The 144179-nt window shown below is 39.6% G+C and overlaps 5 protein-coding genes and 1 long non-coding RNA gene across 12 annotated transcripts in view; 4 read left to right on the plus strand and 2 right to left on the minus strand.

Moving 5' to 3' along the window:
* Positions 1-1927: 1927 nt before the first annotated feature.
* Positions 1928-94261, minus strand: furinb (furin (paired basic amino acid cleaving enzyme) b). Of its 3 annotated transcripts, none has more exons than XR_013282793.1 (17): positions 93498-94261; positions 89716-89987; positions 51119-51217; positions 46262-46357; positions 45258-45386; positions 45100-45176; positions 31396-31484; positions 28728-28900; positions 21364-21576; positions 19145-19245; positions 16415-16518; positions 14127-14244; positions 13850-14029; positions 11772-11899; positions 9058-9186; positions 5126-6191; positions 1928-4685 (listed from the first exon to the last, which is right to left on the minus strand). XR_013282793.1 is itself a non-coding variant. In XM_077515937.1 (16 exons), exons 2-16 carry the CDS (start codon positions 89887-89889, stop codon positions 5515-5517), a joined length of 2487 nt encoding a protein of 828 aa, XP_077372063.1. In that variant the 5' UTR covers positions 89890-89987; positions 93498-94261; the 3' UTR covers positions 4987-5514. The 3 variants fall into 3 exon arrangements, 1 of the variants encoding a protein (XP_077372063.1); XR_013282794.1 differs by lacking the exon at positions 1928-4685 and adding an exon at positions 4955-4987; XM_077515937.1 differs by lacking the exon at positions 1928-4685 and having other exon boundaries at positions 4987-6191.
* Positions 56344-60975, plus strand: LOC144015705 (uncharacterized). Of its 3 annotated transcripts, XR_013282796.1 has the most exons (7): positions 56357-58182; positions 58308-58385; positions 58459-58529; positions 58644-58695; positions 58811-58873; positions 59314-59493; positions 60674-60975. It is a non-coding gene; the product is annotated as an uncharacterized LOC144015705 (long non-coding RNA). The 3 variants fall into 3 exon arrangements; XR_013282797.1 differs by having other exon boundaries at positions 56344-57431; positions 58041-58529; XR_013282795.1 differs by having other exon boundaries at positions 56362-58529.
* Positions 94262-97791: 3530 nt separating the features above from the next.
* On the plus strand, positions 97792-113417 carry accs (1-aminocyclopropane-1-carboxylate synthase homolog (Arabidopsis)(non-functional)). Of its 3 annotated transcripts, XM_077515941.1 has the most exons (17): positions 97792-97984; positions 99141-99607; positions 99710-99823; positions 101580-102304; positions 102403-102462; positions 102559-102629; positions 102703-102772; positions 103925-103991; positions 105103-105200; positions 105581-105658; positions 105783-105883; positions 107874-107963; positions 108067-108112; positions 108259-108400; positions 109510-109652; positions 109802-109955; positions 111371-113417. In XM_077515941.1, exons 2-17 carry the CDS (start codon positions 99181-99183, stop codon positions 111787-111789), a joined length of 2805 nt encoding a protein of 934 aa, XP_077372067.1. In that variant the 5' UTR covers positions 97792-97984; positions 99141-99180; the 3' UTR covers positions 111790-113417. The 3 variants fall into 3 exon arrangements, with proteins under 3 accessions (XP_077372067.1, XP_077372066.1, XP_077372065.1); XM_077515940.1 differs by having other exon boundaries at positions 97792-98313; positions 99141-99823; XM_077515939.1 differs by having other exon boundaries at positions 99141-99823.
* A 161-nt stretch (positions 113418-113578) lies between these two features.
* Positions 113579-118246, plus strand: LOC144015707 (uncharacterized). Its single transcript, XM_077515942.1, has 4 exons — positions 113579-114241; positions 114358-114556; positions 115275-115466; positions 116361-118246. Exons 2-4 carry the CDS (start codon positions 114370-114372, stop codon positions 116666-116668), a joined length of 687 nt encoding a protein of 228 aa, XP_077372068.1. The 5' UTR covers positions 113579-114241; positions 114358-114369; the 3' UTR covers positions 116669-118246.
* A 17303-nt stretch (positions 118247-135549) lies between these two features.
* On the plus strand, positions 135550-139591 carry rag1 (recombination activating 1). Its single transcript, XM_077518011.1, has 3 exons — positions 135550-135878; positions 135961-137084; positions 137841-139591. Exons 1-3 carry the CDS (start codon positions 135550-135552, stop codon positions 139589-139591), a joined length of 3204 nt encoding a protein of 1067 aa, XP_077374137.1.
* Positions 139592-142034: 2443 nt separating this feature from the next.
* The window catches only part of rag2 (recombination activating gene 2), a 2538-nt gene continuing 393 nt past the window's right edge, over positions 142035-144179 (minus strand). Inside the window, exon 1 of the mRNA XM_077518012.1 lies at positions 142035-144179. This exon is cut by the window's right edge and continues 393 nt beyond it. Coding sequence (XP_077374138.1) covers positions 142979-144179 — 1201 coding nt within the window. The 3' untranslated portion in view covers positions 142035-142978.

A 144179-nucleotide genomic window follows, 5' to 3' on the forward strand; every position in this document is an offset into this window, starting at 1 on the left:
GTGTGTGTCAGAATCACTTGGAATCTCATTCCCAACACCAATCAGCTGTAGTACAAACATGTACTGAGAAGGCCAATGGAAAATAGGGAATATTCATATACTATACAGATTAAGTTGATTTAAAAGTTGTTAAAATAAAAGTTTTAATGTATTTGTCTTGAGTCTGCCCAAATGTTAACCCATGTTGATTAAAAAAACAAAACACTCAGTGTTGCTGGAACTTTCACGTTTATTGACAATTGTGAACATCCGGGCATTTCTGATATTTCCGCAATGCAAACGCTTCTTTTTTTCACGGTGAACGCAAACGGCGTTCTTACCCTTGCCTGTGACTAGCATACAAACCAGGCAGATTGTTACAGTAGTGAAATGACATTTCATTCGCATTTTGAAATCAAAATAACCAAATCAAATTATAGGGATTTAAAGTCCAATGCTTTTTCATGAGCGGAGATATTTATTTCACCGAGTAAGACCGCCATTTGACTTGTGAGCTTGAAATATATCATCTTAAAAAAAAAAAAAAAAAAAATCTAAGAAAGGGGGATGTTATTATTAGTGTTACCACTGGGAGTCGCGGGTCTATCACGGTTTGACTGATGCAGCTGTGGCAATATTATGATCCGTGAGGATTCCTCTTGCAGAGCAAGATTAGTTCGGTATGTGGAAGTGGAACATGTTAGCTCAGACTGTGGGTGTTTTTTGTTTTGATTATTGAATTACTGTATTAATTTTTGGTGTTATTATTAATTGATTATTGTTCTAATATTTCCTGGTTTATGTTCAACTACCAATAATGGAAGAATCCTATATTTCTCATCAAAGATATCTCTACCCCTTTGACGCCCTCTCACACACCAAAACAAGTACTTGAGCGGGGGCAAGTCGGCAACTCTCTGGCCAAACACTAAAACGGTTTATTTATGGATGTATCTGTAGGGGGCAGCATTGAGTCAGCTCAACGCTGTCCACTTTTCTCTTTTGATCTTGTGAAGGAGAAGGGCACAAAGGAGAGATGCAGTGCTGTAAACCATGCATTGCCCGTGTGAAACTAAGCTAGAGCATCTTTTGTTGTTTTTGGAAACACAGTGCCATGAAATATTATTTGCCCTCTTCGACAATTTGTTTCAAATTTCAAACAAATGTAAAGACCAGACATTTAAATTTGAGTGGGGGAGTTGAAGGGGGAATCTGAAATGGGGAAAGCACGTTTTCACACTACTGTAAACACCCTTTGTTGCTGCAACATAAAAAAAAAAAAAACCTTAAAAACAGTTCTCAGTGTAAAAGAAAGTGACCGCTCGAGGTCTGGCTGACGGAGCTCCAGGGTGGAGGGAGGCCAAGTGTTTGCCAAGACGCCCACTCTACATTTTATCTCAAGCTGTTGCCACCAACTGTGTCTTTACCTCTGAAGACTCGGAGAGGAGAACATTCCTTCCTTCGCAAACTAACCGACCGTAATAACGGCAACTTGCTGTGATGCTGCATTTAGTGAATCTTAAATCTTTCGCAGCCAAGCAGAGGCAAGCGGATTGATTTGATTCGCATGAAACGCCATCAAGCTCTATGGAGGCTCGCATATGAAGATGAAAGAATTTCAAGCGTTTAGAAAACCATGAGAGCTCCAGGCACACATTTACATTTCGAGCGTAAAATGGAGGCGATAGTTTGTGTAGTGAGTTATCACTGAAGAGATCTACTATAGCGAGGACAAAGTGCATAATAGTAGTACATGGATCGTAAGATGGCTAATGCTAATCAAATAAATGCTCAAACAGCTGTCCATAGATGACATAAGTGCCGTTGCTTTGTGGTGAAGCTGAAACATGACCAGGGAGAAGTTAACAGCCATCTGCTTGCTTGGAGAGCAAATACAATTAGCAATGCTAAATGTGTGCGTGTGAATAGAGAAACAGGCAGACGGATCTTTGCAAACACCAAAGCCATTTTATTCCAGCATGAATCTGATCTCCACAATATTATCCACTACAAGGTCAATAGAAAAGCAAGTAATACAACTAATGTATAAAATACAAGATTTCCTTTGCTTTTAATCAGTGTAATCTGATTAAGTCGATGTACGCTCCGATGTACAGAGTAAAACAGGTTATTAAAAAACAAAACAAAACTCATTTTTGTTGTAATCTCACAGGAATAACGTTTTAATTTTAATAGAATGTTGAACGTGAGGTGCTGCACGGTAACCAAGTGTTGCGCACATCTGCCGCACAGTTCTGATGTTCAGGGTTCGAGTCTCACTTCAGACCTTGCTGTGTTGCGTTTGCATGCTTTGCTGCGGCTGTTCCTACATTCCAAAACTTTCATGTTGAAAGTTCGGTTCAATGAAAAGCGACCGTAGGTGTGAATGTTGAGTGTGACTGCTTGCTTGTTTATATGTGCCCTGCAACTGGCTGGTGACAGTCCGGGGTGTCGACTAGAATAAAAAAGCTCACCTGTGACCTTGGTGCTGTGTAGAAATGGAATTGATTCTGGTAAATAAGACATTTTTTCCCCTTCTATTTCTACCTTTTTCCTTTTCAGTGTAGCCAGCCTTGATAGTGTTCTGACCGCTGTTATACAAGGTAATCAAAGCAAAAAAATAAAACGTTTGCTGCTCCCGAAATGTAATTGAGATATTCTGGGAATAAATCAATATTGCTTCAGGCTGGAAAACAGAGCAAAAAAAAAAAAAAGCTTAAATAATAATACAGCACTTTAATCGGAAGCAAACCTGGAGAAAATGTTTTGGCTTATTCAGTTAAGCCCCCAGACTCTTGTTCCGGGTGGCTGTTCTGTATAACTGGCAGTGACATCAGTCGTCTTGGGATGGCCGACACCGAAGAAGCGTGTTACGGTGTCCGTTGGGTTGAAAATAACCATCGCCACCTGACAAGAATTTTGTAAATCACACTTCCAATTATCTGACTGTGTGAAGACTGTTGCTCGTGTGATAACAAACAAACATCTGGCAACATTTATCATCATTCTGTGAAGACAGATACAAACTAAAACATCTGTTGTGACTCAGACCGTTCCATATTTGTCCTGTTGTGAAAAAGATGCTCGAGCGAGGGTGTCAAACTTATTTCTACGTCATTACTTGTATCATCAACAGACCGTGACATCCAGGCCTGGACTGGCTATCTGGCATACAGGGCCGATGCTGTGCTTTTTATTATTTGCCTCCATTTTACCCCAAGAGTGGCCCACAATTTAGAAGGACTAGTCCATCAATCCACTTGAAATATCGACATCAAAACTGAACAACATCAGTCAATATCAGTTGCTTGATACCTGAGGCCTATCAGCTTAATACAGCTTCCCATGATATAAATATGTGATTATTTTTCATAATGAAAAAAGTAATTTGAATTAATATGCAATTAAAAAAAGTAGATTGCATTTAGTAAGGCCTACATTTTGACAAGATCCAAATGATATCCTATCATCGTAAATTGTGGCAGGGGGTCCTCAGTTCCTGACAAAGGATGTCTTCCAGGGTATTAATAAATCCGTTTGTGATGTAGAGTGAGAATACAAAAAGGCACGATCAGTTCCCACTTGTTTTATATCGGGTGTTTTGTTTTAATCATTATGTTTTATTTCAAAATCTAACAGAGACAATTTTACCTCACATTATCTCATGGCAACGTGTAAAAAAAGTTATGATTAAACTTGGTTATAAAATCTGTTTCAAATCTCTCTTTCTTGATGTCATTTGTAATATGGAAGAGATCCCAGAGCAGTATTTTAATTGATATGAAATGTTTAGGAACACATTACAATTAATTGAAATTCAATTACAATTTCAATTATTATGCTCCAGAATTACAAAATCGGCATAATCACAAACAAAAATAAAATATTATTAATACTACTTTTGAGTCATTTAAATGTATATATTTGCACTTTTTTTTTTTTTTTTTTTTTAAAGTTTAAAATGACTAATTTAATACATCTTGTGTGGCCCAAAAAGAACTTGCATAATTATAATGTTTCAAAGAAATATATTTTGTCTTAATATATTTTACATGTTTAAACATTTTCTTGTTTTGTTCCAAGAAACAAATGATTGTCCTAAACGTGATTGCAATTATCACCAAATTAATCACGATTAATATTTTCTTCATAATCGAGCATCCCTACCTCCAATGGCGGAGGCACGTGGCGGCCAGGGGTGGCCACAGCCACCACAACCCCCCTCACCGGCCACCCGAGCCCCCCAGCAAAAAATTCTAAATAAAAACTAAGAAACCAGCAACCCTGTTTTTAAAAACTAATTTTAAGTGTGGCTCCAATGGCGAAGGCACATTTGTGCCCACCACAACACCCCCTCGGCGGCCACCCCCAGCAAAAAATTCAAAATAAAAACTAAGAAATCAGCAAACCTGTTTTAGAAACAAATTTAAAGAGTGGCTCCAATGGCGTAGGCACGTGGTGTACAGGGGTGGCCGCGGCCACCACAACCCCCCCGGCAAAAATTCAAGATAAAATTCAAAATAAAAACTAAGAAATCAGCAAACCTGTTTTAAAAACAAATTTATAGTGTGGCTCCAATGGCGGAGGCACGTGGTGTACAAGGGTGGCCGCGGCCACCACAACCCCCCCTCACCGGCCACCCCTAGCAAAAATTAAAAATAAAATTCAAAATAAAATTCAAAATAAAAACTAAGAAATCAGCAAACCTGTTTTAGAAACAAATTTAAAGAGTGGCTCCAATGGCGTAGGCACGTGGTGTACAGGGGTGGCCGTGGCCACCACAACCCCCCCCTCACCGGCCACCCCTAGCAAAAATTCAAAATAAAATTCAAAATAAAAACTAAGAAATCAGCAAACCTGTTTTAGAAACAAATTTAAAGAGTGGCTCCAATGGCGTAGGCACGTGGTGTACAGGGGTGGCCGCGGCCACCACAACCCCCCCCTCACCGGCCACCCCTAGCAAAAATTCAAAATAAAATTCAAAATAAAAACTAAGAAATCAGCAAACCTGTTTTAAAAACAAATTTATAGTGTGGCTCCAATGGCGGAGGCACGTGGTGTACAAGGGTGGCCGCGGCCACCACAACCCCCCCTCACCGGCCACCCCTAGCAAAAATTCAAAATAAAAACTAAGAAATCAGCAAACCTGTCTTAAAAACAAATTTAAAGAGTGGATCCAGTGGCAGAGGCACGTGGATCCACGGCCACTGCCAGCAAATAATTCAAAATAAAATTTAAAATAAAAACTAAGAAATCAGCAAATCTGTTTTAAAAACAAATTCAAAGAGTGGCTGCATGGTTAAGAACCACCTATTTAAACATTTCAGGTATGAACTTATGGCCACCCCTATATGAGTCATGGTTTCACCCTGGCCACCCCAATAAAACATTTCTGGCTACGCCCCTGCCTACCTCAAAGTGTTTCCCAGACTGTTTCCCATCTTGCAAGCACATCAGAATAGGTTAGTGATAAGCTACGACATGTTGTGATTTCAAAATTTGGGTTGCGGAATATCTGCCGTAAAGCGAGGACCCCTAGATGACGCTCTGCGTCTTGATGAAAGCTGTCCTTTCGCCGCGACCGTCCGCTTCCTCGCTGTCTGATTCAGACTCGTAGGCGGTCACGTCCTCGTCCCCCCACACGGTGGGGATCCCCTTGTAACATATGCGAGCCTCCCTCTTCTGTCCTCGACCCAGGCCGAAACCGAAGCCCACGCGTCTTCCGGGCGCTTTGGTCCTCCGGCCAGAAGAAGAAAAAGAAGCTGCGCCCGAGCGCAGCTGCAGTGTGAGAAAAACTCCAGCGAAGGCCATCAGGATGAAGGCACAGCTGAGCACCGCCACGACGGCGGCGAGCGACGAGGACGAGCGAGGGTCGGGCGGGTCCCCGCCGCCTCCGCTTTTATCGTCGTCGCCTGCCGCCGGATCCTCTCCTTCGGGATCTCCGCCGGCAAGCGGAGATTTTCGCTGGACTTGGTTCTGGTGCAGGCAGGAGGTGAGGAGCAGGCGGCTGTGAGGGGGGCAGGACAGACAGTCGGCGGGCCCCGTGGCGGAGCAGGTGAGGCAGGTGGGGTGGCACGGCAGGCAGGCTTGCACCGAGGACAAGTCCACCCAGTTCTCCAGGGACAGATTGAGGAGCTGCGGCCCCGACGTGAAACCGGGAGGGCACAACTTGACGCAACCTTGGAGGAAGAGGGAGAAGCCCGGGCTGCATTCTGTGGCATGAACCAGACAAAAACAACAACACGCAGATGTTTCATCAACATGATTTATACAAAAAAAATAATCAATGCCATTTGTGGAGTTACACAATAGTTTTATTTAACAATATTTTTTTATAGTCGTCGGTCACTATTGAATTGAATATCACCTACAACCACCTGTTCGAACCGATCGGAATCCATAACATAACCTGAGAACTTCTAACACTAACGAGTCAAAGGACTGTTCAATTTTAACATTTTCACTCACGTTTGTTGCCAAGGAGTTTGTCATTCACTCATTTGCTGCCAAAAGCGTATAAATACGTTCTATTTTAAATGTATTAAGTGTCCCAAAGACATATTTATGTTTGTTTGTTTTTCACGCTAGCGCATACAGAAGGCTTTGATGCACTGCAAAGAACGTTTGAAGAAATGGTAGTTATTACACAAATGGCCAGCAGGTGGCAGCAGAGCAAAGGAGACAACCATGTTGACAAAAGAGCTCAAATACTCACAATTCTAAACAGATTAGTGAATAATGATGAAACTTAGCTATATTCTAATGCTAATTGCTGCAAATCGGAAACAGATAGAAATATACATTTTTTTTCCTGATGAAAGAAGAGACTTTAATCTTTCTTTTGGTATGTTCCATGTTTTTATAGCAATAGAACACAATATTCTGTGGGCCTTGCAAAATCAGTCAAAACCCAGTAAAACAGCCGAGAGTGAAAGGGGGTTGCTTTTGTGAAAACAGCTGCGAGTGAATGAGTGAATGGCTGTATTTTGAATTATATCAAATGATGCCATTTCTTCAATGTTGTCCTATGAAAAGACATAATGAAATATCTGCAGAAATGTGAACGGTGTACTCATTGATGTGTGATACTGTAAAAAAAAAAATACCATACTCATTTGGATGCTACTTTGATGATTTTGTTTATTTGGGGGATGGTTTGGAACTACCTTGAAAAATTAAAAATTATTCTACATATAGGGGATGATGAGAGTGATTCCCGTGAGTTGTGAGAAATGATCCAATTTGACTCATTATTTTCAATTTTATCTTGACTTACGAGTGGCCTTGCACGTTTTTTTGAGTTGTAAGCTGCTGCTTGTGGAGTTTCAGGTACGCGATTGCTCAAGTGGGAAAACGTTATTCACTAAGGTGACCAGTGTTGTACCTGAATGCGTTCAATGAACCAAAGTTCATGGACTGGTTCATATTTTGGGCAAATGGGAACTGAACATAGTGTATTTTGGTATTTAAAAAAAAAATCTAAATAGACGAATCCAGGAGAATTCCGTTGCATTGTGCAACACTAATTGACAACATAATCACAATGTCATTGATAGCATCATTTGCCAGTATTTACAATAAATGTCTGCAAACCTAACAAAAACAGATAAGAGAATAATATACAATATACTGTAGTAGGGTTAGGATAGAGGAGGCAACAGAAGCATTACTAAATTACATTGCATTTACCGTATTTTCCGCACTATAAGGCGCACCTAAAAGCCTTCAATTTTTTCAAAAGCTGACCATGCGCCTTATAATCCAGTGCGCCTTATATATGGATCAATATTGAGCCGCAACAGGTCTCGCTGACCCTGCACGATCGGTGACACGCATGCGCAGAAGATCCCGCCATCTTGGATCGCTAGCTAATACTAATACTTTACCTCAGAGAAAATAATAAAACAGCTGTTTATTCATTTTGGGAGTGAATGGAGTTGTCAGAAAGCTGGTTTGTAATCTATTAATAAAGTTTGACTGACCTATCTGACTGTTTTGTTGACATTCCCTTTAGCGCAGCACCATCTAATGGATGCATAATGTAACCCCAGCCTCTACTATAGCGCTTATATATGGAAAAAGTTTTCAAATATGTCATTCATTGAAGGTGCGCCTTATAGTGCGGAAAATACGGTACTTACAAGGAATTTCTAAGAATATTTACACACATGTTAAATACTGTCCAATTGAAGAATTAAGTAAAAAATAAAGCCAAATTAAAAAGGATAACCACTGGATCTCAAAAGGACTAATAAATGCCTGCAAAAAGAAAAATGTACTGTAAATAACAGAGAACACATACAATATAAAACTAAAGAAGCAGAAAGTAAATATAAGAAATATAAGAACTCGTTACTGAGAAACCAAGAGGATGTGTACAAAATAAAACTATACTTGAACTCCTAGAAAATAAAAATAACGCGTCGTTATCTGAGATCTATTAAATAATGTGATCAGTAAGGCCAGTTACTATTTTATACAAAATAATACAAATATCAACCATATGAATGATGTTATTGATAGCAATAGCTACTTTGTAAATGTTGGATCAAATCAAGCAAAAAACATTCCTGAAAAGCGTAATATTGGTATTAACAGAATTAAAATAAATTCTTTGTAGTTTAATGTTGAAATCAATAGAAGAAATTCATCAATATTTGTTTTTGAAGTAATTGTCTTTCTCTCTTAGGGCCTGATTTACTAAAACCCCTTCCTAATTTCATCTATTTGCATATACTCCTCCTAGTACATGCAATGAGTGCAATTTAGTGCGTTGAGCAGACATAATCCTTGTTTAGATGATTAGCTCCCACATCTGTTTTCGTGAGTTTGTTTGTGATTGAAACTAGATCCTTAGATGGATTAAGTACAAAATATGCCTGTACAAACATGTAATGTGAAAAAGTGAAAATCGACTTCATCACTATATAATCAATTGCAAATTATTTTAGCTTGTTGGAACTTAAACGAGCACGCTAGACAAGAGTGTGCGGCCATTTTCCTGCTATGTAGCCCACATAATCAGTTGCTGCCCCTCCTCTAAGATGACACATGATGGCCTGTGTGTAAACATCTCACCGATGCAGATCTGCTGGGCATCAAAGGTCTTGCAGCTGTTGTTGGAGGGCCGAGGGAAGTCCGACGACAAGGGGCTGACCACACTGGAACCTGTCCCCCACAGAGTCAGAGTGAACTGACTCAACACTCCTGAAAGAGATTAGAGGGAGGATACCGATGAGAGAATCATGAAGGTCATCTATCGTCTTGTTTATCAGGAAACAATAGCGGCTAGCTGTGTTTGGCTACACATGTTAAGTTACATGTAAGTAGTCTTCATTCATGTTTTAGTTTAGCAAATGTTAAGCTTGTGAAGAAAAACACAGGCTGCCATTTTTGAAAAGGAATAACACATTTGATGCATTTCCCTTCATGTTTTGACTTGGAATAAGTGTGCAGCGTTCCCAATGGATTTGGGCGTGCGGACATTAAAGCTATTTCAAGGATTTTGAGCTTTACTCACCCGATTATTCTATGCTATTATTCTGAACACAGCTGGAGCTCCTCTCAACTGTTTGAGGCCAGAAAAAAAATTACATTGCCGTCACGCCCAGCCGCTCTCAGTAAACGGCGCTAAGGCAGTTTGGGATGTAGTAACAGTGCCAAATGGATGTGTGTGTGCAAATCAGTTCATTTGAAACGATTGACACATAAAGCATCATTTCGCACGCTGGGGTGCAATATTGCTGCTGTTGATAAATTCTGTGTAAACAAATAAGGCAGCATGCTGATGGGCTCGCTTTCAGTCAGTGCCAGTTTTGAATAAAACAAAATGTGTTGTGAAATGTGTGATCAGGAAATAAATACGTGTTGTGATATTGCCGTATTATTTCCTCTGAAAAGGAGCCATTTTAAAAAGGTTCCTATGGCGGATGAGCATTTCTACAACTGGAGGTAATATTTCAGGGCAGGTGGCAAAATGGGGTCATTTTCAAAATGTGGTCATTGTCACTCTCTATTTCTATTATCAGTGCCCTAATTCCTTATTCCTTACTTTTGTAGGTGGACGACAAGGTTGGGCATTGTGTGGATAATAACCCACCGACTGCCCTTCAACAGACAATATCCCAGTCGGGAAGATAACAACACGTTGTTGGCATAATACAACACCGCTGTGCTTGTTATTGCCTGACAGCAAAAGAAAGGCGCAATCTTTATTTGTACATAAGAAAACAGCAAGCTTGGAAACGTGGTGCCGATTAGAACTGAGAACGGTGACGTACACAAAAGTCACAACATAAATGGAAGATCTGACAACCATGGGAAAACAAGACAATCGCTTAATGAGGCAGGGAAAAATATTATGTATTCCATCTCAGGAGGCGGAAAAGGTCAGTCAGTAGATATGTTTCAGTCAATACAGGTAAGAGTTGAATACAAAACATCTTTCTCCTCGATTCTCGTGATGTGTTGCAGAGAGGTTTTTACTCCGTGCACATACAGTAGTATGTCTACTGTGAGGCTATGAGGTATTATTTTCTTTATTTTTTTGTAACTATGCAGAAAATGAGTTCAAGAAAACTCCATGGATAGGTGGCACATGCCGACCAACAGCCCATTTAGTTAGCTGTAAATCCAGACGAAAACATTTAAATACCGTATTTTCCGCACTATAAGGCGCACCTTCAATGAATTACATATTTGAAAACTTTTTCCATATATAAGGCGCTATAGTAGACGCTGGGGTTACGTTATGCATACATTAGATGGTGCTGCGCTAAAGGGAATGTCAACAAAACAGTCAGATAGGTCAGTCAAACTTTATTCATAGATTACAAACCAGCTTTCTGACAACTCCATTCACTCCCAAAATGAATAAACAGCTGTTTTATTATTTTCTCTGAGGTAAAGTATTAGTATTAGCTAGCGATTCAAGATGGCGGGATCTTCTGCGCATGCGCGTCACCGATCGTGCAGGGTCACCGACAACGTCTTGACAGCGAGACCTGTTGCGGCTCAATATTGACCCATATATAAGGTGCACTGGATTATAAGGCGCATGGTCAGCTTTTGAAAAAAAATTAAGGCTTTTAGGTGCGCCTTATAGTCGTGAAAATACGGTACACATGCAGAAAAAATTGTTTTAGACAACCATGTTGTTTATTCAGATTCATTTTGTGTTTTAATTCCAAGATTCAATGACTGTTAGCAGGAGAGAGGTTTTTTTGTTTGTTTGTTTTTTTGTTTTTTGTGTGTGGCTTCACAATGAAGACCATCCATTGCCATTTACTGGCTTGTTGCCATTGCCAACACTGCAGACAGTTTGTTGGTTGGGGATTCAACATTTCAACAATATTTTTACCGCACTTCTGTGAACAGTTAACCTTGTGGGAGATAAGTGCTGTACTGTTGTGAAGTGGTTTATCCAATCATACTCCATTTTCTACAGTTTTTTTTTTTTTTTTTTTTTTTTTTTTTTTTTTTTTTTTTTTTCCCACAAGGGTCACATTTGAGCTGACTTCAGGTGAAAGGGAGGACATTTCCCGGAATGGTCACCAGCCAGTCATAGAGCATGTTCAACCACTTAGATTTAATTACCAGTAGCCTATGCTTCCACGCATGTTTTTGGAATGAGAGAGGAGGTGAGAGTACCTGGAGAAAAAAAAACATGCAAGGTCTGGGAGAACATGCAAACTCCACACAGGAAAGTTCAAACATGACGCTCCATGTCTTGTGGATGGGTGTCGTGATGTGATGCAACTAATTGTCAAATAATGGAAGCCAATTAGGCTTACCGTAGTCATGGCTATTAGCTGCAACATTTTCTATTTCCAAAGTCCATTCCCCTCGAGGATCCTCATCCCACGAGTGGGTGGTCATGAAGGCCCAGTCGTTGAAGCCCTCAGTGGAGAAGTCATTTGGCCTGCAAGAAGAGCAATAGTGTTACGTTCTCTGTTTCACAATGAAAAACAGGAAAGAGATTGATTAGTACAGAACCAAAATAAGTCAAATAAGTTTATACCTTGATTAATATTACATCTGATAGAACTTTTCTTTATTTTTCCAATATTTCACTTTTTTTTTTTTTCATATTATCGAGCCGTGCTACAACCCCAAAAAATGCAATGCAAGGCAACACGTTGCATTCTGTTCAAAGTCGTTATTAGCATTCGCCAAACCTTCATTACTAACCCCGGGTTTTCACTGACTGCGGTTGCGGTGCGGTTGCGGTGCGGTGCGTCTTGACTGCGTGCTCCGGACGGGTCAATTTTTTTGTCAATCCACACCGGCTCCGCACAGCTGCGGTCCGGCAGCTCCGTCGCCGCCCACTTCCCAACGTGTCTCGCGGGACCGTGCGCGCGCGATCATGTGGCATTTCACAACGACAAACATACAGAAAGTCTGTGCTTCTTCTGCTATGAGATTCCATGCAGCATCTTTTTTTTGGTTGTCCTTGTAAAGTATATTAATAACGAGAGTCGGGTCAGTGCGGGTCCACTCTTTATTTCTGTCTTCCGCGTCCGGCTGCCGCTCAGTACGGCAAGCGAGACGGGCACAACAAGCAATCGCGAACATCAAACTCACAATACATTACAGTCCTTATAAAAAGGATGTGCCGTGTCATATATTATTTTGTGGTTTTCCACCTCCAATTTATTAAACCTCTCCGCGTCCATGTTCGCTGGTGTCTAAACCGTGAATGAGCACATGGCCCGGCGACGCCCACGTCACGTTCTGCTGATAAGCTTGCGAAATACGAGCTGGCGAGTGTTTTATTCTGAAAGGTAACCGGAAATTTATTTTGAAACTGCGTCGGTCTTCCTGTCCCGCTCGATGTGTTTTGTGCTAGCTTGCCATTTGCCGGAGGCCTACCGCATGCGGCGTCCGGCAAAAATAGAAAATAGGTCTATCCTTGCGGAAGGCTTGCGGCACTCCGCAGGCCTTCCGCAGTCAACACGCAACGCACCCGCAAGCGGTGTAGACTGCACCATTCGAATGAATGGAATCTAATTGCTTGCGGCGCCGCACCGCACCGCAACCGCACCGCAACCGCAACCGGTGAAAACCCGGGGTAACATAGATAATTTAAGAATTTCAAACTTTATTTATATAGCATATTTTATACATTCAATGCAACTCAAAGTGCTGAACAATTAAAACATCCATAATACAATAAAAAAAAAAAAAGCCACCCTTCCCCCATATCCCAATGATCGGACCCACAGACACACACGCAAACCACAACATGGCGGGGCACAGAAAAACCCTGTGAGGAAAGGCACCCAGGAGGAGTTCATCCACACTGAGAGGGATGACGGCCAACCACCAACAGGGAGGAAGAATTTATGGTTGGAATTTTCATAGCTCTAAAAAAGCATTTGTTATTATAGAGCATAGTATATTAATGAATAAAAGAGATATGACATAAGAGGTTTAGCATGCAAATGCATGGAAAGGTATTTGGATAACAGATATCAGTATTTGCTTTTGCAATTCAAAAACATACCAACAAAACTATTGAAAATCACTTGTGGGGTTACCCAAGGGTCTCCGCTATACCATAAACTATTTATATTGTATGATTCATTTGACAGCTCTAATTTTAATCTGTTTTATTACTTCCTATTTTATCTTACCATCCAAAAAAAACAACCGATTCACTTAGTTGTTTGTTGTGAAATGCATCAGTTCCACTGCAAAACACTTGAACAAATGTTCAAGCAGTTGTTGCAATCTAACAAACACGGATTTCCAGCATCTGTCGGGGTCCTGCATCACACATTCTCGGTTTGTTTCATCTCACATGTGAAATTCAGAGTGGAAAAAAAAAAAGAGCTGGACTGACCAGTGTGCAGGGTGTTTGATTGTGTACCTGGGAAACAAGAGGGTAGAGCGCGTGCCCAGCGGACTGACGAGATGAATAGCCAGCTTGCCTCGCTGGTTGTGGAGCAGAGTGAGACGAGCCTGAACGTGCTCCAGAGACCCGACGTAGTCAGGCCGTCCCCAGCAGGCATCGACGCTCTTACTGAACATCAGCCTGCTCCCGATGTCTCTGCAGATTTGACAAGACGGCTTAATGGTGCGTGTCCACACAAATGAACGTGCCACTCCTGAGGGGCAATATGGTGACTGATGTGTTCAACACTCACCTTGGTTCTGTCAGCATTGTGTGAACACACTGGTGCTGTGGCCCCACTCTGGTCCAGTTTTGCGCTAAAGCCACCATTGCTCCGGCATCCAGGAGCCCGTATCCGTATGAGTGACTCACTGTGAGAAGAGATGATTGTCCGCATTACTTTTCCAGGCCATTGATTGGCTGAGATTATTTACGAAACTGCGTATGCTGAGTTCATGAACAGGGTAAACGGTAATTGTGGGGGGAATTTGTTTGCTTTAGAGATAATCCATCATCCATTTTCTCTACCGTGCACCCTCATCTTCATCATCCAAGTAGAAATCTAACAATAGATGGAATACAGATGGAAATTATCTTTCTGAAGTTGATTAATGTATGTACACATTCTCCATAAACTTAAAAAGAAAGAGACGATAAACCTTTAACGCACTTTTTTTTTTTTTTTTTTTTTTTTACAATTTATATTGCGTCAATGACATATATCATTATATTGTACAACTTGAGTTTGGCCTAGGACAAAGATTCAAGAGTGCCAGGTCCAGGTATCCCTACTGACATATTGTATTGTACTGGTTTAGGGCTACCTGAGTCAGCTAATGAGAGCAAGCTGGATAGATAAATGCATTGACAGTATTTTAAATTATTTATTATTGTTGTTATATCCATTTTTTAGCGATAAACCACTTTCACGCTGACCACCAAAGTACTGTTTCTCAACTTTGGCTCTATGTGTAAAATAATGCCGTCAAAAAAGGAGAGGTCGCAGTATATCACGACATTCGTGATATCGTGATATTAAAACGGCCACCTTTATGTCTTCATGTTACGATATTAAAAGCAGCACATCTGTTAAAAGGGAGAGGTTGTATTCCACTTATGCAGTTCAAGCTCCCTCTGGTAATTAGTTTGCTTGTGCAGTTTACTTTTAATTAGGCATGTTTTTGGCCACCCACGTTTAAGACCCACGGTAAAGGCCAGATGAAGGAGAACGTAACTTGTTTGAGTTCTGCCACAAATTGACTCGATTCACAAAGTGTGTGTGCATTAGCAAGTAAGTCACTCAATATTAAGTGTTATTAGTGATTGCAAGTTGTTTATGTAAATTGACCTTAAATGTTACCTGTACAATTTGAACCACTGTATATGTATTAGTGATGGGACTTTTGGCTCTTTCAGGGGAGCCATTAATTTGAGAGCCGTTCATTTAGTTCGTGACAGACACATCACTAATATGTATAATTATGACCTCAGGTAATTAAGAATTCAGTTAGCAAACATCAACAGATAACGGAGCACTAGCTAGCAACATGTTTTTGGCAGGAACTGAATAAAACCGCATGTGCTGTACATGTGTTTGTGTTTTTGAAGTGAATTTAGTAAAATATAAGAAAAATAAGAAAACATATGATGTTGGACTGTACAACCTATCAGTCAGAATTCACAATATTTGTGCAGGTTATTTTCCTCTACAAAACCAAATTATTGGGGTCTATTTAAGTAATTCATTACAAGTGCATGCTTAGTTTCTATTGCAATATCAGGGACACAAACAAACTGCAGAACACACTTTTAATCATTAATTGTGAATTAGCAGAAGAAAAAAAATACATATAATACGATATATAACTGTAAAAAGTCTCCAAACACCAGGATAAATCATTTCAAATCTTTTTCCACCATTATTTTGTTCCTGTACTGTTACAAGTAGGGATGGGATGTAACGATATCCAAACTTCTCAATACGAGTTTGGCGATACAAAATAAGGTTATAATATTGTAAAAAAATAAAAAATAAAAATAAATAAATAAATAAAAACAATTAAAAAAACAGAAAAAAAAGAGCTCATACTAAAAAAAAAAAACCACCCACAATATTGTGCTTTTGTATATAACAGCAATGCATATAAACAACCTACAATCGCTAATAACAATATTGAGGCACACACTGAGTTCCCCCACATATTGACTCGCTTCACAGGCATATTACGCGTCCCTTCATCTGACCAATAGTGTGGATTTTAAACATAGAAGGGCCAAAACATGCCTTGTGAAAAATAAGCTGCACTGTTAAAAGTAGCCGCCAGAGGGTGCTAGAACTGCACAAATGAAAATCAAGCCGAGTTTTTTTTAACAGATGTGCTGCTTTTAATATCGTGGCATGACGACAACGATATTTCGTGGCAGTTTTAATATTGCAAAATTGCCGTTATCGTTACATCCATTGTTACAAGAGGAGGATAGTAAATGATGCAAACCGAGTTTGGAGTGCACGAGCAAGTGCCGTCAGTGAATCAGTATTACCTCTGCGTCCAACTCCATTCGTCTTCCAGTCTCCTGCGCTGAGATGTTTGGGTTGGGCCGTTCTCACCACCAGGTGCTGCATGTCCCTCCAGGTCAGGTTCATACTGCCGAGATGTGGGAAAGAGACCACTTCATCTTCACGGCACACATCCGTAGAAGTAATTTAGTTGCCGTCATTTATTATGAGCTGTCTGCCTTGGCTGACCTCTGACTATATAGCAAGACAAAAGAAGCAGTGGGATGTGAATGCTTAGAAGTCTGTAGCCCTTGGTGAAATATAATTCAGCGTGTTACAATGGAAAGAGGGAATGTTTTTAGAATACTACAGCAAGATAAAGACGAGAGCCTGAGGACAATGCCTGATGCCAGTTAACCATGACAACTATACTGTTTCGCTGTACGGTTGTAACACCGTTGTAAAACTGACATTAATGCTCAGTGAAAACAATAAAGCAATTGATACAATATCAAGGATGAATGTCTCGACATCTTGGTTATAAATGAGATGTAAGGTAGGCAAAAAGGGAGTCTTTACTCTGTATTAACTACACTTGATGTTCTGTAAAACATAAAATAGTTAAGTGAAAAGGTCCATTACAACAGCAACACCGCAGAATCGGAGTCCCCATCATTTCAATGTCACCTCAGCCAGTAGTGCAGGAGCAAATGATGGAGTAATGGAACAGCAGAAAGCCAAAACGCTTCCTTTTGAATGAATCCATCTGTCATGTTGGACAAATTTATAGATGAGATTACAGCGCGATAAACTAGAGCACTGTCACAGATGACAGTCTGTCGCCGCCGCCGCCGCCAGCAGATCAGAGTTTGAAAAATGCCTTCTTGTAAAAAGCGCTGACAAACACAAAATACAGGCGTGGCCTTTGAACCCAGCTCCCACAAACATCTAGGAAAACATGTTGGATGTGATCTTTAATGAAACATGGTGCCCCTTAGGTCAGATACACTTTGATGTTGACATGATTACTAGTCTGCCATAATAACAAAGATTGATTTCAGTTTGGATAAGATCAGTCGGTGGTAGAACTGAAAACGGAAAATGAAAGGACACAAATGATCTACCACTTCAGCCATGTCAGGTACTTTTTTGGACCAAGGGACATATTCACAAAAGGTTTACGTCGCCTTTGCACGGCACTAACCAGTAAGAATGGAGCAATCCGGAAGCGCCTAATTCACTAAACCTGCACAGATGGGGAAATCAGTCAATAAGTGCGCTGCCGACTAGATTGCGCCATGGTGCGCCGGTGTTATTTGCGCGCATGTAAATTAGGTAATTTGCATACATTTGACGCAAATATGCCCACCCCAATGCAAATGAAACTCATTGATATACAGCGTCTAATTCACTAACGCCAGCGCTAATAGCCACACGGAGTTTGTGTGACGCAAATAACCTTTATGGAAAGCATCTATAAACCTGACGCAACCTCGATCCCGGGATCATGACAGTAGTGCATGGCATGGTGCACGGCCCTCTCTGGCTGATCACGCAGAGAGGAGAGAGAGAACGAGAGAGATGTTGGTTCAGGACACATAACGTAACCCGGGCTGATCGGCAATGGCGGGGAGGCATTTTATGATCATTTTTACGTGCCAGATGCATACTGTACGCCCACGCCAACCTCTGAAAATATATTTTTAAAACACGATCGCACCAATAATTTGTACTTTATGAATGAATGACGTCGTCATCGTCCTCTCTGCTCTGTACAGCTTAATGGCGCTCTAAACGCTTACTCTCGGTCCAACCTCGCTTTCTGATAAAGTCATCTTTCTCGCAACTGTTACTATAACAACCATGTTCTTGGCGCAAATCCATTGCCATGTGTGGTAAATCAGGTGCAAATTTGCTCCAAGCTGTCAGTTTTGTGGGCGTGTTTGCGCCAGTATATGATTAGAGCAATATCCTTAGTGAATAGGTGGGTAACTGGGCGCAGACTGCGGGTGCAGTTGTGGTGCAATATTTCACACTATTATCGGACGCAGTGCATTCTTAGTGAATATACCCCCAAGTGTTTTCTTGCTTATACTCCTAACATTTTAGAAGAAGATAAACTTTGAATCTCAAATTTGGCTGACAGCACTCTTGCAGTTAGAATGTACAAATGTGACATTAACTGGATGAGCAAAGGTCTTCGTTGCTAATTGGGCAATAATATTTGAAGGTTTGAATATCTGTTTTACATTTTTCCCTCACAAGAAAGCTCAAAGTCGCACAGTCAAAATGGCATAATTCTAGTTTCTCCATATCGCCACTGCTGCATACATCCGCACTAAAACAGTTCTAATGAGGTTTTTCCGGATTCCAGCTAAAATCCTGCCAGCTAATGACTACAATGGGAACGACAAGCATTATGTAGATAAGGAAACTTAATATGCACAAGATATGACAAAAGACAAGCTCGTGATGGAACACATTAGAATCGCTGACAGCAATTTGGAAACCTGCATGAGAAAGGTAATCTCTAGGAAGATATTCTGATGTCTGTGAGGGATAAAGTCACTAATTTGTCTGTCTAATGAAGTGATTATAAAAAGATCCCTTTGCTTGGGGAGGAACTGGGCTGGGATTTAGGCCGACTCCGTGTGCACACAAATATTCACATTTACCTCTCAGCCTGCAGTGAAGCATACCAAATAAGATTAAACAACATTAGATTGGGCACAGGGCTGGCTCCATACTTGGAGAGGAAGAATGATTCAACTCACTTGGCCTCCAGTGCCAGAGCGATGATCCCGGCAGCGAGTGGCGCTGAAGCCGACGTCCCTGTGTGCGAATCGGTGCACTTCTGCCTGAGGTCTGTTGTCACCTTCGGGACGGATGTGGAAATGGAGAGACACATTTAATTTGACACTTCGAGTATTCCACTTAAGTGTGATGGAAATTCCCAGTGAAAGATGTTGAGTGGAAGACATTGCGGGCCAGGGAAACAAAGGAAATCCTTTTATGAGTAACGGGGAAGAAAATGGAAGCGTCAGCTTGTTTTTCAATCTGGTGTATAGCAATGGAATGATACAACTACAGACCGTGAAGGCAAAGTGGTAGTGCTTCAGTGTTATTGTGAAAAGTTATGCAGTGCATACAGATGAGAACATTATTAAACCATTTCCCATTAATGCAGATGCAAAAAAAAAAAATGAAAAAAAAAAAAAAAAAAGATGCCCGAAGACAATATTGTTTTACTTTTCTGTTTGTAGCCACGATGGAATTGCCAATGTGAAACTGTTTTCAATTGCCTTGCCTAGATACATTTATTTAACCATAATAAATAAGCAACAAATGTCATTTAATTTAACAAAATGCCCATGCTTCACACACAAACTGCTTTTTGTCCTGTATTTTAAATACATATACACTACAAGTCCAACGCTTGCACACTCTTTCATATTTATGTGACTAATGTGTTCCCACTGGTCAGAGTAAATTCACACATTGCTGGTGAAGCGTTGTCAAGCTCATTATCTTGAGCCACGCACAAAACAACAGGACCATTCAAGAATAGAAGTGATTTATTTAGACGAGGATCCACATCATCATGAGTCATGACTAACCACAAAGGTTAATAAGGTGCGAAAACCATTGTGGCACTACTAAAAGCCTTATCCATTGTAAAGCAAAACACAATTTAACAAGACAATTTATATACATTTTTATTTTTTAAAAAGGCCCTATGTAAAGATGGCATAAGAAAGGCAGCCTTGGTGCCTATAAAAACTATTTGACAATGGAACCATTACGAATTGGGTAAAAGAGCCTTGGAACCATCATGCAATAGAAACATCTGCAAAAGGGACAAACTGCTTATTCGAGACTTTTATGATCTGATGAATGAGCAATTTTTTTATTTTTTTTTTAAATGTATGTTTTGTATTATCACAGTTTTGGCAATGGCTACGTTCCCTGGTTTCGGCGACGTACACGTATTCTTGCACTTCTGGTGGTAACTCTTCCTACTCCATTAAGTAAACCATTTACGGGTTTTTCATTTTAAGAGCTCTGAGATCATAATTTGGGTAGAATTGTGGTTTAAACTATTATATTCAAAAATACACATTTTTAGAGTCAATTATTCTCGTGATTCGCATTGGAATGGGAATGGTTCAGAGCATTGGCCATCATTGGCCGAGCAATATGATGTAATATGATGTAATATAAGCAGTAGCTCTTGATCTTTTGGGTATTTTGACAAGCAAGTCACATGTTAAGAAACCTGTGAACTGTTTCAAATTGGGAAGAAAAGGTAAACTATGAATAACAATATATATATATATATATATATATATATATATATATATATATATATATATAATATTGATCAAACATTTATTATATCCATCTACCCATCTCTGTACCACTTATCCGACCTCACTAGTTGTTTCCTATCCATCTGTCAACATTTGCAGCTACATTTGGTTCATTCTGGGTATGAAGAATATCATATAAGGATACATTTTTTTAATATATATATTTTGAAGGGATGTCAGGTAAACCAAACTGCTAAATGAGGTACTACTGTCATTTTTTTTTAAAGAACAAAAACACTGATCTCTGGCGAAGAGAAACACGATGCTACCAGTACAAAAAGAAACAAAAGAGATTTGTTTTGACCGCCTGCGGCATGTCTCTCCTTAGAAAGGATTGATAGTTATCTGTTCCTTGTTCCTGAGGCAAGCGTTTCTTGACAAGTAGCTTCAAGGGGGCATGTTGCGGTATCATTGTCATCTTTGCTTCCTGTGTGTTGCACATCAGTCTCTCCTATATTCTGACAGCAGGGAGATTCCCATAATGCGCGTGAATGTTAAAAAAGGATGGATTTGGGATATAAGCTTACAACTTGAAATATAACATCAATGCGCTGACATTTACACTGTTTTTTGTTTCCTCTCATTCCAGCGTGGGTGTACATACTGTATTTGTGTCCACCTACTATCTGTTTTTCCCCAGGGTTTCCAGAGCTGAAGGTGGTGGCGAGGGTGGATGAGCAAGGCTCGCTGTACCACGGCACATTTCCAGATTGTGTGGTGCTGCTGATGGACAAAGTGTAGATGCTGTTGGTGTAGCCATCGCAGTTGCAGTTGTCCTGCTCTCTGCCGCCGTTTCCCGAGGCCCATACAAAAATGGAGCCCAGTCCGCCGCGTCCCTGAGGTAAAGAAAGAATGAACACATAATTCCAAATGACTGCACAGCAGTAATGCAGAGAGACAGCAGATTATGTCCCACTGCTCAAATCTCTTGTTAGTTACTGTACATAATGTCTCTCAGTATAACTCTTATTATCTTCTCATTTAAGCCACCATGTTATAAAACTGAAGATAAAAAGGGGAAAAAATAATTACAAAATCTACTCAAACTGACTATCTAGAGGGCATATAAATGCCAAACGATGTCTGCCAATGAGACTGTTTTGCTCCAATCTCCTAAAGCACAAACAGTATATCACCCATTCAATCTCATTAAGTGTACACTTTACAAGCAGGCTAACAGTCGTGAGGTGATTTATGTCTCATAATAAGAATATGACTGAAGTAACAAATGATGTACTTCCATCCATCCATTTTCTGAACAACTTGCTGGAGCCCATCCCAGCTGTATTCGGGTGCTGGGAGGGGTCGGCCCAGAACTGGTCACTAGCCAATCGCATTGCACACATAGAGTAGACAAACACTCACAAATACACTTGTGAACAATTTAGACCTCTGCACTGCGAGGTGGATGTTCTACCAGTTGGTCACCGTGCTGCATTATATACCGTACTTGGTCATTTTAACTCTTTGACCGCCAAAAATGTTGCCATTGTCATTTTAACTCTTTGACCGCCAAAAACGTTGAATAACGTTTAGTAAAATCACGATGTTTGCCGCCATAAACGTTAAGTGACGTCAACTACTTTTTTTTTTTTTTTTTTTTTAAATATATCAGTGGCCAGTGAAACCTCCAAGTGCAGTGCAGCCAGGTCAATGAGTTGTGAAATCAAAAACACCCACTAACTATGGCCAGCAGATGCAACATTGTATCTCTTTTCAATGGGCTGCTATGAAATTACTCAACTCACATCAAGTTTATTTAACCTTGCAGCGGTAGCTGCTCGGGCCCTAACTAGAGCTGCGAATTACAATGAATCATGACACAATCTGATGAAATAGAACGTTTTCAAGGCTGACGTGAATGATCAAAGCCTTTGTAACATTAAACCTAATTTGATGGAGCGTCACTAAACAAAAAATATTAGTATCAAAGTCACTGTTGTGGAGAAAATGTTTCTTTTCTTTCCAATTTTCGCTAAATGTCACTCAAATTACCTATTTTCAAATGGTGATTACTAAAGAGCGGAATAAGGTGGAAACATACTTTTTTTCTAATGAAAGAATGGAATGCGATCTTTCATGTGGTACCCATGTTGTATATGTAGCAAAAGAACACAATATTCTGTTTGCTTCGAAAAATGAGTTAAAATGCTCGAAATCCGCTGGCATTGGGGGGTGCTTTTTGATAATGTGTGGCAGTATAAGAGTTAAAAAGTGCAGTGTTATCATATTATTGTTCCATTTTATTACTATTTTTAAGAAACACCAACAATGTTATCTTGCATCTTATGTACAGAGAGCATTCTCGATCTAGCTTAGATGAGCTACAACAGATAAAATCTTGATTGAACTCAGCTGATAAGTCATTGTTTAACTCATTCACTGCCTTTGACAAGTATACTTGTCAATTGTATTTTTTAGAGCGGTGCTAAATGGGGGCGAATCTGAGCATGCTCCACTGTAAATATCAAACTTGGAAACAACTTTACTGATGCCCAACCACCGGTAGATGACATCATTGCCCCATTTTATAGGAAATAAACACAGTTTCAGAGTCCATGGGAGAAATGGCTGTATTTTGGCAAACCTACATTTTTCTGCTGTCAATTATAAAAGAACGGGACGGGACAAAAAGTAGGGAGTCTATTCTGTTATTTGGTAGATTCGGTTTATATATAATTATTGAATGGAATATCACGTGAGTATTGGAAATGTAAAAATTTTCTATAATGACTGGCAGTGAATGAGTTTTAACATACCATCTATCGTAAGTTGCTCAACATATTCATAATCATAATACAAGCAGGAACAAACAAGTAATAAAAAGCAGCAATTTGATTTGTGAAGTTTTAAGCGATTAATTGTGTCATTGTGTATTTTGATATGATTTAAGTGAATGGGCAATCAATCACAGTGTGCAAAAAGTTGCCAGTGACAATCATACTGATTGGTTGTTAGCAAATGCAAAAAGTGCTTGGGATAGAGGCAAATAAAATGGTATTATCGAGTGAATTAAGCAAAATGTTGCGTTTTACTTCAACTTGATTCTGTTTGTATGTTGAGCAATGTGCTGGATATGTTTGCATTTGATTTTATGAAACCATGACTGTGAATGTTGCACGTGCCTTCATGTGTGTGTGTTATGGCTACTTGGCACCTTTGGCCAGTGAGATGTTTTATAACCCTGGCCTCCCCACTGAAAAATGTTTGCCTACGCCCCTGTTTCAGAATCAATTTTTGAAATGTCCCTCTCTAAAAGGTGACAGAGTGATGTTGCACTTTCATACACTGATGGCCTATTTTCTCTCCAGATGCAGCTTGTAATAGCTGCAGGTCTATAGACCAGTTCTGTCCCTTTTGGCCACGATGGAATAAATGAAAGGGAATGGGCTCATCTGCTGTCAGCACTCAACAACTTTGAAATAACCTCAGTGAAAATGTCCTTTTCGTTTGAGCTATGTAGGCCTACGGTATGTTGGTCTTCAAAAGAAGACAATCTTATCTACTTATCTCTTTTATATGGTGGCAGTTGACCATCAAATCAAATTAATACCAAGCAGTAAAGACATAAGTTAGCAAAGAATTGCCGGCTGTTTGTTTATAAATTTAATGTGATGTACAGACCATTAGGCAGATTCCTATTGTTTCTGACAATCTATGTAAATATAACAAATCTATCACAGCCAACTTCTTACATTATGACCAATCTAGCAGGATTCAATACAAGAGCTCTACAAATTCAAAGATAAACAATTCAAAGATAAACAATTCAAAGATAAACAATGCTTAGTTTTGATGGATACTCAGTCATTTAACAAAATAGTAGTTTACAATAACTGGTTATTATTTTACTTCCCAGTGGTGGAGAAATGTACTGGATCATACTGAGAACCATTTCCAAATTTTTCAATATTTTGACATGCTTTTATGTTATTCAAATGTCTTTACAATTAAATGTAGTCTATGAAAAAGAAAAGAAATGTCATAATTTGACAATTGAAGAAAGACAAAATGTTCAGACGTCAAACACAAAATGTTATTGTTGGGCTAATAACTGACCTGTGTTCTGCTCTGCGCACACACAGACACACACAAAAATCCCTCAACAGCAGATGGGCAACTGTGAAAACACATTATTGCCTTTGTTTATAATAAAAGAAGCAGAAATACAGTGTGGTTGAAAATGTAAGGACAGGATTAGTGCAGTGCAGCCCTATAATAGGGATAAAGTGGATAATGGCAATACTGTCAAGTGGTGGGGTGAAATGCAACTGGCTTTTAAAAACAGTAGAATAGAAAGATACAATACAGTCTGTGGATATTTTGAAATATTATACACTTATACAGTTAAAGTAGAGTGGATATAGAAAGCCCAGAAGCCAAGAGTTTGATTTACAAAAGGTTTGTGCAAGCAAATGTGGGCACAAACTTGATTGCTCACACAAACAAATGTGGAAGCTTATCGCCTAACCGAGTGTACTCAGGATAGAAGAATTTAGCATGCTCATTGTGATTTATCTATCCGGAGACAAATTGTGATAGTTGATTTTGCAGGAGCAAACCAGCACTCACAGCAGTGCCAGCCGAGCCCAGGAAAAATGAGTGGTGGCGGGGAGAACTTTTCTGCTTGGGTAAACATTTTTTTAAATGCCAAAAACAAAAAATGTCATTACATATTGTCTGCTCAGCAATGTAAGTTTGGGGCTTCTGAATGATCTAAGGGCTGACTCGGAGCCAGTCATAGTCTGGAGTCATGCCGTATCCCCTATAACAAAAACTCCTTTCATCTTCCATTCCATATCCTTACGGGTCAAATTCTGGTTCTGCCTTCTCCCAGACAATTTTTCAGGTATGTGTTTTAAACATAGTGTTAGCAGGATGGGCGGATACAGGATGATACAGGATCAAACAATAGCTTTCTTTTCGGTAACCAAATTATGTTTGCCTTTTCCAATTCCACCACTACAAACTTCATTCTGTGCTTACAGTGCTGTCCCAGTTATTCCATGGTGAAATCCATCAAAGCTACTAAAAGCGCAAAACCCTCTTAAACATGCCTGTGTTCACTCAACACTTTTCACCTGTTGCCAACATGCATCTCTGCATACCATTTAGTTTGTTTATATGCTAATTACTGCAGTGCTCGAATCTAACTATTGTTCTGTATGGATGGCTGCTGCACTTTGAGGTATGCTTCATTTCACATGAGCGGATTTGTCTGCACTTCGGGCTTGCAAATAGCCCAAAAATATATTAGCATGAGACAATATTTCCCTTACAAATTTCAAGGACTAGTCAAAGGACAATTGACAACCTGAGCTGTTATTTCACAAAAGCTACCATGTGCAGGTGAGGGCCAGTTCAGGTATGCAATTTTATTACATCTTCACTGTCAAAAACTGTGGAGAGATAAAAACAAACAAACAAACACCATTTTTAGACCTTTTGCAGTTCTAATTGCATGGATACATTATGCTATAGTGCAGGGAGGCACAATTCATTTTCCAGAGGGGTGATGTAAGAAAATGGTTGTCGAGGGGAATTGCGCTAACCACAATTGTGTTCAATATGAATTTAATGTCTTAATATAAAGCAGTGAATTGTATTTTTTAATTAAGATAGTGCTTGCTAAACGTATTTATATAGCACTATTTAAAACAGTTACATCGCATTTCACAGACACAGATTTGCGGTGTGTGCGCGGATGGATAAAAGGCCAAGATTTGTGCATTGGAGAGGCCGTGTTGTGGAATGAGGAACGAGGAGCTCAGATATGTAGTGCTTTGTAAATAATCAACAGGATCTCGGAGTGTATTCTGAATTTTACTGGATGACAGTGGCAGGATGCAAGAACAGGGATAATGGGACCTCTGGCTAGTTCTTAGTTTCTGTACTTTGGATTAGCTAAAAGCTTTTTACACAAGACTGACTCTGGCAGGTGTAAAGGGAGTTACAGTAGTCCAACTGGGAGTAGATAAATGTGTGGCTTAATTGTTTAAGAACCAAATGGGGAAACATAGGCCTTGTTATACTATAATTAGGAAACAAAATCATAAACGGTAAACAGTCATATTGAATTTACAGGTGAGGACCACTGTTGATATTGCCACTTTTTTTTAAGCTCCTAAATATAGTGACAAAAAGTTAAGTTGACATCACTGAAGCCACAACAGCTGCTATTCGTTTGTACTGCCATGCGCATCAGAATAAACTCGCTATTTAAAAAAATAATAATAAAAGCACAGCACATTTTGCATTTTATTTTGACTTCATAAATACTTTGCACTGTGAAAAAAAACAGTATTTCCTGTACAGTTAATTTTTAGCACTCTTTTTTTTGAAGCAAGTCAAGCAAAACTGAATGCACTGCTTAGATGCAACTTGCAGTGGCACCGCTGGCGCAGTCACAAGCAGTTTGTGCCCTGAAGAAGACGGATACACGTCAATGCAACCAAAGACATTCAGTCAAACAGCCACCCTTATTATATATACACAACCATCTGATGATTGCTCACCACAGAATCCTCCATTCTGTGTGATATAAGAAACAGGATAGAAGAATACAACACGCTCCATTTTAAAATTATTACAGTAAGAGTTTGTGTATCTTGTTAATGGGCAATATGAGCAGACAGCTGTATAAAGTGTCAAGTTTATTTCCTTGTTGAATTTATTGCTGGATTACACTGGATCCCACAGGTCTGTATGATATCACGATATTGACTAGGAATGGGCAAGTACCCATATCAGGTATCGTATTGGACCGATACCATCGGTACGTACGATGGCACAGCCTCTTATGGCAATCAGAAATTTGAAATTAGAGGAATAGAAAACTTATTAATTTAATGCAATTTTAGGGGAAAATGCTATATTGGGATATATTGGTGTTTCTTTATAATTATATGTCATTGTTTTTTTCTTTGAATTTTATCAAAAGTCCTAGTGGTACTCAAGAGTTACGTACTCAAATGGTAATAACACCCTAAAAGACAAACAATTGGTATCGACCATCCCTAATATTTACATAGCTAGCCTGCATAGTCCAGAGAACAAACATTGTACTTGCTGTTCTAGGCATCTTTAACTCTTTTACTGCCACACGTTATCAAAAAAAAAAAAAAAAAAAAGACCCCCGCAGTGCCAGCAGATTTCGAGCATTTTAACTCAACTCATCTTTCAAGGCAAAAAGAATATTGTTTGCTTTTACTACATATACAGTGTTGGTACTAAATGAAAGATCGCATTCTGTTCTTTCATTAGAAAAAAAATATGTTTCTAATTTTCTACCTTATTCAATTCTTTACTCATCACCATTTGAAAATAGGTAATTTGAGTGACATTTAGCGAAAACTGAAAAGTTGAAAGCAAGGTTTTTATGAAAAGATACATTTTCTCCATAACGGTAAACGTGACAAAGGCTTTGATCATTCACATCATCCTTGAAAACGTTACATTTCATCAGATTCAGAATCCATATACCGGAAACTCATTGAAAAGAGATACAATGCTGCCATCTGCTGGCCATAGTTAGTGGGTGTTTTTGATTCCACAAACAATTGACCAGGCAGCGCTTCACTTAGACATTGCATTTCCCATTGATAAAAAATAAATAAATAAATAAATAAATAAACTAGGGATGTCCCGATCACACGATCGGAAACCAAGTCCCGTTCACGTAAGTTTCAACTGATCGGTATTGGGAGAAAATGATCGGGGTATTCATTTTTGGCAATTTTGTTTTAATAATTATTATGAATATATTATTATTATTTCTTATTATTATTGTTATCGTCAGATCTTCAAAATCATGCGGGTGCAAAAAAATGTGATCGGGACATCCCTAAAAAAACGTAGTTGACATCATTTAACGTTTATGGCGGCATCCACCATGATTTTACAAATCGTTATTAAACGTTTTTGGCGGTCAAAGAGTTAATATGTATGAAAAAGACTTCCCCGTCCAAGGTTATGTGGTCTGACTGACCTTGGTGATTCCCTGCTGGAAAGCCTCCTTGGCCAGCTTAGCAGGGCCGTCCAACGATTTGCCGTCGTCTTCTGGGCCCCAGCTGGCACTGTATATGTGAATATACTGGGGGTTGAGACCAAGAGAGTGCGCCTCCACCACATCTGTCACCTCCCCATCCAACATACGGACTCCTGATAAATGCACACACAGAGCAGCTCAGCGATTAAAGATGAGAAAGATGGAGGCAAACGAACAGCAGCACAATTTACACCCTCAGAAGGTAGAGATGTTAAAACTGAGGATGAAAGCCCAACCCCCAGGACTGTCTGCAACAATAGGAACAAACAAGTAGGATGTAAAAAAAAAAAATATTCCCACTTTTAATGAGCACATAAATGTCTCATACGTGATGATCTGACGGACAGCCACCTGGTAAACAAGAGTTCAGAGAGTCTGCAACAGAATGGTGTGCCCACAGGGTAGAAGCAAAATGACATCTTTAATCACACCTAAACACGCCACTGCCTGGCCGTTTGATGTGAGCTGCCTCAGATCAGTCCAGTGAACATTAATGGCAGCGGAGAGGTGTGAAATGAACCGCTTTCAAATGAAGTCTATTACTGGGACTAGACCCGTGACCTGAGACAAGACTGACATCCACATTACGACTTCAATAATCGATTCCAGACAACCCGCTGAGTCCCTCTGGCAGGGCTGCACACAAATAAGTAGTCTCACTGCAGGTGTGAGATTTGGTTTGCAAAGTTTGAATGCCAAGTAGCAAAGAGTGACACAGAGAAGATGTTTACTTGGTCATCATTACGTACAGACTGTGTTGCAGCAGCAAGCATAATTACTGTTGTTACATTTTTTTTTTTTACTTCCTGCAGCTCAGTGACACAAACACTGCTGTGTCAGTTCCCAGGAATGTCACTAAATCAGAAGTAGGTTGTAGTGCCGCTGATGAATTGAATGTGTGTTTGTGTGTGCTAGCATACGGAAAAGTGATGCAGGAGCAAACATTAATTGAGCCAATAATGTCAACTGCAGTGTTAAACTCTTATCACTTATCATTGCTCAGCAAGGATGCATTCATTACAGTGTCTCTTATTACACTCGTGAACATACCCAAGCAAAACACAGCAGCTCGTTAGCAAGCTCGAAGGACATGAACAAATTCACAGAGGATTAATTCCTGAAAAGCAGGGCCAGTATGTTGCTCCATGGGGAGACAAATTGTAATGAAGACAAAGAAGGAGAGTTTTGAGTAACATCTGGAATGGGGCTGATTCAAGTTCCTCAGGGCCGGCATGCAGCATACGGCTGGCTTCTATCATCATGCAAATTAACACATCATCTGATGCCAAAATGTACTACAAATCTCTTTCAATCCCTTAAAGGACATTTTCAGAAGCGTCTAAAAAAATGCATAAACCATTTTGAAAACATTGAAAAGTAACTGTATTACAGTTACATAAAGAGTTAATTAAGGATGACATTTTTGAGCAAGGATAATAAATTCACATTACATTATCATTATATTAGCACCACAAAGTAGATTCTATTCCACTATGGAGATTGACCTGATGAAATTGTATAATGCTCTGTACTTTATACACACATCATACTATTGTTGGAATCTGATAATACTTTTATAATCATATTATTCTTTGAAGTTTTCTTTACAGTAGACCTTACTGCAGTGGTGTCCAAACTACGTCCCGGGGGCCATTTGCAGCCCACTGTCCATTTTTCAGTGGCCTGCGACATATGCCAAAAATGGCATTTGAAAAATGTTTGGAGATGGTCAAAGTAAGAAGGGAGGGTATTGAAAAATAGGTGCCATTTAAGGTTATTTTATTTGACTAAAATTAATTTAAAAAAACTAAAAAAATAAAAAATTAAAATTCAAAAAACAATATTGTTACAGAAATAAAATAAAAACAGAAATGCTTTTTAAAAAAACGAAAACTAACAAACTACATTTTATGTTTACAAAACTAACTAAAATTAACAATAATTATAGCAAACGTACTTTGTTTTAGTCTTTGGTAATTAATTTAATGCATGAGCCTTTGGGGATGATTTTAAAGTTGATTTTTTGTAGATTTATTTTGATATGAACCGGAATAATGATGTTTGAAAGTACGTCACACAGAAGTGACGTCATCTAGCAGCAGCCAATAGAAAAGCACCAAAAGATGACGTTGCTCCCATGGTGTTTTTTAAAAATTGCGCACAAGTAATACACATTAAAAAAACAAAAAAACAAACAAACAAAAAAAACTAATACTATCCTGAAAAACTAACAAACTAAACTAAAACTAAGGATTTTTTAAAGAACTAAACTACCGGTAATAAAAACTAACAGAACCACCCTGAAATCTAATAAAAACTAACTAAAATGAAAAATTCCAAAACTATAATAACCCTAATGCCATATTACAAATAAATTAGTTTATATACTGTAGCATTTTTCTAAATATGCAAAAACACAAGTAAATTATTTGTACAATTTTTAGGACTAAACACAATTTATCTTCATAACATTATGTGGCCCTTGCGTCCTGATTTTCTGTATGTGGCCCTCAAATGACAAGGTTTGGACACCCCTGCCTTACTGATACCTGAAAGAAGACAAGATAAATAAGAGAATATCTCAAAATCCTTATTACGATGAACTCACCTCCAATTTTAGCATTATAGGCTACACCAATGCCACAGACACCATTGTTAGCTGCAGCTGCAACCTCTCCTGCACATCGAGTTCCATGTCTAAGAAGAGAGCAGAAATGAACGTCCATGAATGGCAACTCAACACAAACGATGTTTACAAGTGAATACTGAACAATTAAGGTCTGTCAGCCAATAGAGATAAGACCTTTTTCTGTTTTTCTTAGTGTTCGTTGTGAAACCCAGAAAGCCTGAAATTCACTTAACGGTACAACATCCTTTGATCTAATAGCATTTGCAATTAGAGGTGTATGTACCATAATGAGCAGATTCAGGCATAAAAACTCAACACTCTGTTGTATGTAAAATCAAACTGTAATAGGTTTTTCAGAGCAAGCAAAACCAAGAGGAAACTGAATAAAAGCATGCCGAGATTTTTTATGCCAAAGGCATTCACATCACGGATGAAATTTCTTTACTACTCTTCACTTTTCTATTTTCATACTATGTTTTATAATATATATACACCAAGCGCTCAAATGTTTTCAAATGCAGATTCATCAATGAAGCAATGACGACTTGACACCTTAGTTATTCATCTTAATTGTTAGCATGGAATTTTGGACAATCCTACAATTTTACAGTTCGCTGTTTTGTATAAATGGAACAGCAGGACAGCTGTGTGACATTTCACTTCTTTGGCATATTGCATAAAAAGTAATGTGGCTGTCCATAAAGTATTTTATAGGCCACACCAGACACTGGTGATTACTTTATCACATACCGACAATTTTATCGCCAATTTTCTGGTTCCAGGATGCTGGGATACAGTGTTAAATCACGCTCTGTAACAAAGCCCCCTACTGCTGGATTTTTTTTCTATGACAGGATCTTTGTCTAATGCAGTCTTGGGGAAGAACCTTTCTGTTCCCACATGACGTGCTCCAGTGCACAAGGCAAAATCCATAAAAGGGATTTTTAGAGCAGGGCAGTGCCATTGAGATGTCTTTATCTAGAATGCAGATAGGAGGCACTGTGGTTCAGTGGACAAGATCACCACCAGAAAGATGGAATAAAAGCTGTAGTTTTTGTTTTTTTTCCCCTGCATGTAAAGTAACATTATTGATGGTTTGTGGGTGTGAAACAAGTTGTTGTCTGAAACCAGTGGAAATAAGCTCAAACCCCCTCGACTGAATAAGTGATCTAGACAGATGACTTAAAAGTAGCAGTAAGGAACTTTTCACCCTGAATAAAATGAATTTCATAACTCTTTCTGATGAAACATCGACTTAAAACTAGTTGAATGGTACCTTTGCCATGGCCTGAGTGGGTCTGTATCATTTTTACTGGCAATGTTGTGGAGGATGGTAGGAACACTACCACGCAAAAAAACTACAAATGCGCTGACTTGCTTTATGGCATAGGTCACTTCCCCATTAACCCATTCATTACAAAGACAGAAAGTCAATTTGAATGTCGACGCACAATTACTGCTTTCCTGGCAAAAGCTGCAAAACAACTGAAAGGTTTTGTCTCAGGGGACAAAAAAGAAAAAGGGAATCTCCCCGGATAAAAGGACAGTCAGGGATCAACATTGGGATCAACACTGGCCCGGCTTTCACTCGCTGCGATGAGCTAAAAAAACGGCGCAATGCACTTGTTGTCATGGGAAATGTGGTCTTCCTTCAGGCGTAACATCAACACTTTTCTCCATATGGCACCACCATAATCAATGTAAATTGAAAGTTCCTTAGTGTTGCTTTAAGAGATCTCTGACCTAAACTTTTCTTCTGGACCAGGCATGAGAAAGTTAAGCTTTGATTTGATTTACCATTAAAATACTATGCATAAGTAATGCAATACAATAACTACCAATGGCGTAATCTGGCAAACTTCAAAACTACAGTAATCCAAATAAAATATCTATCACCAGTATCATCATGATATTGCTAAGAGATGTAGCCAAAGATGTTTTTAGACAAATACTAAAACTATTAAAAGAAAACCTGCTCTAACCATTAATACAAACTAAAAAAAGACAAAAAATGATACTATAATGAAAAATCCCAAACTATTATAACCCTGGCAAAGAGATATCAGAACTGTCCATCTTACAATGCAGTTATAGATGAAAGAGGGCAAGCCAACTCACCAACTACTGATCCCAATATCCAAAACTACCAAAAACTGTCCAAAAAACTACAAACAACTGCTGCGTTGTCTACAGCACTGCCATCCTCACACACGCACGTGCAGCATAACCGCTTCTACTACAATCCAAAGCAACATAGGTCAGTTAGACCAACACAGATAATCTCAGCCAAACAACACAATATCGATGATGAGTTGGCTAAAATCCGACTGAAAACTGCACGTAATTAGGCAATTGCAGCTTCTCATTAAAACTGGAAATACCAAATGCAAAAGGTTTTTCAGCAAAATGGTTTTGTGAGTTAAGGTAAAAACAGAGATACAAAAGATCTCAAGTTAAGAGCCATTATGGATTCAAAAGGGCTAGCATGTCTGAAAAAGGAGCTGGCTAGTTTTCTAACCCAGAAGACGCCCGGTTCAGTAAAACCCTCATCTCCGCCTGTGTGGCTACCCCGCCCACAAAACTCCGGACCACCGCGTTTGCGAATTCCTCCAAATGGCCACGTCTTCTTTCAATGTGGAAATTGGATGGATGTTTGAAACAGCTCCTTTGCCACATGAAATCATAGTGGAGGATAAGGAGTGAGGGGGGAACCTTGCGTGGGATGCGAACCCAGGATCTTCTGCTTACAGGGTGAGTGGGCTAACCACTACATCATTCTTTCATAAAGATTCATTGGTGCAAAGTTTATAATTGTAGTTTACACAAGTGTCAGCTGCAGCGCGGAACCTTTCTGGGAATTTAAGACGGCCAATTGTTATTGCACTTTGGCAGTGCAAATGTGAAGGATAATTGATTGCTTTGAATTCACTTGGACAGAATGTTTACTGATTAAAGGGTAGTTTTATCACTATCCTGCGAGCATGTGGGCATGTGTTTAGTCCGCGCAGGCGGTGCGGGGGTGGGTCTGCACCTAATGACATCATAGAGGGATCACCCACTTGTTTTCTCAGGTTGGGAGGGGCTGGTGCTTGGACAGCAGAATGACCTAGAACAGGGGTGGGCAAACTTGGTCCTCTGGGGCCGAGTTTGTCAAGAGTGGGCAAACTCGGCCCCAGAGGACAGAGTTTGCCCACCCTTGACGTAGAATTTCTCATAAAAGGCGAATGTAGGAAAACACCACTTTGGCGGAATTAGCATTATAACATGACTAAAAGCTCCAAAAAGTCGATTTTTCACATGACCAACCCTTTAATATAGTAAGATGTACATGGAACATTTGCATGTTGTTATATTACTTTTGTGTACCGTATATAATATTTAGAGTTACTACAATTGCAACATATTAGTGATGGTATTTATTTATTTTCAGTTTGTGTTCATGTCTGACCTGGGTAGCACATTAAATATTTTACTTAATTTTCATTTATTATATAAGATATAGTTCTGTTCCTATGGCGGAAGTTTGCAAGACAAGTTTGTTGTAAAACGTCTCCTAACATTACGTATGGGTCATTTGATCAGCGGCAGTAGTGTGTTTTGATAACTAAGGTGTCGAAATACAGGGAGCAATTAAACATCAGCCAATAATTGGACTGTTTTATTTCCAACTCTCTAAGCAACTGATCTCATTTTATGCTGCTCATGACCTGAGTCTGAAAATCAACAGAGAACAGTGAGGAAGTTGGTGTGCAGCCTTGTCGCCTGCAGCTCTGAGGCCCGCGGCACACCGAGCAACAAGGTCGAAAGCCAAGAAAATACAGTAGAGTCTGCAACTCAGACACACACTAATTTGGCCCTCCCACCATCTCACTTAAAAGGAAAAACTTTGACCGCTGGTCTTCTTATTGATGAACAGTTTTTTTAGGGCACTAAATATGCTGCACTGTATTATTATTATTATTTTATTATGGTTTAACCAAAAACAACATTGCACGATAGTTGAAGAAGATGATTGCCATGGTCATGACTTGACTGTAGATATGAATATTGCAATAATAGAAAGAGAATGAAAAAGTGACAAATAAAGGGATAGTGGCTCTTTGAGAAGCTGTTGGTGATGGCCCAATTCATTTACTACTCATGCATTTCCTTTACAAGACTCTCCATGCTTTGCTTTTCAGCCACGGTTACCTATGAAAAGATAAATACTCGGTTTGCTCTATCAAACCAATCAAAGAACAGAAAATGGTGAATTTAATTAATGGAACAAATGTTAGAATTAAGGGAGTTTAGTGCTTCTGATTGTATTAAGGCCAGTTGAGAAGTACTTTCTGGCCCTGACTGCTCACCATTGACACATACAGACCTGCCAAATCTCTATCTTGACAGCCACATCTGAACTAAATCACTGCACATTAATCATTCCCTAAATAATTTCTTAATGCAGGTGCCGAGCTTTTCATGGACACAATGTAACTGATGAACAATACACCAACATATCACAAATGTATTCTCCTCTAAATACATGCTACATCAGTCGCAGATCAAGTCTGTAAGATATAATGGGGCACCTTGGCAGACTTTCATTTATGATGCATAACACACAATACCCTTGCATCTGTTGTCTTTACCCAACGTTACTGTCTTTGAAATGTTATGAACACTGGTGAACAAATGTCAACAAAGGTCTCCAAACTCATTTTAATGAAAATAAATTCCTTTAACATCATACAACTGTCTTTTGATATGTGATGGAGAATGGCAGCTGTCTTAACATGACCAAAACCAAGCTATTTTTTGCCACATTGCTACTATGTCAGGGCAAAAAACAAAAAACAAAAACACTATTTGTTCTGCCAGACCCTGGTGATGACTCAGTGGTCAAAGTCACTTCACAGGGTCAGAGAACAGCGACGCCTTAAGTGGCACTCCTGATTAAGCTCTGGAACACAGAGTGATGCGTCACCCTCTTATTGCTCCCACTACTTCTTCACATTTCATATTTCCAACACATGATTGATTTACTAAAGGATTGTCCGTGCAAAAACAGGTGGCGACTTGATTGCTTTCGCAAACAGATGTGGAAGCTAATCTAAAAACCGGGCGTATCCAGGAATGTGCCTGCCAAATGGTCAATATTGCCGCACTGATCATTATGTGCGTTCTTGAAGGAGTACATATACACAGATTCATCAAACCTAAGAGGGAGTGTCATGAGTCTTCTTATGTCTTCAAATACTGGAGGATTTGCTGGTGACTGAAATGAACAGGGAGAGTAGAAGTGTTCCTTGAGTTTGCTAAATAGCTAGTTGTGTTGGACTAGAATTGTTTGGCATTGCAAATCATGCAGCTCGGACGCTGACTCCAATCACAACTCAATTCGCTGTTTTGCTAAGATGGTACCCAGGGGCAGCAGATACATTGAAAACAGCAGCGCCCACAGAATTGACCTTTCACAAAAGCTCCCCCCCTCAGTTGACACTTCCAGGTCCTTCTGGACATACCAGAGCATGTCAGTGAGTGTTTGTGGAGCAATACAATGGTGATATCTTCCAGATCGAAACAAAAGGAGTCTAAAATATGTAGCGGAAGGATATAATCATAATGTTAAAATACAGGCTACTCGTGTGTGACACATGCATACTAGTAGTAGACTAGTTTTGCTAGCGCAGCACAGTAGTTTACGAGTTAGGTCTAATTGCGAACTCGTTGATCAAAAGTGGCACTAGTAGTGAAAAAAAAAACATGCAGCTAGTGAGGACAGATCATACTAGGACCTATAGTGTGCCAAAGTTGTTTTACTAGTGTGCAATAATAGTTGAGAATATAAGGCAGAAATAATAATAATAATAAAAAAAACATCAACCTTCATAAGAAAGTCGTTGTATGCAGAAAAGCAGACTTCATAACTATCAAGGCTAAAACATACTGGTGTCAAGATAAGTCTGAGGTAAACAACAACCGTTTTTACCGTTTGGGGATGTGGTTTGCGAAAGGTCAATTAAACCCTGTGGAACTCTTGCGTTCCGTTATACACGTGAATTTATATTGTACAAATTCGTCCGGGCACTGTCTTTGTTTGCTTGACATACCATGAAGAGATTACAATAATAATAATAAAGAAATCACACGACGCATCATCACAACAGCCACAAGTTGACAACTGAGCATGCAAAATTCCCTGCAGCACAGATAGACCAAGCAACGTGGCAACGTGTACTTGCAGCCAATGATGGCCAAGTGTGACGTATCATAACAAAACATTTGATTCAGGTGTGTATCTTGACCTCCACCGAACCCCTGAGGCTGACTCACCGAACCCCCGGGGTTCCAGGTTAAGAACCACTGATCTAAGGGCTTACATAGTAGCACTCAGGTGTCATGTCATATCATCTATGACAAAAAACTCGTTTTAACTCTGGATTTGTGTCTGGCATGTTTCAGTGCACTGTGAAAATTGGTGCTGATCTGTCCCAGAACTGTTTTCTGTGTGTGCTGTCCCAAGTTTTACATGCAATGTTAAACTGGAAGCACAGCCACATCCAATTCACATGCACTAGGAGTGAGTTCAGTCAAACAAAATATGGCTTTTATGTTGTTGCTGGCTTCTCTCAAATCAGAGTGAAATATTTCTTGTTTGCCTCTTCCATTAACTTCCAATTCCATTACTTTAAACTTCATTTTGCGCTTGAGGTGCGCTCCCAAATGTTCCACACTGAAACCCATCAGAGCTATCTAAAACATAAAACCCTCTTTTAAATACGGTGGTCTCTATCACTTTTATACTTCTAGCAAACTTAATCTCTTTGTTAGTGAACATACAGTTTTGCGTACACTGTTTGGGGTCTTAGTAAATCCTGCCCATAAAGCACCCAACATAAAACAATACAGTAATACAAAAAGTACTACACAGGAAAAACAATGCTGCTTCCTAATAAATCATTCATCACATTTATTACACTCCAGCCAGCCAGTCAATAAGTATACACCGTGTGTAAAAGTGACCATTAAACCGTCAAACTAATGTTCTGATTGGGCTCATTATTCACAGATAGTCGGATATATGGCTTCCTTACACAAGCATCGTAGCACAAAATATAGGAGGGTATACATCACTTGTACAATGAAAATGCTACAATTGCTATCTAGAGATTTACTGGCAGTTGGCTTGTCTTGTCTATATGCAAATCAGTTAATGGCGACTTGACGGTTCCTTCATTATAGCTGCTCTATGTAGGAAATTGAATTTCGAATTGCTACTGCCACGTGTGGCTGAAAAATGAAACTGCACACTTCTTTTTTCACGCACACGCTTGCCTCACTCGTACAATCACAACTTTATTATTGAAGACTCAGCACAGACTGAGCATACTTGCCAACTCTCCTGATTCGTGTGGGAGACTCCCAAATTTCAAACCTAAGTCCCACATGGCTCCCAATCAGTTATTTCTCCCGCTAATCTGGGGATGGGTTACTATAAAGACATGGCTTCTACCCGTCAGCCTTTCTTTCGGTTGTCAATGTTGCAAATGATTTGATGTGATCGATGCAACCTGTAATAATGTGTCTGAAAGGAAAAAAATGAATAAAACAATCTCCCAAATTCACAGCAAAATAGTTTACATTGTGGGAAATATTTGACACCCTGGGCTGCTTGCACAGTAATCGGCCGATTACGAGGCTCCCGCTGAAGGCAATAATAGTGAAGAAGCCTTGATTCTATCCATCCATCCATCCATCCATCCGCTTCTCCCTCACAAGGGTCTAAAAACAAAGAAAAAAAAAAAAGTTTAATGAACGGCCATTTTGGGCCGGTTGGACGCCCCCACTGATCTGTATATATTACTAGATAGAAAGCCCATACATGCCCGTGCAAGCCGTTGAAGCCGCAGGGCGGCCATTTTACTGCTCCCACCTCGCGAGCAGACTACTGTATATACTATACATAAAGATTAGACATATACAGTTCATAGGCTCTTAGTATAGGGCTTGGGGGTGGTTGGCGGGGTGGTCACTATATTTTAACAAGTGGAAGGTATGTGCTGCTTTTTCTTTTATCGCTCAGTTCCTAAGACCACAATTATTAGATTTGGCAGAGGTGTCTTTTGTTGAATTACAGGTATAACTCTAATAAAAAAATATACAAGTTTCCTTCTCCAAGTAAACATCATTAAGGGGATACTTGACTTATTGAACCAGGTCAGGTTTGCTTTACGTTTTATTGTTATCCATTCAACATTAATTTACTTGTGTTAGCACAATTAACTAAAATGTTACCTGAAACATTAATTGTACAATATGCTTAAAGATCCAAGTTTTCAGTCATTGAATTATATACCTTAGCAATGTTCAGCTTTAAATAAAAAAAATAAATAAAAAAAATGAAGAAAATACTGCCGATTTGAAAGGTAATCCAAGCATGTCCACCAATATAACTTTGCATCATACCATAGGTGTCACAAATCACCAGCAAGTCTCAAGTCATATCTTTCAAGTCTCAAGTTACTGTGGAGAAAATAAATAAATAGATAAATAAATAAATACTCAAGCAAATCAAGTAGAGTCGCCACCAATTTTCAAGCAAGTCGAGTCAAGTCTTTATGTAGTTTAGGCAAGCCCAAGTCTGGCCCGGGGGACAATTGCGCTATTTCCACCGCCCTGCAAGCTCTGGCATAAAATGAATATGTGGCCCGCCAGCACTCTTGACCACAGTAGAAAATATGCATATACAAAAATCCTGTTTTCAGTTTTACCAGGAAGAAACTGAAATGTTTGTGTCTTAGAATTGGCAATACTGAAGACCAAGTCTGGCCCAGGGGCCAATTGCGGCCCATGTTCAAATTTCCACCGGCCCGCAGGCTATGGCATAAAATGAAGACCTGTGAAGTGGGCCCGTCAGCAATGTTGACCGCAGGAGAAAATATGCATGTACAAAAATGCTATTTTCAGTTTCACCAGTGAGAAACTGAAACGTTTGTATCCTAGAATTGGCAATACTGAAGACCAGTCAATGCAATTGTTCGGTTACACTGCTGGCAAGTGTGCACATCGAAATATAATAAGCGCACACTTGACGTTTTATTTTGACTTCATAAAGGCTGCAAGGGGCTGTCAAACGGGACGCGGCCTGCAGGCCCTCACTTGGCCCAGATGTGCATTAAGTCACGTTAAGTTCATTCATGAGGCTGGTGGGTCGGTAAAAACATGAGGACCAAACAACAGTCTCTGGTGGTGTTTGAGAACCCCGCCAAAATTATGTACACTCCTGGTTAAAGGACTATTTTTAATTAATATATTAATATAAATTCACTCTGTCATGAATTTAGGTTATTGAGTATTGCTTTTCTCAAAAGCTACACAGGATTTAACCAAACAATGTGATGGAATGTGACCACATTCAAGTCTTCACAGTAATATTTTCTTCCAAGTCATTATATTCAAACATATTTATCTAAATGTGGGCCACAAGAGAGCCCATTAGTTCCAGTGGGTGAAGCTCAAACGATACAATAGCATTTGTATGCAGTGCATTTAACTGCTGCTTTGAATGTGTTGGATCAAGACAGGCACAAGTACACCCTTGTTTTGTTGGGTTTTGACTGCGAGTAGGAAGCATGAAAGCATGACCAAATGTGGCTGGTAGCTTGGTCATGCTTGGCTTATTGTAGGGATCTGTCTCTTGGTATCGCTTTTGATTTCAATATATTTCCATGGGGTGTCTATTCAATGGTGTGACCCAATGGTTTGTTTAGCCGGTTTTCTGCTCAGTTGTGGCTGAAGACAGGTCTGTTCAAAGGATTAAATTGGAGGTCACAATGTTATATCAAACACAAAGTTCCTTTTTCCAGCATGCTAAAGAAAAGATGATCTTTCTTTGCTTTTAATTCAGGGCTTAATTGATTTAGGACACGTACGCACGCGCACGCACTCCTGTATTTAAAGATTGCAATAGAACATAAGAAAGCGGAATGTTGATACTTAAAAACATAATAATGGTCAAGAGCATTCAGCCTTTGACCATAGGGCTCCAGTTTTGATTCCTTCTGCGGCAGTTATACAAGCAACACAGCAACTGATGGCGACTAAGATAAAACCGTGACGGATGTTTTACTATCTGAATCAATCAACTTTATCACTCAGGCAGCACTGAGATAGGAGAGAAAATACATCATTTTTATGGGGCTTGTACTTAAAAAATAACTAATGCATGATATTGACACTCATTAATATGAAAACAATCCAGATGTTTGTCATTGTTCACGGCATATTTTATCCACTGCACCACGGCCAGCTATCAATACCGGGGCCGAATGGTGAGCAAGGAAGTTCAAGTTGCCATACCGTACATCAGGTGTGGCCAAGTTCAGTCATCGAGAGCTGCTAACCAGCCTGTTTTCCATGTCTCCCTCCTTCAGAGCAGCTGAATCTAATGACCAGCTCATCAGCAAGCTTTGCAGAAGCCTGATAACGATCCTGATCATGAATCAGGTGTGGTAGTGGAGGGAAACATGGAAAACAGGATGGATAGCGGCTCTCGAGGACCGAACTTGGCCACCCCTGCGGTACATGGTAAGTGCATTTGCTTGTTTACAGCTGTTGAACCACCAAGCTAGCAATTGTTGCCTAGCAAAGTATTTAGCACAACTGATTGCCACTGAAATGTGGAAAGGCTTGAGGGACACATACATTAAAAAAAATAGTGTTGCAGGAGAAAAACAGTGGCTTAGCCATAGTCCAAGGACAGAAGTGGAAGTACTCAGAAGTGTTCTCATTTCTCGCTGAAATGCTGCACAATAGTTGTTCTACGAAGCGACACCCCGTCTGCGTGCGGTACAAGCTCCTGCGGTGAAATGCCAGCAAGACGCTTGCTGGCTGCGGTTTTTGCTTGCATCACCACAACATCCTGTTTTGGTCTTGTTATTTCGGTTTTAATTGTCTTTCGGCTGACAACCTAAAATGCATTTTTTGAGGGGTTTGGGGTGCATTTTTTTGGAAAATTTTCTGTGGCCAAAATTTGGGTGCATCGCTAATTAGAAGGAGTGGCGAATTTTGGAGCAGTAGGTCGTCACTCGTAAATGAATGAAGAGGAAACACTGGGATAAACTCGGTCCTGTAATCTAGTGTTATAGGTTCATTATATGCAGTACAATCAATATCACATTGACATTACAAAGATGATGACAACATTAAACCTTGTGAAAGAAAGCATAGATGTTAGCAGCTAGGACTAACAAGAATCAGCCTTCAGTGTAGTCTGTCTCCATTCCATTCCAAAATATCTGTCAAAACTCCCAACTCATGTAGCGCAGAGGCTGACATGTTAATTAGAAACAAGGAAAACAACCTTGTGTCATCATTTTAATCAAACTGGCAGCCTGAAAAACACCCACCTCCTTACTCTCTATGAATTAATTGCATGAAATCTGATTGCAAGGGAGTTGTTATTACTCATACATGCTCGGTGTTACTCTGAATCTTTTTTTATGCATTTATTTTTTACAAACATCACAGCTGCCCCCACTATGGTCAACATGGTGCTTTTAATTCAACACTCATACTTAAGACATAGTGAGCGCAGTGTAACTGACTCGCTAATAGTGTGAATGTGAGTGAAAATGTCAGCGCTCTGATTTAAAAAAAAGCGTGTGTGCATCTTTTCAAGGTGATGGTTTGGCTCCATGGGGGAGCTGAATCAGAGGCGGTGAGTAATCCCCTCCAGTCGTGCTTTGTTCTGTCAGTAGGACAGTATGATATTAATGTACTTGTACACTGACAACATTGTTGGGTTCCCTGCATGACTCTTCAACCTCACGGCATCGACAAGAAACACGACTCCTTATCAAAACTGCAGGTGCTTTCATGACAAGAAAAAAAAGCTCAGATCACATTTAAAAGGTCAAAAAAACCAAGCCAGCATGTAACATGCCTTTAAAACAAAAGCTGCAATGCAAAATTATTTTTTATCTACGTGGCTGCAATCGCACGGCGACCGAAAACATTGTCGATGTACTCTTTGCAACTAATATTAACAACAACAAATAAAGTTGGACTCTTTCAAGACAAGAGATGGATTTAGAACAATTCTTGCTGTACAGATGGGAAGAGGCATGCGGCCTCCAGGAGGTTTAGACTAAGGTGTTTAAAAGGTGTGACGTCCTCATGACTAAGGCTGTCCAAGAAGCAGTGTGAGGTGTGCGTTTTGTCTTAGCTGGCCAAATAACACTCTCAAGTGGGTGCATTCAAGGTCCAATTCTTCTCCTCCGACTGGAGCCTTTTTCATTTTTCGACTCTTAAGTATCCTTGAGTGAGTTCACAGACTCCATATAAATCTCATTTACATTATTAGAGAAAAACAGATTTGGCATGAGGAGAGAAACTCTAGGTAAGGTGCTCACTTCCTCATTCTCTTATACAGTAAGTGAGCCGTGGTCAGGCTTAGAATTGCAATATGTTCAGAGGTTGAAGTGGGCATAAGGAGAGATGTCCACATACAATTTGGTGCCAACTGATTGTCGATGTTGGACGTTATAAGCGATGCACGTGCAATGATTTTGAATGGACCAATTGTGTCCAGTTTCTCTGCTGACTCCCATCAAAACATGGATTGGGGAGGAGGGCGTGTCTGTATGTCAGAGGAGAAAAAGGTGTTTACAGCAGTAGTTATTTACTGAGTTCTCTTTAAAAAAAAAAAGACATAATAGAAAATATAAGCTAGTTTCGTTATCCTGATCAGAAAATACATAAACATTTTTTGAGTGAAAAATTAGACACCCTGCCAAAAAATACTGTAGTTTCTTGAAATGACATTCCATTCCCTATCCATATGGTTCCATATGATGTTGGTTCACCCTTTGTAGCTATAACAACTTCAGCTCTTCTGGGAAGGTTGTCCACTAGGTATAGGAGTGCATTTATGAGAATTTTTGACCATTCTTCCAGAACCGCATTTGTGAGGTCACACACCTGATAATGGAGAAGGCCTGGCTCTCAGTCTCCGCTCTAATTCATCCAAATGACACTGAAGCACTCAGCATAGCAAGAGATTTCGGATAATTCCACACTCCCAACTTTGTGGGAAGCTGGCCCTTTCCTCTTCCAACATGACTGTGCACCAGTGCATAAAGCAAGGTCCATAATGACATGGATGACAGATTCCGATATGGCTGAACTTGACTAGCCTGCACAGTTCAACCTGATAGAACAACTTGAGAAAGAATTAGAGCGGAGACTGAGAGGCAGGCCTTCTCATCCAACATCAGTGTGCGACTTCACACTGCAACTAAGTCACAGCAGCATTACATTACAAGAATGAGTGAGACTGGTTTCACTCCTTGCTGGAGCTTATGCAAACAATTGTATGTAATCATCAAAGGCTTAAGACACAACATACACAAATCACTTATGATAGGTGAAAAGTTAGCAACAAATCAGTGTCAAAACGGCTGTGAGGTTGGCTGTGCTGGGCCTTGATGTTACAAAAGCTTCAAATTGTGTGAAAGCGCAGAAAATTTGTATTTTCAGGATGTAGGCCAAGCAGCACTTTCAAACTTTATCGTAATCAGTGTAATTCCCAGATGCACATTATCTGGCTAAATTGTGCACTTCTTTACTTTCCTCACTTAGGGGCAGATAAAACCAATTCCTTGCCAAATTGATGAATTCACTTTTCACTGCATAACTTACCTATTCTCATTACGCTGAGTGTATCTGGGTTGGGGGTCATTATCTCCATCATTGACATCATAGCTGGCCTCGGGGTCCTAAGAAAGCAGGAACCAAGGTCATACAGGATGTTTTTTGGGTTTCTTCATGATGCAACATTACTCTTAATCTTGACTAACATAATTGCTGATAAGATCCGGGTGGTCTTTTTCAATGCCGTCATCCAGGATAGTCACCACAATACCTTTTCCAGTGTAGCCCTGAGCCCAAGCTACTTTGGTATTTAAGTCTTGATGAGTCAGAGTGGACTAGAGAAGACAAAAGATAATTAGACAGGTTTCAACATTGAAATCTTTTAGGCTAGATGGACACCACTGGTCTGCTAAAATCCAATTTATCATCTACTACATTTCTTTAATGGCTATTTGCATGTATTCCTATTTGGGTGGAAGAAATAATACATTCTTACAGCATTAAGTCAAGTCACCTTTATTTATATAAGAAAAAAGTGTTTGCTCACTTGCTGATGTGTCGATCCAAACAAATATAAGACATAAAAGGGACCATGAGACTGGTTCCGTGGATCAAAAACACTGAAGGCATAGTCGTGACATGAAATGCAGAGACATCTACGCATGACAGGTGCTCTTCAAGCTTGGTGGGCAAAACTTGTTAATGAAAAGGCAAAGACAAGCTGATGCTCTGTTATAGAGAGGAATTTAATGTTGTTGCGTTTCAACTCAAAGACTCTTCAATCAGGTTAATGAGACAGCGCGGGTGTGCAGCACATTTAAAGTAGAAAACCAGTTGTGTGACAGCATCACATGATCAATGCCACCCTGAGGAAAAAAGTTTGACAAAAAACAGGAGTAAAGATCCAATGAAAATGAATCGGAGTGGACAAAAAAGTTGGCATTCATTTTCAATTCATTTTCAATTATTAGCACTTCATACATACATACATACATACATACATACATACATACATACATACGCAGTACTTATATTTGGCCTTTTGTATTGCCAACCAAGGTAAAGCACTTGACCAAATGTTGTAGAAAAAAGGTATAGCCATTCAGCTAGTACTGAGATGTTCATTTGAGAGGAAAACACTGTTTGTAGGGTCATTATGTGTAGAATTCATAAATCTGAATATGAAGATAAATTAGAGATCAATACACACCAGGTACCACTGCTTGGGGAAATCAGGGTCTGTTGGTTGCTCAAATACATCCCTCCTCTTCCTCCTTTTCACCACTTGCTGCTCTGCCCATACAACCTGAGGTGTGCAGAAATACACAAGCACCGACACTCATCATTTTGACATTATTGGACTCTAATGTCAGAAGCTATTGCAATAACCATCCAACTTTTGCTGTGGACATACACAGCCCCAGCTGTATGCAAAGGGCCTAACTTACAAATAGCATGAACTAAATTGCATGCTAACTCTGACAGATTGCACACAGTGTTGGTGGATGTGTTGCGTGACTTAAAGGGACAGCAATGTGAAAAATCACCTTTTTGGAGCTTTTAGCCATGTTAAAATGCTAATTCCTCACCAAAAACATCACCGAAGAGGTGTTTTCCTAACTTGGCAATAGCCAGATTGATATTGTGATTCACTCAAGGGTGTTCTCCACAATATTAATCTGGGACTGCTCCACGGTGATTTGCTCGGGAAAGGCGGACATTCTGTACAATACTTCAAGCTGATTGGATGATACGGCATTGTGCACGTTTATTTTGACCAATCCACGGCCACAGACGAAAATGCACAAACAGCTTTACCAGCTAAAAATGCACACCCACTTTCTCTGAGCCCTCCATAGGATAGTGACAAAAGTACCCTTTATCAGAAAACATTCTGTCCAGATGAATTCAAAGTAATCAATTATCCTTCACATTTGCAATGTCAAAGTGCAATGACAATTGGCAGTCTTGAAAATCCCGGAAAGGGTTCTGGCTGACACTTGTGCAAACTACAAGTAAAACTTTTGCACTGCTGAACCTAAGTCAATGAATACTGTAGTGGTGAGCGCGCTCACCCTGTAAGCAGCAGGTACCCAGTCCGCATCCCGCTCGGGTTTGTTATTTATTTTATTTTATTCCCCTTCACCAGCAAAATGCCTAATATTTCATAAATAATTATTAATATTTAATAAACAATTACATCGCAATGGTGTCAAAGGTAAGATAGTTAACTGTGGAAGGACTTAAAATCTTGTGATTTATTCCCTTTAATAAGATTGCAATCCTTTACTAGGATTCAAATAGCAGACATTAAAGTTTGCCTTGCACAGTTTGCAACAAATTTGTTGTTTCTTCACAAGGTTTCTCTCTATTGAATTTCTTTGTGTCAATGTAAAATTATGAACCTTCGTTTTCTTGCTTCATGGTGACCTTGTTCCACACAATGAACTGTCTGAATGGAAATATATTTTCCAATGGTGACAAACCTCAAAGGGAAACTTGGTTTAAAGAATGAGGACATCAACCTTGTTTCAGTAAGAAATGAATATTTCATTTCTTTATTTCTGTGTAAGTGACCTTGGCACCAGTGACCCCAGGGCACATTACAAAGTTGTCTTGGCAAAATTACATGCAAACAAAAGTGCATTTGTCAAATGGAATTTCATTTTAATAACTTTAGATTGAAACTCACTGTTTGCTGAGGCTGGTAGAAAAGTAAATTAAGCATTTGCACATCTTGGTGGCAGTTTATTTTTAAATGTGGAAACTTGAAGTTGGAGCACACAAAAAGTTTTTGGGTCCAACATTTTTTAGAGTTTAAACATAATATGCAATGCCATAATGTCTCATGAGTCGGCAGTGCACCTCAGCAGGCCAGTGTTGCATATTGTAGCGTTGGGAGTGAAACACATTTTTCTTCAGTAAAACCAGAAAAAAAAGCTCCTCAGTCCCCCTGCTTTCAGCCAGCGAGCTTCAAAAGATTTGCTTCTTACTTTAATGATGATTGTGTGTGTGCGTGTGTGGGCGAGTGGGTTCAGCAGCAACCAATGCCAGAATCTTCCTTTTCTATATAATTGTACTGCTGGTCTACCAAACAACTGAATCTTTTTATTTATGGATTTGACAGAAAATTTGGTGTGATGCTCGATGTTCACAAGAATGAGAATTGGGCAAAATGTTGAAATAAACATTTTGTGGACAACAATATGAAGTGTGCCCTTTCTTTTTAACTGCCTTTATACTACATGCATGGTTCAAGTGACTTGGAAAAAAAACATTATGGTAATGATTTTTATTTTTTATTTTTGATCTCCCCAGTGACACAGTTCAGAAATGCGTCATAGCAGTGTAAAATTTGGATAATCAGATATGGAATCAGGTGTCTGCCACATGTGAATAAAAATATGATGTTAGTACATTTGTTTATTTATTTATTGCAATATATATACATGTGAGGACTGGGAATGGATTGGAGTGGGTAATTTGGGTATCATGCAAGCACAACTTCAGATAGAAGCTACAAATCAGCAATCTAACAACCAGAGAAGTAAGTATGGAAAAGTAAAACCCCTTTCTTCATGCAACCCTGGAGCATGTGTAGTGTTGAGGGCAGACACTGAGCAAGAATCATGGGATCATTTTCTACTGTCTGATTATACACTTGGGATGATAATAATAATACACTACATGTCAGCCCAAGACACAAAGAAGCACATTAAAGCACGAACAGCTTAGAGAGAAGAAACTTAGCATTTACTAATCCAAACAAATCAATTGTTTCTAACAGCTACATTGGGACCAGTTTAAGAAAAGATTCCCCCCCCCCCCGATCTGACCCTACACTGTTGGGTTCATTTAATTTTGTTATAATGTATGAGGAGTTTGGTTCTTGACCTACGCAATGTGTAAAAGTGCCTTGGGTTCATTTCTGCTGAAAATTGATGCCATAAAAATACAATTGACTCGGCCTGACTTGACTTGACTCTCTCACTCACAATAATATGCAGACAAACATCAACCCACTCACAACAGTATGTTGTGGTGATTTTCGCTTGAGGGTTAGTCTGGTGCTGACACTGTCATCTGTGGGAGGTGGGCATCCTATGAACAAATTTTTGTTTGAATCCACATCTCCCTCGTAGCTTGAGGTTTAAGTGTAGTGGTTAAACAAACTACTTCTGACTGAAATGATCCTAAAAGACAAAAGAGGTCTGGCAAAATGTGCTTTTACAGTAAAAATAGCTTTTTTTTGGCTCCAGTTTGATACAGTATAATCGGTGATCGCTCTTCTGTTTAGCCCATCTTCTTCTCCAGGATGCTTAACGCAATTCAGTGTACAGTACACAGCACTAGCTATGAAAATTGTAAACAAGCCACATTGGCCTAAGGGCAAGCAACTACAAATCTGGCCTAAAACTTATTGGCTTCGATTGGGTCTGTCTGCATTCCGTTGGTCCTTTCACGCCCCCCTCCCCCCCTACTCCACAATAGTGCAGTGGTTAAAGCATGTGACTAGTATGTGGAAGATCTGGGTTCAATTCCTGCTTGGAACACATATTAGTACAAGTTCTATTTCATATAATAATCATTGTCTAATAATATCTGTAGCGTCGGTTGAAATAATAAAGCTTTACTGGTGGTCTGAAGTTTTCTTTTTAATTCTCCTTTCCTTTGTCCATGCATAAACCTCTTACACCGTAAGAGCTGAAAATAAAACAAACATGACACCATCAATTAAGCATATTCTCATTTCCTCTATACAGATAAATTTAGGCTAATTAAACTCAAAATGTAAATACAAACATAAATCTATTTAAAGATAAGCTTAATTCTTTACCTTGTTGCCACTTTCAACCGGGCTAAGTACCTTTAATGTTTGATTCGTCGTGCGTGAAACTATTTTTACTGCTTCAAACGTCTTGCGCTCTCAATCCACTTCCTTCTCCTACGTCATTCTACCTTTCCGCATACCTTCAAAATAAACTTCCGCCCAAAGAGGAAGTTAGAAAATAAGAGTTCCAACGTTGACAAAAAATTAGAAAATAAACTCGTTGTCCATTACAATATGTATTACATTCAATGTCATTTCACATTATTATTAAAATAAAGCATTCCACACGCATTCAAATACTCGCATTCACTTTCAGCATTCACACACAATTTCTCCAGAAATTGCACTTTTAATATTGTATAAATTTGTAACATCAGACATTAAATATCATGTTGGAGTGAACGTACGCCTTTTTGAACAACAACTAGGTACGTGTGAACGTCTATAATTTTATTAATTAATTTATTTATTTATTTATTTTAATGAATTTGTGTATCATACAGTGGGTGAATTTTGGATCATTTAATATGGAAAAATGTGTCTTATTCACAGAATTTTATTGTAAGTGTATAATTAGCATTTTTTTGCTCATGCAGCAATTTAGCCAGAACCGGTAATATATACTGGTTCCCATTGTTTATTTCTCTTTCCAGCTTGAACTGCAACTTTCACCGACTTTGAGAAAAGAAGAGTTCAATTTTTTTCTGTTCTACTGGATACTGGGCAATTTTTCACCTACAACAAAATGTAAGTTAATGTTTCCAAACATTTTGTTTGGCTGTAGCAACTTCTTGATAATGATGTAGCTGAGATCCCTGATGGAAAATTACTTAAGTAGAGTTGATGGAGGAAAATAAAGCACAATGTAACTCAACTGTTCTTATGAACAAGAATTAAAGCTATACTTTCGTTATTGCTGTCATATGTAAAAAGATAATTATTTTATATAGCATGCAAGAAGGAAGTAAAAAAAACAGTTCAGATTCTATTTATGGCCACTGCTACATTTCATTTTTAACTTTGGTGAAGATTTCCAAGGCAAAAATGTTACATTAAACACATTTTGATAATAATCACACAGAAAATTGGGTGGCGGATAGAAATATCAGTGTTACTTGCCAAACACTGATTATAATTAGCTGTCCTTCATATTAACTTCAGGCTTCCCTTCCAATGATTCACATGCTAATTGACTACAGGCCTCAGTAATTAGCTGTGATTCCGTGGAAGTCTTACTTGTGCATCTTGGTGCAGTTTGTTGTGCAGCCCCGTGTGTCTAGAAAAAGCTCTCTCTTCCACAGCGTGATGTCTGAAGTGATAATAATCTCCAAAAACCTACACAAACACAAAAAGAGAGAGAGAGAGATAAGCTATTTTTTTATTGCAGAGAAATATGTCTGTAGCTCTACAACATGTATTAGGCTACTTTACAGATTTTGGGCATCCATCCAGCTATCCATCTCCTATACCACTCATTTCACCACTGTTGTGGGACACGGCGGTGGACGAAGCCTATCCCTGCTACCACTCAGCGATGGTGCCGAACCTGATATGTTATGCAGTGTGCGTAGTTTAGTAACTTAGGTAGTCTTATTGTGTGTTTGACCTTCTGCTACTAGTTGCAATTCAAAAGTTGAATCGCCAGTGAACAGTTTTGTCACAGACAATTCACCCTAATTACGCTAATCTCCCGATTTTACAGTGAAGTAAACAGTTAACATTGTGGGGAATATTTGACAAAGTATCTGGTAAACTTGGCCTCCTTGCATGTTAAGTGGCCGGTTAAGAGACACTCACTCGATGCAGTGATAGTCAAGAAGCCTTGATTCTACCTATAATAGAGCCGAGATTCTCACGGGAAACGAGTTGGAGTTTTGAGGAAAGGGGACTGCAGTGTTTTACTGTTTCATACATGACAGAGATGAATGGTCGAGCATGTTGTCGGCCACCGTGCGCAATCCCCCACAGAGATGAACAACAAATAGTAATTGCTGGATGTTGGTCGCCGCCCGTATCTTGCTTGGTTACAGTAACAACCAACACTTGACTGTGACTGTGTTATACCTCTTTTTAACCCCTGCGGAGGAATGAACAATTGAATCCCAAACGCACCATGCAGTCCACACATTGGACGCCACTTTGAAGCGTGATAACTCAGTCATTTATGAATATTTTCTGACTTCCGACCACTCAAAATGTTCTAACACACCATGAAGTCCAAACATTGGACAACACTTTCAAATGTGATAATTAGGTCATTTATGAATATTTTTTTATTCATGACCACTCAAAATGTTCAGTGGCATCAGACCTATCCATACATATATAGTTTTTATTTATTTATTTATTTTTGATACCCTTTATGTACAATAAAAGCAATAATGTGCTATAAGTGAAAAACAATGATGAGTATATCTATATATAAAAAAAATAAAATTGGAATATTTGATATGATGTAATTAGGTCCTTGAATATGTTAATAAATGATAACAGCAACATTTTTTGGGAACGCTCATTTTTTTGGCAATGGCAATTTTATATGGTTTAGCCGGCTAACACACCAGGAAGTCCAAACATTGGACAACACTTTCAAATGTGATAATTAGGTCATTTATGAATATTTTTTTATTCATGACCACTCAAAATGTTCAGTGGCATCAGACCTATCCATACATATATAGTTTTTATTTATTTATTTATTTTTGATACCCTTTATGTACAATAAAAGCAATAATGTGCTATAAGTGAAAAACAATGATGAGTATATCTATATATAAAAAAAATAAAATTGGAATATTTGATATGATGTAATTAGGTCCTTGAATATGTTAATAAATGATAACAGCAACATTTTTTGGGAACGCTCATTTTTTTGGCAATGGCAATTTTATATGGTTTAGCCGGCTAACACACCAGGAAGTCCAAACATTGGACAACACTTTCAAATGTGATAATTAGGTCATTTATGAATATTTTTTTATTCATGACCACTCAAAATGTTCAGTGGCATCAGACCTATCCATACATATATAGTTTTTATTTATTTATTTATTTTTGATACCCTTTATGTACAATAAAAGCAATAATGTGCTATAAGTGAAAAACAATGATGAGTATATCTATATATAAAAAAAATAAAATTGGAATATTTGATATGATGTAATTAGGTCCTTGAATATGTTAATAAATGATAACAGCAACATTTTTTGGGAACGCTCATTTTTTTGGCAATGGCAATTTTATATGGTTTAGCCGGCTAACACACCAGGAAGTCCAAACATTGGACAACACTTTCAAATGTGATAATTAGGTCATTTATGAATTTTTTTTATTCATGACCACTCAAAATGTTCAGTGGCATCAGACCTATCCATACATATACAGTTTTTATTTATTTATTTATTTATTTTTGATACCCTTTATGTACAATAAAAGCAATAATGTGCTATAAGTGAAAAACAACCACACGCAACTGCAATCCTAAGCACACACACAAGTTGAACTGCAGTTCTGCATACACAAACGTGCATTCACCAATGTACAAATTTCAAACAACACTTTATTTTGCAAAATAACTTCAGCCAGCAATGCACAAGCCCCCCACGCAACCATTCTAGGAATCCGAAGCAAATACACAAGCAAAAGTGACATTGTTTTGGAGTATGCTGGAGGCATTGTGTAACCGCAAAATCATTAGTTACTCTCTGGCGCCAACTCGTGGTTTGTGGGTGTAAACACTTTCAACACATAATTTCCACGTTGTGCTGTGACTTAACTCGCCGTCGCCACATCAAACAACAATTCCACCTCATCAAAGACTACCGCAGCGTTTTGACGCTAATGCGCCTGCAGTTCTGCACACACAAACGTGCATTCACCAATGTACAAATTTCAAACAACACTTTATTTTGCAAAATAACTTCAGCCAGCAATGCACAAGCACCACACGCAACTTTTCTAGCAATCCAAAGCGTTTTCGTCCCATTATTTTTGCAGCATGCTGCAGGCATTTGTGTAACCGCAAAATCATTAGTTAGTCTCTGGCGCCACCTCGTGGTTTGTGGGTGTAAACACTTTCAACACATAATTTCCACTCTGTGCTGTGACTCGACTCGCCACTGTATGAATTGAAACGGAAATCATGAGAAATGCATTACAACACACGGCGTTTACAGTGCATCAAAGATTAGCAGTTATAATGGGAGTCTATCGTCCAAACACTGGATCCAGTTCGTGATAACAAGCTTTTTTATTTAGCTTCGAACTGCTACACTCACGAAAGTCAGCATGGTCGGATTTTTTTTTTTTTTTTATCTATTAAAAACCCTGAGGATATTGATTCTCCCAATTGTTTTCCCCCCTATGCTTTTTTCTTTGAATAATAAGCAAATATCCAAAAAATGGACATGGAATCAGTTAAGGGTTAATGTGTTGTTGTTTCTCGTAGCGTATTCAATTTTTGTTACTTTTGGTATTACAGTAAATCACTATAGTGAAGCCAGGTGGCGACACCCTTAATAACAAAGGTAGGCAGTCTATGCTATTTACAGTATATGACCTGCCTGAAGCATTGGTAATATATTTGCACGACAAGGTCGAATTCAAGCGTTGCACTATATTTACTGATTTCAAAACGGATCTGCGAGCTGGAAAGAACTAATGTGCAAGCTTAAAACCCTTAGGCATTATTGTGACCCGTTTTGGGCTTTTTGATGGTTCTGACCAAGTCATTTCAAAATAAGATACTCCCCAGGGGTTTTAAAGAAACTAATGGATGGACGGGAAGGAATTAAAGGGCGGACTACATGTCATATTGGAGTACACCTTTCACAAACTCCAGGCAGGCTACATGTAGACATTTACACAAGGTGATTTTTTCCCCCCCATTTTCCTTGTGCCTTTGTCTAGTACGCATCAATTGTAAATGAATTTTTATTTTTTTTTAAAAGCTAGTATTTTACTCCAGAAATGATGGTACATAGACTACAATAGTATACCAAAATGATAAAGTAAAAGTAAAGGGAAACAAAGCAATCATTGTGTGGGGATTCAGAAAAGACCAGTCTCCATTACATGAGGAAACATTGTAATATGTACAGAGTTGCCACTGGGGACTGACTCACCTTCCCTGCCCAGTGGAGCAGAAGAGGAGAGGCAGAGTAGGAATGTGGAAGGGAGGGAAGAGAGGAGTGAGATGCTAGAATTGACTGGCACACCAGAAAGGATGGATGTGTGGGGAAAGAAAGAAGAGTAGACAACAGGAAGGAAGGCTCTTGGGGCTGCAGTCTGGTTGACCAGACTTGAGGCATGAAGCCTCGTCTGGAAGCATTGAGAGAAAGCCGCCAGCTGTCCAGTTTGATTTGAATTAAAGTTTTGAACCTGACAACAAATGATACAAAAGTAAATCATTTGCAATGTAACATGTCATAATTTTCCTTCGACGAACACACAAGTCCAATTGGCACACCTACGGAATCGCACCTTCCTATAAAGGGAAAGCTGAAATGAACGCAAAATGACATGAAATTTGATTGATTTTGAAATTTTGATTTCATTATTGATTTAAATTTAGTAATGAATTTAATTACAGTGACGTCTAATATTTTTGTGGGACTTTCAAATATGACGTAAAAAAAACTGAGGGGTAGATTCACTAAGAATACGATGTGTCCGGTAAGAGCGCGAAATATTGCCACACATCTGCACCCGCAGTCTGCTCTCAGTTAACCATCTATTCACTACCCAGATAGCAAAAGATGTTTATTCAACGTTGAATTAGGGTTAAAATGGATGATTTTTGGTTACGGTTGAAGATTGATTGGTCAATCAACATTGATTCAACAGCATTATGTTAACATTGAAGTTTGTGTTTAAAAGATAACATTGAATCAACGTTGTATTTTGGTTGAATTAAAACGTTTGAAAGGTCAATGTTTAATTAACGTCGAATCTATGTTTGCCCTTCTCGTTTTTTTTCCCCTTCAGCTGAGAAATTGACTAGGAGAGGGGGAGGGGAAGTATGTTGGGGACAGGTTGATGGGTGGGGGGTGTTAGAGTCTTTAAACATTTATAATAAATATAAAACATAAAGCTAACTACTTTGCGGATTTCATTTATTGCGGGTATTTTTTGGTACCTAACCCCAGCGGAAAACGAGGGAACACTGTATTTGCAAAACTTGTAAATTATTTGAATGTACTCGAAACACCTGGCATTTCCACCAAATAAACTGTACACGTTAGAGTTTCTAGTTTGTGCATTTCAGCCCAGTCATCAAAAATATGTGCCCACATCCGGCATAAGTCCGGCACAGGTGGCATTCAGTCGACACTGGCATAAGGCATGTGGGCCGAACATGGCCCAGGAGCAGCAAAGGTGGCACTGGCTTGACTCTGGCAAACAGGATGTGGGCCAGTTGTGTGACGCATCTGGCCCAGCTATCAATTTACAACTCTGGGCCACATATGTATAGCCAGTCTTGTCCCACTCTTAAATGCAGTTTCAGATTTATTTATTTTTTCTACACACATTTTTTTTACACATACTTATTTGCATAACAGATGTTAAGAAGAATTTTAATACATCATCACACAGACATTTCAATATGTTTCTGGTCAAACAATCAAAGTTTGTGTGTGAATTCTGTGAACGAACTTTCATGAAGCTTCCAGAGAGAAGTTCTTCGAACGTGCGTTCACCATTTCTTTGTAGCGATTCAAGGGTAAGTATTTAATTTTCCTATGTTTTACATTTGATATTTTATGGCTTCATATTGACACAACTACTGAATTGACTTCACAGACATTGGTGTGTGCGTGCGTGCGTGTGTGGTTATCTAAATTTTCCCGTTAATAGTTTCAATGCCATAATATTTAGTTAGGTGCACTCACTGGCTGATCAGAGAAAATCTCATTTTATCTGACCAGTTTTGTTTCAACCTGCAACGCATAAACTTTAAGTCTAACAATTCTAAAATAAAAACAACTATGAATATTCATATGAAAGAGATAATTATTTACATTTAGTGGAAATCTGATTCAGAGGTAAAGCTTTTAGGGGGCAATATTGTAATGAAGCTATTTTATTGAGACGCAACTCTGCGAGTATAATCATATAAAAAGGTACCAAATTATCACTAGCACCAAATATTACATTGTTCTGGGATAATATTCAGCTTGTATTGTAAAATATGCAGAGCTTGAATTATGTATTTTTTATAGTGCTGTGTGATATGTACATTGTGTGCATAATATTATATTAAAAAAATACAAAAGAGGAATGACTTATGCGTTACACACATTTCCCAGGTTATGTTTTAAAAATCTATTATATATCTCATACAATTTTAATTTCATCGAGTTGATTTAAATATCTACTGTACTTTCTAACGTTATTGGATCGCTGTTCCACAGTACGCCACTAGATGGCGGGACATGCTACTAACCAGACTGACACACACAGTCATACACAGCGTAGAAGAAGAAGAATTTCAAATTGCCGACAGCCGTGCTAAGAGCGGGAATCCAAACGTCGACGTTCTGTGTTTCAGGTCGGTAAAAGTTACATTAAATAAAACAAATATGTATCACCATGTCCATTGTCAGTTGGGTCGCTAAGCATATTGGTCTTTAGAGGTGGTTTTAGTGAAGAAATTGTTTCGAATGATCCTAAACGTTGAAGCTAAGTTGCTAATTCCGACGGCCTCTTAACAATGAGAGTTACTACAAGCCTATCTGTGTGCTATGTTGCTGATATGCTAGTAAGCTAACGAACGGCACTGAAGCGCTACAGGAGCGTTTACATGAAGAATGTATCTTTTTTTCAGTCGTTTTTAACAGGCTGGTTTAACAGTTGAAGATAGAACATTGAATAGCGTTTTCTTTTAGGTTTAGTTTTTAAAGTAAATTAAGTCCACTTGTATAGTAATGTAAGGTTTATCTGTAATTTGTTTAACTTCTGTATATAACTTAATTCATCACGAAATCTAGTCGAATCATGCTTCAGGATATTTATTTGTTGAGGGAAGTAAAAGTATTTTTTAGTAATTACTAATTATTGAGCCTATAATGAACACATTTTTTTCACACTGTAATAAAACAAAGGTGTAAATGTTGTACTTTGTTGCTTTTAATATCATTTGTTGTCTGTTGATGTACAGGTAACTTGTGCTGTTTTGACGAGTCACATGGCGTACAGGTGGTGGCAGCGTCTTCGAAACCAGATGGCTAATTAGTAATTTACTACTTATTCAAACTAAGACGGCATGTTGTACCTTGGCCAGAGCTTGGTGAACCTCTTTGGTAAGTAAACAAGTGAACAAACACTCAAAATATTCATTTCTAAGAATCTGAAGAAAGCTTAGGTGAACTACCTTTCACCACATCCAAATGTTGAAATTAGTGACAGAGAATATAACTTGGCACAGGTTTAATGGGGAAGGAGAACATGCAGAGGTCTGTCTTACCTATAAGGAGGAAGAGGGCAAAGTGCAAATTTTTTTAAGGTAATGTTGGTATGTTTTCAGAATTCATAATATAAGATAACATAATAATTAATAGAATATCGGTTGTGCTCAGGTTTCAGGCTCTGAGTGTTTCTTCAAAATGTTCTGTCCACAAAATCCATTCTGAGGAGTAGCGCAAGACAGGTAAATGATTCTGCGCACTGTACTACATGATTGTGATGATATTATTGCGGTAACACATTGCTGACTTGTACAGTAAGTTTGAAACTTACATGCTGTGTTGTTGATATTGTTTAGGTGCACAACTCACTTTTTCAAGACTACAAACACAATTACAGCTCTACAACAGGTACCTAGACCCATTGTTAATTTAACTTGTGAGTAATAATAACTACTATGATTATGAAAGAACACAATCACATTGTGAAAAAAAAATGTTGAACAGGGTCTTCTGTTTGTTTCAGGCAACCCTTTTTGCGGTGCTTGGGGACCAACCGGAAGAAAGGGAAATACTGTATTCGTAGTTGGTAAGTTTTTCAAAGGTCACTGTTGTAGAACCAAATCATCATAAATCTTAGCACACTTTTTTTTTTTTTTTTTTTTTCAATTTGTAAGGCATAATTATGGAGGACCAAAACTGCCAAAATTCAAAATAAATAAATGCCTAAATAAATAAATGACTAAATAAATAAGTAAATTACTAAAAGTGAAAGTAAAAACGGATGAAAAATATACAATTCAAAAATGAAATACAAATGTATTATTTTTATTTTCAGTTTTAGTCATTTAGTTATTTAATTAGTCATCTGGGGGGTGGAGAGGGGGTGATGTATATGAATATTGCAAAATTTAGTAAAGGTTATGTAATTTACTTCAAAGTAAAATCTTCAGGCATCGGGAGAATTCTATCAACAAAATTTGAGTGCAAAAATTAAATTAATAATAATAATAATGTCGTCTCTCATAGATTAATCACCTGGCTGTCGTTGAAGGCACCAATTCGGACAACCTAATCAGACGGATGATGGCAACTGTGATGACAAATGCCCTGGGCTGTTAAATGAATACAACTGGGCAGGGAAGCAAGACAAGTGTTGCATTGGCAAGAAGGCATTCAAGGAGACAGTGATGCAAGACTGTATGTTTGGTGAGTTATCGCCTATGTAAACTACTTATTACAACACAGAGTTGTTTTTGAGCAGAATGTTCTGAGCTGCTTTCTTTTGTTGTGTAAAATCACTCCACCTGGGGTATGGAGTCAGAATCCTTCCAATACCCGAAACCTCGTAATAAGGGTTTGACTCTCCGAAAACATTTTTGTATAACTGAAAAATTGTTTTGAATTGTCCAAAAATATTTTTGAATGACTGAAAATTCCCAGAAAAAGCTTTTAAAAAAAAACACTAAGAAAAGACACATTTTAAAAGTGCGGCTCCACATAGACATTATTTATCTATTAATTAGAGAATGGTCAATTCCGAAATCAATGTAAAAAAAACAACCCCATCATTGATACTTCACAAAAACAGCAATTAGTATATGTATCTTTGTCTTTTCATTAATATATTGCAGTCAAGATGGACTCCATCAGGCCAGGGCTCTACACTAACTTTTCCACTACTAGCACTGGTGCGAGTAACATTTTTGGTTGCTCGCACAGCACAGGATTTAGTCGCACCATTATTTGTGGAGGTGCAGCATGACCTGGTTTAGGCATACGCAACTCGATATATTTGCAAAATATTTTATTGGAACACAAGGTTTGCCTGCAACAGCAGTGGCTATCAAAACAAGTCAATCATTTCTAATAAATTATGTCAACATTATTTTCTTTAGCTCAGTAAAAATCAGTATTTTTTTTTTCTTCACCGCTACTCCCCTTACCTTTTCATCTTTATGCTGTCCTCGCTCCGAAGCTTCTAAATTTCACCAGCTAGACAGCGAGTTAACGACGTTCCAAATAACCAGACTTCATTTTCCTTTTGTGCTATTAATTTGAACAATGGCCTCTGACCATTACCCTCTTTAAGTCGTCGTAAAAATAGAAAATAAAATAAACAATGTACCTAACTATACACGACACACTTTCATGCTAGTAGCTAGTTACATTGCACATTCAACATTCTGTAATTGTCCTAATTAACTAAAATAAATCTACAGTGGTTTTTATATTGACATCGCATGTATTTACCAACATTGTCAAATTCAACAAAAAGTGGTACTTAATACTTACTGATAGTTACTGTAACAACAGAACAGCTTTTTTTCTAAAACAATAAATTGTATTGGATACTAACTCTCTTCTCTTTTGTAATCTTGTCTTTCAGTTGCTGCTCGACAGATTGACCGTACACTGACTCAGCAGGACTTTGGTGTTACTGTCAAGCATTGGCTGCGTTTTGCTCATTAGCGTAACGGTGGCATCCCAAGCAATGCTAGTGCCTTGGACGCAACTGCGAACGCAAGTCAAATTTAGTGTGTCTTTTTATGGACTGACGTACAGTCAAAGTGAAATGGTTACCGCTTTATACACTGATGTTCCTACAGTTCATTTCATGTTTATTTCATTCCTTTGTCAAGAAAAAGAATAATACAATAAAAACAAACATTATTTGAGGCAGAAACCAAACGGGTGTTATTTTCTTTGCCTCCATTCTCCCCAGAATTCAGTTACAAAGTACTGTGTTTTGATTTCTAATAAATGTTTGAATATTAAACATATTTTCTGTCCTAAGATTTTCATACATATGGGGAAGTATGGTTAAGGAAAACAACAAGCTAATAATACATCCAAGTAAGTTGTAAGACATCTGCAGAAACACTAGGTGAAAAACATACGGTAACTTTTTTTTTTTCTAGTGGACTAACCCAATATTTTTTGTTAGTTTAAAAAAGTAGTTCTATATTAATGTGCATGATAACAGTAATAATAATAATGTACATTTAGATGTAAATTCCAATGTAAATGATGATTAACTTAAAACATTTATTCCTCACATTAATTCACTATAAAAATGCATGTAGGTTCTGATTTAGATGATAGTTGAAACGACATTGATATTGTGTGATATATGGTTACAAAGCAAACGTTGACTCAACATTTTATCAACCTTGCACTTTCTGTATAATTTAAATGTTAGAATTCAATGTAAAATCAACCAAAGATACATGTAGATTCTGATTTAGATGATGGTTGAAACGACATTGATATTGTGTGATTTATGGTTGAAAAGCAAACGTTGACTCAACATTTTATCAACCCTGCGCTTTCTGTTTAATTTAAACGTTAGAATTCAATGTAAAATCAACCAAAGATGCATGTAGATTCTCATTTAGATTATGGTTGAAACGACATTGATATTGAGTGATATATGGTTGGAAAGCAAACGTTGACTCAACATTTTATCAACCTTGCGCTTTCTGTATAATTTAAACTTTAGATCTCAACGTAGATTCAACACTTAAGCCGAACTATATTTCAACGTTGATTCAACCACATTTTGCTATCTGGGTAATCAGCTCTAATCATATACCGCCGCAAACACGCCCACATTCTGACAGCTGGGAGTAAATTTGCGCCTGATTTACCACACATGGCAATGGATTTGCGCCAAGAACATGGTAGTATAGTAACAGTTGCGAGAAAGATGACATTATCAGAAAGCGAGGTTGGACCGAGCGGTGCAGAAGCGTTTTCCTTATTTAGAGCCAATAAACTGTAGCGAGCAGAGAGGACGACAACGTCATTCATTCGTAAAGTACTCATTATTGGTGCGATCATTTGTTAAAAATATATTTTCAGAGGTTGACGTGGGCATACAGTATGCATCTGGCACGTAAAACTGATCGTAAAATGCCCCCCCCCCACCCATGACAATCGGCCCTGGTAACATCGTGTGTTGTAAACCAGAGAAAAATGGCTCCCCTCCCTGCATTATTTATTGATTTATTTATTTATTTATTTTGAGACCTCAGTATTATTCATTCGGTAGCCTGCCCGAATCAACATGTCTTGAACTCTACCCATACACCTACAAGGGTTTTTGTGTGTGTGCGTGTGTGTGTGTGTGTGTGTGTGTGTGTTGCACTGAATTTTGTTTCTGTGGTCTGACTGAGTAATAATAATGGACAGATGGTGCATCAAACAAAGTAACTGGCAATGCACCCCTCTCCCAAAGCCTTCAGGCTGTACCTCAGAAAACAAATGGACAAACTTCAAAGTGAAGAACATGTTTTCAAACTTATTTAACAGTTTTTTTTTCTAAACATTGCAAACAGATTTCGATAACAACCTGCATGACGATAAGTATTATACATTGAGTGTTGCAATAAATCAATATGAGAGTGTTAGAAATAATATTAACATGAATATGATGGATTCAAACCACTGGATGTAAGAAATACCTTTCAAAATTTCACATCACCAGTACACTATAGGCTACTAACTGTGCGTCATCTTTCACAGTAGCAGTTCACCAATGTTTGACTAAAGCTATCATTCCAGACGGTTTGGACATGTCAGAAGAACTCCCTTAAATATTCACCAGAATGAAAGCAATTTTATAAGTTCCAAGGGATAAAATAAAAACCCTCACTTGTTGGTTAAATTTTTACACAGGAATGAAAAAAAAGACTCATAAAAGGAAACCACCTAATGAATAATGCAAAACAGAGGTGCGACCTACGAAATTAATGAGATAGTCATTAATTTGTGCTACACTAGAGTGGTGCTGCTGTGGAAAAAAAAAATACCGTGTATTTCTACTGCCGATGCATTCATTCAGAACAAGACTGTATGACTTAAAGGAAATTGAGGTTGTGATTGTGTCACTAATCTTAAGTGGGGGGTGGTGTGTGTGCGTGTGCGCGTATGTGTGTATTGGGAGGTGGCATTGGGTTACCTGCCAGTATTATGAGTTTGCATTCGAGGCTAACTTCACTCTAAACTACCCACTGGACAGTTTCAGAAGTTACTATTTTAAGTTCAGCATTCTCAGTTAAATAATTTAGTTCCCTCTCCACCTTGACTATGTCTTCATGCCTCAAGGTATTTTATAATGGTGCTTTGAATCTTGATAATTTTATATGATAAGATATCTTGTTTATCAACTTCTATATTAAACTATATATTTAACCCCCCTAAAAAATGCCCGCTGTTTCACAATGCACATCAAGATGAGGAGCCTGCTGATTACATCAGCTGCATGAAGTGCGTACACTACAGTACACAGCTGACAGTCATAAAAAAATTGTTTCTTGACAACCGTAACCTAGTAAGATGATTTACTGGCCATTAACAGCCTTTCCAAAATGGCAACTACTGTAAAAGAATGGGCTGACCTCGGCATGCCCCCAGCAGGTGGCCACCCGAGGCTTTCTCCAGAATTGTATGATCTGTAGATAGTCATCTCATTGTTTCAAAGAAAAATTCCGGTGACTGTATAGTCCAAAGTTGAATTCAGGGTCAAGATCCAGGTTTATGTTAATGGTCAAACAGTGCCTCCTAATGGTCAAGAAATGCTAGAAACACAGCGTCCATTGTAAGCCGATGGCGCACTCGTGCGTCCTCGAAGACATCAATGTAATTATGTTAATGAGGAGGTGTGCACGATATTTGAGAAACCAGTGATGATGAGATTGTTTGCCCCTGGGCCAATGAAGTATGTTTTTACAATTTTAGCCCGATCACATCTTACACCAACGTCACTCAAATACATTGTGGATAGAACTCCCTAGAATTCGAATAAATAAAATAATAAATATTGGTGGAAACGGATTAGCTACACAAGCACACTGGAACGATTCAGAAGCACTTTATTAGACTTGTTCACAATTGTGTTGTAAATCTGACATTAGTAGATGGCTAATATTGAGGTAACTTAACACACCGTTTGTTAAAAACTAACCAGCCATTCTGTGAAATGCTTAATTTCAACTCTTCCCTGAAAAAATTGTCAATTTATATTGAGCGATGATTTTATAGTACTTTTTTTGTGCTGTAAGTACAGTAGCGGTCATTTTTGGACAGTATCGCGTGCTGTAAACACACACACAATAACATGGCTGTCAATGACTACAAAGAGACATGGAATTATTGCAACCCACGGCGAACGTCAAAGGGGAATTACTACGCCCTATAGCAAAGAAGTACTTCTTCAAAAACAGTACAGCCACGGTGGACTCTCCAAGGATTTGTGTCCAGCGGAATGTGAAGATGAAACTGTGGCCGATGTGGCATTCAGCCGGCCGATAGCAAGTAGAAGTTAGGGACCGTCTGAAAATTGCGTGTTACAGGGGCTCAAGTTACCAGTCACGTCACTAATTATGTTGGTCACCGTGGAAAAGTAATTTGTGGAGGGTGACTAACTTGGACGGTAAACACCCGGCTGACTTACTCGCTCGGCCAGCTACATGTTGTGCTCAGCGTGCTTAGCCCACATTAGGAGTCGCCACACCCCCACCGTCCCACCCCATAGAAGGACATGAAACCTGCTGACGTGCTGAGGATTACTCCAATCAGAATTGGCACAGTATTTTGGTGATTAAAGATGGCATTTTTCTTGCCCATTACAGAATTCAACTCCCATTCAAATGAACGAGGGCAGCTGCAACCCCCAACAATGGATGAATGGATGGATGGATGGAAAAATGGATGGTCAGTTTAACCTTTAAGAAACAACAGTGATATAATTGCTGGCTAGAAACGCAGGAATAATTCAATAACAACTGTTGTAAAAATGTCGATATAGGAAGCACCCAACCTTGACAGACAATGCAAAGCACCAACTGTTGTTGTTTCTCACCAATTAATGGACTATCAGCTTCTCAATTGCCTTTTATTTGCTGCCATGTGTTTCTATGGGGCATTTACCCAAAATGTATAGCATTTTCAGGCTTTCATGCTTTATATACATACACAGTTAAACACATGCTGCAATCTTTAGACCAATTACAGCTGAAACTCCTTGGTGGTACATGGGGGAAGAAGTTTGTTTCACTGGTCTAAAATCAAGCCTAATTGGGTGTTTTCAAATGAAGGATAATTATTTGTTTACATACTAGCTCTAACTGCAAACTTCTTGCCTCAGCTGCATTCATCGGGGGACTTGCCTTGGGAAAAACTTCAAACAAATTATGTGGGCACATTGCAAAGATTTCATGTGAAATTATATCACAAGCATAGTAGAGACACACAGTGCCTCCGCTACCCCTTTGGGTGCCCTAAGCTTAAAACTGTGATGGTGCCCCCGAATTGTTCCTCTTTCTTTCTTTCTTGCAGGGTGGCGTGGGGGACATTTCTCATTCAATGATAATAGTTTACATGGCTTAAAGAATCAACCCCTGTCATCTGCATTTGGATTCCAAAGCACAGACACAAATAAGATTTTAACTATTTATTTACATTGAAAGGCGTGGAACAAACTTGACTAGATGAGAAACAATGAGAGTTGCACAGAGGAACAGAAGTCAATAATCTGACAAACACACACACTTCTCAGACCGTTACTACAGACAGTGAATCGATCTGATTGGTTGTGACTAAGTAAAGGATTAAAAGTTGACATCACAAAGCTCATGACATCACATAGCGTATAACCAGTTGAAACATCACATAGCATTCTTCCAGTTGAAACCAGTTCAAAACAGACACTTGTTACATCAGTACATAAAAGACACTTGACCTCACGGCCATTACCCCAAACTTAACAGGTCATGAACTCAAACTTAACCCTGGCGTGACCCCAGACATGACAACCTCAGCCTTTTTTTACGGCGTGGACTGGTTCAAATAAGTTTTTGCAGCCCGGCAATCTTTCACAATTCACACGGGTTGGGGTGATCAAAAGATGCCACGATCGATTGCTGCTTTTTATATTTTAGATGTCTTTTAGAGTTTTATAGAACCTGAATGTTTTAGCACTGATTGGTTTTGGCACTTGAATTTTCGTTGTACATGTTACAATGACAATAAAGATTTCTATTCTATTCTGCTTTGGTCCGGTGGCTGCACGGCCACTTAGTAGCGGCTAAACCGCTAATGGAACGTTGGCAGCCTGTGCAAACACCTCTCGCATCCACATGTTGCTCCACTAGCTTGTTCTAATGATTCAACAGGATTGTTGTGTTAACTTTTTTTTTTTCTTTGAGTACTTACCTTTACACCACGAGATACCGCCACAAAAACAACCAGGAAGAATGATCTTGTCAAAACGGTTTCATCTTGGGAAGAAGATGCCGAGTCATGGCTTGTTTAACTGCGCGTTCGGTCATTGTACTTCTTTCATTGTTTCTTTGACTTTCTGTTTACGTTTTCAACTTGCAAACTGCAAAGAGAAGGAAAACCTGCATTTGATTGGCTGATGTCACAAACATTTCTATGTGATGCCATGTCTGATCAATCGCTTTATGAGAAATTTTGGTTGTTCTGCAGCTGTTCTGATTTTGGTGTATCTATGACACAGATTTTTGATCTGGGAAATATGTTGTAAAATGTTTCCACGTACTCACTGCAATGTGCTCACATGGTATTTATTTCTTTTTGATATATTGAATGAGGTTTTTTCTACGTACTGTATGTTTGAATGTCCAACTGTGTGTGGTCAGCATGAGTTTACATTCCTGAACGCGAATGACATACTTGATTTTCTTTTGCTTCTCTCCACGGGTTTTTCATTTTTTTTTTAATATTCCATAATCGTTCAGCCCTAATATATATATATATATATATATATATATATATATATATATATATATATATATATATATATATATATATATATATATATATATATATATATATATATATATATGCACACACACACACACACCCCTACGCATACACGTGGCAAGTTTCAAATACAGGAAGAAAATGATTGGATGACTGGACTGCAATTTCCGCCCTACCACGGAGTGGAGAAGTGCTTTGAAATTCTCAGCATACCTGACCATCATTCAATGACAAATTTAATGATCTCCCAAGGTTATATTTCTCAAACAAGATATACCATTACCAAGTTTAATGAACACAAATAAAATGTCTGGAGACAAATGACGAGACAAACACTTTAGGAGACTGATCAGTCATATCTCTCTCTCTTTTTTTTTTTTTTTTTTAATCTGCTTTCAAAATAACGACAGCATTGTGGTTCTTCTGTCTCTTGATTTTACAGCCAGCTAAAAATTATTTGGTACTAGTCTGTAACTGAACATTGCTATGCCATTTATGATACTGTCTAGTTATTAAATTAAACTACCATCTATGGCAACATAAACTCCCTCTGGAAGGGTTGTCAGACCAAGTATATCACCACTCGAGCTACTTTTATTTACATTTATTGAACACAAACATCCACACACAACTTCACGACCGTACTTCATTTGTTTGAGAGTAGTATGTTAAAAAGGTTCGCCAGTAAGTTCGTAAGCATTGATGTCTGTATTGTGTTTGTGGACGCAGAGTAGTCATTCCGGTAAAAACTCGATATTTTTGAGTAACGTGTAACCCGTTACCCAAAGATACCCAGTGTTTACAGTAACGACTAATCTAATGTTAATTATCTAGGTGAAGTAACCTGACTACAGTTACTTTGCAAAGTGCACAATTTTATATCAGGGAAGGGTAACTTTTTTTTTTTTTAAACTAAAAGAAAATAAATCAAAACATGCTCAAACATTCAATATATCCGTACATTGTCCATGGAAAATGGGGGGGGGGGGGGGGGTAACTGTGGAATTGTGGTAAAATAAATAAATAAATAAATCCCGTATATTATCAACATCGGCAATTAGATCACAGGAATTTCATTGTCAGTTACCTTTCACTGACAAGTGGCAGTGCCATTACTTGCCTCTTTGACAACTCTTGAATAGGGATCACATGTTTTTCTGTGAAGGTCTTCCCTCACAGCATTTAAAGCTTCAGTGAAGCATTATGGGACTTCACAATTAGCATTCTTGTCCGAGGAGTGATATATGTGCCATGTCACGTTTCAACCACTAAAATAATGCAGGAAGAAGAAAGATTCACACTTTCAACCTGGAAATTCCATCACTATTTTGAATGTGTCAGCTAAAGGTAATATTATGGTATGTTGCAGACTCTCTGGACAATTAAAACACAACATTGTGGTTTGTGAGAACTGCTGGTACACTTCGTGCAATTGACATTAATTGTGCTGAATAATTTGGGACAAACAAACTTTGTGTCTCAAACTTAAAAAAAACACACAACTAATAACTCATTTTCCAGTATTGGGTTAGGGCCTAACCCATAATAATGGCGATAATGGCGTTGCTGCCAACGATATTTCTACTTTCATTCTTTATACACAATGCCTAACCGTTAGGCATTGTGTATAAAGAATGAAAGTAGAAATATCGTTGGCAGCAACGCCATTATCCTGGTCACGTGACCATGATGACGTATCCCGCGCGTAAACGACAGCTGCCATCGTTCACTTGAATGGGAGTTTGCTGACGTAACGGACAAGAAAAAGACCGTCTGGCGTCTTCTATCCCAAATACTGCAACCAATTCTGGTCAGAGTAAAATCCTCAACATGTTAGGTTTCATGAAATCCCATGTGGGGCTGGGGTGGCCTCTCCTAATGTGGGCTAAAGCGTGCTTAGCACACAACATGTAGCTGGCCTAGCAAAGTAAAAGTCATCCAAATGTTATCGTCCAGGTTAGGGCCCGTGCACAACTTACATTTCCAGAGTGAACAATGTCAATGATGACTTGACTGGTAATTTGAGCCTCTGTAACAGGCAACTTGTAGACGGTCCCCAACTCTGACTTGCTATGAGCCGGCTGGCTGAATGAAGTCCCCCTTATCGGCCAGTTTCATCCCAGCTTTCTGCTGAACACAAATCTTTGGCGAGTCCTCCGTGGCTGTACTAACTTTTGAAGAAGTGCTTCTTTGGTATAAGGTGTAATCCCACCTTTGATGTCTGCCGTGGGATGCAATAATTCCTCATGAGTGTCTTTGTTGTCGTTAACAGCCATGTCATATATGCGTGTTTTACGCACGCGATACGTCACGATGATCATGTGACTGTTCAAAATGGCGGATACTGTACTTAATGCAAAAATACTCATAAAAAAGTGCTATAAAATCATAATCGCACAAAATTAATTGACATTTCTTTGAGGGAAGAGTTGAAATGAACCATTTCACAGAATAGGTAGTTAGTTTTTCACAAGTCTTATACTCCTTTCAGACATTGATGATTTGTTAAATATTTAAACTTGTGCCTTGGATATTTAAATTCAAATTCAAACAAACAAACAAACAAACAAACAAATTGTATAAATCAGGGGTACCCAAGTCCAGTCCTCGAGAACTCCTATCCAGCTTTTTTTTTTTTTTTTTTTTTTTTTTTAAGATGTTTCCCTCCTCCAACACATATGATTCATATGATCAAGATTGTTACCAGGCTTCTGCGAAGCTTGTTTATGAGGTGATCATTTGATTCAGGTGTGCTGGAACAGGGATACATCTAAAACAGCGTGAATAGGGGCTCTCGCGGACCGGACTTCGGCACCCCGCCATACATGGTGATTGAGAACTTTATATTTACACTAGGGGTTGCACCGATCGGCCGAGCCCTTAAAAATAAACCGATCTTTTCCACCAATCTCATCTCCCTCCTCAGAGGTCTGAAAAGGTCAGCCACTGTCCTCTTCTGCTGAGATGACTACTAGGATTTTCATTTTTATTGAGAGAACAAATTCATGTGCACTTAAAACAACCCATTTGCATTATTTCACCGATATTGTTCAATGTTTTCCAATAAAACAAGAATGGAACACTAAAAGGTATATGCTGCTTGTTATGGAAATAAATAAATAAATAAATATATAAATAGGTATCAGTAGGTCAATTTTTTCAAAAGATCGGTTATCGGCCAGAAAATTATGATTGTTGCACCTCTAATTTACACTGAATTATCACTTTTTAATACTACTACTACTACTACTACTACTAATAATAATAATAATAATAATAATAATAATAATTATTATTATTATTATTATTATTATTATTATAATAATAATAATTATAATAATAATGATAATAATAATAAATATTCTCTGCCTCCTCTCTGCCTGAGCCGATTCCTTAGACTTCTGACATCTAGCCTACTATCTATTACTTTTGTTTTCATGATATGCAGCCCATATTTCCCGTGTAATTGACATCTGCAGTAATGATTTGCTCTGCATCAGGATATAAGTTCTACTGGCTCCTTATGACTTTATGCACCTCGTCCATGTCTAAGATAGCATCGGGTAGTGCATATATGGAAGTTATTACTATGGGGAACTCAAGCGGTAAAGTAGACGAGCCTGCATCTAACAGTCAGTCCAAGTCCAGGGAACAGTTACTGTCGACAGGCAGGCAGGTGCATTTTTGCACCAAAAGTCGTTGATGCATAATCATATATCCCTCATCCACTCTTACAGAGTCGCTGTTCATTGTTGTGGTGGCTATGCGGCTAGCTAAATTGATAGCTGAGGTCAGTAGGACTATGGATTGTTTCAGCCAATTCTCTTTAGTCAACGTAATCAACGGGGAAAAAAAATTGAATACAAATGTGTCTTAAGATCAAGGTAACATTTTCAGAAACATTTGCCATGTTTAGGTACAAGTGCAACCTGGGTATTGGTGAACCGAAGTGCATGCCTCCAGACAGCATTTAACTGTTGTGCTATTAATATTAACTGTAAAGCCTACGCACGGGTCCGTCATGCAAAAATGATTTATTTCGCCTGCATCGGCCACAAGCCACAAGCTTTTAGAATGGAACATACATATGTGAAGAAGCAGACCGATACTTGTTAGTACAGTACATGAAGAAAATCAATGTGACAATCACTCAAAAGATTGATAGATTTTTCATGGACATATCAGCTCATCTATCTGTGGATACAAGATTGGAGGCAGGAAGACTGTGGGTGTATTGCAGCAGTGATGGAACACGGAAAGGAAATATGTAAAACAGGCTCATCTCAGTATTCTGACCTTCACTTCAAGGGCTTAGCTCAGAAAAATGGAGGCTGTCAGCACTTTTAAACATACAGCACAAAAAAGCAAACCCAGTAGAAGAAAAAAAAAAAGTAGCAGTTGTACTACACCTGCATATCTCTTTATTATAATCTATATCTGCTTAATACAATGTCATTCTCCTGCTCCTTTTTAGATGGTATCATATTGGACAATGTCTTAACCCTTTGATGCCACTATATTAGTAAAGATGTCATTTGCAATGTTCAAACTGCAAAAAGACTTACATGTAGTCTCATTTCACTATGTCCTGCCCCTAACAAACATGCAGCTGTTACATTGTGTAGTAGTCATTAGACGATAGACAAGTCTGCTACATTGATAGCATGGCTTATTTCATGTTGGAAAATTGCCAAACACTAAAAGTTATTGGTTTGATGTATTTTCTGGAGTTTACAATTATTAAGAATAGAAGCATGGTGGTCAATTTACCAGACAACCCTGAACCGTGAATATGATCACTTTGATGGTGGTTTTCCAGGCCCAGTAATGCAGCTGTCTGCATAGGTAATTCCCATCATTAACCATTCATTTGTTCCAAGGGCTGCCCAGTTCATTCTTTTTGACGTTTGTTAAGAGTTCAGAGTGCAATAATCCTCCAAAGAAAACTATCAACCTGGTGGAACTACAGTATGTGCCGCAGCCAGGACCAGCAGACTGAGTGCATGTGAGACTGCGTGTGTGCCGTGCACGGACAAATGATCGACACGTTATTTAGTCTCTGCTTCTGTCTCTACAGTTTCTGGTTGGCCGGTTTTGTCACACTGTGTCAAGTTTTGAAATGATAATTAAAGATTAAATTAGTGGTGTAAGATGGGGCCAATGAGGGATGTTTCTTCTTTTTTTTTTTTTTTTTTTTTAAAAGATGAGTTCAATAATAACGATCAATAAAGTCTCACCTGATTTCTGAAGCTGATTTAGCTGCTTAACTCATATTCCACAAACAGTATTAATCAGAATTCAGTGTTTAAACAAGTGGGGATACATTGATTATTGTAAAAAACATTTTTGGGTTAACTTCCCCTTTAAATGTGTGTGCCATTATTTTGTGCTTTATCAAAAGGAGTCATGTTTGTATTTTTATACATGTATTTTTATCCAAATATATCAACTCTGGATGCACTCTTATGTTACATTTTAATGCACTGCTGCCAATACCAACAATGCAATAAGAGTGTCAAAATAAAGCGCCTCCGACTCTGATGCAAAAAAATTATGATCATTACATTCCCACTTACAAATACAATAATAGTAGCTGGAACACAAAGGTAAAGATAAAGCACAGGATAAGGATAAGGATAAAGATATGGAAAACAAGTAATAGTGATGGTCCCTTATAAACCAGGGTGTGCTATATTTGCATTGACTGCAATAAATATCAGCTCATGTTTGATTATTTTTTTCACAGAGTGCATTGGCCTTAAGGAATACAGGAATGTGCAAATCACTTTTTAATTACCGTACTGGTATTGCAACACAGGAGCCATACGAGCCTTGACTTTGTTCGCACAGATGGATTGGTATTTTGGGAGGGATGGAATGACAGTAATGAGTTCTGAATATAATAAAGGCCATTTAAAAATACTGCCTCGAGTCTTTAATACAAGTGACTTTCAGCTTTTTCCTGTTAGAGGCTTCCACAGCGAGTCACTCGCATGATATAGTTTGCATAGTTTTTACATCGGATGCCGTTCCTGATGCAACACATCCTTTTTTTTTTAACGCAGATTTGAGACCAGTAGTGGTTGGGAAGCTGTGTATAGTGTAAAAGGTCTTGCCTAATGACCCAAGTGGTTGTAAACAAAAACCCAATCATCATTTTAAATCAGTTTCTATGCTTAAAAAGTAATATTTTAACACAAAAATTGTTCGCTTAGCCTCACGCAGTAGCATACAATAATTGTTTCTGTGACTATAGTATAGTTATAAACACTGTGCAGTGTTTGTCATAAACTGTAACATTTTGTATTACATGTATTTTGCTTCATGTATAAATTACAAGACATAACCCAATTGCAGACATTGTAAATAAATGAGTATACCAAAGTTTAATTAAATCAAACTTAAGTCGAATTTTTTTTTATCATTAAACAGTTGCATTATCCATCCATCCATTTTCTTAACCGCTTTTCCTCACAAGGGTCGCGGGGGAGCTGGAGCCTATCCCAGCCGGCTTCGGGCAGTAGGCGGGGTACACCCTAAACTGGTTGCCAGCCAATCACAGGGTACACAGAGACGAACAACCACCCACACACACACGCACACCTAGAAACAATTCGGAGCGCCCAATTAACCTGCCATGCATGTCTTTGGAATGTGGGAGGAGACCGGAGTACCCGGAGAAGACCCACACAGGCACGGGGAGAACAGGCAAACTCCACCCAGGAAGCCCAAAGCCCGAACTCGATCTTGCATCCTCAGCACTGGGAGGCGGACGTGCTAACCAGTCAGGCACCGTGCCACCACAGTTGCATTAAGAATTGAAATATGTAACAAATCGATTAAGGTTGATAAAACTAATATAGAGAGAAAGGAAATGCGTTCCTTTTTGCTGTGCTCACAAATCATATGAAAGACCTCTGAGCAAGATCCCGTGGCAGCCTTCATAACAATGATGATAAATAACATTCTGCTACGCTACATTATGACTACATACTGAAGGTCTTTTAGGACCTCTACTAATCTCAAAATGGGAGTATACTGTTAAAACATTTTTAGAAAAACATAGCTGTGGAATAAACATACTGGATGGCATCCAGTGGATGCATTGTGCACGTTTTCTTCTGATAGATGACACAGATCAGCTGACAGCTTCCATTACAAGTAATACAGCACAAATGGAGGATGGCTCATGGTACTCCTGTCAACATATTTTGACAGGTAATTGTACAATATCCTACAAATAGCTACAGGGTTATATTTCATTTATAATCTGGCATCCTTCTTGCAAGATATACAAACTCGGCCTGTGTGAGCTCTACAGCAACAACACAATGTCAATACCTGCCCAACACAATAACATACATGCCATGTCAAATACAGAACTAGAGATGGGCGAGTATCCATGCCAGGTATTGGTATCGGGCTGATAACAGACCTTATTTTAAGGTATCGATGCTCACGACTTCTGGCCGTTTTACGGTCAAGAACAAGAAATTAAAAGAATAGAAAATTGCCTTAAAGACATAATTGGAAGTAATTTCATAAAATGCCAAAAAGGGTCACAAGTGATGTAATTAAGCATTGTCCAAAAATTATAGCATGAAAAAATAATTTATACTTTGTATATTTGACAAAATAATCGTTTTACAAAGTTAGAGCCGGGCAACCGACAAACCCGGAAGTGATACGTCACACCACAAACATACAAAGCCAGTCAAAAATGGATTCAGAAAGCAATAGGAGAGCCAAGTCTTTGAAGGAAGAGAAGGAATTTGGCATGTTACGTTGGACCATATAAGCCTATGTACGAGCCAGATGCTGATCAAGATGCTGAAAATGTTGTGCCCGGACGACCTGACATGGAGTAGAGACGAGACCCATCAAATTTAGAAGATGATTGGTAAGCTTTATAGGCTGTGGTTATTAGTCTAGCATTCTTGTTTGAAATTCGATGTTATGACGTGCTGTAAGATAGCATGATGAGATTACCTACCATATTTTCACAACCATAAGGTGCACCGATGGTTAAACTTACGTAGCTCAAAACATAATGGTAGCATGCTTTGACTTGTTAGTGTACGTTTTTAAAAAGGCAGCGTAGAAAAACTGAGTTTGGTTGTATGTTATTTAAGTATTTAAGTTTAAGTATTTACCAATGTACTCACGTTACTTTTGATCATTCCTCAAAAGTCAAAGTCCTCATCTTCTGTATCTGAAACGTACACCTGGGCCATCAAACGCCAGGTTGCCTCTCTCATCATTGTAGTATTGTCTCGTTCCCATGCGTCTCCTCAGAAATGATGCTGCTCCAACATTAGCGCAAGCATCCAACATTAGCCCAAGCTTGCACATCCATTCACAAATTGTGGCGTACCTCGCTCTAGTCGAGCAGTTCCATTACATGAAGCCAAAGCAATGACACCATACGTCCTAGTACGATATACAGGAAAGCCGGCCCTAATTGCGGACTGGCAGGCATGAGAACCCAATAGACTGACATCAACTTTTAGTTGAGTCTTTCGGGTTCTCATGCTTGCAAGTCTACCCACCAGGGCCGGATTTCCTGTGTTCGGCACTGCTCCACATTCTGTAAGCAGAAAATAGAAATGATCCCACACAGAGGAAAGCAGTCCATTCATGGGACCTATTAACTTTTGGCCACTCATACAACTTTTGTTTCGACTGAGAACAGTACACCGCCACAGCACCGTGTCATCTTACAGAATAACAATGCAAGGGAACAATCAAAAATACGGTACAATGGCTGACTGCTCTCGCAATTCCCCTGTGTGACATCATTTCCCGAAGATTGTCGAAGAAAAGCATTTTTGTTGTCAAGGGCGTTGCTATGGGTCAAACCAATAACCTGGGAGGGTTGTGTTAAAAAAATAAAATAAAATAATGAAAATATGTTTAAAATGAGGGCGGCACAGTGGGGATGACTGGTTAGCACGTCCGCCTCCCAGTACTGAGGACTCGGGTTCGAGTCCGGGCTCCGGCCTTTCTGGGTGGAGTTTGCATGTTCTCCCAGTGCCTGCGTGGGTCTTCTCCGGGTACTCCGGTCTCCTCCCACATTCCAAAGACATGCATGGCAGGTTAATTGGGCTCTCCGAATTGTCCCTAGGTGTGCTTGTGTGTGTGGATGGTTGTTCGTCTCTGTGTGCCCTGCGATTGGCTAGGAATCAGTCCAGGGTGTACCACACCTACTGCCCAAAGCCAGGTGAGATAGGCTCCAGCACCCTCCACGCCCCTTGTGAGGAATAAGCGGTCAAGAAAATGGATGGATGGATGTTTAAAATTGTTTCAGCCTTTGGTATTACTCAAACCTTACTTCCTATTAGGGCTTTAAGGGATAAATCCAAACATAGCCCAGTGAAAAAGCAAAAGAAAGTAAAAGAAAATATAATTCCACCTCTCAAACATGCTTGTGGCAGTGTGATGGTCTAGAGCAGCTTTGCTAATTTAGGACCAAGACAATATGTTTGATACTAGACAGAGAAATTACCATTGATTATATTTTTTGCATGTGAAGAGCCCTTTCCATCTTTCCATTCCTCATTCCACTTTTTTTTTCCAGTTTAGACAAGGCTATCATTATATTTACTTAAATGATATTTGATTGTTCTGCGTCACTGAAATAATCTTTGATAATCAAGTGCTTTTTATTTAATTAAAAAAAAAATACCCATTTCTAAGTAGCATTCCCCTCGATAACATTTGGTGTAAAGTATTCTGGATAAACTACCCTACTCTTTTATGCTATGTATGCCATGTCAATATTCAGAGAAGCCTTGAGACATTTAAATTTTACATAAAGCCTGTCATGCGGCAAAGTACCAAGAATGTGTGCACAAAAGATTCACAAGGCGAATGAAATGGGAAAAAACAAACACTCTCAAAGTATGCTGTATGCATCCCCGACTCTGAGCAGCATTTGCTCCAAACAGCAAACTTCTTTATTCAAACGGAGGATGATCTTAAATAAGGAGTGTGTATGTGTGTGCGCATGCACGAGAGAGTTTGTTTCCTTTACTGCAGTGGTTCTTAACCTGGGCACAATGGAACACTGGGGTTCAGTCAGTCAGTCTCAGTGCTACAGCAGAGTACAAGACACCTGCAGTGTGTGCACGCATGCGTGTGTTTGTAAAGGCCTTTTCACACTGCACTTAGCAGGGTGTAGCACACTGAAGATGAATGCATTTCACTGATGACAGAACAGCGCGTCGTGTCACGTGGCTCAAGGTAAGAACCATATTTTATTTTTCCAATTGTACAGAGTTCCGTGACTGCGAGTATGAAACTTGTGGGGTTCAGTATCTCCAACAAGTTTAAGAACCACTGCTTTCATGGCAGTCCATCAATACCAATGTGTGAGTGAGTGAATGAGGAAAGCACCAAAGTGTCATGAAGGTACTGTATATCCTATTTTTTATGCATATTAAATAGTTTGTTACACATGCAGTTGCAATTTATAGTCTGACAGATAAAGCATTAGTTGAATATTTATGTCCTATTGCAGTATTGAGTAATTCCATGCCAAATGATAACAGAAAACATTGTTTGATGCATGGCTGTTTATGACAGCTTATTATCTGGGAATAGGCTGCTGAAGTTTCAGTTGGATTAATTAACATCATCATTTTCCACCAAAAAACAAACAAAAGCAGAAAACAGCTAACGGGGAACATTGTTTATACTCACTGACACAGGTAATTTATCTGTCAAATATTTTTCATAATAAAAAGCTGGCAGGCAGTTCATTGACAGTGCATAAATTGTGGCTTATTCAAAACAATAAACATGATGGGCATCTGAAATTGAATTGCATATATTTTCATTAAAGATTATTAAGTAAAGGCAAACCAATGAAGCTGCCAGACTCTTGCACAGAAAAACAAAACAAAACATCAGGAACTGTAATGCACGTAAGAACAGGATATTATGAAGTATACAAGGTGAATATATCAAATTCAAAATAACTGTGAAATTCCAACATTATTAAATATACTATGGTTAATAACAAAAAATGTTCATGATAACGTCCTTAGCTGCAGCACCCTTTTATACATTTGAGCCACCTTTTGTGGTTTCACATCACAGCCAGCTAATCATGGAGCTTCACATTTCTGAAGCAGACCAAAACAATTACTATAATTTCCTGACTATAAGCCCCGTCTTCTTTCACACCCTTTGAACCCTGCTGTTTAAAAAATGATGCAGCTAATTTATGTATTTTATGGGTTAACGACAGCTTTATGCTGCCAATACATTTTCTACTCCTTTTAGCCCTCAGTTGTGCACGTGTCACATGTGTATTACGTCACAAAAACAAAGTTGGAAAAATGTCCCAGCTATGCATCGAACATCTCTGATCTTTTCCGGGTGTGTCCGAAACAAGAGGTTTGTGAAAATAATGGCTATATGTGGGGGAAAAAAGACTTGCTTTGCTACCTTTTACCTTTTGAGGAACCCACTTTTAAACTCACTTTAAAACATCGGGAAGACATTTTGTATTTACGTAGCGTCATTCCTTGCTTTTCACCCTGACCTGTTTAGAGACAAATTTACTCATGGGCCATCATTATATTTAGTGGAGAGAGAAAATTATAACCAATACTCTTAACAAGGTAAGAGAACTACTCTTTACAGATAAAAAATGTGTGCCTGATCAAGAAATCCGAAACAATAAAATTACTATGTGGATAATATTACACATTTTAAGCATGGATACCAACAATTTAAGAGACCGTATTATGAGTAAAGAGGGGGAAAAATGCTTTAGAAGGGCTTTATTATTTATTTTTTTGGGGGTGGAGGTGAGCGGGGAGGAAACACATGCATCTTTTTGTGTAAATGTCCTATGTTACATCTTCGACACCTGCAGCATATAGGTGAGTGCATATGTACACATTTTGTCGACCCTTTTGCTTACATTAAGTGGGTGCAGCTTATATCCGGGTGTTCACAGTAGCCCGGAAATTACAGTACCAGTTGTTAATTGAGGACACTAATTTGCTAATGGGTTTTGAGGCAAGCAAATGTGAAATATTGACGCAGGAAACCACACAGCTGCACCAGAATATGCTTCGTGCAACAGCCAAAGGTAAACTACTCACAACTCTGTTGCATTATTCTGGCTCAAGGTCAAATGCCAAACAGGTCCAGAAATTCATTAATTCAAATCAAGACACTTCACATCACCAGGTGGTTGTGTTTAAGCAAGCACACTGTGCCTCAACCCGCGTCTAGTTTAGAAACAGATAATGGCCTATGTTAACAGCCTCTTCAATAATGTTATACCAATAGCTTTCATTACAGCAAGGAATACAAGAATTGTATTACAATTGGCAGCGACTGATTGCAGCTGAAGCAAATCAATACAATCGGAGTAGTTCTGTAAAGGCATCAGTGCAGCAACTACATAGCAGTGATTGATAATTGGGGCAAACCCGGCACAGAATTAATTAGATCTTCATTATCTTCACTTAGTTGTGAGTTTTTCATAGCTTTCTGAGTATTGCAAATGTGCAAACCTTGGCAGAAGAAAAGTGGTGCATTTCACAGTAAACACCTTCACAATTCACACCAATTGAACATTTTCAGTGAACTAACAAGAGACCTGATGCAAGATTTGGCTACAGAACATTTTTTGCTGAGAGGCAGCACCAGTACTGCCTCTCAGCAAAACATTTTTCAGATTTATTCAATGCTGCTTAAAAAAAAAAGTTCAAAATTTAGGTAGCACGGTGGCTGACTGGTTAGCACGAGGACGCAAGATCGAGTCCAGGCTTCGGCTTTCCTTGTGGAGTTTGCATATTCTCGATCCCCGTGCCTGCGTGTGTCTTTTCTGGGAACTCCGGTCTCCTCCCACATTCCAAAGACATGCATGGCAGGTTAATTGGATGCTCCGAATTGTCTCTAGGTGTGCTTTTGTGTGTGGATGGTTGTTCGTCTCTGTGTGCCCTGCGATTGGCTGGCAACCAGATCAGGGTGTACCCCACCTACTGCCCGAAGCCAGCTGGGATAGGCTCCAGCACCCCCGCGACCCTTGTGGGCACAGTCGAACACCTTCTCCAAGTCCACAAAAACGCATGTAGACTGGTTGGGCAAAGTCCCTTGCACCCTCGAGGACCCTGGTGAGGGTGTAGAGCTGGTCCACTGTTCCACGCTTGGGACGAAAACCACTGCTCCTCCTAAATCCGAGATTATCTTCCCGACGGATCCTCCTCTCCAGCGACTTCTAGTCGGAACTTCTCTGCCTTACACACCAGCTCAGGCTCCTTCTCTGCCAGAGAGGTGACATTCAATGTCTCTATAGTATCAGACCACAAGGACCCCTACCCAGCACGCAGTGCACCTTTACCCCTTTGTCCCCTCCCACAGGTGGTGAGCCCATAGTAACAGGGACCCACGTTGCCTTTTCGGGCAGTGCCTGGCCGAGCCCGGCCACGAGCCCCACCTCCAGGCCTGGCTCTTAAAGCGGAATCCCGGTGACCCGCATTCAGATAAGGGAAAACTGGATCCATTTATCTCAATCACCATTATCATAGGGGTCTTTTTGTGCCATGCTTTGTTTGGTCCCTCACTTAGGATCCGTTTGCCATGGGTGACCATGCCAGGGGTAGAAAGCCCCAGACAACATCACTCCTAGGATCGTTGGCAGGGCTCTACACTAACTTTTCCCACTACTAGCACTGGTGCGAGTAACATTTTTGGTTGCTCGCACAGCACAGGATTTGGTCGCACTATTTTTTTGTGGAGATGCAGCATGACCTTAGGCATACACAACTCGTTTGATTTGGCACCGTCCGCTGGCCCTCCTTTTCCACCATCATTCTCCTCCTCATTCTCATTTTGTTTTCGAAAATAATCAACAATAGATCGCTTCATTTTTTAAAAATTCGCTGCCGCTTTTCCCCGAGGCCCGCACGGCAAGCTACCACACCACAACCGCCTCCAATGCTTAACAGGAGGCGTGCGGCGGGAAGGGCGCGGGATCATTTGTCTCTCCAAGGCAAGCTTGCATTCCCCAATGCGTGCGGATCTGCCATAACATATCACGAGTAGCAAGTCACGCCAACATTGAACCATATTTACAGTTTAATATGGACCACCATAGATGAAATATTGCGATTCACGACTGGCTCGCGAGTCGCAAAACTATTTGTGAATGGAGAACTCTCCCGCTGGCGCTCTCATTTAAGTTAATGGGAACACACGACCGCAATTTTTTTTTTTTTTTTTTTTTTACCACAAACATTACAAAGACATCCACAAGTACCTTTTAAATTGTAAATATAGTTCAGCGTTGTTGTAAAAGATTATTATATTGATTGTATATACCGTATTTTTATGACTTTGGTGAAGACCGGCGGGCGCCTTTGGTTCTCTCGAGCAAAATGCGTTGGTGTCGGTCAATCAGATGACAGGTGACGACGGCCCCTCTAGTCCCCAGACGACCGGCGCTGCAGAACCACTGCCGAAAGGGTTCTAAACAGCGGTTAGAACGGAATCGCTTGGCCCCGAAAGAGTCCCATAGAGGTATCCGGGGACAAAAAATGCCGCTTCCGTGTGGAACCGGTCCGGTGGAAAAGCGCCATATTACATATGTTTGTATGTAAATTGTAGTCTGCGCAGTGCGGGTGTACACGTATGCTGTGCCGATCAAGAAGTAGCCAGCCAATCACATTGCAGCGGCTCATGTTTCACTCAAATACGATTGGATTGATCGGCGCACGGCGGCGCGCTCTCGTTGCTAGTACAGGAGAGCCAGCAGAGGACACATCGACTTTCGAATGTACGTTTTAAACATAGTGCAGAGGGAGCATTAATGCACAGGCGCCGCACGAGTGGCATTTTTGTTCACTAGCACGCACTTGAAAGTTGCCCGCATTTGCGAGTGAAATGCTCGCACTGTCGAGCCCTGATTGGGAGACACAAACCCCTCCACCACGATAAAGGTGATGGCTCACAAAGGATTTAACAGATATCAAAGACTGATAAATCCACATTGAGTAAAATGGATTTCGTAGCTCTCTTAAACTAACCCCGGGTTTTCACTGGATGCGGTTGCGGTGCGGTCCGGCGACGCAAGCAATTAGATTCCATTCATTCGAATGGTGCAGTTTACACCGCTTGCGGGTGCGTTGCGTGTCGACTGCGGAAGGCCTGCGGCGTGCCGCAAGCCTTCCGCAAGGATAGCCTATTTTCTATTTTTGCCGGACGCCGCAGCGGTAGGCCTCCGGAAAATGGCAAGCTAGCACAAAACACATCGAGCGGGACAGGAAGACCGAGGCAGTTTCAAAATAAATTTCCGGTTACCTTTCAGAATAAAATACTCGCCAGCTCCTATTTCGCAAGTTTTTCAGCAAAACGTGACGTGGGCGTCGCCGGGCCATGTGCTCATTCACGGTTTAGACACCAGCGAACATGGACGAGGAGAGGTTTATATTGGAGGTGGAAAACCACAAAATAATATATGACACGGCACATCCTTTTTATAAGGACTGTAATGTATTGTGAGTTTGATGTTCGCGATTGCTTGTTGTGCCCGTCTCGCTTGCCGTACTGAGCGGCAGCCGGACGGGGAAGACAGAAATAAAGAGTGGACCCGCACTGACCCGACTCTCGTTATTAATATACTTTACAAGGACAACCAAAAAAAGGATGCTGCATGGAATCTCATATCTTTCTGCTTCTCTGTTGAGCAGACTTTCTGTATGTTTGTCGTTGTGAAATGACACATGATCGCGCACGCGCGGTCCCGCGAGACACGTTGGGAAGTGGGCGGCGACGGAGCTGCCGGACCGCAGCTGTGCGGAGCCGGTGTGGATTGACAAAAAAATTGACCCGTCCGGAGCACGCAGTCAAGACGCACCGCACCGCAACCGCACCGCAACCGCATCCAGTGAAAACCCGGGGTAAGACTTTAGTAGCTCTCCAAGATAATTGCATACAAAAAAAACCTAATTGTACATGTCAAAAGCTGAATGTCTAAAAATCAAACCGTAGATTAAAAAAAAAGCCCTCCAATTCAAAAAATAAAAAATAAAATCATTGTTTTGTGGAGTTTAAACAAATGTTAGATTTGTTTTAATCTTGCACTACATGCATTCACACAGATAGAAATATTTCACAGCTTTTATCTGGATAGGCTACCATTATTCTTCCTTCAGTGTCTTGTGGGAATAGACAGACAGCAGACACTTCAAGTGCAGCCATTGTGCTGTTGAGCTGCATAATTCTGTGCAGTATGAGTCTGTGTGAAACTTTCATATTAACATTTCAAAACACAAACGAACTGGAGAGAAAACAACACTGACTGGGGTGTCGAGGAGGGGGACTGGGGAGACAAAAGCAAGCTAGAGAGATATACTTTGCGAAAATTACTTTGATTCTCCTTTAAATAAATCATTTCATAGCTGAACAAATGAACGGCAATACAGGAGCACACAAAAGACATGCCTCCTGGCTCTCCCTATCATGGCATACTTGGGGATGATAACGCAAATGACACATTTTGATACTGTATATTCAGGTTGACAAAGTTAAAAGAAAAAAAAAATCACCTTTTAAAATACTGTAATCAACTCTCCTAAGCCCACAGTAGGAGCAAATTACCCTACATAGTACTGCAGGCAGTTGCAAGTTGCAAGCATCTGTCATTTCTGAGCCATAACATCAACTCAACCCACACAGCCAGAGACAATTTATCTGACACGTCTGAAGACCACAGACCAAGTGTGAGTTTTGTTTGTAATGCTACCAGATCGTGCAGGTCATTTGAAGTGAATTGAAAAGAAGATGAGCGATTGACCAGCAGGGTGGTGGATCAAACAGAGGTTGTCAGAGAGAAACTGGCAAAATGGTCTTACAGCTTTGGCAATGTAACCACCCAGCACAGTGCAAGAATATGTTGGCTTAATTTTATAGCAATGAGGGAATTATAGATCAATAGTTTGATTCTGATGTTGCAGTATTAGATCTTAGAGTAATATTATTGAGTTTCTGACAGCATAATCAAATTCAAGATGCCTGCTGCCGTTGTTGCAATTTTATTGCAGCTGTGAGTAGGACACAGAGATATGGCTATTTACTATAGCTACCGAGTTTAAGATTTGTTATCTGAAGAGAGGAAAATAACACCACAACAATTTGATGCACCCCAAGTGATTTAGCCACAATGTGGAAGAAGAAAAACACATTACCGTCGCAAAGAGGTGGTAAAATAGGAATTAAACATTTCCAAGACAGTTAGTAGTTAGATGTTTAAAAATTTATTCAGGAAAGTAAATAAAGTACCATAATATTAGTAAGTAAAGTATGGTCCAATACCAAATATGCTATTAATACGGTGGTCATATTTCTTGAAGCCAGTCATGTAATGCGATTACCAACCTTTTTTTTGTGCCATGGACCAGTATTATCCATCCATCCATCCATCCATCTTCTACCACTTATCCGAGGTCGGGTCGCGGGGGCAGCAGCTTTAGGAGGGAAACCCAGACTTCCCTCTCCCCAGCCACTTCAACCAACTCCTCCGGCGGGATCCCAAGGCGTTCCCAGGCCAGCCGAGAGACATAGTCTCTCCAGCGTGTTCAGGGTCGTCCCCGGGGCCTCCCGCCGGTGGGACATACCCGGAACACCTCCCCAGGGAGGCGTCCAGGAGGTATCCGAACCAGATGCCCGAGCCACCTCAGCTGGCTCCTCTCAATGCGGAGGAGCAGCGGCTCGACTCTGAGTCCCTCCCGGAAGACCGAGCTTCTCACCCTATCTCTGAGGGAGAGCCCGGACACCCTGCGGAGGAAACTCATTTCGGCTGCTCGTATCTGGGATCTTGTTCTTTCGGTCACGACCCAAAGCTCGTGACCATAGGTGAGGGTTGGAACGTAGATCGACCGGTAAATAGAGAGCTTTGCCTTTTGGCTCAACTCTTTCTTCACCACGATGGACCGATACAGACTTCGCATCACTGCAGACGCTGCACCGATCCACCTGTCGATCTCTTGCTCCATCCTACCCTCACTCGTGAACAAGACCCCAAGATACTTGAACTCCTCCACGTGGGGCAGGATCTCATCCCCGACCCGGAGAGGACACGCCACCCTTTTCCGACTGAGGACCATGGTCTCGGATTTGGAGGTGCTGATCTTCATCCCAACCGCTTCACACTCGGCTGCGAACCGCTCCAGTGAGAGTTGGAGATCCCGGCTTGATGAAGCCAACAGCACCACATCATCTGCAAAAAGCAGAGATGCGATGCTGAGGCCACCAAACCGGAACCCCTCAACGCCTCGGCTGCGCCTAGTAATTCTGTCCATAAAAATTATGAACAGAATCGGTGACAAAGGGCAACCTTGGCGGAGTCCAACCCTCACTGGAAACGAATCCGACTTACTGCCAGCAATGTGGACCAGACTCTGGCAACGGTCGTACAGGGACCGAACAGCCCGTATCAGGGGGCCCGGTACCCCATACTCCCGAAGCACCCTCCACAGGACTCCCCGAGGGACACGGTCGAACGCCTTCTCCAAATCCACAAAACACATGTTGACTGGTTGAGTGAACTCCCACGCACCCTCGAGTATCCTGCTGAGGGTGTAGAGCTGGTCTACTGTTCCACGGCCAGGACAAAAACTACACTGCTCCTCCTGACTGAATCCGAGATTCGACCTCCCGACGGACCCTCCTCTCCAGCACCCCTGAATAGACCTTACCAGGGAGGCTGAGGAGTGTGATCCCTCTATAGTTGGAACACACCCTCCAGCCCTGCTTCTTAAAAAGGGGGACCACCACCCCGGTCTGCCAATCCAGAGGCACTGTCCCCGGTGTCCACGCGATGTTGTAGAGGCATGTCAACCATGACAGCCCCACAACATCCAGAGTCTTTAGCAACTCCGGGCGGATCTCATCCACCCCCGGGGCCCTGCCACCTAGGAGCTTTCCGACCACCTCAGTGACTTCTACCCCAGAGATAGGAGAGCCCACCTCAGAGTCCCCAGACTCTGCTTCCTCAACGGAATACGTGTTGGTGTAATTGAGGAGGTCTTCGAAGTATTTCCCCCACCGATTCACGACGTCCCGAGTCGAGGTCAGCAGCACCCCATTGCCACTATACACAGTGGTAATGGTGCACCGCTTTCCTCTCCTGAGACGCCGGATGGTGGACCAGAATTTCCTCGAAGCCGTCCGGAAGTCGTTTTCCATGGCCTCGCCGAACTCCTCCCATGTCCGAGTTTTTGCCTCAGCAACCGCCAAAGCCGCATTCCGCTTGGCCAGCCGGTACCCGTCAGCTGCCTCCGGAGTCCCACAGGCCAAAAAGGCCCGATAGGACTCCTTCTTCAGCTTGACGGCATCCCTTACACCAGCGGGTTTGAGGATTGCCGCCGCGGCAGGCACCGACCACCTTACGGTCCCCCGCCTCCCCCGGGACAAGGGAGAAGACAAGTAAGACAAGTAAATACAGATTGTTGGTATTTCAAAAAGCAATCAAACAACAAACCCTACCCCGCTACTGAACACTTACAAACACATTTTATCTTGCTCAGGACCAGTCCAACTAAATTAGACTGAAGTATAATAAGCAAAATTACACATACACATTACACAAAGATACATTTGGGCATTACTGGGCAGAGAAGTGAACAAATAATCAGCTTTGTGATGATCCTATAATCGCATTAGTGAAAGAAATCCCATTACCTTCTATTATACATCAGTTCCCTTCAGCCTCCCTCTAGAACTACCACCGAGGATGACAGAAAAATGACTAAGACCTTTACAGTCTTATCCCCCAGCTTCAGAAAGCCTTGCCAAATGTATTTCCTCACATAACCCCTGCTGTACCATCACTGTGCTGTCACATGCTCTGCATATCATCCCTCTGTAGCGCCTACTCTCAGTGGCCAGAGATGAAAATAATAACCCTTATTTGTGTGCCTCTGAAAAATAATGATGGGAATTAAATTGTAGACATTGAAAATAAGACAAAATGTCACCAGACATGAAAGACTCGAGCTTTTTGCCCAGTAACATCGAGCAGTATTATCCTCTTTCCTTTCCTTAAAGTTGTATTGTGGAGTCACTTTTTTACTTGCGACTGCCACCTCTGGCCTAAAGCTCATCAGCGGTCTCAAGCTTGTGTGTGGTGCGTGTACACTCAAAATAAACTCTTTGTATTTTTCAATTTTCTTGGAGTCTAAGCTGGAGCTTGGTCTGTGCTCGAACTTGACTTTTTTTCCAGTTTCCATCCCAATTGTGTCATACGCTCGCTAATACAGCATTAGATGTCCGCGGGGATGAGCATGACATCAACATCTACCACTCCACCACTCCCTAATGCCAAGAAATATTTAGCACAACTTCGCAAGTTAGATGGTTGAGACCCACTGCAATAGGCGAAAATCTGAACTATAGAGAGACCATACAACTGACCAACTTCTGAGTTTTTCAAGATCAAATTGGATTTTTCATTAGTTGAACTTAATGTGTTTTCTGCAAGAAGTACAAAATATATAAATCAATTTAAATCACATTCGCCGACGTCAACACAAACAGCAAATTAGGATTTTGGGTGCGAGTCTGAGATCTAGCTGCCATGCTATGTTTTTATTTTATAACTTATGCACATAAGCAGTGACTGATGGCTGCGCTGCATTTCTGCAGTCGTAGGAACAGAACTGTCCCCCTGTACTGAGGAGGAATGTTTACAGCTCTGCACAAGAAGCAACTGAAGAGATACATTGCACAATAAAGCAGTGTTTCTCAATTATTTTTTGTTAAGCTGGAAGAAGAAAATGTTTTGCGCATCCTCAACTCTCCACCACAATAAATGGCATCATTTGTCTATAAAATTGCCATAAGTACAATGTCTTGAATGTTCATATCTAGATATCGATACCCACCGCTTGAGTAACATATTGCACCATGATTCTCAAGTAGCCATTCCCTTCTCACCCATGTTTGAAAAAAACAAAAACAAAGACAAATTCAGCTATTTTGATGATGAAATCATTGACATTATTAGATTGCAAAAGAATATCAATGTGAAGCATGTACCTGAGTACTAAAATGGAAAACAATTTAATGTAATCATTATTAGCTTTTTTTTGTTTTTTGTTTTTTAACTCTTCACATGCATGGGAATCATGGCCTCCCCTGACAATATGTCCCTGGTGAGATGCATCAAATGAAAGCATCATGTCAGTGCAATATTTATACAGTATATTGCTCAATTGACAAAATGGAATGGTGGACACTCGACAGAAAAGAAATGAGTTTGACACCTTGGCAAAATAGAAATAGTATGAGTGTCCAATTGACAAAATGGAATGGTGGATAATGGACAGAAGAGAAATGAGTTTGACATCTTGGCAAAATAGAAATAGTATGAGAAGCTCCTGTTTGTCTTTTCTCTGTTGCTCAACATCTTGGCTGTTCTTCAAGCAGCATATTTAACACCACTGTATTCAGCAAGAGGCTCCCCAGAATAAACCATGGGCAAATCCAATAGCATCCCTGAAAAGAACAATCTTTGAATGTAGGACAATAATGTACTTGACTGAACATTTTTCAAGATATCCATCTCTGGCATAAGCAACCTTCATTTTTTTTTTTTTTAAATTCTGAAAATTCTCATGATGTTAATAAAAGTGAGAAGAAAAAAAAAAAAACCTCCAGAACAACAATAATCCAGACTCGTTTTAGTAAAAACCACGGTGCCATACAAGGAAAAGTCTGGCTGAAAAAAAATCGTGCATGGATTCAACCAATCTATTACTCTAAATGCTTTCTCAAGTGTGGTGTGGTTGATGGGAATGTTGACCCCACCAACATAGAGCCGCTGCGTAGGCATGTCGGATAGGCGGGCTGCTACAGTGTCCTAGCATAGCTGGTCTTCTATTCAGATCTATGCCCAGTACCATCCAAATAAATTCAAAGTATGTCGCAGCTAGCACGAATGGAGCTGTTAGTGCTAGCAGACAGTCCTTGTTCACGTTTGAAGCAAACAAAACTCAATGACTGGCTCAAGGACCACAACTAGTATATCAACATCGGAGAAACTTGCTAATTCACTTGCAAAAAAGATTGCTATGAATTGCTTTGTACTGTAAAATTGCCTCATATAAAATATGTGTCATTCAGGATATAAATTGATATGCTTGAGAATGTAAAATAGAGTACTACAATCTCTAGAAAGACGGATGAGACAGTGGAAAGAAGGCTAACAAAGGCACAAAGTTTCCCAAGCAATGTCTGCCTCGGTTACTTATTCATAGCGTAGCTGCTTTATATTCTTACACAAACTAGTCTGTGGACATCATAAAAAAAGAAAACTCGAACTGTTCACAACTCTTATGACCTGGTATTGTCATAGGCAAACAAGAGGAAAACATAATTTTATGCACTCTATATATATTTGTATGACATCAAAATAAAAAGGTTTACAATCAAGACTACATGATCCAGCAAAGAAAACAAGTGAGCACTAATAGAAGTGTAGTAGGTAACACATTTTTGGTGCAGAGAAAATTGTAACACTGATGTAATTAGTGTCACATGGAAAGTTAGGGAAATCATATATGACAGAAACATCTTGAGAGCAAGCACACGCAAATACAGCACAGTGTTTGTCCAACTCACATTGCCATGGTTGATGAAACCGTGTTCCTTTGCGATGCGGTCAGCCTCCTCAGGGCCTCCATTAATCTGGACAGCCCAAGCATTGGTGTAGACCTCTGCGGTATCAATCCCATTCAGTTCTGCTGTCAGGACAAGGACTGTCCATAAGTGCAGCAGAGCCACCTGGGCATCCATGAAAAGTAGAACACAGGGCAGTGTATCCGTGGGTGTATCACTGCGTCACAGACAAATTGGAGCTGCACTCCCTTGTGGTGGTAAAGTAGAACAGTGTCCTAGAGATGACAGAACACAGAGCAAGTTATGAGGACAAACTTTTTCTTAATGGCGTCCCTTTTGGGTCAGAATTACACACTCACAACAAATCAAAAACTGGTCATCAGTGAAACTTAAACATTACTTTTTACAATATTTTAATATGTAGAGCATAGTTAATCACATACAGTGGTGATGATAGTTAAAAAATGTACATCTTTAATTATTTATAAAAAGAAAAATTAGGTGGACAAGTTTGAGTTACCAGAATTTGTGTTACATTAAATTTAATTAAATACTTTTTTTTTTATTGCAGTACTAATTAAAAACACTCAAGGGAAAATTCACTTAGGATTTTCTGTGGTCCAGGCTGTTTTACATTTCAACAAGCTAAAATGTAAGATACTTGTAATCATTAATTCTTTATTGATCCCAAAGGAGAATTTTAAGAGTCTACATACAGTACAGCCCCAGTAATGTTTCACATTAATCAGTGGTAATTAAGAAGCTTCTGTCATAAGTCTTACTGGATATTTGCCCATTCTTGGTGGTCATTGATAGAGAATATACAAAGTTTGCACACCATTGTGCAAGTGCCAAGTTTTAGGGGTACAAAAAAAAAAAAAAAAAATTAGACCAAGATCATTTATTTCCAAACTTTTTCCATCATTAACTCATTCACTCCCAACCATTTTCACAGAAGCAATCCCGTTCGCGCCCAGCTGTTTTACTGGATTTTGACTGATTTTGCAAGACCCACAGAATATTGTGTTCTATTGATATAAAAGCATGTAACCTATCAAAAGAAAGATTAAAGTCTCTTCTTTCATCAGGAAAAAAAGTATGTTTCTATCTGTTTTCGTTTTGCAGCAATTAGCATTAGAAGAGAGCTAAGTTTCATCAGTTTTCACAAATCTATTCAAAATTGGAAGTAATTTAGCTTTTTTTCTACATGGCCCTGGTTGATCTACTTTGCTCTGCTGTCACCTGCTGGCCGTTTATAACTATTATTTCTGCAACCGTTCTTTGCAGTTGAGAGGCTGCATCAAAGGCTTCTGTATGCTCTAGTCTAGCATTAAAACAAAAAAAACAAAAAACAAAATAACGTATATATACGTCTTTGGGACACATAAAACATAAAAACCAAAAAACAAAACAAAAACGTATTTACATGTTATTGGGGGCAAATGAGTTAATGTGACCTATAACCTGTGCAACTGAAATGGGAAAAATATATATTCAAACTCAAGTGAAATTGTAGTCAGTATACACCTGCACCACCATATAAATGGACTTTCACTTGTACAGCACTTTTCCACCCACAAGGCACTCAAAGACGTGGTCACAAGAGCCCTGACAGCCCAAACAAAGTCAAGTTGATTAGGGTAACAGAGATGTTGCGTGCCAATCTGACCATACAATATCAAGATACGCAAGTCACATATGACGATATGTCACTGGACAAGCCAAGCAATATTTAAAAAAAAAAAAAAAAAAAAAAGTGTGACTTAGTGACTTACAGGACTGTCTCAGAAAATTAGAATATTGTGATAAAGTCCTTTGTTTTGTGTAATGCAATTAAATAGGCAAAAATGTCATACATTCTGGATTCATTACAAATCAACTGAAATATTGCAAGCCTTTTATTATTTTAATATTGCTGATTTATGGCTTATAGCTTAAGAAAACTCAAATATCCTATCTCAAAATATTAGAATATTTCCTCACACCAAGTAAAAAAAAAAAGCCATAATCAGCAATTTTAAAACAATAAAAGGCTTGCGATATTTCAGTTGATTTGTAATGAATCCAGAATGTATGGTATTTTTACTTATTTAATTGCATTACAGAAAATAATGGACTTTATTACAATATTCTAATTTTCTGAGACAGTCCTGTATAGTCCAAAAAATAGTCCATACAGTACTCTTGGTCAAGACTCAGAACAGGGAGAAATGTGACATAACGCAAGTTTCCTGATGTCTAGACTGCAGTGTCTTTTCAAATGCTAAACTTGTTCTATTCATCGCTTGCAAGTTAGTGAGACATTGGTGATTCTCTTTACTGTTCTCACTGAAAGAGGTTCTCGCATTGAGGAAATCAAATACAGCGTTTTCCAGTCACAAAAAAAACTGATGTGGCAGCACTATTTGTATTTAAAAAAAAGAACGAAAAAAAAAAGAAGTCATGGATTCATCCTTCTCTCATATAACATTCTTCCAGTGAGCTCAACTAAGCTTATACTCCCCCCGCCCCCTCCCTCCAATAAGCCGACTAACATTCATGCAAACAATGCTGGTAAAAATGTAAATTGCTGACTTAGGAGGTGTAGGTAGTAGGTAGCACAACATAACCAGCACTCGAGTTCTATTTCAAGCTGCACCCAAGCCAAATCAACACCCACCGTGTGCTTTGGGCTGCCCTCTAAAAGAATGCACAGCGGTATGTTGCAGCGGCTGTGTAGAACCTCGGCAGGTGAGCGTCCATTCATAAGGGCAGATTGAGAGCTTTGCATTGTGCTCAGTCAGGACACACAGTAGGAAAAGAGCTTTTTTGTAAGATGCACTAGAAATTGAGTGACAGCACTGAGATAGAATAGCTCTTTATCAGATGCATTTTTGCTTTTACGGCATATGACAGCGGAACTCCAGATAAACACTGGTCTAGGAACACAGCAATGGTTCCATGAGTAAACAATATCTACCAGTGAGATCCACCAAAATGTTTTTGTTCTTCATTTTCTTTCATCTTCTTTCATTCTTATGACTAGAAAGAACTTACCCTAATGACATCTTGTCTTCATACATTGTTCTATGTAGCTCTACTTCCTTCTATAATACTGTATGTGTCCAATAAACTTACATCTGAAATTAATCTGGTTTGCTGAAACCTTTTCATGAAATAACACAATAAAGTGTGGACGATTCACAAGGGTGAATGAATAATACTGTAAAAACGAAGGCACCTTTATTTTATTAATACATAGCAACTGCTAATGATGTGTGTGTATATATTATAAGTCAAACGGGATCTGACATTAGATCAATTGATACTTGAGTATCCAATGCAATTATTCTGCATATATTATAAGGCAGAATCTTGAATTCTTGTTTGTCTCGCTATTTTGACCTTGGCCCCAAATAGCAACCTCCCTTCCCAAAGGGAGAGCCAATGGCCATAATATCTTAAGTTTGCTTTGTTTACTTCATATCACTTTTTAGAAGATATTTATCAACGAAAAAAACGTTTTTTTTTAAATATGTTTTTCTGATAATCTTTCTGATAATCAAGCATACAGTTAATTTACTGTATATCAGTTCTTCCCACAACACGCAGATAAATACAAGTGATGAAAGAGGTGGTTATTGCAAGGCGTGGATAATTATGAGGGGAAACGAATTCACTGTCTGACCGTTGTTAAAGAGGGAGGATGCAATGGGCAAATCGAAGCCATGAACCTGAAATTGGCGATGTGCAATGGAAAAATACCATGGTTTAAAAAAAATGCATAATGAGAGAAAGCGTCTCACCTCCAACAAAGTTCAGAGAGGAGGCGCCGGGGAGAGCGGGTCCATTGTGGTGCTCAGTTAAGTCCCCTGGAAGAACGATGAGGTCCACCTGCACTGGATCACATCGCCTGGCAGCGAGACTGGTCACGGATTCACCTGACTGGGCAGACTGGAGAGGTGCTTGTCGGCAGCTCTGATCTGGCACGGACTTAAGGCTAAAATAGAAGCGAGGTTTCTGCTAACGCTTTAGTTGCCTCTCGCCCACTTTGCCACGCGACCCACCCAGGGGGGAACACGTTTTACTCGTAGTTTCAACAACAACAAAAATCCACTCGTACCATGTCACGTCAAAATCCAAGACGTCATGCCTCCCCATCCCCTTCTCCAGTCGGGCGGGGACTCCTTTCTCTCGCCACTTGCCCTTTAACTTTACATCTATATTGGCGGCTCAAGACGTTATCCGCCCCCTTTGGACGATATCTAAATGCTAGCTTGTCATCCACAACCGACTTGCCACCCCCAACATTTTTTTCCCCCCCAGTCCGGGTGACTTCAACCTTCGAAAACAATTTCTTCTTCCATTAAACGCCGTTCTTCTGACATAAAGTCACGACTGCTTGGTCATAAGACAGAGCTCCATTGAGAGTGAGAAAACGGACAAATTGAAGCTGCGGCATCAGGATGCGAGCACGTTGACAGCCGGTGTTGAGCCTGAATGACAACAAACCTGATCCTTTGTCCAGGAAATGCGTCACACCACGAGCGTAAAGGAGAGACTTCAACGAGTGCTTGATTCGTGTCACCTTAATTGTTGGGAGGGGCGGGGCTAAAGCCTCTTTTTACAGTCTGCCCAGCACGTTTATGTCACGTTTATATATGGATGAATGAACATGGATGGTGCTGTATCAGTGCTGGGGGTCTATAGCTCCGTCAGAAATCTGTGTAGCTCAAGTTGAGCCCCAGCATTTTATTTAAAACAGGGGTCATCAGGGGCATACCAGGAGGACCACATGAGTAGCTCGATGGCCTGTTCAAAAATAGCTCCCCAGGAGCATTGTGATTTTTCTAGGAATGTTAAGTGATCATTTGAGAATGTATGGAGATTGAAATTAATTATTGTGAGAAATCATTAACATGATCTGTGTCTTCACATAAATGAATGTCATTAATGATTAATAAGTAAGATTAAAACGGATCTAATTCGTAAAAAAAACAGGTTAATTTTTTTTTGCGTTTCCCCCTTTTACCTGTGTTAAGGATTTCTAAAGATTCGAAAATAGAAGATTTTTCCTTTTAGCTATTTAAGAAAACTACCCTTTCCTTATTTTACATTTACATGTTTTTAAAGAGACTGTGTAGATTTTTTTTCCATCTAGTGGTGAACTAGTAGAATACAACAACTTAAGTGCAAAGCAGGCACACTGTGGTGCCTCAGAGAGACCACACTTCGCTAGCCGACCACCACTGCTCCATTCGCTTTGTTTTTATCCTTTGGATATCCATAAAGAAAGATGGCAGCAAAACATGTCAGCCTCCTGTAAGGTGTGCTGCGCCCAATTAGTGATTGCTAGACCTATGATAATACAGTGATACCTTGGCTGACGAACGCTTAAGCTCACGAACTTTTCGCCTCATGAACATTAAATTCGCGAGCATATAGTCTCTGCTGACGAACTAGTTTTCGGCGGACGGACCAAACCACGCGGTCGAACAGCACCACGGTGGCGGCCACGAGAAGCTGACGCACGCTCACGGGGTCCCAGTTCGTCACCCCCTTTCTTTTTGTGCGGACACGGTTTGTGTTTGATAGACATTTTGGACCATATTGAATGTACTTTTGCTATTATGGAACCGAAAAAGACCCCACCACAGGCTAGTGTTAAGCCTCATGCTACGTTCTCACCAAAAGCGAGGGACGGCGGCGCGTTTGCATTGTAGTCAATGGAGTTCGCGCCACTAAAAAAAGCCAAAGTGCTATCACGTACCTCAAAAAAGGAGAAAATAGTGCCACGGCAGTTTAGTCCCAGGAAAGAGGTGAAAAGTAGTTGGCGGTGCTAACTTTTTGTTGACTCGCTAAAGTGCTCCACTTCCTTGTTCACCAAGGGACACGCCTCCTCCGCTCCGGTGAGCACGAAAGTGCGAATGAGCGGCAACCGTTCCATAAACACTCTACGCGGTGAAACGCTCGCGAATGAAGTAAGTCTACCATTGCTACCATCCTTAAGAACTACCATCACAAAGGTAAATAAAACGACTTTATTATACAATACAGTTTATTTCTTTAATTACAATACAATAGCACATTTATTATACATAAAATAAGGTATATTTTTGTGTAGTTTTAAGTCTTATTTAGTAGAAAATTATGTTTTATAGGGACCTGGGAACGGATTATTCTCATTTTAATGGTTTCTTATGGGAAATAAATGTTCGGAAGACAAACTTTTCGCCTTACACACACTTTCTGGGAACCAATTATGTTCGTGAGCTGAGGTATCACTGTATAAGAAAATGTACACTGATGTGATAGAACATTTTTTTTTATAGCATATTACTGAAATTAACATCCATCCATCCATCCATCCAACCATCCACTTTCTTGACCGCTTATTCCTCACAAGGGTCACGGGGGGTGCTGGAGCCTATCTCAGCTGGCTTTGGGCAGGGTACACCCTGAACTGGTTGCCAGCCAATCGCAGGGCAGACAGAGACGAACAACCATCCACACTCACAAGCACACCTAAGGACAATTCGGAGCGCCCAATTAACCTGCTATGCATGTCTTTGGAAAGTGGGAGGAGACCAGAGTGCCCGGAGAAGACCCTGAAATTAACAGTTTTTTTTTTGTTTTTTTTGTTTTTTTAAATGAATGAACATTGATAAATCGAAAAAAATGTCCCATTAAAGTTTTCTGTTAATGTGTTTTAAATGTTGTTGTACGTTCTTTTAGTAATTTTCGTGAGCTCTTCTTAATTTCTCTGTTTTGCTTCTGGATATCGTTAACTGTTGTGCTTGTTGAGGCTTGTAGGTGTTGTCTTTGACGGTGTGAAACACATTGAGTTGCCTTGCGTATGAAATGTGGTATATAAATAAAACTGCATGCTTTAAATTGCCTAATAGGGCTGTCACTGTTTTTTTTGTTTGTTTTTTTTGTGTGTTTTTTTTAGAATTGATTATCCTATCCATTATTCCATCGATTACTGGGTAAACCCCCAGGCGTTGAGGCAGAAATGTTTGTGTTGACCAATTTTTGTGTGGTTGACTTAGCTGAAAAAGCGTATTTTCCCACCCAGTCTTAATAATAATAATAATAATAATGATAATAATAATAATAATAATAATAATAATAATAATAATAATAATAATAATAATAATAATAATAGCAACAACGACAATAATAATAATACTACTACTACTACTACTACTACTAATAATAATAATCATAATAATAATGATAATAATAATAATAAAAAGGCTCTCCCTGACCTTATTTCCTCATATAGTGAAATTAAGCAAATCATGTAGGTAATTCATAATGAAGATGTCCTTCTAGAACAGGGGTGGCAAACTGCAGTCCTCGAGGGCCGGAGTCCTGCAGGTTTTATAGATTTCCCTATTCGAAGTGCAGCTGATATCAATTAACAGGCTCGTTGTCAGGCTTCTGCAGAGCTTACTGATGAGCTGATCATGAATCAGCTGTGTTGAAGAAGGGGAATATCCAAAACCTGCAGGACTGCGGCCCTCGAGGACCGGATCTCGCCACCCCTGTTCTAGAATGAAGTCCATCAATACTGTATGTTTAGTGTCTGTGTGGTTTTGAATGTGAGGATAGACATACAAGTGATACAATAATAAACTGAATACTAATACGTTCTAATATTCCCACTCTCTCTATACCATCAACCAAAGGACAGATAAAGCCTAGCAATGCGTTTTATATCCAACAAGGAGACGTATAAATTGATACATTGATTCAACGTACATAATGAAAGCATAAAACATTTAATTTAACACTCTTTAGCATGGCACTTTTTTTCTTTATTTCCTTTTTCTTTTCTTTTTTTTTTTTGCCATAAAACAGTGTGAAATCTATCAGGACATACACATACACGCACGTACACGCACAAGAAAAGCTCTCATTTGTACTGCAGTATGATAGCGTCATCTTGTGGATGTATATATAAACGACAGTTAACTTAAGTCAGTCATTTTTAGTAGAGGGCGCTCTAAAACAGGACTGGTTCAACTCTTGGACTCGAAAGCGTGCCAACGCCGTTCTCTGTTATCACGGGACTGTTATCCCGGAATAAGCTACACCCATGTGCAGTTGACCCGGATGTAGTTTCGTTTTAGTTGGCGTGTCGTGTTGTCACACACTCCAGACAGTAAACAATGATACAAACAGCTCCAAATCACGTGCCATATGTCACGATTCCTATAAGAATATAGACGTCTCGTTTCAGGAGAAGATGAGCATGTACTTCGAAGACGTGCCGTTTTGATTTATGGTGAGAAAGGAAATGATCGTGCAAAACGTATTTAATTATGGAAAATGAAAATGCATTTACAGGTCATTGAAAAGTTATTGGAAAATAGTACTTCTTTAAGTTTAGAAAAAAAAAGGATATTTGGCGTGATAATAATTAGGAAGACTAAAGCGTAAATAAAGTGTATGCGCGCGCGAGTGTGAGACGAGCGATCTAAGATCAGGCTTAATTTTGTTAAAAATAAATGACTAGTTGGCTCCGCGCAAGAACACACCCAAACAGAATTATATCGTGCAAATGAGTCTGTATGGTCCAACACCTCTTTGACGTGCAGACCAGCAACGAATCAGGTGAGTTAAACAATACAAAACGCGTCTTTTTCCACCTTTTTTGAAGGGGATTTGTCAACTATTTGGGAAATGTTTACCGAGCCTTACACCGCGTGTAACGCTCAAGCACATTGCCTAGTAATGATTTAATTTCTTAAAAAAGAACCGTTTTTCAGATTACCATGTACCTGCAGCTAATTTAAACTGCATCGCCAGGTACACATGAAGACATTAATATGTGTAAATTAGAACATCAGTCACCGATCATAATGGGCTGATTTTTATAGAAATGATTGCCACATGTCGATCAATGCCTATCGTTGCAGATCACCCGCAGCCAGTGTGTAGTTTCACCTCTCCCTTTTCCTAACACTGCACTAGTGTGCGTCAGACTAAACAAAATATGCCTGTGCATCAATATTTTCTCCTATACAAGTAACAACTGAATCATGTTTTTGTGCATTTTTTGCACTGTCAATTTGAAATAATAATCTTTTGTGTAACGGAGTAAGTGTAACTTTCGTTTGTATTGAAATTCAAAGGTTTGATTATTTATGCTGGGTAAAAAAAGGTCCTTCAGAAACTCAGAGTAAACTGAATAAAAAGTAAAATGTTTATGGAATTAAAATTTCATCAAAAAAAAATAATTGGTTAGCTCTATCGCTTAAACCATGGTTTAGAAAAGAGAAGAGAGAAAGCTATTGATAAAAAAAAAAAAAAGGTGTACAAACTGTCAACTAATGACACAAGTAGTGATATAAAAAAAAAAGTCCTTGTCAACTTGTGTGGTTTGCGTATCTCATTTCTTGTGTGATGATAATTTTTATCATGGTGATTCTTTTTTACAGTGTTTCAGGTAACATCACGTAATCACCAGCCAGAGGAAGAATGGACCCCCGTTGCAGGAGGCACGAGCGGGGCAGCAACTGGACCGACCAAGAGATTGTGGAGCTGCTCCAGCTTTGGTCCGACGAGTCCGTCCAGATAGAATTGGAAAGTTCATTGCGCAACCAGCGCGTGTTTGACCGCATCGCACTCATTCTGCGCGAAAAGGGCATGTACCGTACAGGCGACCAATGCAGGGAGAAGATTAAAAAGATGAAGCTGGAGTATCGCCGCATTAAGGACAACCACAAACTGAGATCTTGGAAATTTTACGACGTGATGGATCGGGTCGTAGCTAACCGGCCGGCTACTACGTACTCCACTCTGGGTGGAACATTTGCTGCCCAGCAATTGTTTGAGAGCCCAGGTGGAAGTGACTCTTTCTTGCAGGGGAATTCCTCACTAGGCTCCTTTGGTCCAGCTTCTTCAGGTGGGTTTCTGTTTGGTCAGCCCCCAAAAACTGCTGATCCACTGGATGTAAAATGTGAGGATGGTGAGGAAATTAGTTTGAACACCGATGTTGCGCAACCAGATCTGTCTTACAGATCAGGAGATGAACAGGAAACCGATGGACAATCTTTACTGGGAACAGAGGACACGCACGGTCAAGGAGACAATTCTGCTCATTCAAGAAGTTCCCCTTCAGGTTGTGTTTTTTTTTTTTTTTTTTTTTTTTTTTTTTATTACCAGCAGTGTATTATTTTTTCAAGAGACAGGGTTACACATTATTGCCACTTGCAGTATTTTAAACAAATGAAATATACATTTCTCTATGTCCCATAAAAGATAATGCAATATTTATGTTGTATGCGCTCCCACTATTCTAAATATGGCATTCTGATTAATTTTGTGTTTGTGGATATGAATTCAGTATCAAAATCAATCCATTTTCATCCATCTCAGAGAGTGACCAGTGGCAAAATAGACAGATTTTGTTGTAAATTGTATAAAAGTCAATTAAAAAAAAAAAATGGCTGCCCCATGTGATGGATAAAAACGGGTGCATTTTGCTACTTGGCTCATATTCCACAATCAATCAGAAATAGACTAGTGGACCTACATTGAACATATTGTAAAGATAAGTTTTGGGTTGACTTCTGTTGTCAGAGCTAAACAAATAAACTTGACTTGACAGTTCAACAGCTGAAAACAATGAAATGCACTTAACAGATAGGCCAACTTCTTCGCTCACCATTCTCCAAGCTTCTCGTTTTTCCCTGTATTGGAAGGTTTCTGTGTTGTAAAGCTCAGGGTGCCCACAGACCACAATGACTACTCTGTCCTCCATTTTTTGACTTGTGTGTGACGTAGCAAGTACATTCGCAATGACAATTTGTGTCTTACAGTTTAAATTTCCCAACTCAAGCGAGGGTGCGAAGAAGCAAATTTTTGTGTTTGTTTTCCCCCACTCGCGTTGCACATAACTATACTAGGGGTGTGCTCAAAAAATCGATACGGCAATATATCGTTGCGGGCCCCATCACAATACACGTATTGATACTAGGGGTGTGAATTGCCTCGTACCTGACGATTCGATTCGTATCACGATTCACAGGTCACGATTCGATTCGATACCGATTAATCCCGATACGAATTTATAAGTCAATTGTTGCGATTTTTTTTAATTCAAATTTAGAAAATACTAATCAGTAAGCTTGTAGAGTGTAAGATTTATATGAAAATGTATTATTTATTTCTCTGAAATTTCAGTCTTATAGAGGTTGTAATCTGTTTCATGTTTAAACAGCATTAAAATAAAATATTATGGCTTAATGTTCCGTTCATATAACATTCTTCCATGCTTAAGGTGTGAATCCTAAAAAAAAAAAAAAAAAAAAAAAAAAAAAATCGATTTTGCCTATTATTGAATCGATTCGAGAATCGCGCGATGTAGTATCGCGATATATCGCCGAATTGATTTTTTTTTTAACACCCCTAATTGATACGCAGGCGTCAGAATCGATATTGCTCGTTAACTTTAAATCGGCAGTTCACGTTTGCCTTTGCGGCTTGCATTGTACCTAAAAAATCAAACCAGCAGCGTCTTTGAAGTTAATTGCCTTTAATTAATGCAAAAATAGCTCACCGGTGATTGGACACTGTGTCTTGATAAGAAAAATGAAAGCAGAGGAAGAATGTCAACATGTATTTATTGATAAACTTAACATGGCACGTGTCTCAGTATACCTATTTTCCTATATTTTGTTTAAAAAAATAAATAAAATGTGTCTTATTTGGGATACATATGTATCGTGATACGTATCGTATCGTGAGGTTGGCGGCAATACCCAACCCTAATTTATACTCACATCCTGTTGAGAAGTAGAAATATTGTCACACATATGGATAGTTGGAATGTCACTGTGCAATCATCTCATCTCATGCTTTTCTCATATCCGCAGGTTTAACTGACCTGAACATTGATGCATCTGCTTCCCAGTTAGGCAACGTTCCTGTGCCACATGACACATCAAGGGAGGGCCTCCGATCCCCTCCTGCATTAAAACAGAGGAGACGTCGTAAGGCAGGCAAAACCACGTGTGGCCACGGAGGTGGAAAGTGTTGCAGTCAGGGGCCCCTCCACAAAGCTCTTACAGGCTTGCTCATGTGGCAGCAGTGTGCTGAAGATCGCCTCCTCTCCTGGGAGGAGGCCCGTCTCGAGAAGGAGTTGCAAGCTGACGAGCGGAGGCAGCAGCGAGAAGAGAGGAGAGCTGAACAGGAGCGTCGCCATGAGCTGCACCTGTTCAGCATGCTTACTGGGGCGTTAACTGCAGTCAGACGGGGTGCCGTGACCACGGAAGCTGCACCCACTAACACCCCCGTCTCACTGCTAGATCATCAGTCAGCTTTACTGGCGACATCAACTGCCTCCCCTGTGCCGTCCTCATCCCCACCACATACACACGCACACTCTGTTTCCACTACGGAGACAATCAAGTCGGGGCTGGGCCCATCAGTCAAGACCTGCACATCGGAGAGTGCTTGGGCAACTGCGAGATGTGTGAAGTCTCTTGAGACCAGCGTGTACCTGTCCAAACGTGGGAACAGCATTCGGCGGCAACAAGGCATTCTCCAGGAAGGCTTTGCTCATTATGAAGCAAACAGATATGACATAGACAATCCAAATGTGAGTCAGTTTTTCCATTACCGGTAACATTTGGCGGGTAGGTTTCATCAACACAAAAGTGATTACAGCTGCCTCTCTGTGCCCCATGCATGCCCCAGGGTGTCGTCAATATGGGCACAAGCGAGAACAAGCTCTGCTATGATCTTCTTCATAAGAGGGTAATTAATATGTGCTGAGTGTGGTTCTATCCAATATGTTTTTATATTTTGATTCATTTTCATGCAATATAAGTAGAATTTCACTTTCTACTGCAGTTGACCCAATCTGACATGCTGCATGTTGACCCAGCACTGTTGCAGTATGGTGACTGGAGGGGACATGCATTGTAAGTTGCCTCTATTTTGAATGCAAAAAAATAACAATTTCCAAATAATTATTTTTCAATCTTGTTCTTTCAGCCTGAGAGAAGTGGTTGCCAAGTTTCTAACTTACTATTGCTGTTCTCCAAAGCAATTGGAAGCTGACAATGTGAGTCAAATTTACCTCAAAATCTAATGGTTGCTGGTTAGATGCTCAATTTTGCCAGGATTTCATCACATTTGCAGTGACTTAATATGCATGTCTAATATATTGCATTTCCTGCACAACAGCCCTTTTACTTGTATTTGCATGGTTGCTAAGGATTGTTTTGAGTCAAGCTGTGATAAATTAAACAGTGTCATAGTTAATGTATTTATTTGCAATTTTATATGAGCAACAGCATATTTCAGTGGTCACATGCCATTAATAGAGTATATGGATTTTTGTCATAGCGAGGTAACCATATCATTCATTATTATAACTTAAACATTTTTTTGTAGTCAAGTAATTTTATGCAATGTTTAATAATTTGCTGACTTTGTATGACAAAAAAAGACAGTTGACAATTCATTAGTCGAGCAGTCTAACAGTAATGGATTGGGAAAAATAATTCACCATACATTCGTTGATGAGGAAAGTCAGAAAGTGTTTTTGCGTGCATACACATTGTGCAGAAGATAGTCAAACATTGACAGTCCGGACCTCCACGAAATCCAGAGAGATGCACTTTTTTACACACAGTATTCTTGTGTGTCTTGCTTAGGAGTACCTCAGCAATCCACATAAAGCAGAATGGCATCCACTCACAGTTAAATTCCAAATTGTATTCCCTGATGGGAAATTCAATATACATTGTTTATTTTTGTTGCACCACACTGAGAACAAGACTAGACTTGCAGACGTAAATAGCCATGTCTCACCAACAACTAGTTGTACCATAATTATTTTTGGGCAGCTTTGTTTAGGTTTCTTAGTTTGATGTTGATGGATATACTTAAAACTATAACATGCCTTATTGGCTTTTTCCTCTAAATATGGCAGAGTGGCAAACTAGTGAATGAGACCAACACTTAATGAGAAAATTGGTATTGGTGTAATTTTAATGAACAGAATCACCCCCTACTGGGTGTTCAGGCTTTAGGCAATTCTCCAACTAATTTAAAAAAAATAAAATAAAAAATAAAAAAAATAAAAAACGGGGCCACAGCCGCCACACTTATTTTTATACTGCTGATGTTGCTAATTCAGATAATTTGAATTACTTGATTGGCCAATTCGCCATTCAGCTTGGTAACTTTGTTCATTTGTGTTCATATTCAGGTTGTGGTGATGAATGGATGCAGTGCCCTCTTTTCGTGCATTGCAGCGGTCATTTGTGACCCAAAAGGTAAGTCCCCAAATGTACATATAACGCAAGAGCAAACGCAGGACTGTAAACTAGGCTTCAGGTTTGGCTCCCCGTTAAAGCAATGCTTCTCAGGATTGTTTTTGTTGATTATGGCGGCACCATATGGACAAAAGCGGTATTGTTTTCTCCTGAATAAGAACCACATTTCCCATGAGGATGAGCGCATATCCTTGTGAAATCCAGATGTCTCAGGCGCCCGCAGTTGGACTGAATTACATTGTTTTCTCTCTCTCTCTCTCTCTCTCTCTCTCTGTCTCTCTCTCTGTCTGTCTGTCTGTTTGTCTCTCTCTCTGTCTCTCTGTCTCTCTCGTCTCTCTCTCTCTCTCTCTCTCGTCTCTCTCTTTTCTTATACAGCACTAACGTTTCTCAAGTATGTTTACAGCAGACGGGGGTTGTGATCTTACCTTCTTTATCGTATACGCACACAAACGCTGCGGTCCCCCTCCCTCACTCCCTTCCTTCCCGCGATGCACTCGTAAACAAGAAAGCACACAACTTTTGAGTGTTGCGTTGCAGGTCGGATTAGTATGGTAGGGCGAACTATCAAGCTGATGGCTATTTAGTGTTATTACGCAATTTTCCGATAGCTAACGTTAGCATAATAATTTTGATTTGAGCATGCAATTTAGATATTAGGGCTGCGCAATATTGGAAAAACATGATACAGTATTGCAATATCGATATTATTGCAATATTTAACATGTACCTTAAGAAATGCCATCTTTATTATCTAATGAAATATTCTTTTTCATGCAGATCAGTAAGAAGACTCACCATATTTATAGTTAATTAATTTTGTGTTAGTAATACCCTTGATACTTTTCTCTGATTGGATGGCAATGCACATTTAATTAAGGTAGCATCTGATTGGTCAAAATCAGGTAAAAGCATACAATTCATATGAATTTATTGCACGCCTTTGCGATACGCATATATTGCATGTGCCATTATCGCTGTGACAATATTTTTTTCGATTTATTGTGCAGCCCTAATACATATTTCAGTTTATTAGAGAATGTTTCCACGTTCCATCTCTGAGTTGCATTGTCTATCAAAACAGAATTTTCTTTTTTTTTTTGTCTTTTTGCAGATGCCATTCTCATTCCGAGCCCTTTCTATGGCGCTATTACTGAGGGCGTGCAGTTGTATAGCGATGTCAAGTTGTTTCATGTTCCTCTCGACTGTGAGGTAAAAACATACGTCTTGGATTTATTAGCTTCATATAAACAGTAGACATACAGTGGACCCCCGAATATTTGGGGTACAGCATTTGCAAATTCACCTATTCAAATATTAGCCCCAACACGATCCACCACTTGTGTACCTTGCATTTTTTTCCCATTGCAGTTGCAAGGGAGCATCAATTATTCACAAATGTTCCCTCTTCGCAGTTAGGCTCCGTCCCTACCCTTGCAAACATCGGGGTCCCTTGTACTGCCTTGATCATTTACATTCAGTAGCACTCTTTGTCGTGTTGTGCTTTAGCTTATGGTGCATGAGTCGATGTTACTCAGCAAGCTTTCTCTTAGTGTTGAGACCTGCATTCTTATTTTGAAAAACTTTTATAGGATAGTGACAAAGATGGTCGACTTTTTCACCTCACCGTGAGCAAACTGGAGGAAGGTATACAAAGGGCAAAGCAAGAGGTAATCCATGCATGTGTCAATATATCTGAAAAGTAAAATAAATTCTTGAAGTTCTGAAAGCAGTTAAAAAAAAATCTCCCGAGATCCTGTTTCATTGATGAGCACCTGTTCATTTTTGAAATAGGGGGCGAACATTCGAGCTATTATACTGGTGAACCCCCACAATCCTCTTGCTGACGTCTACACCCCAAAGGAGGTGCTTTCCTTCTTGGAGTTTGCCAAAAGGTGTGTTTTGCCCCTCTGTTAACACATGCTGTGGTAAAGCATAACGTAGCATGTAACCAAATATAATGTACAGCGGATATAGAAAGTCAACACACCCTTGCGGAAATGCCAGGTTTTTGTGATTTATTTAATATTTATTATTATTATTATTTTTTTTTTTTAACAAAACTTTTTTTCAACCAATAATGCGACCGACACAGACATAATTGTTGGGACCTACCTGTTTATGAAAGAATAACACAGTGGTCCCAGAAATAAATTGAATCTAACAAAATAAATAAACAAGCCTGGACAAAAAGGATGGTACCCTTAACTTATTTTGGTGATCTCACTTTAAGTCTAATCAACTTTCAATGAGGTTTCTGTATTTCTCAACAGATATTTTGGCCATGCTTCATAAGCAAACTGCTTCAGTTGGCTCAGGTTTGAAGGGTGCTTTCTCCAGATGGCATGTTTCGTCTATATTCGTCCTGCATGTCATTAAAAAAAATATATATATTATGTAGTGATAGACAGATATGTTTTTTTCGAGGGCAATACCGCTACAGATTATTAGTAGTCAAGGAGGCCAATAACCGATATTTCACGCCAATATTCATTTGCAGTAAAATAGAAAAAACAACAACTGTCTTTTAAATTATATTGACAGATTTGTTTAAAAAAAATTATAGCAAAAATTGCAGGGAGCTTCCATGGTCATTAGCATGTGTTAAGATAAATAAAAAAAAATAATATGGTAAATAAAAATATAAAAGCAAGTAAATAGAGTACTAACGATTTTTACTGTAATTAGTTTTCTAAAATTTCAACTTTATTTATTTATTTATTTATATTAAAAAGTGATCCATAAATGAAAAGTTCCCTGCATCTCACTGAGTGACAACTGCATGTGAATTCAGCTCATTTGGGGTTTTTGTTAGGCTTCGTAAAACGTTTCAAAAGAGCTTCGCAGTGAAAAATTGTCTGAATATGTTCCAAATGTGCTTACGACAAATAAAAACTGTCTGTGAACATCTTACAAGTCCTGATGAAAACCCCAAATTCGCTATGTTCGCAAGTATTCACTGCTCGGTGAGATACCAGCTTTATGATTTAAAAAAATGGCCGATGCAGATATTTGGCAAGATGCTAAATATCGGTACCGATAATCTCCCCGGCCGATAATCGGTCTATTCCTAATATAAGGCCAACTCATGTTTCAGTGCAGTATAAGACTTAATGCAAGTTCAACAAAGCCATGTCTGCCAACTAGTGCTGAATGGTTATATTACAACTTAAAATCTTACAGTAGAATGCCACTATTGCAGGGGGTAGGAAAAATCTGTGTATAATTGAGAGCCACTGAAATGCATTGGAACGAAAAAACAGATTAAAAAAAATCTACAGAAAATACTTTTTCTTTTCATTTTACTTTCTGCTTAGTCCCTATAAGTCGGTAGTCGACAGCGAGCAACTCGCATGTTATGTTTGGCAAAGTTTTCATGCCTGATGTGATGCTAATCAGAAGACACATTGGTTGAACACGTCCTTATGGTTTTCTAAGGGTTGCCCTTTTGTCCAGGCCTGTTTTATGAATTTATTTTAAAAAAATAATTATGTTGGAATTAGGTTAGGTGGTATAGAAGATGGATGGATGCATGGACGGAGAGAAGATTACACAACTTGACATTTCATGTAATCCTCCTGGTTTGCAGTCCTGCAGCTTGCCAAAACATCATATATAGCTCTTGACATTTTACGGTTGAGAGCCTCTTGTCATATGACAAGTGTTCTTTATGGTGTTTTAACAGCCTTCTTTAGAATCTGCATATTGTCAAGTGCAGCACTGTGATCAGGAAGGCCCTAAATTGCTGTTTTGTAAATGGTTCTAGTAGCAGAATAGCCACTGCGGACCTTCACCGTTTCTCAGCTGCTGTAACCTTAATTTACAGTTATACATTTTGCTCTACATATGTTATGTTGCGCTAAATATATCTGTCTGTTATTTCAGAAATGACCTCCATGTCATCATTGATGAAGTGTACATGCTGACAGTGTTTGATGAATCAGTAACATTTCACAGTGTCCTCAGTCTGGAAAGGTACAGCGTTAACCTATCCTCTTATTACTCATGTACACCCTCTATCATGATAATTATGGCTGAAGATCGCCTCTTAACTGCTAATGATGTGCCCTTATTTCAGTTTGCCCGACCCACAGAGGACACATATAATGTGGGGGCTGACCAAGGTACGTGCTGCGCTGTACCGCATTATGTGTGGGACTTTTTTTTTTTTTTTATGGCTCCTGAAAGAGCTGTAAATTCTCAGCTTTTCCTTGCACAAGATTTGCTGTTAGCGCTGTTTCACTTGTTGACTTCATCTTGCCCTTCCCAGGACTTTGCAATGGCTGGAAACAGAATAGGGACTCTTTATACTGAGAACCAAGACCTTGTGGAGGCTTTGGCTAAATTGGGCTCATTCCATGGTATCTCTGGGACAACTCAGCACCAGGTTGCACAACTTCTTCAAGACAGAGGTATACTTCAATGCCTGGTAGAAAAGATGCTGTTGTAGTTTTAACCTAAATGTTACTTGGCTGCATTGGAAGATTATCCTTTATTGCACAAAACATGGTAATTTTGTGTGACCTTCCAGGAGACATTAAGAAAATGTTACTTTGTTTTCCTTTTAAATTGCTTGTATGAGAGTCAAGCTTTTGAGTTTGAACCATAGCTAACTTTTTTTTTTTTTTTTTCAGGACAGCACACACTTATTTGTTTAGATAGCTAACTACCTCACAAATATGCTAATAACTTAAATAATATTTTGACGTAGAAATAATGTACTACATAGTAGGGCTGCACGATATTGGAAAAACATGCGATATGCGATATACTTGCTGAACATAGCGATATCGATATTATTGCGATATTTAACATGTACCTAAAGAAATTTCATTTTTATTACCTAATGAAAGAAAAACATTTTTCATGTGGTAAAATAAGCAACCTTAATGTAATCTTAGTTAATTAATTGTAATTATGTCTTGATAATTTTCAACTATTGAATGGCGATGCACATTTTAGTTAGCATCATATAAAAAGCATAAAATTCCATATAAAACTTATTGCATGCCTTTGCGATATGCATATTGCAAGGGCCAATATCGCGATATAGATATTTTTTCGATATATTGTGCAGCCCTACTACATAGACTTAAATTCATTTTATAAAGCACCAATTATACGAATATGACTTAACATTTAGAATACATTTGCTTCAGCCTTTTTGCCGATGCAGCATGCGAATGCAGGCTTCTTCGATGGCAAGGGTGTCTCTGATCATGAGTCAAGTCTGTCATGGGTGATCAGATGCATTTGAAATCTTCTAAATTAACGCGAGTACAGTGGAAAACAGACTTTACCAAACTAAAGAGTCACTTTATTGAGTGGCGCTTTCTTTGTAAAATTGGTAATTCTGTGGACTGTGGAAGATCAGCTTGTATAGTTCAGATCAAAATGTGTGCTTTTAAATTCTTCTGAGGGAAGTTTTTGTTTGTGCTGCAAATCATGCTGCACAAATATTTGTCACACAATGTACACTACTGCTGTGAAGCTAATGATGCTTCACGCTGTCATGTTGTAGAGTGGATAAGCAAGGAGTTTTTGCCTGAGAACAGACGCAGATTGAGAGCCGCTCACTCCTACCTGACAAATGAGTTGCAGACAATGGACATTGACTACCTGGACAGGCCTGCTGCTTTGTATGTCTGGGCTGACTTCAGGAAGGTAACTTGACCAAGGTCACATTGTGATGCTGGGGTTGATAATCAAATGCTAATTTGTGCAGAGGTAATTGCATTGCAAGGGGCAAGTCATTGTCATTAAAATCGTTGTATTTGCGAGGTCTGATGTCACTTTCTTGTCTGTTTTTCTAGTTTCTCAGAGCCCCATCATTTGAGGAGGAGTTGTGGATGTGGCAGTGCTTCCTCAAACACAAAGTTGTATTGAGTTGCGGGCAAGCCTTCTCCTGCTGTATACCTGGCTGGTTTCGCATCGTATTTTCCAACCATCAGCACCACCTTCAACTTGGTCTGTCATTAGCTATACAGTTGTATTTTATTTTTTTATTTTTTTGTAGAAGTGAACCACCACTGTTCGTAGGGAATGGGGACCAAGCCCAGTAGCATCCTATAATGTAATAATTTCCTGAAAATGGAAACATGCTTGTAAATGTACACAAATGTAAATGCACTTAATTTGATCAAAAATGTAACAAAATTCAATAATGTAATAATTTCACCAATAATGTAATACAAAATCTGACTGATGTTGTAATAAGTCTTTGAGACAGAGCAGTTCCAATCAAGTGGGTGGAGCTTACTATGATTACTGTAACTCTGTCGAGTTGGTTTAACGCTAAATATTCAAATCACTCCAACACTCACCTCTATTTAAATCAGAGTGTTAAAAATACACTTTGAGGACTAAAACATTTAACACCAAAATTTTAATTTTTTTTTTGCTGTAAATGTTTGTAACAGTGTTAGATTCTCAAAACACAAAATGTAGAACTTTGAACTGAAACTAAGCATGTATATTACATTATCTGTCAAGTTATACATTCAGTTTTGAGAAAGAAGAGCCACGTGAAAATATAATCAATCCCAAATAATGTGATAAAGTATTACATTTTCATAAAGTTATTAAAAAATCAGTCAGAATTCTTTTTCTTACATTACTGGCGAAAATAATTTTTAATCAAGATAAGTGCAAATTTGTTTACATTATCAGGTGTTATTACATTAGAAGGTGCTATAAACCCAGCCACGAATAGTGAACAGCAAGTAAGGGATTGAAAAAAAAAAAAAAAAAGGGGTTATATTTGCTTGTCGATGCCACAGGATGGTGCCAAAGTACTACTTATGTCTAAATGCAGCTCATCAACTCACTTCAACATAATTCTTTGGCACCAAAATGCCACCAGATGGAGGCTAATCGATACATTTACTGCTTTGGGCTAAGCACTAAAACAAGGAAAAAACAACTGAATGCTGAACTGTGAATATTTCATAACTGTTCAGTTATTAGCATTGCAGTGTAGCTAACAATGCAACATTACATTAATACAAGGTTATCAATTTACTGTCAAATTTACTTGCGCTGTGTACATTTTAGTATAGGATGTATTCTACAGGTGAAGAAATGTATTTCTTCAAAAAAGGCATACCTTTTTTGCTCAAGAGATTTCTTGCTTCGCTACTGAAAAATATGCGAGAGAAGCTACCCATGGGAGTCGCCCCTGTCAAGTTTATATCTTAAGCTTTAAGGCTGAAGGAGTTCCTGGTGAAAATGTATGAAATGAGCACTCAAACGTTTAACTGTGAGCTAAATGAGTGAATAGCTTTGGTGTTACTTAATTTCATATTACTTTGATCTCAGTTTCTGTGCTAACTGAATACTAATTTCTGACTCGTTGTGTGTTGTATTTGTTGATATTGTTTTAGGACTGAAAAGAATCAGAGAGGCCTTAAAAGAAATCAAAGAAAGCAGTATCAACAGGGATTCCCCCATTGTCAAAGAAGCCAGTGAGGAGAGCAAGAGACCAGTGAAAGAGGACAGTGCACCTTCAGACAATGCCACAATTGAAAATTCAACATCATCCCCCCAGAGCAAGTCATCAGACCAGCTGAAGGAGAAGGCGATTTCTGTTCCTGATACAAGCTCGCTGGGCCCTGATGAGTTTCTGTTGCTGGACTGCCAAGCCTCTCAGCCTGCAGAGAGCTTGGACTCGCTGATTGGTACGCTCAAGCATCAAATCCGCTCCTCTGATTGGCTGGAAAAGAACACGCCAGAACGGTCTGCTGGGGAGGACCCAGAGATTCTTGATGTGTTTAAAGCCCTGTTGGCACGAGCCAGAAAGTAAAGTTATGGATGCACAGGCGAAGATGTAGCTGCCAAATTACAGCAGGCAGCACTTAAGAATCCCTCGTCACTTTATCTTTATGGCGCAAAGGCTCAACATGAAAACTCAACAGGAGGTAGTTGTTTTAGGCGCTCTAGTTGAGAGAAGGACAGGAAGAACTGGGTGGGTTTAAGACCAGACTTTATATCTTCAATGATGCCTTAAAGTTCAGTTTTGATGGGAGACTGATTTCACATTGCAATCCATCCATAGTTGTGATATTTGTAGCCTATGCTGAATTAAACACCAAATGTAATTAAACCAAAACAGCCAATTTTCATATATTAGTCTCATTTGTAATGTGAACCTGGTTGCATTTAAAGGAACAGTTCGGCTTTTTTGACATAAATCTCGATTTCATCCTCACCTCCAGTGTGTGTGATCAGCACTGACTTACCCCTGACAGTGTTCTGTGACACGAGTTCTGGTCCAACGCAGCAGATACGTCCACGTCAAAATTTAGCAGTAATAAATGTAATAATAATGCATATAAGTGTGGAGACTGGTGTCAAGTTATACTTTACAATTTTAAAAATGTGCAGAATTTCACAAGTTACTTCATGTTAAAGATTAGATAGTTCTAAATATGAAAAGAAAAATACACTGAGCTGTTACCATCTTGCAAATGCAATTATGCCATCTTGTGGCAGAAAAATAACCAAAACACAATTCAATGTCACACTTGTTTTTTACAATAGAGTACATCTTTTTAATTTTAACTGAATTTTATGAATTATTATGAAATAACTATCAGTGACTAAAAGATGCAGCCATATTTCTATTAGTTTAACATTTTTGTCCACATTTATATTAAGAATATGAAAACTTAGGGAAAAAAATAGTGAGGAATAAGCGGTCAAGAAAATGGATGGATGGATGATTACTACAACTCTTTGGTGGATTAGTGCAGTATTAGACACTGAAACATTAAACATAAGTAACAAGCCGTCCGCTTCTGTATTTCACCTTTTGACTTTCAACCCTATCTTAGTCATACTCCCAATAGCCACATAGAACTTTTAGCAAACGAACAACTATACCCTACCATCGGTAACTGCTATTCCCTGAACCTTTAAAGTTACTTCGGCTTATTCTAGAATAGGTAACAAGCCCGAGCGGGTTTAACAAATCCAGCTAAGATTATTTAGGTCTTAACAAGTGCAACCAATCATTTAGAGAAGGAGCCGCTGTAAAAAGAGTGATTTTATCCTTATTTCAGAGTTGTTACTCAAGAGGGGTTTTATTTGAAGCGAGACTGGGCTGACTCTCTAAAACTGGGGCGTTGAGAACCTAAACGAATCATTCTCGCAGCTGGCTTGAAGTGTTCCTGTCAACTCCTTTAGTTTTAACCACGTTGCTGCGGGTGGAGATAAAGGGGAGCTTTAACCCATTGCATGGAGAGCCGGCAATCTGATATCATCACCATTCAAGCAGTGACTTCAATAGAGTACCTATGAGGACTTAGTCCCCTTCTGCAGTTATAGCAGTTGACATAAAAAAATGTAGTGACTGATGCAAGACTAGAGAGACTCTCTCACAATCTCTGTTATAGTTCTTCAAAAAAAATAAAAACTTCTTGATGAGCTTGAGACCAGGTCTCCTCAGTTCTTCCACACCAAACTCATCCAAGCATGATGATCGCTTTGTGCATTTTGGCAGTCATTCCTGAATAGAAAAAGTCATTCTCTGCACTTTTCTCATACTGTTGGAAGCAAGGAATTTCTAAATGTTATTGGAAAATCAAAACTAAAAAATGCTGTGGTCTTTCCAAATTGTGGATTAATCAATTAAAAGACAACGGTATCCCGATGCTGTTTTCCATTTTGATACTGTATTTTGATATTTTGTCATCTCATCATGTAACTATAGAGGATTAAAAAAAACACCACATATACTGTATGCGTTTCAGATTTGATACCTTGTACAAAACTTAAACCTTGTGTGGTCTGTTGCAGTTCTGCCTCATGAATGGAAAGCAAAGAGGGTGACAGTTGAATGACAAAGGGGAGCGATTTGTGGTAAACACTGAACAGTTGAGGGTGGTGGATTTTCTTACTGTTCTGTCACCAACCAAGTTTCTCTGTCTTTCACTTTCTATGAGTGCACAGCTTACTGACTTATTTTTTTCAATTTGTAAACTTTCTTTGAATGTGTTTAAAGTAATCACACAACCTTCTACTTCCTCAAATAGGCCTGCCACTTGCACTGTGTGATGGTGGGCCACAGAGATGTCACAGGAACATGCCACAACTGGGGGAGTTTCCACTTCAGTGTAGGCGGAGTATGATGAAGGGGTTGTTCTGGGGGATGAGCGCTGCAAAAGAAATTAATTTATGAATCAAAGTGTTGAATACTGTACAGTATAGGTACACTCGAGAAAGGCTGAGATGCTTTAATCTGTCTTTGAACAAAGGTAAGGAGTACATTTATCATCATTTGACATCATTATACAGAGTAGTATTTGATAAACAATGTAAAGTTTGAGAGTCTGTTAACCTGAAAATGTCACTTCTGTTTCCCCTCTCTTAGTGTACTGTAAACATGTGGTTGCCAGAATTAAACGACAAAATCAGTCGCTTCAGATTCTCGCAGTGTTGTGTGGGGTTTAGTGGTTGTCTGTGTGTGTCTTATGCCGTCTGGACACCATTCTGGTTAAAGGATGGTGGACTCTGGACTGAGTGGAATAACACAAAGGCTAACCATGACAAAGATGGTGTGATCTTCAATGGTGAGCATGAAGTCCCAAAGGTGTCCGATGGTTTTAAATATAAGGCAGTGTCAAACGTAAACATTTGTCTTTTGTGCTGAAAATAAGCAATACTACTAGTCAGGTTTAGGGAGTTACACCACATGCCAACAGAAGAGCCTTTTCTGAATAAGTAAACAAGTTTGAGCTTGCTCCTATTCTGAGAGATGCATTCTTTTTATCAACTGAAGCTTACATTTGGTGGAACCACTGAACCAGCTTGAGAGTAGTTGAAAACCTCACATTGATTTAGGTATTTTTTTTTTTTTTTTGTAAACTATTCAGTTGCAGTGGAGGATGTATTACCTAGTTCTGATTCCTCAAACATGTTCAGCTCCAAACAGTTCCACATTGATGCCACTAATTTGTGTTTTGAATACATGCCACATCTAATTAAACACTTAAAAAAGATAGACCAACCACAGCATTATAACCACTTAGACTATATGAAATGATACCTACTAAAAGCATTAGATCTTATATTCTGTTGTGCTATCTAATCTTAATTGTTCCACCTATATGCTGCTTGCATAGACAGATTAACATACATACATTAATTATGTATAAAAAAACAAACAACAAACAACAAATGTAGAGTGAACAACATTTACAGCAACAAAGCAAACTTTTTCTAGCAGACATTTGATGAAAGGTCCACTAAAAGTGACCTGTTTTTATTTTTGTGCCTGTTCTGATGCAGCTCTGGAAGCAGAGAGAGTTTTTGGGGCTCTGTCCTTCCTGTTGGCCTTGAGCACAGGGGCTCTCTCGCTGGTTTTCGCCCTCTGCTGGACATCGGAGACAGTGCGCTCCTACTCCAACACTCGCTCTCTGCTTATGGCAGGGCAGGCACTGTATCCCACCACCTTGTTGCTTCTCACAATGTCATCTACAGGTAATGGCATTACATGCCCAAGATTACTTTCATATGACTGAGTAACACTGTCGGAAATATGGGAACAATAGAGGTTAGTTTTTAACTAATGCACCCAAGTAATTGGGAAGTCGTAAAAAAAATAAAAAAAATAAATACAAATACGCTAATATGTTGTATGTGACCACACTAGTCTACTCTAAACATCTGATTAATATTAAATTTGTGGAATATGAGTTAAGCAGCAAATGCTGTATCAGAGGAACGCCATATTGCCACTTGCTGTTGACTGAAAATGACATCACAGTTGCTCAGGGCTCAGGTAACAAGTTCTCTCAGCTTCAGAAAACAGGTGAACCATGATTGGCTGTTGCGTGAGCGTTGAGCAATTTTGGTCATTTTCAGTTGAGAGCAAGTGGCAATGGCCTCCATATGAGGTTGACAAAAACAGGCTGGATTTTGCTGCACAACTCATATTCCACAAAGACAATATTAATCAGAATACTAAAATTTAATTTAAGCTAAGAGATATAGAACGTGGATAAATGTTGATATTTTGATTTTCTAAATACACAAGAGAACAAAAGTGATCTATCTGTTAGATCTGGTGGGACATTGTTGCTCTCTTGTTGTTGTGCACGTTTTAAATATAGCACTTTTTGAGCAAAGTCCTAAAAATAACTTTGTTTTCTGTTAACCTCCAAACAGACTTTGTTGTGTTGGTTTGGGTTAAATTCAAGAACACTTTAATATGCTGCATTTACATACCCTCAATGGGTAGTGTGTATTTAAATAGAATTTTTTCATTACCCTGTTCATTATCATAAAAAATATTTCGTAAACATCCAATGATAAGCCGTAAAGACATTCATTTTCGACCTCCTGATTTTTACTCGTTTTCCCCTTCATTGGCAGGTTTCTTCTTCCTACTCAGCTGGTCCATTTTCACCTATCAGCACTCTGAAGAAATCTACCAGGACTTGTCCATCCTAGGCTCCTCTTACTGGCTGGGGGCTTTAGGCTGGGTTCTGCTGTTAGTTGTGGAAATGATCATTTTCCTAGCTGAGCAAGCAATTGTACCAGACATCCTAGAAGACCTGGAGAAGGCAGTGGAGTCATGGAGGGTCACTTCTCGGCCGAGCCGTTGCTTCAGCGATGGTTGTCCTCACCCTGCATTCAGTGAGAATAAGCAAGCTTTCAAGAGGTACATGTCAGTACCTTGAATGGACCGCAAAGGAGAACACGAGTGCAATGAACATGAACATACACAGACTCAATGGGGAAGCCATCTTCCAAACAGATTTAGAAACACTAAAGCCTCAATTACTAAGGGTTTGTGCGTGCAAAAATGGGTATGAAAAGATTAACTCAGCACATAGTGTGAGTTTTCAAACCTGAGGTCAATTGAGTTGGCTAATTTTGCATCTTTAAATTGTCTCAAAAGCAAAAGCTAAAATTATGGTGCAATCATCTCCCTCAAAATTACTATTATTGAGGTGCGAGGTTTGTCCAGGATGTCATTCCAACTAAGCAAAATATTGTTAGACTTATGTTTTAGTATAGGGCAGTACTGTATAAGAACCAGCGTAACATGTCACTAATGCCATCTAGTGGTGAATGGTATTGCCATCTAGGGGAATGATAATACAATCCATCCATCCATCCATCCATCCATCCATCCATCCATTTTCTTAACCAGTTCCTCCTCACAAAGGTTGCGGGGGTGGAGCCTATCCCAGCTGGCTTCGGGCAGTAAGCGGGGTACACCCTGAACTGGTTGCCAGCCAATTGCAGGGCGCACAGAGACGAACAACCATCCACACTCACAAACAAACCTAGGGACAATTTCCGAGCCATGCATGTCTTTGGAATGTGGGAGGAGACCGGAGTACCCGGAGAAGACCCACGCAGGCATGGGGCGAACATGCAAACTCCACCCAGGAGGGCCGGAGCCTGGACTCAATCTTGCGTCTTCAGCACAGGGAGGCGGACGTGCTAACCAGTCATCCACCATGATATTACAAGTACATCTTTATTTTATACATATATATCCATCCATTTTCTTGCCCGCTTATTCCTCACAAGGGTCGCGGGGGGTGCTGGCGCCTATCTCAGCTGGCTCTGGGCAGTAGGCGGCGGACACCCTGGACTGGTTGCCAGCCAATCGCAGGGCATTTTTACATATATATGAAACTTAAAATTCCATTCCTTTAAACTTAATTTGCAGATGTTCTCCCAAATGTTCTATGGTGAAACGTACCAGCACTCCCCAAAGCACAAAAACCTCTTTTAATGCGGCTCCATCCACACTATTATACCTGTTGCCAACAGTGCATTCAGTCTGTTAGTGAGTACACATATCTTTTAACTTGTTAATTGGGATCTTTGGAAAAGATCACAATCATAGTACATCACATGCAACACCAAGAGCGTGCACAGTCTGTTAGAGTGAACACACAATTCGGCAGCTGCTTTTTGAGATCTTAGAAAACCAGGCTCTAAGTGGCAGCTTCTACAATTGGCTGGCGACCAGTCCAGTCATAGTTGAGCTCCAGTTACCCGCAACCTAAATGAGGACAAGCACGACAGAAAATGGATGATCAAGGTAAATGATCACTGTAAATTGATAAAAGAAATACAAGAGTAATTTGTTGAAAACTGGAATAATAAAACACTTTTTTTTTTTTTTACTTTGTAATCAATAATTGTGTGGGTGTTTGAGTTGGGCAAATTAGTGATTCTGATGCTGAAATAAACATACATAAATGTCCCTGCATAAAGACATTTGTTTTGCAAAGATACCCTTGAACTCAGTGTCATTAGTTTGCAAATACTTTCAATGGAGCAATATATTACTTCTCTTGAGAGCATGGCGAAAGAGTGTTTAGCACGTCTGCCACACATTTAAGAGCTTTTGGTTTTGAATCTCTGCTTCATGCTTACTGTGTGGAGGCATTTTGAGACCATGGACATTTATTGTTATTTTGACTGTTTGGTTAAGTCATGGGGACCGGGGTCATTGTGAATAATTATAATTTTGATGTCAGTTGCTTTTGCAGTTACTATGTCCCTTAGGATGATAATTTGTGATATTTTATCCACTCATAGTGTGCCTAGTCTACGCAAATTTCCTTATGATGATAATGTGGTCAATGCCTTATGATGAGTCGCTTGTATTTTATTTTGTCATATAGGATTATGCATTGCATTAGCAAGAGTTAATGAATGGCACTTTAGTCAGTACGTCGAGGTTCCTTAGGAGAGGTTTTCTCTCAGCCTGTCAAAGTTTCTTATCCCTACTCTTCCATGCAAACTTTCTTCCAATGCAAGCTGTTCTTCCATGTGTTCAAGGCTGCTTCCATTGCATCCAGCCCTGCTGTCTCAATCGAGGTTTCCCTCCATCCATCCCACTCATGGTTCTTAATCAAGGTTTCTCCGTCAAGTGCTTTTTTTTCGAGGCCATCTCAATCCATCCCTGCTCTGTTATTTCTTTGTATTTTTGTATATTTTCAACCGTGTTTTGTCTGCGTCTGGGTCCTAACATTTTTATTTTATCCAATTGGAATCCAACCATACACTAATGCCAAACAGTAAATTCTGTAGTGTAAATTGGATTCTATATAGAGTACATTTGACTCTATTCAGATAGGCACCATATAGTCTCAGTTTTAGAGTAAACTAAGATTTATACCAGGAAGAGAGTAAAAAAAAAAAAAAAAAATCTCACTCAAGGGTTGATGAATGAACTCATGACCTTCAGCTTGGAAGACTGCCACACTACCACCTGAGCTATGCCCCTCCTACTGTTTGCCAGAAGATCACAGACATCATTTTTGGTCTCGGAGGAAGATTCCATGCACTCATGGAATCAGCTGCAGCTGACATGAGCGATATTACTAGCAGAAAGCAGGAGCTGCGTGACTCAGGTAGTCGATCGGCTGTCCTCCAAAGCTGAAGACTGTGAGTTTGTTCCTACCTTGAGTCTCTTAGTTTGTATTCTTTTTTTACTCTCTTCCAAGTGTAAATATTACTCTAAAACCGAGTCTATTTGGTCCCACTTTAAATAGAATCATATTTACTCTACAGAATTTACTGTGTATGTTTTTCAGCGTGTATGCTGTAATAACTAGTGAAGTGTTATGTCCTTGATGTGGCCTTTTGCTCCTTTTATCACACATCTTTTTACCTCCTTTATTTATAGCACTACTTGGTGCCTATCTGAACACAACTATCTATAACTATCTGTATTGTGCATATCAGTAGCATAATTATATGCAGCAAAGATTAATGTGCCCCCACTCTTTAAGTGGTTCCACCACCTCTGCATGCATACTCTAGAAATATGGGGAGACAGTACTGTAAATTGAGAGGGTTGTGTTAGGCTTCTGTTTTTATATTTGTATTTTTTTTATTTATTTTTTTAAGAGCAGGCAAATCAGAGTTGCCAGTTAAAACAAAAATATTACCTCTTCAGCTCGAGCAACTGCCATTCACATGGTACTGAGGATCTATTGCATCTATTGTGTTTCAAACCTCAGTTTGACCCCTGATTATTTTTGTTCAGAGAAAGCAACCTTCTCAGCGAAATAAACAAAATCCTTTCAAAGCTTCCATTGGCCTGCTCGTTGTATCGGGTGTGACAATGCGTGTATCATCCAGTCATGAGTTGGAAGCGTGTTGCGAAAAGGTTGCAGCTGCCATGTGTTAGGCCCAGCAGATGACAGACTGCCTCCAAAGACGTTGCATTTAACGTTGTCTCACATTCCCATGAGGAGGGGTAGCACAGACTTTGGGCTGTTTATGCTTGTATTCTCAATGTGCCAAAGTGGGGAAAATTAAGAGGCACTGGCTTTGTTAATTGGGCGATAATCAGGTGATGTGCTGATTAAAAGGCAGTTCCGCCCTGTTGGACCCTGCTAATGAGTTTGTTATTAAATCCACAGAGGATTTTTGTCTCTTTTTCAATTTAGCAACGGGGGTAGCGTTTAATTGCTGTGTAAATGAGGCAAATGTCCTTGAGGGTCGTCCTGCATCAGCTCTCAAACTGCAAATAGAATCCCACCTAAACATAAAATATCCAATTCACTGTCGAGTGTACTTCTTGTGTCCAGCTGTGCCTCTCAGCATTTGCTGTTGTTTCAGGTCCGCCCACTCCTCTAAAAGAAAGCTCTTGAAATCTAATTTGGTATTTGAGAGAGCCGGAAAACCCACTTTACATCTAATGTAGAAGTACTTTTCAAATTGATTTTTTTTTTTTTTTTTAAAGCTTCAATTCATAAGGTTGTGTGTGACCCCTTGAATAAATTCCAATATCCAGCAACAAATATATTGACTACCTGATTTTGGAACAGGGTATTGTTTCAAAATATCTTCAAAAAAAGACGGCCTGAATCAAGCTACAGTGCAAAAACACATTGTCAGACATTTATGCACAGAGGAAATAAATGCTTGGGAATGCAACCGGAGAGATATGAGATTGCAGATGCTGATTGTTGAAGGGCATTTGCTAAACAGACATCAATCAGAGGACGTCTCCCTGCTTAAAGGCCACTGGCGCTTCCTGCAGGCAGCTGGCAGCATGTGTAGAACGCTTTTTCTCATCCACTACCCTTCCTATCAATTAGACTCAATATCCAACCATGTCCCAATAATTATGTTACATCACCACCCACAGGATGAAAGCATAATACTTGGCGTTCTGTTGCTGCACTGAGTTAAATAAATGTAGCCTACCTAGAAAACATTGTCAGATTTTACACATGCGTTTCAGTTTTAAGAGAGAGGAAGTGCCGCTGACTGAACAGTTTCCAATTTGGCCTGTTGGTGGTGCTAGTGTAACATTCAAATCTTACATTGTCATTTGGGCAAAGCACAGGATGTTTTGTCTGACGAGTAATGCAACATAAATCACTGCAGGTATACATATGTTTATGTTTTTTCTTTGTAAAGTAGTAAGAAGAGTTTAATAATTCAGTTCAAACATGTGCAACTTTTCTGATAGATTAGTACAATTGGGTAAAACAAAGTAAAACAAAAAACAAAACTGGGAACGTGCAGAATGACACAACAGCAGGGAAGTAGCAGACTCAAGAAGGGGAGGAGAAAGCAGAAAACAAAGGGTTGGAGAGAGGATTTTAGACAACATCGAATAGCTTCACACTGTCCCTGAAATCTGAACAGCATTGTGATGAACCTTCTACCTCTCTGCCTCTCTCCATCTCACTTGTCGTCATCCCTCTTTAGCCTAAAAACATTTGATATAGTCGAAATAAGAACATGCACCGCAATACTGTGTCCTTCACTGCATAAAGTGGACACTTTTATAGAAGTCAGGAATCTTGATGTGAACGGCCCCACAATCTTAGAAAAAGCCTAAAGAGGGAGGGAGGCGCTTATACATTGTGTCCTTCAGCCACGCGTTTTGCTAGGACTTCGGTTCATTTCGCCTGCGGAATCCTCAATGAGCCGTTGCTCTTTTGTGATGGACGCGCCACCCAGGCCTCCGCGCTGATTACATTTGTTCACCAGAACTGACATTGAAACGAGACCGACAGAAGGAAAAGGAGTTTCATTCTTATTCTGCACTTGAATTTGACTGAGAATGCACGTGTTTTTGCATTGCACAACTCGTTGCGCTGTTTTGTGTGTTAACATTGCTTTTGCGTCCTTGACTTATTATTGAATCATCACATATACTCTAATTTCCCACTGGGTCCTCTGCCCGTGTAAGTGGTGTCGTCTCGGACGTCTACGTCCAAACAATGAAGCTGTAGTCCCATTCGAGCCTCACTCTAGTCAACCTTGGCCAACTGTAGTAGTTCTATTTTCTTATCTATGTGTGACTAAGGAAATTAAATTACAAATATAATCACTTCCCGCCAGTTTCTTTAACAATGCGCGTCTGCTTTGCATATAGAGTGTACTTGCTTTGCAGACACAGTGTGAGGTTACTTATTGGCTTATTTACAATAATGGGTTCAGCTCCACGAGAATAGTCACATGTAACGTCTCTTAATGGTACGAGGAGGCAGAGCGAAGGAATACAAAAATCTATGCCTCTGCAATCTAGGGGACTTTACTAAGTCATATTTTAACAGATAATTTGGAAAATACACCATTACTTGCAACAAAATGTGATGCCAAGATGCCCAACGTATCGTATTAATCTTTTTAAAAGTACAATACGCTGGTATCCTTGACACGGAAGCGTGGAACTGCCAATGTGAAGTAAACGTTTTTGACGGGCAAACTTGTACGAACATATTTTCAAATACATTTGAATGTATATGAATATGCTCGAACGTACTTGCAAATGGAGGCGAAATGCCCAAACCATAGCATTTGTTCCATAATGCCACGGCGCAGGTTAAGAAACAAAAAACAAAAACTATTTTCATGAGCATTTGGTCTGCATTATACCAATATGTTCAAAAATTGAGTAAGTAAACATTGTTTATTCATAATTTTTATGGTTTTATTAAATCTGCAGTACATTATTTCGATTCATTTTTTCCCCCCATAACGCCATGGGCTATTGACTTGCATCAATCATGCACTGCATACCTGTGGCATTATTGGGGGATGCTATTTTCAGCATTCAGCCTACAAAACGTACTTGCAAATACTAAATATTGCAATTTTTTCTTGTTACACTACTTGCAAATATATGAATATACGTTCAAACATATTTCCGAGTACATTGGACTATATTTGAAAATGCATTGGAACGTATTTGTGAGTATGTTGAAACATATTTGCAAATATCTTCAAATGCAATAGCAAGTACAATGGAACACATTTGCAAGTACGTTCGAGCGTGCTTACAAATGCAAATTACATTATTATTATTAGGGATGGGCGAGTACCGATACCAGGTCTCGGTATCGAGCCGATACCAGCCTTTTTTCAAGTACTCGAGTACTCATGATGTAGACGAATACAAGCGACCGATGGCAGAGGGGGAAGACGTGAAGTGAGTCCTCCTTGCCTGTAACTGGCGCTAGCTTGCAGCAGTTTTTCACCAAAACCACCGGTTTGAAAATACTTCAAAATTATGTATCTTAAACTAAAAGAGCATTTTTGTGTTTTATTTTGAGCATTAAGACTATTGAAGAGTGACTGTGCTGTTTTTTTTTTTGTCAAAATTAAAGGAAATATATTTGTTTAAAAATGTTTTTTAGTGATTTTTTTTATTTGTCAAAATGTACTACTGGTATCGGCAGTTGGTATCGGTATCGGTGAGTACTGAGCGTCTGAGTATCGGTATCGGTTTGAAAAAAAGTGGTATCGAACATCCCTAATTATTATTATTATTATTTTTTAAATGTATTTGCACATTGTTACAATGTGTTTGCCAGACAAAAATGTTAACTCTACATTGGCAAGTCCATGCTTCCTTATCTGGAAAAGAGTCAATTTCAAAAGAAAACTCCCATATTAGGGATGGGTGAGGTATATCATGGTATTGGTACTCACAACAGCGCCCAATACCGGTGGCTGGTTTATGGCCAGGAACTAGAAATGAGAACAATAGAAAAGTGCCATTAACTTCATGAAATTTTAAGGAACAATGCTATATTGGGATATATATGGTAGGTCTTTCTTTAAAATTATCTGCCACTGTTTTGTGTGTAGGATATTTTATGTATCAAAAGTACTAGTGATATTGGTACTTGGTATCGGTGAATACTCAATAGTTGAGTACTCGTACTGGTATGGGTCTAAATAAAAAATTGGCATCGAACATCAAAACAAATCAAGTCAAGAAATTAGATACAATCCAATCCAGGCAGTTTCATGTTTCTCAACCGTTTTACCAAAGTTTGGCTCCCCATGCCAAGAGCCTTTTGTAGCTGCTTTTCTCTTCAGCTCAAATCAATTTTGCACACGATAGACCATCTGACTGAATAAACAATCCCCATCTCTCATCTCTTTCCTCTCACCATTGCTCCAGAAGGTCTTTCACTGAAAGGAAAGGGATGAAAATCGCTGCATATCAGAGTCACGTGGGAGCAAGCTGATAAAGCTTGAGTGGGTATGAATAGAAGAATAGTGGTTATAATGACACGCCACACTTCCTTCCTTCCCTTATTCCCTATTCAGGTCAGACTGTAAATACTTATGCAGAGTCTGTTATACTTGCCTGCATGAACTCATCTGCAAATGCAGAACTGTATCAATATCTCCAATATATATCAGGCCCTAAAGTGGATGGCAATTTATTTGTGTATGAAGTTGGAGCAACTTAGCACCCTTAAATGTTACATTCCTCATGTTTGCAAAGCCCTGTTTTCACCAGGCAGTGTGGTTTGATTCGGTTTGAATGATTTGCTGTGACAGAGCATGCCGTTGTAATGGTTTTGTACGTGACTACCATGCCTAAGCATTTAGTGTTTGGCTGAGGGTTTGTCCTGAGTGGTGTACCCCTTTGGACAGATGAACCCGTGCGTCATCCAACCCGTACACAGCAAAATCGCCAGTGTTCCATTAACACTGAGACTGTTAATCTAACACTAGAAAAGTGTTTACATGTGTCCACACCAATGAGTGTAAATCTGACACTTTTCAAAGTGTTACGTTTTCACACTTAACCAGTGTTACTCCAACACTGTGTAGTGTTACAAATATACACTGGTAAACACTGAGTACTGTTAAAAGTACTCTATACTAGTGTCAGTGTTAAACATTTCATTCTGCCAAAATACACTTAACGCTGAATGAATTGCACTAGTTAGTGTTGAAATTGTAACTCAAACTACACTTCACTCTGGTAAAAGGTACTTCATTTATATATCATCCCCCCCTACAAGGCCCTCAAAGCGCTTTTACATTTTGACTAATGACGACAAGGAATCAGGAGTAACTAGGGGTTCAGCATCTTGCTCAAAGATACTTTTATATATTCTCTCAACCCACACTCTTAGGGTTAGGAGGTGACCGCTCTAACACTGAGCTCCACCGCCCCAACAGCAACAATTGGATATATTGCTATTGAAATGTCGACAGCTCGCTGGAAAATTGGAAAATGAGGGTGTGGTCAATTTAACACGCCAGGTAGTGCTATTCAGGTTACACCCAACATCCATTCAATTTACTGTGACAGTGTCCGTTTTATCCTAAAAGTGTTAAAGTAACACTGTTTACTGCATATTTGATTGAACACTGGAAATTTTACACTGACCTATTTGCTGTGTAGACTTCTCAGATGAATACTGTAACATATGTGTAGGGAGGAGCAACTGCTGTCCATTAATGAGAGAGAACTGTCACTTCAGGTACAAGGGAAAAAAACAGACAACAGAAAATCCTTTCTGGGAAAAAAAACAAAACCTCACATTACTCTTCTTTTAATTGCTCTAATATTTGATTCTTCCTCAATCTACTCTTCTCAAACATCCATCCACTTTCTCCCTTAAGCATGCTCGGGCTAGAGCCTCTTCCTGACTGACTGAGAGGCGGGGATGTACTGATCGCCAGTCAATCGCAAGGCTTTTCTCAGACAATTACTTTTGTGTCTGCCTGAGAACACCGCCTCTGCCGTCATCCTCACAATCAACAGGTTCCACCGAGAGGCCGGACCACCGCAATAATGGCTCCCTGCTGAATTGTTTGTCATTGCCATGACTGGGTGATAAATACTCCACCACTTGGACTTTGTTTCTAATCGTAATTTCTCTATCAAACTTGGCTGTCTGCCGAATATAAACAACCTTCCTTACCTTATCTACCAACTAATCACTATCCCTCCCCTCCCATGAAAAATTACCTTGGGACTTTAGGCCAGTCACTCTAAATCAGCGTTTTCAACGTTTTTTGAGCCAAAACACACCACCAGCAGAAAATGTTGAAAAATTGAACTATCTAGCATATATTGGCAATATAAAGTCGTTCTCATCAAAGTGTCTTGAATAGACATCAAATAAACACAAACAGAAAAAGTATTTTATAATCATTCATATTACCGTATTTTCCGCACTATAAGGCGCACCGCATTATAAGGCGCACCTTCAATTAATGACATATTTGAAAACTTTTTCCATATATAAGGCGCTATAGTAGAGGCTGGGGTTACGTTATGCATCCATTAGATGGTGCTGCGCTAAAGGGAATGTCAACAAAACAGTCAGATAAGTCAGTCAAACTTTATGAATAGATTAGAAACCTGCTTTCTGACAACTCCATTCACTCCCAAAATGAATAAACAGCTGTTTTATTATTTTCTCTGAGGTAAAGTATTAGTATTAGCTAGCGATCCAATATGGCGGGTTCTTCTGCGCATGCGCGTCACCGATCGTGCAGGGTCACCGATAGCGTCTTGACAGCGAGACCTGTTGCGGCCCAATATTGATCCATATATAAGGCGCACCTGATTATAAGGTGCATGGTCAGCTTTTGAAAAAATTGAAGGCTTTTAGGTGCGCCTTACAGTCGTGAAAGTACGGTACGACTCACTGAGTGTGAAACCTGGGCCTGTTTGGATGACCACAGAGCTGAAACCTTGGCACGAATGGAAGAAAGACTCTTCCTAAACAGCTTTCAACCCAACCTGGTGTTACTTGTTTTAGCAGTTAAACTTGAAAAGCTCGCCCCACACAAATATGTCATGGAAAATGGAAGCAATGTCAAAATAGCTTTGTATGTCAGAATGGGGAACTCACTGGCTGCAGCCACCCAAAAACTGTCCAAAGGTAGATCAGCAGAGCTTAACTTTAAACCAAGATTTTGTTTCTGTTCAGCTAGTTCCTCCTGCTACTGTAATGTCCTTACCACCAACTGATGCTGAGCTATATCGGTCCCTAACCCAGTCAAGGCATTCAGTGTAGGCTGAAAAGAAACTAAATGACATCTCCTTAAGAGTTTTTAAATGTATGTTAAAATGAAGGGTGTTTCATTTGGAGATGACATTTTGAAGGTTACTGTGGCAACACTGGCCACGGCACAGTGGTTGAAAAAAAAAAAAAAAAAACCTCTCTAAATCAGCAATGAATCTGAGTGCCTTACTGTGTCCATTGTTCCTTTGTTTGAGCTCTGAACATCGACGGTGAACAAAAGGGCATGGCTGTCCTGGCATTTCTTATAATGAGTTTTTAGTTTAAACGACAACAATAAAAGGATCTACATGCAGAAGAGATCTTTTTGTGCTTGGCGGACATTTAAAACCATGTGCATTTCTCACTCCTTGACACATGCAGTAATAGAAGTGATTGTTCCTTCTACAAACAGTAGATGTTAATTGCAGCCACATTTTGCTCATTCCATAGATGGAGGGGGTCTGAAAAAGCAGGACTGACCAGCTAAGACTGTCCTGAACATGAACTGTTGTTGTTTTTTTTAATTCTTGTTGTTTAACAAATGTATAGATATAACCCAAATATTATGGTGTACATCATCCCATAAAAAAGTGAACATTTGAAATATTAAGTGTTTGTTTGCAAGCTACGATTCCTCAGCTGACAGACCTTCTGTGTAAATCTGCATCAGACAGTTTGGAAAAGAGGATGAATACTTGGTTAAACACCAGCCAAATGCAGTTTAGTGGGTTTTACTCGACTGGAAGTCCCTTAGCAACAGGAGGCCTGTTCTCCAATTAGGGGTATCGCCATTTAATTAAACACGGAATACACAGAAGAAGTGTACTGCTATTTTGATTAAAGACACTGGTCCTGATTCCCCAGTCTTCTTTAGTGGTCTTGAAACTGCACGGCTTACACTTTTAATTTCATTTGGTTGTCTACAAGTGGATCACCATCCATCTGGATTGCCTTCCCTGTTGTAGGTTTTGCTTTTGAGAAGGCTAAACATAATCCCACAGTGCATTCGCTTTAATTTTTGCAAGTTATTTAACTTTGGATGCTCATCATGCAACAGCAGTAGGAAATTTCCATTTATAAAAAGAGCTCCACAAATGGTACAAATAAATTTGCTTTAATTTGCTTTCCATATTGTTTAACAGCAGAGAAGAGTGGATATATGGAACCAGTAGGCAAAAATAAATCTGGTGCTATTAATGCAAGACTTGGAAATAATCAATGACACCCAAAATAAAATTGGTATTTGGAAAGCTAGACATGAATAATATTGTCATGGTGGGCGGTCAGTGGCTTGTGAAAGGGTGTTATTTGTGTGTCTCGGCACTCATTCAGAACTCCATCAGTCATGATGAGCTAACAACAAAAGTAGCAGAGACATACGCAGTCACACAAAGCCCATCACTCAACTCGGATGTCCCCTGGTTGGTGCTGTGTTATTACAGATCCGCTAATAAGAGGTAAAGTAGGCTGTGGTGGACACGAATCAACCACCTCTTTGGAATAATCATGATTTTCTACAAAGAACTGAAGTGAGAGCAAAAAGAAACAAGAGACTACAATGTCAACAGTAAGAGAGATTTAATTTGTTTGTTCTGGCAGGTAGCTTTGACAAATCGATCGGTGAGTCCACCTCTTAAAAGTTGTACACTACCAAATCATACATTGGATGTGCCCCCAAATCATGAGTACACAATTATCAGCAGGTTTACGTTTTTCCTGATATTTAGAAAGATCATGCAGAAATTTTATTGAAATGTACACTGAACACGCCCTGTCATGTTTCGGTTCTGTGGTTTTGGGGTTTTTATTTTATTTTGGGTATTTGTGTCCTTTGTCTGTGTCATCTGTGTTTTGTTACGTTGTCCTTGTGTCTTTCCCTTGTCTCGTCAAGCTTTACGTGATCCATCTGTCTTTGCCTGACCTTCCTCGTGTGTGTCAACCAATCAGTGCCCTCTGCCACTTGTGTCTTGCCCAGGTGTGTCTCATCATGTCAATTAGTGTTGATGTATTTCATCTCTTGCCGTTTGTTCAACTCATGTTGGTCCATTGTTTGTTTGTTGCTGTCATGTCCTTGTCAAGTTTCCCTTTTGTTCCTAGTTTCTGTAAAGTGCTTTGTGATAGCTAAGACTGTTTGAAACTTTAGTGAAGCCTAGTTATTTCCCAGTATTTATTTGCTCTTGTTTTGGACTTTGTTGAATTTGTTTTTGGGAAACTAGTACTGGGCGGCACGGTAGTCGAGTGGTTAGCACGTCCGCTTCCCAGTTCTGAGGTCTCCGGTTCGAGTCCAGGCTCGGACCTTCCTGGGTGGAGTTTGCATGTTCTCCCCGTGCCCGCGTGGGTCTTCTCCGGGTACTCCGGTCTCCTCCCACATTCCAAAGACATGCATGGCAGGTTAATTGGGCGCTCCGAATTGTCCCTAGGTGTGCGTGTGAGTGTGGATGGTTGTTCGTCTCTGTGTGCCCTGCGATTGGTTGGCAACCAGTCCAGGGTGTCCCCCGCCTACTGCCCAGAGCCAGCTGAGATAGGCGCCAGCAGCCCCCGCGACCCTTGTGAGGAATAAGCGGTCAAGAAAATGGATGGATGGATGGAAACTAGTACTTGGTTTGCCTTTTATTTTTGTTGAATTAATTTTTTTTTTTTTTTTTACACATTTCATCTCTGTTTTCCTGCGTTTGGGTCCTCAACCACAACAATTCCTGACCCCCCGTTCAAATAGCAAGTTTTTGTGATCAAGATAAGTCACTCGAAAGCCCCTTTTACAGGAGGCGTGTGCAACACACTCTGAGTTGTTTATAATTTATACATTTAATTTATACATGTCCATAGTCATGTACATTTCCATTATCATGGAAAATGGTTTCAAATGATTCGTTTTGCCTTCCCTGTTTTATATCACAAAAACCTGGCCTTTGAAAAGGGGTGTGTAGACTTTTTTTTTTTTTTTTTTTTTTTTTTTTTTTTTAAATCCACTCCACACGATGCTGACATTCTATTTCCTATGAGGAAGATGGTGATGCATCAGTGGTAATGTTTCATTGTCCATTTCTGCTGTTGGCATTCGTCTTTAAGCTGCAATGTGACTGAGCTGTCAGGTGGTCTTTTTAGCCTTCTAACTTTAAGAGTTGCATTTAGGAGGCTTGATCTTTGCGTCCCTTTCCTTGTCACAGCTTGCAATCAACCGAAAGCCCTTCCATGTTCTTCACTCTGAACTAAGCCTGTTATCCCCCTGCAACGGCTTCATACAAGATCACTGCTACGTATATACTTTGTCATTTTGCTCTTAAGTAGTCTTCTCTGTTTTATATAAATAAACCCGAAAGGAAGGATTCGAGGGTGGTTCATGGGCAGATACTGTAGATTGGGTTACTTTATATTAATTTGCCTAAGGAAGTGTTTAGTTTTGCTAGTTGTGCCGGACTAGAATTGCTGAACTTGGCATTGCAAATCATGCAGTTAGAACACTGACTCTCATCACTCAACTCAACTCTATATTTTTAGAGCACTGTAATACCACCACTGCTGTTTTCCAGAACTGTGCACTTCCGTTACTTAGCAATTCCCATCTTAGTCGATGCCCACCTTGCGGCAAGTGTACAATGACACAAAGCCTCGGATAAATACATGGATTGGGCACATGGTTAGGTCTGTTGATCGAGGCGAGTACATACGGTCCCTCTCATTCCGTGTATTTTTGCGAGGCTTCACGCCATAAAGCATTCGCCAAATATGCGTAAGCACGCGCCAAATCGCAAGTGCCCAGCTCTGCCGTTTTCTTAAGATGGATCCCAGGGGCAGCAGATATAATGAAAACACTAGAGGCCCTAGAATTGAGCCCTGTGGAACACCATACGTTCCGTTATACATGTGAATTCATATTACACGTATTCGTCCGCCCACTTCTTTTGCCCGTCATGGTTAGTATGAAGAGATTAAAATAATAAAGAAATCACACCATCACAACAGTCACAAGTTGACTATTGAGCGCACCAAATACCCGGCAGCACAGATAAGCCAAGTAATGCAGCATGATCACCTGCAGCATGGTCAAGTGGGGTGTGTCATCAGGAATCATATGAGTTGGGTGTGTGTCTTGACATCCGCCGAAGCCCGGAGACTGACTCAACGAACCACTGGGGTTCTATCAGTTTAAGAACCCATGATGGAGAAGAAGGCATACAGAACCACTAGTGGAAGCTTTGGCTGGTTGAGGACATGCAGAAGCCGCAATCTTGAACCAGGCGTCCTTAGTGAACTCCTTTCATTCACTTGTCTTGAGGCAACTACGTTTGGCTTCAGTAATTTCATCATAACTCAAATTATTTCCCGATTTGGACACATTTGTTTTTTTTTTAATCATCGCACATGCAGTTACAACAGTTTTAACCTAATACATGTTCATGCATACCAGCAGTGGTAAAACTTGGTTTAGACCTGATTTAATCTATTCTGCTGCTAATCTGCTTTCATGCCGATGGGGGCTCGGGGAATAAACTCAAAACTACAGGAGCGATAGTTAACATGACAGCAACAAGAAACAGACATGGACTGAAAATAACTGGGGGGACTGAATACAAACAAAAAACTGACCAGACAAGACAGACACGAGTGGGTGGTGGGGGGTGATTGGTAGACACAACGAAGAGGTCTGATGAGAAAATGTGAAAACTAACAAGCATACATGACAAAAACGGCACATGCTGCATCCTCATAGCACATACACAACTAAGTACAAACACACCCCCACACACAGTGTCACTGCAGTGTTGCTTAACAGCACAACAATCCGCTTATCAAATTCCTGACACTCCACTCTATACCACAATGGTGTATCCAAAAGTCATCCTCCCTATAAATCAAAATGTCCACGAGTTGATCAATAGCAAGTCAATTAGCAGGCAGCAGGAGATGAAGGTCTCAGGAGGTCATTGCTTGTTTGTTTCATCTGACAGTCTCATCAATGTCTACCACAAAGCGGGCTTTGTTATTTAGCAGAAGTGCACATATAGCCTACTTGACTAACATAGTGTACATCTTATTAATATCAACAAGAGTTGAATATTTTGTGATACTCCATCACTTTGCGATACCTTGATAAATTATATCTCAAATCAATTTGTACTTTGTCCCTTATAATGTGGATATGCCTACAAAACAGTTGTATTATGCTGTGCTTATTTGTCCCAAAACACACTCTGCATACCATATCAGATCAAACTTGATCATATGCAGCAAATATAAAACAGCCAGCCAGTCTCCACCTTTTCTTAACTCTTTTTGATACAAGCAAACGAGAAGGATTACGAACAAGTAATTGTCATTCATCCTAAAATTTCAATAAAATTGTTGTCTTGCTGTCTTCACTGCAAACACAAATGTTATTTATTTATTTATTTATTTATTTATTTATTTATTTTTAAATACCCACATACTCTTGCTTGGTCATAAAATGGAATGTCAACCTGGATTTTCAAATGATGCTATCTTTTCCTGAAAAGCTTACTTTTCACTTTCCCGCATAAAATCAGCACAAAACATGTTATTTAATGGGAAATGGGCATTAAAAAAAAAAAAAAAAACCATTACAAAGAGGCTGATTACATTTTGAAACTGGAAATAAAGTGTGAGGTGTTGTCTTTAATTACCAACAATTAAAAACAATTTAAGGTCATGTTAAAATTCAGTCACAGTAAGGTCATCCATCCATTTTTTTTTTTTTACAGCTCATGCTGTTCATGGTTCATGGGAAAGTTTGATTTTTAGTTAACCAACTTTTGGAATGTGGGAACAAGCCCTTCAAAATTCAAGCGAGCTCGAGGAGAACAAACTTCCAACCCCATGCAGAAAGATTGGAGCCGAGATTTAAACCTGTAAGGTCAAACATGTAAATTGCAGAAAACATACATTTTGCTTCATATTTTATGTCACATATGATTGAACATGGTCCATCTTCAAACAGACATGACATTTAAATGACATTTTAAAATGACATGAGGCCCCCATGTTCTTTAGCAAGATGCCTGGCCACCTTTTGGATGCTGTTACTGTATTTATTTGTTTGTTTGTTTATTTATTTATTTATTTATTTGCGTATCTATGTATTTATTTATTTATTTATTCATTCATTTATTCATTCATTTATTCATTCATTTATTCATTCATTTATTTATTTATTTATTTATTTATTTATTTATTTATTCATTTATTTATTTAATTGCTGTCCAATTTGTTATTTGCAACCGATTCCCTCACTGCCAACCAAACATTGCTTTGTAAGAATTCCTTTAAGGCAGGGGTGGCGAGATCCAGTCCTCGAAGGCCGCAGTCCTGCAGGTTTTGGATATTTCCCTTATTCAACACAGCTGATTCATGATCAGTTCATCAGCAAGCTCTGCAGAAGCCTGATAACGAGCCTGTTAATTGGAATCAGCTGGACTTTGAGTAGGGAAATCTATAAAACCTGCAGGACTCCGGCCCTCGAGGACCGCAGTTTTCCACCCCTGCTTTAAGGCCTGAACTAATGATTATTTTAATAAATAAATAATAATAAATAATTAATTGTCAATTATTTTGTCAATTAATTGATTAATCATATTAAAAATACTTTATTTCAAATTTACAGTGCAAAATTGCATAAACAAAAGGTAATTATGATTCAGTTTTCAGTTATTTTGAATCAAAACATGTCAGAAAAGACAAAAAATATTGTTTTCCAAAGTAAAGCAAATTTTTTATTTTGATTCAACAAAATGTCCGATATCATGAAGGAATACAGAAATTGGATAATATTTATAGTTGAGAAGATAAAATTCCGAGCATTTGGACAATTTTAAGTTGAAAAAGTATGTAAACGATTCATTGATTATCAAAAATAATCAATTAATTTGATAATACAGTAGATTTTCAGTAGAACTCCTTGCACAGTAAACCCCTTGCAAATTGTTCATGTTTTTTCCATTCTTTATTTGCGTATAATTTGTTGTTTGGTGGGCTTGAAAAGTTGTTTGTCTGCAGCCCAAACTGCACATGTGTAAACCACTGTGGCTCTGACCTTGTTTTTTCTCCCCCTTCAGCTGCTTGCATCAGGTGGCAAGAGTTGACTGTTGGGATCATGTCAAGGAAAGGGTATAAATACAAGCCACAGAAGTAAAGACAACATCAATTCCAGACTATGGAGCTTTGACTCCAGGTAACAGATGCCTCAAGCTGTGAAAGACAAACACATGCAGCAGTGTGTTTAGGCCTATAGCTCCAGGGCTTCCCTTGTGCCCCCATTACAGAGAGGAGCCCCAGGGGACTGACGCCAGCTGAGATCGAAAAACAAGGTAAGAGCCCAGCTGAATCTCTTGCGCACAGGCTCAGCTGTTTATCTCAAAAGAGAATTCAGTATGAGAAGTAAATAAAGGGCTCCAAAATGAAGGCGCTTTCCAGGGAGCACACCGAAAGTTGGTTAGACAGGAGATGCTGCAGGAAGAGTGCCATTGGCATAATGTGGTAAGACTAAATATTCAGCACTGTTTTGACCAGCTTGCTTTCATATCTGATGCGTCAACAGAATGTAGCTACAATAAGATAAACACGGTGATGTTTTCAGTGTCATTGATCTTGTCTGTACACATCATATGAACATTTTTTTTGCTGAATTATGAGCCATTAAACTGAACAATGCTGTGTTTGCAATAATTCATGGTGGTCTGTATTCAGTGCGATGGCTTCTTGTTTTCTTTTCCTTTTTACCTCCCTACTCAATATCGATATATTGTGAAATAAGTTTAACTGTCTTCAATTTTCCCCCTGCCTTCACAAAGCCAGTTTATGGCTCCCGGGGCTCTGATCCTGTCTCCAGCTTAGAAAATGACAAATATAAATGATTGACAATCTTGCAGGGATAAGAGGACCGATTTAGCAAGTTCTCTCTGTCAAAGAAATACAGTCTCATAGGCTGCCAGAGCAGGGAGATTGGAGATGAGAGAAATGAAGATTTTGGCGCTCTATCGATCAGACAGTGTTTGTTCATATGCTGGTGTAACACAGTGCTGCAGGTCAGTCTTCACTACCCTGTTCAGTGGATTTAGGGTATGTCACGTAAAATGTTAGGCTCCAAGTTAAAAGACCCTAAGAAGTCATTGAAACCTTAAAATCATTTTTCTGTATCCTTAAATCTATGTCTCATATAGGCACTTTTCTTCCCACACTTTGTGGCTGTGCAGATCATTTACCCATAGTGTTTGAATGCAATCTTATCTCAGTCCCCTCCTCATTCTATCCATTCCCCTCTCCTAGGCTTAACTCCAATCATGACGGAGGAAAGCCTGGAGACAGATGGCCCCAGATCATCCATGCCGGCTGAGCTCCACCATCCCTACTCTAAGTATTCTCAGTGGAAGTTTAAACTGTTTAGAGTGAAGTCCTTGGAGAAGGCCCCTATGTCCAGTGAGACAGAGCCTGAGAAGGAAGCAATGTCAAGGAACAGGTGTGCAGCTCCAAATATACAGTTGGATAAAGGTTTGACTACGGGTAGTGTTATGAAATTGTGCCTCCAAGCAAAAAGCCAAGAAGTTGTTGAACCTGCTCATAGCATGGATTTGAAGCTAGCAGAAATTGACAACCACATAAACCACCTCAGGTGATCATTAATTTTAAACCCTTTCTTGATATTATGCTATCTTTGATCTTTCAACAGTACTAATTGTTGTTTTCTTTTGAAGATGTCTGTGTCGTCTTTGTGGAAACCTGTTAAGGAAAATCAGTGGCCCAATCCATGATGTTCATGCAGTTCTGGATAGTGACAGCAAGAATTCCCTACGCAAAATGGGCTGCACATTAACAAAATGGCCAGAGGTCATCAACAAAGTCTTTAAAGTGGATGTGACGGAAGATACAGAATCTGTCCACCCTCTTTCCTTCTGCCACCGCTGCTGGTTGACTGCCATACGGGGAGGGGGTGTCTGCAATTTTTCCAAGACAAAAGTTCCTGAATGGAAACCTCACCGTGCCAATTGCCACCTGTGCTCACCCAAGAAACAATTACTCCACAAGACTGGCAGAAAGCGGAGAAAATCCACCCCTAAGTTCCAAAGCTTAGCGAAAAGAACCAGGTTGGATCACAACCACATCACTGTCAGTGGGGAGAGTCAAATTCTGAGACCATTTGGCGGCCACATTCCTGGTGCTGTCCTTAAGACATGCAGTGTCCAAAGGGAGCACTGGGTGAGGACCATCACACACTGTCAGAACGAACACCTGAGTAGCAAGCTTATCGCTGAGAATTTCCCTGTTGACTTCCTCTGTTCTTTCACTTGCACGGTGTGTGACCATCTGCTCTCTGACCCAGTTCAAGCCCCCTGCGGGCACCTCTTCTGCCACAACTGCATTACAAAATACAAAAACTTTATAGGGCCTCTCTGTCCTGTCTGCAATTTACCCTGTTCCTGCGATGACCTCATTCCTCCTGCCCAAACTTTTCTGTTAGTCCTGCATTCTCTGCTTTTGCTCTGCCCAAGAGATGGCTGCGGTCAGCGAGTGAGACTAGACTCATTTAAAGCTCACTGTATGAGCCATGATGTGGAAGAGCAAGATGCAAGACAGCAATCATCACAACTTGACAACTACCTGATAACCAATAAAGGGGGGAGGCCTCGGCAGCACTTGCTATCCCTCACGCGGCGTGCCCAGAAGCATCGACTGAGGGATCTGAAGAACCAGGTGAGGCTGTTTGCAGATAAAGAGGAAGGTGGCGACCTGAAGTCTGTGTGTCTGACGCTGTATCTGCTGGCACTGCGATCTGCCAATGAACACCGGATGGCAGATGAGCTGGAGGTCACGATGCAAGGTAAGCGACTATGAATCAGTCTGCTGTTCAATCCGTGTACACCCCCTTAGCACCCAAAGACAGACACAAACAAATTAATTAGAGCTCATTAATTTCCACCATAGTCTGAGGGCTGCACTCATCCTTTAATTAACAATGAGTTGAAAAGTTCGCTATTTAAGATTTGAAGATTTTCTGTGCTTTTGATTGGAAAGCTTTTCATGCTTGTCCATCTGCGTCTATTAAACTGCCATTGTTGACCCTTCCTGATTTTCTTGAGCTTTCACTACCTTTCTCTCTGACTGCCAGACTTTCATTTTCACACCCCCTTTGATATAGGATAACAACTCATGTGAAGGGCCTGTTAGAATCAGAACAACATCGCAGCTCTTGTATCTATCTGCAAATGACACAGATAGCACCAATGTCCCCATTTGGGAATTGAAACCAGCTGTTGTCTGTTTTCATCTGTAGCTAATACATCTCATCTTTTCAGCCGCTTTATTGTTTCACCCTCTAGCCCATTATGACATTTAGAAATAAGGAAATATTACATTGTTCATCCAAGTATTTGTGCGCTCTCGCTGTGTTTTGGTAGGAATGACACCACATTTCAATGAGAAAAAGTTTGTCTCTGCAGCTCTTTTTAAAGTTTGAGCTTCACAGTTTGGTGCTGAATAATTCTCTTAGTATTCCTTTCTCTTGTCCTTTGTTTTTTCCATTTTATTTTGCTACTTTCTGTTTGACTAAAACTTTTTAATTTGTCCCAATCTGCAGGCAGAGGCTTTGCTTTGCATCCAGCTGTGTGTTTGGCCATCCGGGTCAACACGTTCCTGAGCTGCAGCCAATATCACAAAGTGTACCGGACTGTCAAAGCCACCAGCGGCCGCCAGATCTTTCAGCCCTTACACACTTTGCGAGCTGCGGAGAAAGAGCTTCTCCCTGGCTTTCACCAGTTTGAATGGCAGCCAGCTCTCAAGAACGTGTCTTCATCTTGCAATGTCGGCATCATAAACGGGCTCTCTGGATGGACTTCCTCTTTGGATGACTCACCATCTGACACCATCACACGACGATTCCGCTATGATGTGGCTCTGGTGTCAGCAATAAAGGATCTGGAGGAGGACATTGTGGAGGGGTTGAGAAAAAGAGGGTTGGAAGACAGTGCCTGTACCCTAGGCTTCAGTGTTCTGATCAAAGAATCTTGTGACGGAATGGGAGATGTCAGTGAAAAGCACGGCGGAGGGCCAGTTGTTCCTGAGAAAGTTGTTCGTTTCTCTTTCACCGTTATGTCTATTTCTGTCTTGCTTGGTGACGATAATAAGCAGGAGGTGACAATCTTCACTGAGCCAAAGCCAAACTCTGAGTTGTCCTGTAAGCCCCTCTGTCTGATGTTCGTGGACGAAGCTGACCACGAGGCGCTCACAGCTGTCTTGGCGCCCATGGTTGCAGAGCGTAACGCAATGAAGGAGAGCAGGCTCATTCTGTCCATAGCTGGGCTGCCTCGATCTTTCCGCTTCCACTTTAGAGGCTCGGGATATGATGAAAAGATGGTACGTGAATTAGAGGGCTTGGAAGCCTCCGGATCCACTTATGTCTGTACACTGTGTGACTCCAGTCGAGTGGAGGCCTCGGAAAATATAGTTCTCCACTCCGTCACCCGCAGCCATGATGAGAACCTGGCACGTTATGAAATCTGGCGAACCAACCCATTTTCGGAGTCTGTAGAGGAACTGCGGGACAGAGTCAAAGGTGTCTCTGCCAAGCCCTTCATGGAGACCCAATCCACACTTGATGCGTTACACTGTGACATTGGAAATGCCACTGAGTTCTACAAAATTTTCCAGGATGAAATAGGGGAGGTATACCGAAAAGAAAATCCCAGCCGGGAGGAACGGCGCAGCTGGCGGGCAGCCCTAGATAAAGAACTGAGGCAGAAGCTGAAGCTCAAGCCTGTGATGAGGATGAATGGCAACTATGCGCGTAAGCTAATGACCATGGAGGCTGTGCAAGTGGTGTGTGAGCTGGTGCCCTCAGAGGAGAGGAGGGAAGCCCTGAGGGAGCTGATGAGGCTGTACCTCCAGATGAAGCCGGTGTGGCGCTCCACCTGCCCAGCCAAGGAGTGTCCTGACCAGCTCTGCCGCTACACCTTTAACTCCCAGAGTTTCGCTGACCTCATTTCCACAACCTTCAAATACAGGTACAAGGGCAAGATAACCAATTACCTGCACAAGACCCTGGCACATGTCCCTGAAATAATAGAGCGAGATGGCTCTATCGGTGCTTGGGCCAGTGAGGGGAATGAGTCAGCAAACAAACTGTTCCGGCGTTTCCGAAAGATGAATGCACGTCAGTCAAAAGTTTTTGAGCTTGAGGATGTCTTGAAACATCACTGGCTCTACACATCAAAGTACTTGCAGAAGTTCATGGAGGCTCATAAGTACTCAGCAAAAGCCCTGCAAGCAACCATTGACACAACAGATATCCAGGACAGTGAAAGTATCTCCCAACAATTCATTGATTTTTGATTTTTTTTTTTTTTTGTGTGTGAAATTAAGACGAAAGATTTGATTGACGAAAGCGGAAGTCACCCCCCACAAAATTTCTTCACAATATGTTCTATGTGCCCACACTAATCTAAACACGATTAATATTGTGTTTGTGGAATAGGAATAATGCAGCAAAATCCACCCGTTTTGATCCATCTCAGGGGTCATTCAACTGCAAGTGACAAAATGGCTGACCCCTGAGATGGATAAAAACGGGTGGATTTTGCTGCTTAATTTAAATCCCACAAATGCAATATTAAACAAAATGTCGTGTTTAGACTAGTGGAGACACATAGAGTATAATATTGTAAATAATATTTTTGGGCCGTCTTCCTCTTTAATGTTCAAAGCTGTTAATACAATATGTACTAAAACAAATAGTTGACAATGAATGGAATTATTTCACAATCCATTTTGTTTTATGTAGTTTTTCTTTTAAAACCTTATTCTGGTAATAACTCTTTTTTTTTCTGGCTTTTATTAATGTTGGACTTCACAGACCAGCAATGTTTAGACTGAATGGCTGTTTGGATTGTTTTTGTGGAGGAATGGGCCATATGTATTTTTTTTTCTCCTCCTTTGCGTGAAATATGGCTTAGTTCATTGTATTGCAAGGATGTGACATTTTTATGAATTTATCGAGTGGATATTTATGGAAGTAGATGAAAATGGTGCAAGTTATAGTGGGCAAAATGTGTTAAGATGACCATATATGTGGCCACCATATTTCGATATCATTTTGAATGGGGAAAATGCAATCACAGAGTTTAATGCTCTTTGTTTCATGACTGCCCTCTGCAAAAGATTAATTTATTGCTTTATTGTGGCACCCCTGAGGGCGGAATATGCCGGGTCACTTTGAACCGATTTTCATCTTTTTTTATTATTATTATTTTGTGCACATTAGATGATACATCATGCTTATTCGACATCTTGGCATAAACTAAGGCATATACCGGCCTTTTTCATAAATCATGAAAATGCATTTTAAAGCCAAACATCCAGCAGTGTCTCGAGCAGGGATTTTTCTTTAGCTCAATATAAAACTGCACTTTTCCTCTTTTGACATTTCTTCATCACAGTGGCTTAAGATGGAGGAGGGACAGAAGGCTGTTGTGTAAACCGACTTTGTTGGCAACTTTATTTCTTTGATTGATTGCAGTCTTTTCCCGCCCTTGACATTTGGGGGAGCGACAAGCAATTTTGTTTTCTTATTTTATTGGATGTTTGATTCCATTTTACTGTCATAAGTGCAACAATACACCAGCGTGGCTGTCACTGGCCTCAACAGCCATCATCTTTTAGAATGCATTTTATGACGGCTTGTCTCGTAGTTGTGTTTTGCCAAAATAAATTGCATTTCCAAGTACGAGTAAATCGGTGATGGATGATTCACAAACATTTCCATTTTAGCTTTTCCTCATTTTCTGTTTTCCTAACTCCATTACACTGCATGTCAGTTTGCACATTGAGTTTTACAGTAAATTGTAAGTGGAAACTGTTTTTTCACATCTTTTTTTTTTTTTTTTTTTTTTAAATAAAGATAACAAAATTCAAACTCCTTTCGCAAGTATTTATTTATTTGTTTTTCTATTTCAGCATTTCCACTACATGGGGTTTCTCCAAACTTCTTCCTCCAAGGTCCAGAGAGCGAAAGAAAAATAGAAAGATGCAAGGGCAACTTTTCGCTTAATTTATTTTATATGAATTTGTACTTTATATTAAACATAAAAAACAACCAAGAAAGCAGTTATACATTGTTTATAAAATTTTCTATTTGCACTAAGGAATATAGTCTAGGACGTTTTGTAGTTTTTTTTTGGCAGCCCGTGGAACCATTATCCCCCTGGAATAGAGTTGCCCCTCCATTGAGTAGCATCTTGACACTAAACAGAAAGTGGAGGAAAACTTTTTTGTTTCTAAAACTGAATATTGATTCTTAAAATAGATGGCAGGTCACAAATGTCCCCCAAATGTTTGGATACCGGTGTACTACATATTTAAACCAAATTCAGTTGTACAGTATTTGTGATCTTCTATAGTAAATTTTCACAGATACTGAAAATGATGTCATTGTGTTTCTTTTCATACCACTTAGATACATGAATTGAGTAATGGTTTGGATTCATTGGGATAAAAAAATAAACATAAAAATAAAAATACATTTGACATGTATTTGGCAATTAAGCCGCCACCCCCCCCGCCCCCCGCCCCCCCCGCCCCCGCCCGTTTTTTTAATGTACTTACAACAGTGGAGAAGGCAGATGAGAAAACAAAGACATTGGTAAGAAGCCAAAGTAACAAAGTTTTCATGTTCTTTATTTTTTATTGTGATCACGAGACACACAAACACTCTTTTGTTGATTTATTTTTTTCCCCATAAAACTAATAATCTTTAAGAAAGTGTTACAGTATTCATAAGTTCACTGAGGTCACTTGGAACATACAAGCAAGCAAACAGTTAGTTAGTTAAAAATCTAATGAAAGTTAACATCAATATCAGGGGAATTGAAAATTAACAGTTTTATTTTATGAATAAACATTGCTTGATTTGACATTTTATATAACCCCTTTACACTAAATGAAGCTGCAGACCAATTGTCATAAAAAGTCAACAGAAACTTTTGTAATTGTGTTTTTATCATACACCTTGTCCAAATGCATTGAGTAATAGTGTCTGGTTTCTTTTTGTGTGTGTGTTATTGAATAGTTTATACTCTTCTGTCATTGTTTGAATCAGTACAGAAATTTAGAGGTAAAATGAAACACTTATAACTTCAAGTTAGCCTACCTGTTTATTTCCTGATTAAAACATTCAATATACAGTATGAACATTTTTTTTTATTTAACCTCCCATACAACACAATACAAGGGCCATTAAAAAAACAAAAAGACTTCCATCAAGAGTCATTGCCACAATTATTATCAAATGCATAATACAAACACTATTACTGACAGAATTAACACGTGGCGTACATGTGTTAGCTTTAACACTCGCTGTAGTTTAAAATTTCAGTTGGTAATCTTTTTTTTTTTTCCGTCTCCTTCAGGGGTTACAAACATAGGGTGGCGGGCCTGTTCTAAGAATAGTTAAATCCAGGTATAGGACATTGTAATTTCCTAGGAATGGTGTGATCATTTAAAAATGTGAACACTGGCAGAATATATTGAATCATGAATTATTAATAATGGCAAAATAACATTATTAAAGGTAGGAAAATTAGTTGTTTCATAAATGTGTATGGAACTGGTAGGCCTCGACGTAAATCACAAAGTTTGGCTCAGGTTTAAAAAGGTTGGTGATCGCTTCTACATATGACAATGACTCATTTATGACATCCTCAGCTGTCACTTCCCAACCTAAACTTAATGAAAAAGTCTTCTGAAAACACTTTTTTTGGCTCTGGACATCATGAGAGCTGTGTGAGATTTCTTTTGTTTAACTTTTAAAGGGGTGCGCATTAGCGGTATACCCCTTTGACGTGGGGTCATCTCCTGGTTAGGAAGACCCCCGTGTTGGAGGCAGAAGTATTTTTTGTTGCCCTGGGAGAGTTTGAGGAGCAGTGCCTCAGGCAGCTCCATGCACTGGGCATGGACCCAGTGTCCCGCCTCTCCTTTGGAGCAAAAGATCATGGCTGGCCGTTGGAGCTCAGTGGAGTAATACGGCTCCCATGAATTGAGGTCCAGCTGACAACCACGACAACATTTGATCCAGTAGCCTGATTGGGACTCATCTTCCTCATCTTCCTCGTTGTAGCTATTACCTTCACCCTCACTACTAACCTCCACCTCTTGAGGCTCTCGACCAAAATACAGCTCATCGGAATCTTCGAGAGGAGTGGAATTGTCATAATCTGTCTGCTCCTGGCTGTCTTCTTTAGCGTCAGCCTCTTTCTGGAAGTTTACGAGATAGAAGTAATGCATATTTGTTTGGCACGGCCTGCCCTCTGTTGGCACAGCTAACAACATACTTTGTTCCCCTGCCGCACCGCCGTACCAAGTGCCACTATGAACGATATCCGGGGTCCATTTTGGCGGTTCAAGGGGTTCGATGTGAATCCCCTTCTCATCTAGACTGACAGTGCTACACTCCATTCTTTTCTGAGAGCTTGACTGATATCCTCCTAAAATAATATAGGTGTGCGCGGCGCCCGTGCGAGTGATTATAGCACTTGAGATGGACAGGCCAAAGTCGAGAAGGTCACACGACAGCAACGGGCGACCTTGCAGGAGCTCGACGTGCAGGCGAAAGAGCCGAGGTGGTCGGCTGTTGAATTTCAAAGAGTGACCGCCAAGAATGTATACTCGGCCCTCTCTCGCAAGGGCCACGTGAAAAGACTGCCCATCACTGAGCTCGGGAAAAGTGTAAGCAGAACAACAACTAAATTGCATGTCGAACAAGAACACTTGAGGAGGACAGTCAATGACGCTGTTCCAGTTCTCCGAAGTTCGCTCTTTTGCAGGCATGTAGGACCTTCCGCCGAAAAGCACAAAGGCCGTCTTTCCTCTGCTCTGAACCACGCTGACCGTGTGGCCGTATCTGGCGCCCGGCACTTCGCCGACCAGT

The sequence above is a fragment of the Festucalex cinctus genome, chromosome 3 (assembly GCF_051991245.1).
Source record: "Festucalex cinctus isolate MCC-2025b chromosome 3, RoL_Fcin_1.0, whole genome shotgun sequence".
Lineage (NCBI taxonomy): Eukaryota > Metazoa > Chordata > Actinopteri > Syngnathiformes > Syngnathidae > Festucalex > Festucalex cinctus.

Bases quoted from the DNA above. Each gene is read 5' to 3' on its own strand.
- accs (XM_077515940.1), top strand. From the start codon at position 99,181: ATGGACCCCCGTTGCAGGAGGCACGAGCGGGGCAGCAACTGGACCGAC. The intron at 105,884-107,873 runs GTGTGTTTTGCC...CTGTTATTTCAG, and splicing joins TTCTTGGAGTTTGCCAAAAG to AAATGACCTCCATGTCATCA. The intron at 109,956-111,370 runs GTCTGTCATTAG...ATATTGTTTTAG, and splicing joins TCAGCACCACCTTCAACTTG to GACTGAAAAGAATCAGAGAG.
- LOC144015707 (XM_077515942.1), top strand. From the start codon at position 114,370: ATGTGGTTGCCAGAATTAAACGACAAAATCAGTCGCTTCAGATTCTCG. The intron at 114,557-115,274 runs GTGAGCATGAAG...GTTCTGATGCAG, and splicing joins AGATGGTGTGATCTTCAATG to CTCTGGAAGCAGAGAGAGTT. The intron at 115,467-116,360 runs GTAATGGCATTA...CTTCATTGGCAG, and splicing joins TCTCACAATGTCATCTACAG to GTTTCTTCTTCCTACTCAGC.
- furinb (XM_077515937.1), bottom strand. From the start codon at position 89,889: ATGGATGCCCAGGTGGCTCTGCTGCACTTATGGACAGTCCTTGTCCTG. The intron at 45,387-46,261 runs GTGTGTATTGAT...TGTCTTCTCTAG, and splicing joins TCCCCAAGCAGTGGTACCTG to TCCACTCTGACTCATCAAGA. The intron at 14,030-14,126 runs GTGAGTGTTGAA...TCAAATCTGCAG, and splicing joins ACAATGCTGACAGAACCAAG to AGACATCGGGAGCAGGCTGA.
- rag1 (XM_077518011.1), top strand. From the start codon at position 135,550: ATGACGGAGGAAAGCCTGGAGACAGATGGCCCCAGATCATCCATGCCG. The intron at 135,879-135,960 runs GTGATCATTAAT...TTTCTTTTGAAG, and splicing joins AACCACATAAACCACCTCAG to ATGTCTGTGTCGTCTTTGTG. The intron at 137,085-137,840 runs GTAAGCGACTAT...CCCAATCTGCAG, and splicing joins GCTGGAGGTCACGATGCAAG to GCAGAGGCTTTGCTTTGCAT.